Source organism: Hypanus sabinus, chromosome 9 (assembly GCF_030144855.1).
Source record: "Hypanus sabinus isolate sHypSab1 chromosome 9, sHypSab1.hap1, whole genome shotgun sequence".
Taxonomy (NCBI): Eukaryota; Metazoa; Chordata; class Chondrichthyes; order Myliobatiformes; family Dasyatidae; genus Hypanus; species Hypanus sabinus.
In genome coordinates, this window is record NC_082714.1 from 125,051,008 (window position 1) to 125,171,627 (window position 120,620).

At 41.1% G+C, this 120,620-nt stretch overlaps 1 protein-coding gene across 2 annotated transcripts; it reads left to right on the forward strand.

The window, feature by feature from the left end:
- Window positions 1-4,895: 4,895 nt before the first annotated feature.
- LOC132399783 (cadherin-like protein 26) lies at window positions 4,896-86,682 on the forward strand. Of its 2 annotated transcripts, XM_059980519.1 has the most exons (18): window positions 4,896-5,035; window positions 16,215-16,340; window positions 16,785-16,931; window positions 18,900-19,047; window positions 34,772-34,929; window positions 35,650-35,781; window positions 49,746-49,931; window positions 52,420-52,688; window positions 60,715-60,857; window positions 62,623-62,856; window positions 63,043-63,264; window positions 64,089-64,204; window positions 65,477-65,545; window positions 70,607-70,687; window positions 73,780-73,860; window positions 77,047-77,124; window positions 78,509-78,556; window positions 85,272-86,682. In XM_059980519.1, the coding sequence occupies exons 1-18, from the start codon at window positions 4,988-4,990 to the stop codon at window positions 85,470-85,472; spliced, it is 2,487 nt and encodes an 828-aa protein (XP_059836502.1). In that variant the 5' UTR covers window positions 4,896-4,987; the 3' UTR covers window positions 85,473-86,682. The 2 variants fall into 2 exon arrangements, with proteins under 2 accessions (XP_059836502.1, XP_059836503.1); XM_059980520.1 differs by lacking the exons at window positions 4,896-5,035; window positions 16,215-16,340 and having other exon boundaries at window positions 16,800-16,931; window positions 18,911-19,047.
- Window positions 86,683-120,620: the final 33,938 nt, after the last annotated feature.

The window sequence follows — 120,620 nt, forward strand, 5'->3', positions numbered from 1 at the left end:
AACCCAGATCTTTTTAGCCAGCTTAATGTAAAGGAACCCTTAGGAGCCAGCGATCATAATGTTGTAGCCCAAGGAAGAAGTACACACTCAGGACAACAACTACTTTTTTGGGTTTTAATTCCTTTATCTGTTTTAGATGTTTAAGTGCCAGAAGAGGTTCTTAAAACAAAACGGACAACTTTACAATCAGATCCCGCCATTACAGTCTCCAGTTAACGTTTGATCCACACACTGGTTTGTCCACCAATTGCGTATGCCGTATAAAAATACAAAGAAAATCGCACAAAACTAATACAGTACTAATAGGGTAGTGGCAATTCTGAAGGAACACAATACAAACAACATTAGAATTCCCCCCCCCAACCCTGTATCTTATACATAGCAGCGAAAAATGTAAGTGAACACTTCTCATCTAAGAAGTCTACTACTTTTTAGTACACACGTGCTGAACCGCCGAACGGAGACTAAACATTCACGTTACGTGGTTACATGCACAATCAGTGATGATACAATAAAATTAGACAAAAAGTGCACTTTGGCACAACTTTTACAAGATATTGCCTGGTAGTTAAATTACAGGAAGACTGACCTACTTGGCCGGTGAGGAACTTTGCAAGCCACACTATCCAGCATCGAGTTATTTACTCCTGAAAATCTAAAGCACCCACTTGTAAAACATCAAATGACCGATATTCTCAATTCGCCAACAAGCATAAACAAATTCACATGGATATCGTCAATTAAAGCTCACCTTTCCTCACCATGCCTAGCACCTCTGGGGGAATGTGATCCCAAAGCCCCACCGACTCCTGCAGCAGAAAGCAAAATGGTCTCCCCATTAGCCCATGCTGCGTAATGACGTCACCATCTCCACTTAAAGGCGCAGACAACTATTCTCACATTACCTGGATGAATGCCTGAGTACACTTTTTAACGTTAATGAATTGCATTCAATGGTCACCTGGTAATAATATAATTAAATTCATACTGTTAATTGAGAGGGAGAAGCATAATTCACATGTATCAGTATTGCATTGGAATAAAGGGAATTACAGAAGCATGAGAGAGGAGCTTTCCCAGGTGGATTGGAGGAGGATACTCGTGGGATGATGGCTGAAGTTTTTGGGAACAGTTCACAAGGTGCATGATAGATAGGTCCCACAGAAGAGGAAGTTCTTAAATGGCAGGGGTGGGCAACTGTGGCTGACAAGGGAAGTTAATGACTGCATAGAAGCCAAGGAAAGAGCATACAGGTAGCAAAACTGAGTAGGAAATTGGATAATTGGGAAGCTTTTAAAATCCAACAAAAGGCATCTAAAAAAGCTACAAGAGAAAAGATAAAATATGAAGGGAAACTAGCCGTAAATAATATAAAACAGGATACTATAAGTTTTTTCCATTGTATAAAGAGTAAAAGGGAGATGAGAGTTGATATTGGACCACTGGAAGATGATGCTGAGACAAAGAAATGGCAGATGTACTTGATAGGTACTTTGCAGCAGTCTTCGCTGTGGAAGACACGAACAGTGAGCCAGAGGTCCGTAAGTGTCGGGGAGCAGGAGTGAGTGCCACTGCTATTACAAAGAAAAATGTGCTAGGCAAACTGAAAGGTCTTAAGGTAGATAAATCACCTGGCGCAGATGGACTACATCCCAGAGTCATGAAAGAGGTTACTGAAGAAATAGCTGATTCATTAGTCATGATCTTTCGAGAATCACTCGATTCTGATATGGCGCTGGAGGACTGGCTTATTGCAAATATCACTCAGCTCTTTAAGGAGGGAAGAATGCAAAAGACAGGAAGCTGATCACCTAATCTCAGTGGCTGCGGAAGTGTTGGAGTCTGTTATGAAGGATGAGCTCTTGGTATACTTGGAAACTAATAATAAAATAAGTCAAATTCAGTATAGATTCTGTGAAGGGAGATCTTGCCTGACAAATCTGTTAAAGTTCTTCGATGAAGTGACAAGCATGTGTACAAAGGAGAGGCAGGAAATGTCATTTACTCAGGTTTTCAGAAGGCATTTGATAAGGTGACACACATGAGGCTGTTTAATAACATAAAATCCTATGGCATTACAGAAAAGATACTGGCATGGATTGAGGAATGGCTGACAGGCAGGAGCAGCAAGTGGGAATAAAGGGGACCTTTTCTGGTTGGCTGCCAGTGACTAGTGATGTTCTTTAGGGGTTAGGAACTGCAACTTTTCACATTGTTTGTCAGTGATTTAGATAATGGAATTCATGGCTGTGTGGAAAAAATTTGCAGATGATATAAAAATAGGTAGAGGGGTAGGTAGTGCTGAGGAAGAAATATGATTGCAGAAGGTCAGACAAATTGGAGGAATGGGCAAAAAAGTGGCAGATAATACAGCGTTGGGAAATGTATGATAATCCACTTTGGTAAAAGGAACAATAGTGCGGACTATTATCTAAATGGGGAGAAAATTCAAACATCAGAAGTGCAGTAGGACATAGGAGTCCTCGTGCAAGACTCCTAGAAGGTTAATTTACAGTTGAGTCTTTTGTAAAGAAGGCGAATGTAATGTTGGCACTTATTTCCAATGTTGGAATATAGAAGCAAGGAGATAATACTTAGCCTTTATATGACATTAGTCAGGCTGCACCTGGAGTATTGCCAACAGTTTTGGGTCCTATATCTCAGAAAGGATGTGTTGTCATTGGAGAATGTCCAGAAGAGGTTCGCGAGGATGTTTCTGAGAATAAAGAGGTTGACATTTGAGAAGTGTTTAGCAGCTTTGGTCCTGTACTCATTGGAATTTAGAATGCAGGGAGATCTCATTAAAACCTTCTGAATGTTGAAAGGACTTGAAAGGGTGGTTGTGGAGAGGATGTTTCCTATGGTTGGGGTATCCAGAACTAGAAGGTACAGCCTCAAAATTGAGGGGCAACCTTTTAGAATGGAGGTAAGGAGGATTTTTTTATCCAGCAAGTGGTGAATCTGTGGAATGCTCTGCCACAGACTGCAGGGGAGGTCGAGTCGGTTGGTATTTTTAAGGCAGAAGTTGATCTTTTCCTGATCGGTCAGGGCATCAAAGGATATGGTGACAATGGAGATGTATGGGGTTGAGTGGGATCTGGGATCAGCCATGATGAAATGGCAGAACAGACTTGATGGGCTAAATGGCCTAATTCTGCTCCTATTTCTTACGGTCTTATTGTTTTATCTGAAAGACATACGAGTTAATCATTAATTTCTCCCTTTTGTGTAACTGAGTGGAGCACGCTCATTGTGCTTGAAGTGCATATTACAGTACTCTATCTCTAACCATATCATATCACAGTCTGGTCCATTGACACCTTGCTTCCATTGTTACGTATCCCGTAACTGGATCACTTACCAGCAAAGATAGAGAGGTCCGTTGAAGTCTGATGGCACTATTTTCAAAAGTTTTTTATTTATAAAGGGGCACAAAAGTGAGGTTAATACAAACATTCAGATGATATACGTCGTCAATACTCAATCTAAAATGCGGGTATAGTAATAATCATCTTTAAGAAATCGTTCTATCGTTTGTCTAGGAGATAATATATTGTCACTCAGAAGTCTGCAGGCATCAGCCTTTTGGGAACCTCTGGGTTTCACGTGTTGGAGAGAGAGAGAGATTGGTGAGAAAAGGAAAACTTGCCCGGGTCTTTATGAAGCAAATCCGTGGAATCAGGGGAGCGGGCTTCCCCGTTGTTAGTTAGAAGTGGTTTTCCGTGATTCCAGCCACAGACTCCAGATTCGGAATCTAACGCACGTGGCTTCCTTCAAAATGGCTTCCCGCTACGATGGGATCGCTATCGTGTCTTCTTGGTGCGTCTGAAGTGGTTGTCCCCCCCAGACCCTCCTTTATACTTCCTCACGGGGTCGCAGGTGTCAATCAGGTTGGGATGATGGAATCTCTCTCTCAACCAGTCCACTTTACCCGAGGGCTTTACACGTGGTCTCCATGAGACAATAGTCAATGTCGCCTTATTTTGCATCCCGGTGGAACGCGGTATTCAGCACGTCTCTCTCTCTCCCGCTTCCTGGGTCTACTGACCCCACCCCCCCCCCCAACTAGTGCTCTTGCGATTCTCACAAAGGAGGGGGCTGGGATCATAACACCATTGAGTTCCTTTTCCTTGTGGTTTGCCTGGATTAGGTCACCTGATTTTCATTCAAACTGGCAGCATTACAACTCCGGTTTACATCTACTCCCTACTGGTTTGTCACCTCAGCAATGTGGCTCTGCTTGCCAAGAATGGGTTGAGTCAAGAGCTTGCTACCTGGAGTCAAGGTACAAATGGACTGTCATTGTTTTTGTCATTTTCTGTCCAGCTGAGTATTGCAGGCTGTTTTGCTGCTGGTCCGAGCCGGGATGTGAGTAGTCTGTTGTCGTTTTGTTTTATCGCTTAGTGTCAAGTTCCAGGCTCGAAGTCAAGTCCTAGTCCAGGCTCGTCATCCAAGCCAAGGCTTCGAGTTCCGAGTCCAAGTCTGTCACTGTGTCAAGTCTCCATGCCTGTGTCCTGCACTCGGGTTCGTCCCCAGTCACTCCGTGTAACATATCTAAATTCTAGGAAATGACTTGAACTGGTCAACCTTTTGTCAAAATTAACTCCTCTGTACTGATCATAGGCTGCCACCCCTCACTTTCCACTGCCTGTCAATCTAAAAATTATTTCAGCCTTTCAAAAAGAGTGGATACGCTACTTGGAAATGGTTCAAAGTTCTGTCATAAACTGCATTTTATATTTACGTTCCCCGTTGGCTTCAGTACTTTTTGTCAGGAAGTATATTTCCTGATAAGGAATATTACCTTAACTGTGGACCAATGATTTTTTTATATGCAGATTAATGTTAACGTTTAACAAACATCCACATTTCCGCATTTCATGTTTTGGCCACAGGTTTCTATCCTGCTGAGTAAGTTTCTCAGGAACTAAACAGGACAGAATTCTATAAAAAGGAGTGTAGATCAAATATCTCTCACTACTGTGTCATGTATTTCATCATAAAAGTATGGATTCTGCTGCTGACCTTTCCTACAGTAAGTGTTACTACATTTCTATCTTTAAATTGAAATAAAATGCTTGAGTAATTGTTAAAATATCAGCTTTAATTGTATTAAGGTCATTGTTCAAATTAATTGTTTAAAATGCAAACATATTTACATTTTCCTGGATATTGTGTGGTGGGGTTGATCCCTCAGGTTGAGAGTCTCTTGACAGACTAAACTTTGGAAGTGGAGCATAATATGTGAAAGTTATAATTCTTGAGACGTTTGTGTGAACTGAAATGTTGTATGTGGTACGCATTCTTAATTCAGAGATTTTTTTCATTATCTTCGCAACCCTTATCCACGTATGTAATGAAATCAATCGTTCCAAAAGCACCATGTCAAAATACCAGCTTATTGTAACACGCACCAAATGCTGGAGGAACGCAGCAGGTCTGAAATGTTGACTGTACTCTTTTCCATAGATATTGCCTGGCCTGCTGAGTTCCTCCAGCATTTTGAGTTTATTGCTTGGATTTCCAGCATCTTCAGATTTTTTCTTGTTTGTGATAAAATAATCAATGATTAACTTGGACTGGAATGTCTGATTAAGTTCATTAGCAGTATGAAAAACATTTTACACAGCTTGGCAAAGCTTTACTGATCCTTTTGGTCTCTTGTTGGTGTTCAGCAGCATTCTAAAGGCTGAAATATGTGCCTGGGCAGATGATATGCTTGACCCTTCTGCAGAGTGTGATATATGTGAAAGCCCTTCCCCTGCCCATGCCCACCCTCCCTAATTTTTATCTTTGGGTTTTTTCTTAAGGAGTAAGTAAAGGCTCTGCTGAATTCACACCATTTTAATCGTAGAAACCTCTGTACTGATATTCAAAATGTTATCTTTATTTTGATTATGAGTTTGGAAATAAGCACAAACAATCCCCAAATCAAAATAAATGACAACTTTATATATCTCAATTATAATTGTAACAGGTAACATCTAAAAATTTGCAGCAGGATATAATTGAGCCAAAGCAAACTCAAATCAAATCAAGTTTACTTGTCATTCAGTCATATTTGGATACAGGCAAATGAGACAATGTTCCTCTGGGGCCAAGTTGCAAAAACATAGACACACATTCAAAATAGCGAGAAAGAGGAAAAAAAAGAAAATGAATAAAACACATTTTTAGTCCAAAACCCTGAGTAACAAGTCCTGCAAATTGATGGCTGGTGGCAGCCCAGCCTGTAATCCCACTGATCCAACACTTTAGGACAGCACCAACAGGAGAGGCCAGATGCCATGCTAAATGAAAGCCTGCGACAAGAGGCCCACTCCTTGCTCCAATCGAGGCGACACTGCTGCCTCGCTGCCTGTCCCTCTCCACCAAATGAAGGAAGCAGGCTTCCAGCAATCAATGTCCGACAAAGTCTTCTGATCGCAAAAGAATTGAACAAGACAGTCACTCATAGTTTCACTACACGCCGCCTTCATTCCAACTTGAAGGCACCAACTCCATTGCCTCCAGGTAGCAGGCAGTAGCATGATCTGCACCCAGGTCACCTCTTCTCAACCCCATCTGGCAAATCCCTTGGCACGACTTGAATCCTCCTGACTCGTCTCCCTTGGCTGACGGCCCGGACTGATTTGCCTTCTTTGAACAGCTGTCTGGCTCTTACGACACCCTGGCTGGCTACTCCAAACAATGAGCAGCTCACTGATGTGGTAGACCTGTTTTATATGTAGTTATTGGAGTTAAGAATCGTTTTACTATGTATAGAAACACATTAAGCAAAGAAATAAACACCTTTGTCTAACATGAGGAAATCTGCAGTTGCTGGAAATTCAAGCAACACACACAAAATGCTGGTGGAACACAGCAGGCCAGGCAGCATCTATAGGGAGAAGCACTGTCGATGTTTCGGGCCGAGACCCTTCGTCAGGACTGACCTTTGATTGTCTATTGAGATCCTGCTGTGTGTACAAGTGCCGTTGTCTTACCATGAGACCGTCATTACATCAAACACTGTGAAATGGAATCTAAGAAAGATTTTGTTGTGATGCATCTATCCAAGTATTTCACACCACACATCCAATTAACTAAAAAGTTAAAGAGTTTTCTACATTATTATATCAATACAATCATTTTCAAGATGCAGAGGTGGTTAGTTCTGCAGTCATTAATATCCTGTCCCTTGTTCTTGTGTTCATGCAAATTGCTGGCTTTGAGCACTTTGTGTGAGCGATGTAATAGGAGGAACAGAAATAGACAACTACAGAGCATTGAGTTATTAGCAATTAGTGCGATTATACATCGGAGGCTATCTGGGAGGGAAAGGAGGTGATAATGTTAATGTACGTTAGACCTTTTCCACTCAAAACCCATCTAAGCTGTGGACATAATTTAGCTGGATCCTCCTCATTTCTTATACAGCAGCAACAAACTATGGGCAGAGCTGTGAATCATTCTGAAGGCAATGTCTGTCAGGCTAGACTGGTGAACAGGTTAGATGTGATGTTGGAGCCAGGTTGATGTTATCAGATTGGGAAAGACAAAACTAATGCTACGTAGAATGTGGAAGGTCGGTGTCCCTCCCTGAATGTTAGAGGGAATTGCTTATTAAGTTCTGGTTTTGCTGTAGCCCCACACTCCTGATATTTGGTGACACAGAGTGGACATGGCAGAACAATTGAGGAACCTTGTTAGGTCCGCTCCTAGGCCTGGCCGAGGTGGGCAGTTAGAGGTGGAGGTACTGGACTGTTTGAGCTGATTGCCTGCCCCACTTCTGAGGATACATTTGTGCTTGTAGAGGACGCACATAGTGGCTCATAGGAGGTCATAAGCATGACAAGAGGGTCTCCTGTTAGATTCTTGCTCCTCCAGCCCTTTATCTCTTTCACCAATCCAGTCCTGGTCTTTCCTTCACCCCCTACCCTTCTCCCAGTTTCACCTATCATCTGCCACTTTGTACTTCGTCCTCCCCTCCCCCACCTTCTTACTCTGCGTTCTCATCGTTTCTCCCAGTACCAATGAAGAGTCTTGGCCTGAAATGTCAACTGATTCCTCTTTTCCATAGATGCTGCCTGGCCTGCTGAATTGCTCCAGCAATAGTGGAAATACTCTACAAATAAATGCTCATTCTGGGCCTGTTTCTCAAGTGCTACTCACATTAATGATTTATTGTGGAATTAGTAGTTGCTTGGAAAAACAGATTTGAAGAAAACACGAATGTCATTAATATTCTGGAAATGTTAGAAATGCTAGATATGATATATCATGTAGAAGGGATAAGTCAGAAAGAAGAAAGATAGAGTGAAGCAAAATGTGGGTACTAGACATGGAAATATATCTGACTAACCTGACTAGAAGTCACGCTTGTTCTCTACATAAATGCGTAATTACAATTACATTTACTTGTCGTATTCCCCTTGGTCTCCTTTCCTTCAATTTCCCATGCATTTTAGTCTTCAATATCGTCAGAATTTTTATCTTAACCACAACTGATGGAAATAAATTCTCCATTCTCACAACTTCCTGTGTAAAAACATTTTTGGTCTAGTTCCAGATCTCTTTATCCATGAATCTGTTGCTCACGTTCATGACCTCAGCTCAGTTTGAAGCAAACAGTGTGATGGTATTGGGTTTGCAGACCATAAAGTTCTAAACTCAAGTGAAAATCTTAGCCCTCTATAGATAGCTATAGGTACCTTTACTAAAGGGAATTTATATTGTATCCACCTGCTGTTTAAAAGCTAGTTCACTTCCCTGTTTATCCTTCATGGCATGTTTAGTTACCAATACCCAATGTTTGAGCATTGTATCCTAACTTGGAGGATATACTTTCATCTAACTAAGTAGTTTAAAAACAGTTCATTTAAATTCAGTAATGCACATTTAAATTTAGATAAAATTCTTCCAACACTTTTAAAATTCACTGAAAATTTTTATTATATAAAAGATTTTCAAATTGCAATCCAATTCTAAAACACGAAGGATTTCCAAAACACAGGGACAATTTCCTATAAGCTAGCCAATCAGTTGAGATGAATGAATCATCCATCACAGAAATTGAAGGCTGGGGTTAGATTCTAGTCTCCTGTCTTTCTGTCACTCTTCTTGATGTTGTTGGAACATTCCTAATAAGCCTGTCTGCTCTCTGCATGTATGTTGTTTTTCTGCCACTTGGGTGATTTCAAACACATGGTATTTTTCTAGATACCTTTTCATACAAGTGGTCTGAAAGCCATAGGGGATAAAAATTCCCACAATTAATTCTGTGAAGCTGACTCCCTGAGCACACAAACCTTCCAACTATTAATAAATCAGCTATTTCTAAGTTTTAAGTAAGTATTATCAAAGAACACATTTGTTGCCAGATACAACCCTGGAATTCATTTTCTTGTGGGCATACTCAGTAAATCCAAAAACCACAACAGAATCAATGAAAGACCACACACAACAACATGGGCAAACAACGGATGTGCATAAGACAACAAACTGCAAATATAAAAGAAAAAAAAATAATAATATTAAATAAATAAGCAATAAATATTGAGAACATGAGATGAAGAGTCCTTGGAAGCGAGTTCATAGGTCGTGGAAACAGTTTGTGCGAGTGAAATTATCCCAACTGCTTCAAGAGCCTGATGGTTAAAGGGTAATAACTATTCCTGATCCTGGTGGTGTGAGCCCTGAGGCTCCTGTACCTTCTTCCTGATGACAGCAGCAAGAAGAGAGCATCACCTGGGAGGTGGGGTCCACTGATGATGGATGCTTCTTTCCCACAACAGCGCTCCATATAGATGTGCTCAATAGTGAGAGGGCTTTACCCATGATACCCAGTACTTGTAGGGTTTTCTGTTCAATGGTGTTGGTGTTTCCATGCCAGGCTGTGAGACAGCCAGTCAATATATTCTCCAGCACACATCTATAGAAGTTTGTCAAAGTTTTAGATGTCATGCTAAACCTTCACAAACTTCTAAGGAGACCGAGACATTGCTGTGCTTTCTTCGTAATTGCACTTACTGTACATGTTTGGCTCAGGACTGGATCTCTGAAATGATAACACTGAGGAATTTAAAGTTGCTGACCCTCTCCACCTCTGATTCCCTGATGAGGACTGGCTCATGGACCTCTGGTTTTCTTCTCCTGAAGTCAACAATCATCTCCTTGGTCTTGCTGACACTGATTGAGAGGTTGTTGTGGCATTACTCAGGCAGATTTTCGGATTCCCTCTGTATGCTGATTTCTCACCACGTTTGATCTGGTTAACAACTGTGGTGTCATCAGTAAAATTAAATATGGCATTGGAGCTGTACCTGGCCACTCATTCATAAGTGTAAAGCGAGTAGAGCAGGGGGCTAAGTACACAGCCTTGTGTTGCACCTGCTCTGATGGAAATTGTGGAGAAGATGTGCTGCCACTCTAAACCGACTAAGGTCCGCAAGCGATGAAATCAAGGATCCAATTGCACAAGGAGGTATTGAGCCCAATGGGTTTAAGCTTATTGATTAGGTTTTTGAGTAGATGTTAGTATTGAATGCTGAGCTGTAGTTGATAAAGAGAATCCTGAGGTTTGCATCTTTGGTATTCAGCTGTTCCGGGGTTGAGTGAATAGCCAATAAAATAGCCATGGACCCATTGTGTTAGTAGGCAAATTGAAGCAGATCCCAGTTGCTTCTCCGACAGGAGTTGATGTGTTCCATTACCAACCTTTTAAAGCACTTTATTACAATGAATGTAAGTGCTACTGGGTGATAGTCATTAAGGCAGGTTACCATATTCCCACGTTCTTCTTAGGCCCTGGCATATTTGAATGCCGCTTGAAGAAGTTGGGTACCTCAGATTACAGAAGCAAGAGGTTAAAGATACCGGTGAACACTCCAGCCAGTAGATCTGCACAGGGCTTTGGTACTTCACCAGGAACCTCATCTGTGCCGGATGCCTTTTTTGTGAGCTCGCCCTCCTGAGGGATGCCCTCAAATTTGCCTCAGGGACTGAAATCACTGGGTTATCAGGGGCTTGGGAGTTCATGAATGATCCTCCATGTTTTGATGGTCAAAGCCATCAGAAGGCATTGAGCTCATTCGAATGCAAAGCCCTGTTTTCACCGATGTCACTTGATTTCACTTTGTATGATGTAATAGCATTCACAATTGTTGAACATCCTTTATTGATTCATGTTTGGTCCAGAATTGCCATTTTGCCTGTAAGATGGCTTTCTGGAGATCGTACTTGGACACATTGTACCTTAATTAATTTCCAGACCTGAATGCCTCTGATCTGGCCCTCAGCTGAGTGTGGATCTCATGTTTCATCCAGGGCTTCTAGTCAGCGAAGACTCTGAATGATTTTGTGGGGACACACTCATATACAACTGATTTAATAAAGTCTGCAATAATCATGGTGTATACATTCAGATCCACTAATGCGTACTTGAAGACTGCCCAGTCCACAGACTTAAAAGCAATCCATTGCTGCTACTCTGCTTCCTGCCAACACCCCTGTTGTATCTCTGCAGCCTTGATCTCGAGCCTCTGCCTGAATGCAGGTAGAGGAGAGACAGCTAATTGGTCAGATTTCCCGAAATGCAGTCTTGGCTGGAACAGTAGGCATTCCTTATCACAGTACAGCAGTGGTCTTGTGTGTTGGGACCTCTGGTGCTACAGGTTATATGCCGATGGTAATTGGGCACAGATTTCATCAAACACGCCAGGCTGAAATCTCTGACTATGATTTGAAATGTACTGACTTGGACTGGTTCTTGTTTGGTGACAGCAGCATGTACTATCTCAAACTCCTGATTACGGTTAGCTGATGGTAGTATGTAAGCTGCAGTCAGGATCATGGAGAAAGAAGTCTTTTGATAAACAGAATGGTCAGCACTTGATTGTTAGGTGTTCCAGGTCAGAAGAACACTAATATGACAGATCACCACTGAGAGCTGATCATGAACCAATCCCCCGCCCTCCACCCACGCTAACCTTTTGCCTTTTCTGAATCAGTAATTCAGTCCAAACTATGTATTAAGAAGCCTTCAGGTTTGATGGCCAAATATGGCATGCTCAGAGTAAGCCATGTCTTGGTAAAACACAGAATACAACAACTCCTTCCTTATTTCCCTCTGATACTGCAATCTTGCCCTCAGATGTCCAGCCTTGTTCTCCAGAGGTTCCACATTTGCCATCAAGATGTTGGATAGAGTGTTTCAGCCTGGCTTGGAGCCCCCCTCCCACCTCATTTCTGGCCATGTTGATGAGCCTTTGTCCATTTAAAGGAGCTGTACCTGCTTGGCGCATGGCCAAGTGGTTAAGGCATTTGTCTAGTTATCTGAAGGTCGCTAGTTCGAGCCTTGGCTGAGGCTTGTGTGTGTCCTTGAGCAAGGCACTTAACCACACATTACTCTGCGACAACACTGGTGCCCAATGCCCTTCCCTTGGACAACATTGGTGGCATGGAAAGCGGAGATTTGCAACTTGGATGACTGCCGGTCTTCCATAAAAAAACTTTCCAAGGTGCAAATTCATGGTCTATTGAGACTAACGGAGGCCTACACACCTGTTTGCTTTAGATTTAAGTCTTCAGAAGACTGTTGCATCTATAGTTCATTAAGTTGGTACAAAAGTAAATTGCTTAAAGGGAAATTAAATTACATGCTGTGAGAGTAACTCAAAAGAAGTATAATTAAAAGTATTGTACATAGCCCAGAGAACTATTGTACTTGCAGTATTGTACATGGAGAAATAGTAAATTGGATTAGATATTGGCTCAATGGAAGAAGCCAGAGAGTGGTAGTGGAGGATTGCTACTCTGAGTGGAGGCCTGTGACTAGTGGTGAGCCACAGGGATTACTGCTAGGTCCATTGTTATTTGTCATTAATATTAATAATCTGGATGATAATGTGGTAAATTGGATCAGCAAATTTGCTGATGATACAAGGATTGGAGGTGTAGTGGACAGTGAGGAAGGTTTTAAAAACTTACAGAGGGATTTGGACCAGCTGGAAAAATGGGCTGAAAATGGCAGATGGTTTTTAATGCAGACAAGTGTGAGGTATTGCACTTTGGAAAGACAAACCAAGGTAAAACATATAAGGGAAATGGTAGGGCACTGAGGAGTACAGTAGAACAGAGGGATCAAAGAATACAGATACAAAATTCCCTAAAAGTGGCATCACAGGTAGATAGAGTAGTAAAGAGAGCTTTTGGTACATTGGATTTTATAAAATCAAAGTATCGAGTATAAGAGTTGGAATGTTATGGTGAGGTTGTATAAGACATTGGTGAGGCTGAATTTGGAGTATTGTGAGAAATTTTGGTCACCTAATTACAGGAAGGACATTAATAAGTTTGAAAAAGTGCAGAGAAGATTTACAAAGATGTTGCCAGGACTTGAGAAACTTGAGTTACAGAGAAAAATTGAATAGGTTAGGACTTTATTCCCTGGAGTGTAGGAGAATGAGGGGAGATTTGATAGAGGTGTATAAAATTATGATCGGTATAGATAGAGTGAATACAAACAGGCTTTTTCCACTGAGGCCAGGGGAGAAAAAAACCAGAGGAAATGGGTTAAGGGTGAAGGGGGAAAAGTTTAAAGGGAGCATTAGGAGGGGCTTCTTCACACAGAGAGTAGTGGGAGTGAGGAATGAGTTGCCAGATGAAGTGGTAAATGTGGGTTCACTTTTAACACTTAAGAAAATCTTGGACAGGTACATGGATGAGAGGGTTATGGAGGGATATGGTCCAGGTGCAGGTCAGTGGGACTAGGCAGAAAAATGGTTCGGCACAGCCATGAAGGGCCAAAGGGCCTGTTTCTGTGCTGTAATGTTCTATGGTTCTAACATTGCCCTGGTTCACCAGTGCCATCTTGAAAGAAAATATTTTTAATGTGTTAAGTGATAGCATCAAGCAAGCTTCCTTGATATTGTTACGTATTCAGGCAACAATAAATATATGAGTTTGGCAAGGGTTTTTTTATAACAAACAACACGTTTATTAAACACAGAAAACAAACCCCCCAAAAGTAAACAAACACTAACGTAACCGGAAACAACTGCTGTGCGGCAGCCCAAACGGTTCTTAAAGCGATATTGCAAAAACAGTTCTTTAAAGTGGTATTGCCAAAAGTTCGATATGCTCACAGTCCATTCAAAAGGAAAGACTTTATAAGACGATGTAAGTTCTCTTTCACGTCGCTTGGCTTCGATCCCCAACGTCGAACTTCCCAAGAAGAATTTATGAAACGAAATGGCTTAAAGGCACTGACCTTTCCTTCCTCTCTACCTTCAATCCTTTCTGGTAAAACCCAGGGATTAACACGAAGATAGTCAACGAAATCCTTCCAAATAAGGATCAAACAAAGGTCGAAGCCCATTTCACCATAGAAAGTGATTCTCCTCGATCTTTAACTCCCGAACTTTGAACTTCACTCTCCACTAATTTCTCGAACTAGCAGAATCGTAAAGAACCTGCTGGCAATGACCTTTTAAACTTTAGGCATTAGATAAAAACTTCATCCTTCAACTAAACTGCATCATCACTTTAAACACACAGTGGCATGAAGTCAACTTGGCAAATCCAGCCACGAACTACCCCTCCTCACAGGGTGGGGTCTATCTTTTATAACCTGTAAAAAAAACCTGTCACATGATCTCTACTGGCGGAAAAATGACGTCACTCCACCATCACAAGACCACTACCTCAAGTCCAGTATAACTTCAACCCCAGTCACGTGACAAGGGCACCACTGTCATGTGTCACGAGTACGTAACAATTTAAATAACATAGCCAACATTGTCTGCTTTGATACAAGCCCAACTAACATAACTCATTGGCTTACATTGCATCCTTGAATAGTAAGCATCCTGGCTTGAAAGGCAGTGCTGTTTATTTGCAAAGCTGTCCTTTTTTCTTCAGACTGATTATTGTTTTCTATTTACATTAAGAACTGATGACTGGCTCCCGTTTATGACAAGAAGCTAAACAAAGAATATTGGTTGGATGTCTAACCTACTTAAGAACAACACCTTGATCTCTAGTAGTTCAGAACTGCTGTGTTTAGCAACCTGTGCTTGGCAAAATCCATCACAGCATTAGTTTTTGTTCGATCCCGCCCTTTCACAACTTTAAGCACTTTCATCAAAACATCATGTTAACTGTGTTGTTCCAATGTAAAGTTCTTTATTCATATTTCCACATGTAATGATGCATGTCAATGTATCTACATTGCAAGTGCCATCATTAAGTACAATAATTGTTTAGAAGTAATTTTGGGTTCCATTTTTACTCCAAAGACTTAAATATGACTCTTTAAGTTTGAATCCAGAACTGATGGACTTACGCAAAACACAATTCACTGCCAATTATGCCATTATTTTGGATATGATGTTAATCTGCTTTCTCAGCCTCCATGAGATTAAAAAAATCCTGCAGCACTACTTCAAATGTGTAACCCCTGTCTTCTTTCCATTTATTATTTCTTAGCCGACATAGAAAATATCTATTATCCAGTCCTCATCACTTTGCTGCTCATGGAAATCCGTTGTGTTTAAATTGATCATGTTTCCAACATTACAAAGTGGATTAAAAACGATTCCACCAGAATGATAGATCTTCAGCCTGATATAATAACTGCTTCTCTTTCTGCTTGACCAACAGTGTTTCTGTTTTGATATAAAATTTCCAACATCGGCATCTTTTTGATTTACAAAGTTTTGTATTAAACATTGGGGTGGCAAGTACATTTTATTAATTTGTTTCAACATCCTTTCAGTCATAAAATTAATACTGCACACAATGCTCTTAACCAGTACATTAATTGTTTACAGAGGCTCATTACTAATTCTTGACATTTTTGTTTTATGCCCCCTGCGATAATCCTAGAATTCTTCCAGAACTGTGTAGCATTATCAACTTCTGTAGTTATTGACTGCCTCCATTAGTTTGCAAAGGGCACATTAAACCTAGAGTGAAAATACAACTCACAATATTTGTTACTATGGGGAACAGCACCATAATTTATCCAGTGAAGTAAAATGATAAGTGTTAACCAATTTTAATGAAAGTGTCTGGAAATTAACTGGAAATCTAAGAGTGTGGTAAGTGAAATGACTTTCTGTTAGTTCTATTGAGTGGTTGGTATCATATTAAATTATTCCAGAATAAAACGTGAAACAAGTATAAAATGATTTGAGAATGTTGTATCTAAAGGGCAAAAAATTTAATTTCAGAACTTTGCCATACAAACTGAAGATTTGGGGCCTGTGATATTACGTCGCCAGAAGAGGACGTGGGTTCTAGGTAGTATTGATATCACTGAAGAAGATGAGGGGCGCTTCCCCAAAGATGCAGTCAAAGTAAGTCAGTATTTGCTACAAAGTTCTTTATAGGGGATTACAGTTACAATGTTGCATTCACCAAAGTGTTGCCATTGTTAATCATCCAAACATTTTTCTTAATTTAATCAGAAATTTATTAGCCCCCATGTTTACTCTAGAAAGGGAAGTTTTAACCTACAGCTTATTTTTTAAATTATATCTCATTGATTCAAAGTGAGCATTCTATCCATTAACTTCAGCCTGCTTTTAGCTTTTATATTTTGTTGCTTTTCTTACCATTGGCTCTGTGAGGTAACAGACTGCTCAATTTAGGAATTGCCTGCTCTGAAAACTACTTTGTTACAATTAGTTTTCATTTTGTTTTTGTAAGACTAGAGAGATTTTAAGTTTTTATGACGATGGTTGAAAAAGATGTGGATTTGAACTGAAATAATTTGTAGTCTTCCTTCACTTATGTTTTAGATACACCATATCAAGACAGCTGAAGAGAAACTAACATTCAGGTTAAAAGGAAATGGAACTGAGAATGACTTGTTTTATCTGGACGAAGGGAGAAATATAATAATGGTTTCACGCAAGATTGATCGTGAAAAAACTCCAGTATTTAGGGTAAGTTTTGACTTTATTTTCATCTGTTTTTGTTTACTGAATTTCATGGTGTTAAATTGCTGTGACAGAAAATAAGATTTAAATAATGAGAGTTAAAATCGTACAGAGCAAACCTCCACAAAACTTCATCTGAGCAGTGACACAAATTTCCACTTTATTAGAGAACGTGCAAGTCCCCTCAAGTTAATGGTACCATCTTAAAGCAAGATGATAAACTAAACATACATTTGAACTAATGATTAGAGACATTTGAACTAACAATTAGTTCAAATATCAATAAGTGAGTTAATATTTATTTATATTATTACTATTTATAGACACTGCATGTTAACAGTCCCTTCTGGTCCAATGAGCCTGTGCTCCAATTACACCCATGTGATCAGATAGACAGACAGGCATACTTTATTGATCCTGATGGAAATTGGGTTTCATTACAGCTGCACCAACCACAAATATAGCAATATAAAACCATAAATAATTAATAATAATAAGTTAATTATACCAAGTGGAAGTAAGTCCAGGACCAACCTATTGGCTCAGGGTGTCTGACACTCCAAGGGAGGAGTTGTAAAGTTTGATGGCCACAGACAGGAATGACTTCGTATGACGCTCAGTGTTACATCTTGGTGGAATGAGTCTCTGGCTGAATGTACTCCTGTGCCTAACCAGTACATTATGGAGTGGATGAGAGTCATTGTCAAAGATGGCTTGCAACTTGGACAGCATCCTCTTTTCAGACACCACCGTCAGAGAGTCCAGTTCCACCCCCACAACATCACTGGCCTTACGAATGAGTTTGTTGATTCTGTTGGTGTCTGCTACCTTCAGCCTGCTGCCCCAGCACACAACAGCAAACATGATAGCACTGGCCACCACAGACTCGTAGAACATCCTCAGCATTACCCGGCAGACGTTAAAGGACCTCAGTCTCCTCAGGAAATAGAGACGGCTCTTGTAGACACTTCTTGTAGACAGCTTCTGTGTTCTTTGACCAGTCCAGTTTATTGTCAATTCATATCCCCAGGTATCTGTAATCCTCCACCATGTCCACACGACCCCTTGGATGTAAACACTGGTGCCTTAGCCCTCCTCAGGTCCACCACCAGCTTCTTAGTCTTTTTCACATTAAGCTGCAGATGATTCTGCTCGCACCATGTGACAAAGTTTCCCACCATAGCCCTGTACTCGGCCTCATCTCCCTTGCTGATGCATCCAACTATGGCAGAGTCATCAGAAAACTTCTGAAGATGGCAAGACTCTGTGTTGTAGTTGAAGTCCAAGGTGGAGATGGTGAAGAGAAAGGGAGACAGAACAGTCCCCTGTGGAGCCCCAGTGCTGCTGACCACTCTGTCTGACACACAGTGTTGCAAGCGCACATACTGTGGTCTGCCAGTCAGGTAATCAATAATCCATGACACCAGGGAAGCATCCACCTGCATCACTGTCAGCTTCTCTCCCAGCAGAGCAGGGCGGATGGTGTTGAATGCATTGGAGATGTCAAAAAACATGATCCTCACAGTGCTCACCGGCTTGTCCAGGTGGGCGTAGACAATTAACTTAGGAACCTGTACATTGTTGGAAAATGAAAAGCAGGAGCACCCAGAGGAAACCGACGTGGACATGGGGTGAATGTACAAACTTCTTACAGACAGTGGTGGACTTGAGTCCAGGCTTCTGATGCTGTATCAGTGACCCACTAACCACTATGCTCCTGTGCCACTGCCTTGAGCAATAGATATGGAGAAAGAGTTTTGTAAGAGTAATGGTGAGCATAGAACTACCGGATTATCGTAACATCTCAATTAGTTAATTTGTACCATGTGTAGGTGAAGAAGTCTTCTCTCCTACTTCATCTGCAATACTGGACTGGTGGACCCCTGAATGAATAAAATTCAAAACAGAATAATTTTTGGTTTTGGTTACATTATAAGTGAGTTATTTTATATTTTAAATTATCTTTATATTCAGTTATATGTTAGTGCTTTCAGTGCAACTACACATAAGAAAATAGGTCAAGATCTGATGTATGAAGTCCGGGTGAAAGACATCAACGATAATTCACCAATCTTCAATCAATCTAAATACGAAGTAGAAATACCAGAAAGTACACCTGTGGGTGAGTAACTTTAAATTAATTCTTTGATATTAAAAAATTAGGGCAAAGACAAAGGAGGATGACTGAAGAGGAGAAAAAATGTAACTGTAAAGCTTTGACCAGCATTTACCAATGGAATGATGTAAAGAGTCACCAGTATACTCCCAATACAGCTTGTTGTTTTCATTTAAAGATGCTTATACTCGCAAATCAGGTCCAAGCTAATTGCCACAGATGGGTGAAAAAATAGCCTCAGGAAGGACTGTGCTAAACCAGCCATCAGATGCCATGGGGAATTAAGGTTCTCACCGGTCATAGCACTGATGCAGCTGATGCTTTAAAGTTGCCGGTGAGCCAATGAAATGTAATGCATTGATCCACCATGAAATGATTCTAAAGGGTACAAATTTAAGAACAAAATACTGCATTTGAAAATATGGTTTCTTTTCATCTTTTCCAAATAGTTTTGCATTGATGTCATAATTAAAAATACTAAATTTATGAAGTTAAGTTAAAATTGGATCAGCCATGATAAAATGGCAGAGCAGACAGGATGGGCCAATTGGCCTAATTGGAAGGAAACAATATTAATTAACTCAAATCAAATGATAGTAGCGGGCGAATGATCCCCACCTTTTCTCAAAATCAAATCGAGGATTGAAAGTTCAACTTCTGATTTTCTCCAAACTAAGGCAAAACATCACCTGAGAGAACTATTGTATCAAAGTAGGAGCAGAAACATCTTTCCATTTCAACAAAATAGCCATTCTGGCCAATAATGTAACAAATGCAATTGCATGTTGGTCTGATGGAGAAATACCATGAACGTATTGAGGGACTATACCAAATAAAACTGTCAATTTATTAGGTTGTAAATTAGTTTTTAAAACTTTAGAAATTGTAGAGAAAATAGACTTCCAAAAATGTTTCAGTGCAGAACACGGCCAAAACATATGTGTCAATGTAGCTGTCTCGGTTTTACATCTGTCACACTGAATATCAATATTAGAAAACAGCTTAGCCAGTCTCTTCTTAAATAGTAATGATGTACAATTTTAAATTGAATTAGAGAGTGATTGGCACAGATCAAAGAAGAGTTAACCAGCTTCAAAATCCCCAACCAATCTTTTGTTATCAGGGTCATGTTAAGCTCTCTCTCCTAATCTTGCTTAATCTTAAGTGAAAGGTAATTGTGCTGTTGTAACAATAAATTATAAATTTTCCCAATAAAACCCTTCACTAATGGATTCATTTTTAAATAATATCCAACAGGTCAGAATCTTGTATATATGGAAAATTACTTAAGTATTTTTGTAAGAAGTGTCTGACTTGAAGATATTGCAGGAAATGTGAATATGAGAGAGAGTATTTAGTAACTAATTTCTCAAAAGACATCAATTGGCCATCCTGGAACAGATCCATGAAGGAATAAATCCCTTTATTCCTCTAAAAAAGAAAAGTAGGATCACTTAATGAAGGTTTAAATAAATAATTTCAATAAATTAAACTAAAAAGTTTAAGATTTAAAAAGTTGTGAAACTGGAACCAAATTTGTAATGACTGCTTAATCACAGGATATGAATTTAAATTAGTAATTTTGGCCGGTTGTACAGGTAAAGAAGCTCCTAATAATGAAGTTAAAACTGTCTCACAGCATTCAATTCCAAATCAGCCCAAGGCAGTTGTTCATCTCTATCAGCCCAATATAACCAAAAACACATATAATGTATATTGACTGCCCAATAATCCATTCTTAAATTAGGCAAAAGAAGACCTTCATCTTTTTAAAATTTTTGTAAATGATATTTGCCAACTCTTGGTCTTTTATTATTCCAAACAAAAGATGAAATAATAGAGTCAACCTGATCGAAACTCTTCTTCGTTAAAAAATGGGGATATTTTGAAATACATTAAAAAATTTTGGTAAGATCATCATTTTAACTGCATGGATTTGGCCAACTAACAAAAGTGTAAGTGGATTCCATCTACAAAATAAAATCCACTAAAGGAACCAAATTTGCTTCATAAAGGTCTTTATGATTTTTAGTGATAATAATACCTAAATATTTGAATGAGTCTGTAACTCTAAAAGGAATGTCATCATATATAGGAGCAGCACACACAAAATGCTGGTGGAACACAGCAGGCCAAGCAGCATCTATAGGGAGAAGCGCAGTCGACGTTTCGGGCCGAGACCCTTCGTCAGGACTAACTGAAAGGAATGATAGTAAGAGATTTGAAAGTAGTGGAGGGAGGGGGAAATGTGAAATGATAGGAGAAGACCGGAGGGGGTGGGATGAAGCTAAGAGCTGGAAGGTGATTGGTGAAAGTGATACAGAGCTGGAGAAGGCAAAGGATCATGGGACGGGAGGCATCAGGAGAAAGAAGGGAGGGGGGGAGCACCAGAGGGAGATGGAGAACAGACAAACAACGAAAGATGTCAGGGATGGGGTAAGATGGGGACGAGGGGCATTAACGGAAGTTAGAGAAGTCAATGTTCATGCCATCAGGTTGGAGGCTACTCAGCCAGTATATAAGGTGTTGTTCCTCCAACCTGAGTTTGGATTCATTTTGACAATAGAGGAGGTCATGGATAGACATATCAGAATGGGAATGGGACGTGGAATTAAAATGCGTGGCCACTGGGAGATCCTGCTTTCTCTGGTGGACAGAGCGTAGGTATTCAGTGAAATGGTCTCCCAGTCTGCGTCAGGTCTCACCAATATATAAAAGACCACACCGGGAGCACCGGACGCAGTATACCACACCAGCCGACTCACAGGTGAAGTGTCGCCTCACCTGGAAGGACTGTCTGGGGCCCTGAATGGTGGTGAGGGAGGAAATATAAGGGCAGGTGTAGCACTTGTTCCGTTTACAAGGATAAGTGCCAGGAGGGAGATTGGTGGGAAGGGATGGGGACGACGACAAATGGACAAGGAAGTTGCATAGGGAGCGATCCATGCGAAAAGCAGAAGGGGGGGGGGAGGGAAAAACGTGTTTGGTAGTGGGATCCCGTTGGAGGTGGCAGAAGTTACGGAGAATTATATGTTGGACCTGGACGCTGGTGGGGTGGTAGGTAAGGACAAGGGGAACCCTATCCCGAGTGGGGTGGCGGGTGGATGGGGTGAGGGCAGATGTGTGGGAAATGGGAGAGATGCGTTTGAGAGCTGATTTGATGGTGGATGAAGGGAAGCCCCTTTGTTTAATATAGGAAGCCATCTCCTTCGTCCTGGAATGAAAACCCTCATCATGAGAGCAGATGTGGCGGAAATGGAGGAATTGTGAGAAGGGGATAGCCTTTTTGCAAGAGACAGGGTGGGAAGAGGAATTGCATTGGCGCTGCCTCTTGCACACATGCTGAGCTCGTCGACTTGATTAACTTTGCCTCCAACTTTAGGTTCACAAAGAGCAATAGCCAAGAGTTCCAGCACCAAATTAAATAACAAAGGACTTAACGGACATCCTTGTCTTGTACCCCGCGAAGGCCGAGAAAAGGAGATCTGTAATTGTTAGTAATAACAGTAGCAATAGGGCTTTTATATATCATTCTAATCCACTCATTAAAATTAATACCAAAGCCAAATTTCTCTAAAACACTAAATAAGTATTTCCATTCAACTCTGTCAAATGCCTTTTCAGCATCAAGAGAGACAACACATTGGGGAATCTTAGAAAAGGATGAATATATAACATTTAACAATCTCTGAATATTAGAGAAAGAATAACAGCCCTTTACAAAACCTGTTTGGTCTTGAGAGATAATTTTAGCTATATGTTCTCCAGCCAATTAGCCATTATTTTGAGAGAATTTTAGCATCCACATTTAATAAAGATATAGGTCTATATGAAGCAGAGTCAGTAGAATCTTTATCTTAAGAATTAAAGAAATAGAAGCTTCATAAAATGTGGGAGGTAACTCTCTTATCAAAAAAGAATCTTTAATTGTTTCCAACATATATGGAGAGACCAATTTTTCAAATTTTTTATAAAATCCTACAGAATAACCATCCCGTCCAGGAGCTTTATCAGATTGCATTAAAATAATAGCTTTCTGCATTTTGCTTTCAGAAATAAGAGTATCAAGAGTTTGTTGATCTTCAACCAAAATTCAAGGAACATCGATCTTTTGTAAAAGGGCATTCCTTTTAGAAGAATCAACTGGAAACTGAGATTTATAAAGTTCAATATAGAAACCTTGAAAAATTTTATTAATATCTTCATAATTACATGCTAAACTACCATCTCCCTTACGAATATTTAGAATTTGTCTTTTAGCTCTAGGTTCTTTTAATTGAGATGCTAATAGCTTATTATTTTTATCTCCAAACACATAAAATTGACTTTTCAATTTAAACAAATTTCTTTCAATAGGACAGGTTAATAATAAATTATATTGTGATTGGAGTTCATTTCTTTGTTTGAATATATCAATGTTAGGAGAGATTGCATAAATATTATCCAAGTCTTCTATTTGTTTGGAAATCTTATCTAACTCTACTTTTGTCTGTTTCTTAAGCTTAGCTGAATAGGAGATTATCTGATCATCAAATATGCTTTAAATGTATCCCATATAATCAATTTCGACACATCTCCCATATTATTAAAAAGAAAAAAATCTTTTATCTGAGTCTCAACAAATTTGATAAAGTCTGAACTCTGCAATAAATTTTCCGGAAAACGCCAAGGCAAATTTCAATAGCGACATCATTCAATTCAAATGTTAAACTTAAAGGCACATGACCGGAGAGAGCTACAGCATTATTTTCACATTTCTGGACTTTGAACAAAAATTGGGAATCAACTATGAAGTAATCGATTCTCAAATACTTTTGTGAACATGTGAAAAGAAGAATAATCTCTATCATTAGGATGTAAATGTCTCCAAATTTCAACCAGGCCAAAATCAATTAAAAAAAAGTTAATAAATGATGCAGAACGACTCGAAGCCACTGATTGGTAGAACTCTTGTCAATCAAAGGATTTAAACAGCAGTTAAAATCACCACCTATTAACAACATATATTCATTTAAATCTGGGAATAAAGTAAATATATTTTTAAAAAAAGAAGGATCATCTACATTTGGTCCATATAGTTTAACCAGAACAATTTCTCTATTGTTCCTTTAACAATTAAAAATCTACCATTAATATTTGACACAATGTCTTCTTGGATAAATAAAATACTAGATTTAATAAAAATAGATACTCCCTTTGTTTTGTTTTGACAGTGTGAAATTGAAGGCCCTTACACATTTAAAAAAATCTATTTTGATTGCCCGTATTTATATGCGTTTCTTGAACAAAAATTATGTTGGGTTGGAATTGATTAATAATTTCAAAAGTCTTCTTTCCCCTAATAGGATGATTCCAACCAAATACATTCCAACTTATAACATTTATCTGTTTAATTGCCATAGAAGAAATTTTATTTTATTTAACACATAGATACACACATACCAGCGCAGGCGAATCAAAACTGACAGTGATAAGTATAACCATATACAAAATACGCATGCTCCGTAACTCCGTAATGGGAAAAATTACAAAATAGAAAACTAAAATTAATCTTACAATTAATCGTATAAATCAAAACTATCCCCAATCCTCCCACCACTCCAAAAGGCCTGAAATTCAGCAAAAAAAGGCCGAAATGCCTCCACATAGAGTAAAAAAAGAGAGAGACTCTGCAAGCTGCCCATTTTATAATTGTGGTTTTAAAAAGCTTTCCTTAATTCCTCCCCCCAGTTACAGAAAAAAGACAACATATGGCTCTAAAATAGATAAACCCTGCAAAGGAAAAAAAACATTTTGCTAAATATAAAAAGCCAAATACTACAAAGCAACACACCACCATATCAGGTCATCTTAACTGGTTCTTCTGCCCACTTACAGGCCTTGCTTCTAACTGATATATATGCAATTTAAATATCAATTTGCTTTAATGCCTTCCACTACTTTACGGAGTATTATTGTGCTGAAACAATGAACACTGGTGAGGCTGGGTATTCATTAAAACATGGAACAGATTCCCAACTGAAACAGTTAATACAAGAGGGCAGAATTTTACGGTTATCAGAAGAAAGTATAGGGATTTCAGAGATGCTTTTTTCATAGACCAGTGGGTACATGGTAAGATCTATCATAGATAGTCATAGAGACAGACACAACAAAGACATTCAAGAAACTCCTAAATAGGCTCATAGTAAAAGACAGATGGAATTCTCAACAGGACAAAAGCATTTGATTAATCATAAAGAAGACTGAAACATAAGCAACATGGGACAATGGCCAGCACTGTTCAGTTTTTCTCTACAGCATCTAGTTCCCCATATCCAACATAAAAGTTCAGAGAAAGAAATATTTATACGTAATCCTTAAAAGCAACTGAGGAATGCAAAAACAATCTCCAAGGATGCCAAAACAAAAAAAAATAAACAAAGGAGAAAAATACCTATGTAATCTCTAATGAAAAAAAATCAGCAACATTTTCCATTTAACTGACACGCCCAATGAAAAACATTTTTTAAAAATGAATTATCTATCGACTAAGCACTCTCAACTATATATATAAGTAAAAAATCTTATGAGCTATGGAAACTATCACTTAATGAAAAAAAGGGGATAAAAACAAATAAATCAAACAATCTGTTAGTTGTCTTAATTCACTCAGTAGATCAAGCAGATTTCAGAAAAGTCATTCATCATTCACATCGGAAATTTCACATCATCTTTAAATGGTTGATGGATCAAAGGACATCTTAAACAAATTAGAAACAAAATTTCTTCTTATCTCAATCATCAATAGATAAGTCCTTATTTTGAAACTGCAGCCAATGGGAATTAAATCATGCAATCTACTTGTGAAGTCTCTTAAAGATTTTGTACATTTGAAAGAGATAACTTTTGAATGTGAGTTTCGGTTCAGTTTCTTTACGTGACAAACCTGTGATCCTTGGAATCAGTCTGTGAAATTTCACGTACTTAATTGTAATTTCTTGCATAGGGAGACCATTTGGAGTGGGAGGGAAACAATCTAGTTATTGTGGTCCAAGTGAATACGAACAACATAGATAGGACAAGAAAGTAGGTTCTGCCTAGGGAATTTGAGCATCTAGGGTTTAAATGAATTTGTAAAATCAAAAAAGTAATAATTTCTCTGTAGTGTCATCTGAGCCATGTGTCAATAGGCACAGGGTTAGTAACATCAAGGAACTAAATATTTGGCTCAAAAACTGATGGAAGTGTGTTTAAATTTGTTGGACAGTGGCTTCAGAATTGGAGAAAGGCGGAGGTAGTCCAATGGGATGGACCCCACCGGAAAGAACCATGCTGAGGCCAGGGTTGTAGTGAATCCCATATCTAGGGCAATGAATAGGGTTTTAAACTAAATAATAGGAGGTGGGGGTAGGTTGAATAGCTTAAAAAAGTATGGATAAAGTAGAAGGGAAAGAGAGTGCAGGAGAAGTGACTGAAATCTCCAGAATAAAGAATAAGACAAAAAAATTTTGAAAGGGATAAGAATTTAAGCCGAGGCAACATGGAGATAAAACGGAGAAGGGCAGGAAGTACAGGACTGAAAGTGTTATATTTGATATAATATACAATATATAATATACAAATATATTTGATGCAATATATAAAATAAAGTATTTTGTAGTGCAGTTAGAAAGTGGCGGGTAAGACATTTGTCCATCGCAGAGTCATGGTTGAGAAAGAACATAGCTGAGAGCTTAATATTCAGGGATGCACATGATATTGAAGGGAAATAAGGTAGCCACTGGTTATATGGTGGCTTTGTTGCTAAAAAATGAGATTGAAATCTGAGAAAGAAGTGACAGAGAATCAGAAGATGTAAAATCCTTGTGGTAGAGATAAGAAACTCTAAAGGTAAAAATATCCAGATGGAAGTTATGTCCAGGGTTCCGAGCAGTAGCTAGGATATAGGGTACAAATGACAATAGGAGATTGAAAAGGCATGTAAAAAAGGGCAATGATATGAAGGTTGGTGGATTGAGGATTTCAGTATGCAGATAGATTGGAAAAATTAAACTGGTACTGGATCCCAAGAGTAAGAATTTGTAGAATATCTATGAGGTGGCATTTTTACAGCAGCTTGTTTTCAAGTGTTTTAGGGAAAAGGCAATTCTGGATTGGGTGTTGCATAATGAACCAGATTTGATTAGGGAGATTAAAATAAAATAAAACCTTAGGAAGAAGTGATCATTACATGATACAATTTCCCCTGCGGATTGAGAGGGAGAAGCTAAAATTCGATGTTTCGGTATTAGAGTTGAGTGAAGGTAACTCAGAAGCACCAGAGAGGAGTTGGCCAAAGCTGATTGGAAGGAGCTCTAGCAGGGATGACAATAGAGTAGAAATGGCTGGAGTTTCAGGAGTAATTCAAGATCAGTTCACCAAAAAGTTGAAGCATTTTAAAGAAGGATAAGGCAATGTGGCTGACAAGGGAAGTCAAAGAGAACATTAAAGCAAAAGACAGGGTATTCAGTATAATGGGAAGCTGGAAAATTGGGAAAAATATAAAAACTCTAGGAAACAACTAAAGAAGCAAAAATGAAAGAAGGGATAAAGTATGAAGGGAAGCTAGCCAATAATGTAAAAGTTGATACCAAAACAAAGGCAAGACTGGGCAAATGGCCTCTGGTAGATGACATTGGAGAGGTAGTAATGAGGAACAAATAAATGAAGGATGAAATGAAAAAGAATTTTGCATCATTCTTCACTTGGAAGGCACCAGCAGCATACCAGAAGTTCAAGTGTCATTGGGTGGAAGTTAATATTATTAAGGATAAAGATGTTTGGGAAGTAGGAAACTCTAAAGGTTGATAAGTCACTGGCCAGATGGACTACACACTAGTGTTCTGAAAGAGGTAGCTGAAAAGATTGTAGAGGCATTAGTAGACATCTTTCAAGAATCTGGAATGGTTCCACAGGACTGGAAAATCACAAATGTCACTCAGTTTATAAGAAGGAAGGAAGGCAAAGGGCAGAAAGCGATAGACCATTTAACCTAACTTTAGTGGTTGGCAAGATGTTAGCTTCAATCATTAACAATGTTTTGGGGAACAAAGACAATTAAGCACCATAACAAGCTCAATAAAATAGGCTGATGTCAGCAGGGTTTCCTTAAGGGGAAAGTTTGGTTGAGTTCTTTGAAGAAATACAGGAGCATTAGGATAGACAAAGGAAAGTCAATGGATATTGTATTCTTGGATTTCCAGAAGGCCTTTGACAAGGTGCTGCACATGAGGCTGCAAAACGATAAGAGCTCATAGTTTTACAGGAAAGACATTGGCTTGGTTAGAAGATTGGCTGACTGACAGAAGGCAAAGAGTGGGAAAAAAGGGGGTCTTTTCAGTTTGCCAGTGACCTTTGCTGTTCTGCATGGGTTGCTGTTGGGTCTCTACATTTCACAGTATCCACTAATGATCTGGATGATGAAATTGTGGCTAAGTTTATGAATGAAACAAAGATACATGGAGGGCCAGATAATATTGAGAAGCAAGCAGACTGTTGCAGACTTGGGCTTGGGCTTGGATTTCTAGCTGAATGAGCCCACACTGCCCAATTACACACACGTGACCAACTAATCTACTAACCTAAATGTCTCTGGTAGAATGAATAAAGGTACAGTCTATTTTCTAAACAGGGAGCAAATTACACCATCGGGGTTGCAAAGAAACTTAGGAGTCCTCGTGCAGGATTCAACAGTAGGGTGTCAATAGGAAGGAAGACAACTGCAATCTTAGCATTTATTTCAAGAGGACAAAGATATATAATCAAGGATGAAACATTTAAACTTTATAAGGCATTGGGCAGACCACATTTCAATAATTGCTTTGGGTTCTATATCTAAAATAGGATATGATGGCATTGGAGAGGGTCCAGAGGAGGCTTACGAGAATTAGCCCAGGAATGAAAGGGACATATGTGGAATATTTGACAGCACTGGGTCTGTAATTGTTGGAACTTAGACAAGTGAAATGGGATCTGATTGAAACCTACCAAATATTGAAAGACCTGAGTAGAGTGGATGTGGAGAGAATATTTCAACTATTGGGACTCTAGAACCAGAGGGCACAGCCTCAGAAAAGAAGGTCCAAATTTAACGAAGGATGCTGAAGATTTCTTCATGGATAAGAAGGCAGTGTATATCAGGTGTAGGTGTAGGATATCAAACAAGTCTTTTGAGATTTCTGGATGGCATCAAAATGGTAATAGACCTTGGTGGGCAAAAGGGGTCTGTGAAATGGCCTTGGCAAGTAGGATCATGGAGAATTCTAAACTTAGATAAGTATATTAGAAGCAACAGGTCACCTAAGGATGCGTAAGTCCTCTCAGAGGCTAGAGGAGTAATCAATATGAGGAGCCAAGGGATTTGAGTACAATTTTAAATTAATACCTACAATTATTCAGCAGGGAGTAGCATGAGAAGGCTGGAAAGTTAAAGGTGAAGTATGTTGATATTCAGGAGCACATCTACTTCAGGAATAAAAAGGAGCTAGAAGTATTGGACCATATTAGGAAAACCATATCTCACAATTCCGAAGGAGTATTTTGAGAGGTTAATGAAGGCAGGGTAGTAGTTCTTATCTATAACTGTGTATGTTGAGTCTCAATATGTCCCTCTGTAACTGAATCTTGGTCTCCCTGTCAAAGAGACCACAGGCAGTCCATATTGGTAGCAACACCTCTGGCTCCATTGCACTGAGCACTAGTACCTCCCAGGACTGCATGCTCAACCCATTGTTGTTCACATTGCTATTGCTAACAGTATCATCAAATCCAGTTCTAACCACGCAATTAAGTTCACAGACTACACAATAGTGGTCAGCAACAATGATGAAACATCATACAGGGAGGAGGTAGGGTAGAGTGTGGACTGGGCATCATTGAGACTGTGCTGACCTGCTGTATCATTGTCTGGTATTGGAATTGCAATGTCACTTTTCATCTTTTACTGCTGCTGTTTCACATAATTATAAAACTGCTTGTTTATTATATTAGCGCCAGTAGAATTGTACAGACTGATATAAACATGCACCTGACACTTCATGACGAACTATCAATCTTCAGGCCATGTCACTCAGAGACTTAGCCCAGAGGAACGATTGTTTGTTTAGCTGTATATATGTCTATGTTTGAATGACAATAAAATTGAACTTGAACTTGATAATAACTATGGAGCTTTGAGCAGCGGACAATCAGCAATTGATATTATTGACAAGAACAAATTAAAGTAAAGCTGGGGCAAGTGGACAGAGTTAGATTGGAGATTTTGAAACCCTAGCTCTTAGAGGCTTCAGTCAGAGAAAGCAAAAGGCAAAAGCTGTAGGTAGAGTTTCCCGCCTCCCTCCTTCTTATCATTTGGTTAGTTAGAAGAGTAGCGATGCCAGGCAGGTTAGTGGAATACTCCTCTTGTGGGACGTGGGAAGGCAGGGAGATCTCCAGTAACCCTGATGACTGTAACTGTGAAAAGTGCATCCAAAAGCAGCTTCTAACACTTCAAGCTAAGGAGATGGAGCAGGAACATTGAACTCTGGATCACTTGTGGGATTGAAGGTGCGATAGATAGGGCATGTAGAGAGGTAGTTACACCCAAGGTGCAGGACACAGGAAACTAGGTGACAGGCAGGGAGGGGAAAGGGGCTAAACAGCTAGTGCAGAGAACCCCTGTTGCTACGCTCCTCAACAACAGGTATGTCACTTTGGATACTGTTGGGGGAGGGGATGACCTAGAAGAGGAAAGCCACAGCTGTCAGGTCTCTGTCACTGAGTCTGACTGTGCGATTCAGAAGGGAAGAGGAGAGAAGGCAAGCTGTGGTGATAGGGGATTCGTTAGGGGTACACTAAGGAGGATCTGCAGATGATAATGAGATTCTCAATGGTATGTTGCCTCCCGTTGCCAGGGTCTGGGTCCTTTGATCAAGTCCTCAGCATGTTTAAGTGGGAGGGTGAACAGCCAGAAGTTGTGGTCCATGTAGATACCAATGACATGGGTAGGAAGAGTAACGAGGTTCTGCTGCAAAGTGAATTCAGGGAGTTAGGTGCTAAGTTAAAGAGCAGGAACTCCATGGTTGCGATCTCAGGATTGCTATCCCCTGCCACTTGCTAGTGGGGCCAGAATAGGGAAGATTATACAGTTGAAGACATGGCTAAGGACTTGGTGTAGGAGGAAAGAATTGGGACCATAATTCTATTAATTCCATGGGTTTTAAAATAGCTAAAGAAAATAGTAGTCTGAAAGGTAACCTCTTCCCTCATTGGGAGATGCAATACGGAATGAATTGCCAGAGGAAGTGGTTGGGAAAGATGCAATAAAAAAATCTAACAGGATTGGGACAGGCTGTTTTCTGGCAAAGGAGTACTTGGTAAGTGGGAAGCCTTCAATAATAACATTTTGAGAGTAAAAAGCTTGCATGTGCCTGTCAGAATAAAAGGTAAAGATAACAAGTGTAGGATTTTTGGATCATTGGGCTCTCTTCCAGGGAAGGTGGGACCTGAACAGAAGCGAAGGTTTGCACCAGAACTGAAGGGGGGCTAATAACATAGTGGGAAGGTTTGCTGTTGCTGCATGGTGGGGTTTAAACTAGAGTTGCAGGGGAGGTGGGAACTAGAATGGCAGAACAGTTAGTGGAGAGGTTGTGGAGAAAGATATTGGTAAAACCTTAGACAAAGTCATGAATCAAAAGGTTGAGCATGATGTGACTAATGTCCTGAGCTGTGTATATTTCAATGCAAGAAGTATTGAAAGTATTGTATGGAAAGTAAATGAGCTCAGGGCATGGGTTAACAACTGGAATTATGATATTGTAGCCATTAGGGGCAGGACTGGTAGCTCAATACATTTTAGATGAGGCAGAGCAGGAGGGATTATAGGAAGAGGGGTGGCATTACAGATCAAGCAAAATAAATGTTCAATTAGGGCAGACTGAGAACTCGTCTAGTTAGTGAGGGATCATGGGTGGAATGAGGAACAAGAAATATATGACAGCATTAATATGGCTATATTACAGACCACCCAACAGTCTGAGGGAATCAGGGGATCAAGTTTGTAAAGAGATTGCAGTCTATTGCAAGAAACATAAGGTTGTTATAGCAGGGGATTTTAAAATTGACTGGGACTCCCATACTGTCAAGCGTGTTGAGGAAAGTTTCCTTAATCAGTATGTAGAAGACCCAATGAAAGAGTGTGTGATACTTGATCTGGTACTTGGGAATGAGACAATGCAGGTGACAGAAGTTTGCGCCACAGAACACTTTGCATCTAGTGATCACAGTGCCATTGGTTTTGAAGTAAATATGGAAAAAGATAGGTCCAGTCCACGGGTTGAGATTCTAAACTAAAGAAAGGCCATTTTTGATGGTATATCAGAAGTGATCTTGCAAGTGTGGATTGGGACAGGCTGTTTCCTGGCAAAGGAGTACCTGGTAAGTGGGAAGCCTTCAATAATAAAACTTTGAGAGTACAAAGTTTGTATGTGCCTGTCAGAATAAAAGGTAAAGATGACAAGTGTAGGGAGCAGTGGTTTTCAATAAACATTGAGGCGCCGGCAGGTAGGAACAAATGAGGGGCTGTGGAGTATAAGAAATGTAAGAGAACACTTAAGAAAGAAATCAGGAGTGCTAAAAAAGTCACGAGACTGCCTTAGCAGCTATGGTGAAGGCAAACAAACAGATTGCAAGGGACAAAATTAGTCCTCTGGAAGATCAGAATTGTAATCCATGTGTGGAGCTAGAATAGATGGGGGAGACCTTAAACATTTTTTTGCATCTGTACTTCAAGAGACAAACACAGAGCCTATAGAAATCAGGCAAAGTGTCATCCAGTTCATGGACCCTGTACAGATTACAGAGAATGAGGTGCTTGCTATCCTGAGCTAAATTAAGGTGAATAAATCCCCAGGGCCTGACAAGGTTTTCCCTTGGACCCCATGGGAAGCTGTTGCACAAATTATAGAGATATTCAAGTCGTCCTTGGTGGCTAAAGAGGTACCAGATGACTGGAGGAAAGCCAAAGTTTAAGAAAAGCTTTAAATATATATCAGGAAATTATAAATGGGAAACTTATTGGAAGATATTCTAAGGGATCATATATATTTGTATTTGTGTACACATGGACTGATTAAGGTTAGTAAACACAGTTTTGTGTGTGTTAGGCTGTGTCTAACTGATCTTATGGAGTTTTTTTTTGAGGAAGTTACTGGGAATGTGAATGAAGGAAAAGCAGTGGATTTTGTCTACATGGACTTTAGCAAGGCATTTGACAAGGTCCCGCATGGGAGTTTGTTCAAGAAGATTCAGACACTCGCCAAGCAAGATGAGGTAGTAAATTGGATTAGATCTTAGCTTCTTGGTGAAATCGGAGTGTGGTAGCAGGTGGTTGCTTCTCTTACTGGAAGCCTGGGACTAGTGGAGTGCTGTGGGATTGGTGCTAGCTTTGTTTTTGTCTGTAATCAATATCAACAATCCGAATGACTATATGGTAAACTGGGTCAGCAAATTTGCGAATGACAGCAGATTGAAAGTATAGTCGACAATGAGGAAGGCTATCATGGCTTGCAGAGGAATCTGGATCAGATAGAAAATGGGCTGTAAAATGGCAGATGGAATTTAATGCAAACGTGTGTAAGGTGTTCCACTCTGATAGGACCAACCAGAGGATGTCTTATACAGTGAATGGTAGATCACTGAGGAGTGTGGTAGAACAAAGGGATCTGGGAATACAGGTCCATAATTACTTGAATGTAGCATCACAGGTAGATAAGGTTGTAAAGAAAGGTTTTGCCATATTGGCCTACATAAATCAAGGTATTAAGTTCAGGAGATGGAGATGTTATGTTGTATAAGACATTGGTGAGGCCTAATTTGGAGTGTTGTGTGCAGTGTTGGTCACCTACCTACAGGACAGATGTATATCAGGTTTAAAAACTCACTCTCTTTGAACAACTTTCATGGTCTTTCTTTGTTTCATGGCTATCTGGAGAAGACTAATTTCAGGGTTGTATATGGATACATACTTAGATAATAAATGAACCTTTGAAAGAGTACAGAGAAAATTTACAAGGATATTGCCAAGTCTGTAGGACTTGAATTATAGAAAAGATTGAATAGGTTATGACTTTTTTCTTTAGAACATAGAAGACTGAGAGGAGATTTGATTGAAGTATACAAAATTGTGAGGGTATAGATAAGGTAAATACAAGCAGGCTTTTTCCACTGAGGTTGGGTAGGACTTCAACCAGAGGTCAAGGTTAAGCGTGGAGGGTGAAATGTTTAAGGTGAACATAAGCGGAAACATTTTCAAATCAGAGGGTCAAGAGAGTGTGGAGTGAGCTGCCAACACAAGAGGAGCATGTGAGCTTGATTTCTATGTTTAAGTGACATTTGGATAGGCATATAGATGGTAGGGGTATGGAGGGCTATGGTCTTACCGGTCGATGGGATCAGGCAGTTTAAATTGTTATAGCATGGACTAGATGGTCTGAAAAGCGTATTTCTGTGCTGTATTTTCTTTATAACTCTATAAGGTGTGAAACTTAACTATAGCTGTTTTTAGCAATAAAATCTATTGCAATGAGATTCAAGATAATTCAATTAAACATGCCAACATTAAAGTATATTACAAGAAATTCTTGTGATGCTATAGAATATAATAGACCGATTACTGAGGAATATAACTTGACGCAGGATAATTATTTCATCAAATGTCCTGTGTTCCCTTCAGGTAAAGAATTTCTCAGAGTTAATGCCACAGATGCAGATGAGATTAACAACCCCAACTCGCAAATTTCGTACTTTTTCACAACTCAGAAATTCTCAAGTTATTTCCAAATGAATCTTTCAACTGGAGCAATAAGTTTAAAAAAATGTCTAAATTATACGGTATGTCAAGTTTTAAATGTTCTTTCTGGCATCATGTTAGTAACATGATAAAATTAACAGGACATGTGAAAAAGACCATCTTAAATTACATTATTTCAATAAGGTTTTGTTCTGATTTATTCAAATCCAATGAAACTTTGCCTGAATGCAGCTGTCAAGTCTGCCTGCAGAAATCAATGTTGTGCTCTTAGTGTATAACCTGATACATGCTTAAAATAATTTGGTAGGCAAAAACTATTCTGTGGAAATTCTCTGGCACAATACTCAGAGTTTATTTTCATAGCATCTATTTATTGCCAGTGTACATTTTTTGTAATATATAGAGTAGAATGGAAATGTGTGCAGAATTTCCAGAGAATTTAATTCTTAATGATAAATTGTATATGCTTTTTTTGTCTAAGTTCAATCATCAGACATCAAGAACATAATTATTTGGTTTTGCATTACTTAACATCCAAAGCTTTAACTGATTTATCAGGAATTTGGTCACAAAATGCATGACTTCTGATGAAACAGGCCAACCAAGACATTAACCTATCATTTCTAAGGCTGGCTGACATGTTTGTTCATGTCTTGGATCTTCTGGTTTGATATTGAATTCTAAATTTTGTGTTTTTTTTAATCTCTTCTCGTCTGTGCCCATGCTTTGAAAATTGTTATAATGTTTCTCATTATATTTTTCTCATTGTATTTTTTTTAACTTAATATTTCTACATTTAGAAGATGAAATCTTACACCCTCACTGTGAGTGCAAGGGACAATGGTGTTCCTGTTCTTAGCAGTACTACAACAGTGCAGATTAATATTTTGAATGCAAACGATTATCTCCCAACTTTTAAAAGAACTGGCAATGTAAGTCATGTTTACTTTCATGCGTGTATGTGTAATTTTTGAAATATACTGATAAAGTCATTAACCTGACTTTTGAGTGTGGATATTCTTTTAAAAGGCCTATCTATACTGGATTAGAAAGTACGTGATCATATTTGCAAAGGAATGTAATTTTTCAGATAACTGCCTATTTGAAAGCCATAGATGAAAAATCAATTGCATTTCTGGGGTAATAATCATTGCTGCACAAATTTAAATAAAAAGTATTTCAGTACAAATTATACTCTACATGTAAAAAGCATAAATGGCTCAGATCAAAAATGCCTTTAAATTGCAACTGAATAAAAAGAATTGATTTTTTTTTGTTATCAGTATATTCAAAATATATTGATTTTGAATATAGCATATTTCAAAAAATGCTATATTAATCAGAATTTTCAAATTAGAGTATAATGCTTTGCAAATCACTATTCTTATTGCAATTAAATCTTGTTAGACCGAATGAAGAGAACAGCCCAAATCCATTAGAAAGCGAGACTAAAACTAAATGGTCACTTTATTACCTGCTTATGGTAAATATTTTCTTAATATTTACAGTATATGTATTAAGTAAGTACATATGTTAAACAAAAATATATTTATTATGTTAGTAGTTTTCTCCCTAAAACTGTTTAATGAATTTCACTGTCTCAACTTGTAGCAGAGGTTAGTTGGTTCCCATAAAACGGTGAACCACTGTACAATGGCCGCAAAGTTTCCCAAGTCTGGGAAAAAAGAAGCTTCTATGACTGCGACTGTTTCTGTCTCCTCACCTGAGATACTTTCCAATTTGGAACCGCATCGACAAGAGATGTTATCTGAATATAAGTCTTCTTTCAGTTCGTTGGAGTCAAAACTGGATCAAATTAACGCCAGAACGTCTATCTCATCTTGAGCTAACCTCCGAAGATTTAAAATGCTGCGTTCAGCAGCTGGAAACCATCTGCTCCAATTTGACTGAGCAAAACACCAAGTTATCTTCCAAAGTAATTAACCTCAAAAGCCGCAGTATGCGTCATAATCTACGAATTCTCGGGTTGCCAGAGGCTATTGAAAGGGGATCCCCGTCGAATTTTTCTCTTCTTTTTTCTGTGAGATTTTCGGGAAGGAAATTTTTTCAACCCTACCGGAATTAGATAGAGCATATCGTGCATATCTCCCTAAGGCCGGCTAGGGCTCTAGGCCACGTCCTGTAGTTCTTTGTTTACATCAATACCAGGTAAAAAATCTTCTCATCATGGAAGCAGGTTGGAGGGGAAAACTGGATTACAAGGGTCACCCCATTCATATCGTGGAAGATTATGCTCCTCAAGTTTTGAAGATGTGTGCCGCGTATAAGGATGTAACGAAAGAGTTTTACAACCTTCTCTGCATTACCCAGCCCATCTCCGAATAACTCTTAACACTGGGGACAAAATGGTTTAATTCAGTTATGGAAGCTCAGAAATTTATTGAAGATCTCCCCAACATTTCGACTTCATCAGACTCGGTCTGATTATTTTAAATGGCTGATAAGTACTTTCTTAGATTTTTTTCTTCATCTTAGTTTTTATTTCTCTCTGCTTTCTTTTTAATTTACAGTACTTTTTTCCATAGTTTTTCACAGGTAGGTTACCCTGGATTATTATTTTGAATTAAGTTTAATATTTTTTGTTGGAATTGTTTCTCTTTATGTATAACTTTGATTCATAGTGCATAAGTTCTCTAGTTTCTGTATTATTAGTTAAACGGAGCTTATGATTATATCACGAAACTGGAAGTTGGGTTTTGGGGTGTATTTTTTTTGAAGAGCCTGTTGCTTTTTTTTGGTAGTAATCTTGTTTTGGGATTTGAGGTGGGGGAGGGTTCTCTAGTGCCAACACTGTACATTTAATTTTTTTGTTATTCTTTGGTATTCAGGACAATTTCTTGTCCAGATTTTCTTGACTTAAATTTTTGCCTCAGAGTTGTTATCTGAATGTTTGATCTTGACTATGCCTACTGCTCTTTAAGGTTTCAAAAATGACAATGGTTAGTCTGTTGAATTTTATAAGCTGGAATGTAAAGGGATTGAACTATCCTGTTAAAAGAAGGAAGGTGTTTTCACATCTTAAGCAACTCAAAGCTGACATTGCTTTTTTGCAAGAAACTCATATTTGAAGCTTTGATAATTCTCGTCTTATGTCACGGTGGGTGGGACAGCATTTCCATTCTTCCTTCCCGGCTAAAGCCGGGGGGAGGGGGTCTCCATCCTCATTAATCAAAAAGTTCCTTTTGAGCTTCATAACAAGGTATCTGATACTAATGGTCGTTTTATTATTGTCTCTGAGAAATTGTTTAATATTGGGGTAGTATTGGCTAACCTGTATGCTCCTAATTCGGATGATGTGAACTTCTTTCAATGTTTTTTCTCTTTATTGCCTGATTTGAACTTATATTCTCTTATGTTGGGTGGTGACTTTAATTGCTGGTTAGATCCAGTTTTGGATCGATCGTCCTCTGTCCCTTGACTACCTACTAAGTCTGCTTTATCTATTCATTTTTTTCTTTTTAGTTATGGTATCTCTGATGTGTGATGTCTTTTTCATCCTATTGAGAGAGATTACTGCTTTTTTTCACATGTCCATCATACTTTTACTAGAATTGATTATTTTTAATGGATAACCAGCTGATTTCATCTGTTTGCTCTTGTGATTATCAGACTATATTGATTTCAGATCATGCTCCAGTTACCATGACTATAAACTTTCCTGTTCTTCATCAAATGAATAAACCATAGAACTATAGAACCATAGAACATTACAGCACAGAAACAGGCCTTTTGGCCCTTCTTGGCTGTGTCAAACCATTTTTCTGCCTAGTCCCACTGACCTGCATCTGGGCCATATCCCTCCAAACCCCTCTCATCCATATAACTGTCCAAGTTTTTCTTAAATGTCAAAAGTAAGCCGCATTCACCACTTCATCTGGCAGCTCATTCCACACTCCCACCACTCTCTGCATGAAGAAGCCCCCCCAATGTTCCCTTTAAACTTTTCCTCCTTCACCCTTAACCCATGACCTCTGGTTTTTTTCTCCCCTGGCCTCAGTGGAAAAAGCCTGCTTGCATTCACTCTATCTATACCGATCATAATTTTATACACCTCTATCAAATCACCCCTCATTCTCCTACACTCCAGGGAACAAAGTCCTAACCTATTCAACCTTTCTCTGTAACTCAGTTTCTCAAGACCTAGCAACATCCTTGTAAACCTTCTCTGCACTCTTTCAACCTTATTAATACCCTTCCTGTAATTAGCTGACCAAAACTGCACACAATACTCCAAATTCGGTCTCACCAATGTGTTATACAACCTCACCATTACATTCCTACTCTTATACTCAACACTTTGATTTATAAAGGTCAATGTACCAAAAGCTCTCTTTACGACCCTATCTACTCGTGATGCCACTTTTAGGGAATTATGTATTTGTACTCCCAGATCCCTCTGTTCTACGGCACTCCGCAGTGTCCTACCATTTACCTTGTATGTTCTACCTTGGTTTGACCTTCCGAAGTGCAATACCTCACACTTGTCCGCATTAAACTCCATCTGCCATTCTTCAGCCCATTCCTCCAACTGGTCCAAATCCCTCTGCAAGCTTTGAAAACCTTCCTCACTGTCCACTACACCTCCAATCTTTGTATCATCAGCAAATTTGCTGATCCAATTTGCCACATTATCATCCAGATCATTGATATAGATGACAAATTACAATGGACCCAGCACTGATCCCTGCGACACACCACTATTCACAGGCCTCCACTCAGAGTAGCAATCCTCCACTACCACTCTCTGGCTTCTTCCATTGAGCCAATGTCTAATCCAATTTTCTACTTCTCCATGTATACCTAGTGATTGAATCTTCCTAACTAACCTCCCATGTGAGACCTTGTCAAAGGCCTTACTGAAGTCCATGTATACAACATCCACTGCCCTTCATCCACTTTCCTGGTAACTTCCTCGAAAAACTCTAATAGATTGGTTAAACATGACCTACCACGCACAAAGCCATGCTGACTGTTTCTAATAAGTCCCTGTCTATCCAAATACTTGTAGATCCTATCTCTTAGTATTCCTTCTAACAATTTGCCTACTACCGATGTCAAGCTGACCGGACTATAATTTCCCGGTTTACTTTTTGAGCCTTTTTTAAACAAGGGAACTACCTGAGCTATCCTCCAATCCTCTGGCACCTGACCCGTGGATATCAACATTTTAAATATTTCTGCCAGGGCCCCTGCAATTTCAACACTAGTCTCCCTAAAGGTCTGAGGGAATACCCTGTCAGGTCCTGGGGATTTACCTACGTTGATTTGCCTCAAGATAGCAAGCACCTCCTCCTCTTTAATCTGTATAAGTTCCATGACCTCCCTGCTTGTTTGCCTTGTTTCCATAAACTCCATTCCAGATTCCTTAGTAAATACAGATGCAAAAAACCCATTTAATATCTCTCCCATTTCTTTTGGTTCCCTACATAGCCGACCACTCTGATCTTCAAGAGGACCAATTTTATCCCTTACTATCCTTTTGCTCTTTACATACCTGTAGAAGCTCTTAGGATTATCTTTCACCCTGACTGCCAAAGCAAACTCATGTCTTCTTTTAGCCCTCTTGATTTCTTTCTTAAGTATTTTCTTACTCTTTTTATACTCTTCAAGCATCTTATCTCCTGTTGCCTATACACGTTATACATCTCTCTTTTCTTCTTTATCAGAGTTCCAATATCCCTCGAGAACCAAGGTTCCTTATTCTTATTCATTTTGCCTTTAACCCTGACAGGAACATACAAACACTGCACTCTCAAAATTTCTCCATTGAAGGCCTTCCACTTACCAATCACATCCTTGCCAGAGAACAACCTGTCCCAATCTACGTTTTTTAGATCCTTTCTCGTTTCTTCAAATTTGGCCTTTTTCCAGTTTAGAAATTCAACCCGAGGACCAGATTTATCTTTATCCATGATCAAATTGAAACTAATGACGTTATGATTGCTGGAACCAAAGTGTTCCCCTACACACACTTCTGTCACCTGCCCTAACTCATTTCCTAATAGGAGATCTAATATTGCATCCTCCCTAGTTGGTACATCTATATATTGATTTAGAAAACATTCCTGAACGCATTTCACGAATTCTAATCCATCTAGACCTTTAACAGTATGGGAATCCCAATCAATGTGTGGAAAATTAAAATCCCCTACAATCTCAACTTTCTGTCTCCTGCAGTTGTCTGTTATCTCTCTGCAGATTTGCTCCTCCAATTCTCGCTGACTATTGGGTGGTCTATAATACAATCCTATTAATGTGGTCATACCTTTCCTGTTCCTCAGCTCCATCCATATGGCCTCAATAGACAAGCCCTCTAATCTGTTCTGCCGAAGCACTGCTGTAATATTTTCCCTGACTATTTCCCCCCACCCTTCATCCCTCTGCTTCTATCACATCTGAAACATCGGAACCCTGGAACATTGAGCTGCCGGTCCTGCCCCTTCTATAGCCAAGTTTGAGTAATTGCTATGATGTCATAATTCCATGTGTCAATCCAGGCCCTCAGCTCGTCTGCCTTTCCCACAATACTCCTCGCATTGAAATATACACACCTCAGAAGATTATTACCACCACATGCAACCTTACTATTTGTGACTTTGCTTGAACTACTAACATCATTTATTTTTACCGCTGTTCCACTATCTACTCTGGCACTCTGGTTCCCACCCCCCTGCAAATCTAGTTTAAACCCTCCCCAATAACACTAGCAAACCTCCCTCCAAGTATATTGGTCCCCCTGTAGTTCAGGTGTAACCCATCTCTCTTGTACAGGTCCCACCTGCCCCAGAAGAGGTCCCAATGATCTAGAAATCTGAAACCCTGCCCCCTACACCAGTTTCTGAGCCATGTGTTCATCTGCCAGAGCATTCTACTCTTACCCTCACTGCCACGTGGCACAGGGAGCAATCCAGAGATTACTACCCTCGAGGTCCTGTTTTTCAACTTCCTACCAAGCTCTCTGTATTCACTCTTCAGGACCTCCTGACTCTTTCTATCTATGTCTTTGGTACCGATGTGTACCACAACATCTGGCTGATCACCCTCTCACCTCAGAATGCTGTGCACGCAATCAGAGACATCCCTGACCCTGGCCCCCGGGAGGCAACAAACCATCCGGGAGACTCTGTCACGACCACAGAATCTCCTATCTGTACCCCTGACCATGGAGTCCCCTATCACTACCGCTCTCCTCTTCTTCCTCCCTCCCTTCAGCACTGCAGAACCAGACTCAGTATCAGAGATCCGGCTGCTGCAGCTTTTCCCAATTAAGCCATCCCCCCCAACAGTATCCAAATCGGTATACCTGTTCTGGAGGGGAATGGCCACAGGGGAACCCTGCACTACCTGCCCTTTCCCCTTCCCTCGCCTGACAGTAACCTAATTACCTGTGCCCTGTTCCTTAGGTGTAACTACCTCCTGGAAGCTACTACCTATAAACTCCTCATTCTCCCAAATGATCCGGGGGTCATCCAGCTCCTGCTCCAGTTCCCTAACGTTGTCTGTTAGGAGCTGTAGCTGGATGCACATCTTGCAGGTGTCGTTGTCAGGGAGACCTCCAGTCTTCCTGACTTCCCACATCCTGCAAGAGGAGCATTCCAACATCCTGCCTGGCATATTCTCTAGTCTGAACAAAAAAAATGCAAAACAGAAACTTACCAGAACCTACCCTCGCCTCTGCCTGCTTCTCACTGAAGCCTGATTGAGACAAAGCCGTCCCACTCTGACTCAGTCCACTCCAATGATGGCCGCTGTATATGGTGGTCTTTCTTTTAAACCTTGGTGCGCTACGTCACGCGCATGCACAGTCTAGCCTCTTTTCCCCGAGCTGTTAATGAAAAGAAAAACTACCTTCTCTCCGTGATGCCTTCGGACTTCCACTTTCAGCCTCTTGATTCGATTAAAAAGGCGTTTCAATCCGACCTTGTTATTGGATAATGATCTTGTAAAATTTATGAAGGACCAGATAACCTTTTTCTTAAGCACTAATATGTCATCTGATGTTTCATCCCATAGTTGTCTGGGATGCTATGAAAGCATATCTGAGTGGTCAAGTTATTTCATTTACTGCAAATCTTAAAAGAAAGACTCTTTTAGAGAGACTAGATCTGATCAGTCAGATTAAAGCAATAGATCAACTATATGCCCAGACTAACAATCCTGAACTGTACGAGAAGCGAGGGAACTTCAGACTAAGTTTGACCTCATTTCTACGCAACCAGTTGAGCATCAATTTCTTGAAAGCAGGAGCCGATCCTGTAAGTTTTTAGTTAACCAACTGAGATGCTCCAAAGCTAAACAACATATTACAAAAATTCAAATGGGAAATGGGAATATTACTTCCAATCATTCTGAAATCAATGATACATTTAAGAATTATTATTCTCAACGTTACACCTCCGAATCTTTAAACAATAATATTTTTGTTGCCCCTTTTTTAAATAGTTTAAACATTCCTTTGCTCTCCTCTGATTTTAAAGCAAAACTCAATGAGCCATCATTATTAGGAGAAACAGAAGAAATATCCTCTGCCATTTCTGCACTGCAGTCGGGCAAATCTCCTGGTCTTGATGGGTTTTCTGCAGAATTTTACAAATCATTTTCCTCACTACTTCCATCTCAGTTATTATTAGTTTTATCTGATTCATTTAATGAGGCATGTATTATTCTTTTACCCAAAAAGGGTAAAGATCTAACTGAATGTTCTTTGTATAGGTCGATTGCTCTGTTAAATGTTGATGTTAAAATTTTGCCTAAAGACCAAACTGGTTTTATCAAAAATCGTCTTCCCCTTTTAATATATGACATCTATTTAATATCTTATATTCACTCTCAAACACGGAGAAAGTGTTTGACTGTGTGGAATGGAATTAACTTTTTGTGGTTTTAGAAAAATTTAATTTTGGACAAAGTTTTATTTCATGGATAAATTGTTATACTAATGTCCCAGCGCCTCAGTTGTGACTAACTCTCAGCAATCCCTGTCTTTTAGCCTTAAATGCGGCACCCAACAAGGATGCCCTTTAAGTCCCTAACTTTTTGATTTGGCTATAGAGCCACTGGCAATTGCACTTTAAAGTTGTCCTGAAGTGACGAGGATTTGGAGGAGAGGTGTTGAGCATAAAGTTTCTCTTTATGCTGACGATCTTTCACTTTTTGTATCAAATCCGTCTACTTCCCTACCCCCAAAGTTTTTACTTCTTTATCAATTCAGCCAGCTTTCCAGTTATAAACTTAATTTACATAGGAGTGAACTTTTCCCTATTAATAGAGAAGCACAGACATTAGTATTTCATGACCTCTCTTTCAAGGTAGATAATAATCAATTTACTTACCCTGGTATTACAGTAACAAGGAATTTCAAGAATCTTTTCTGAGAAAATTTTGCTAATCTTTTAAATTCCACAAAACAGAGTTTGACACAATGGTCACCCTTATCTATGTCTTTGGAAGGTGGAATTAATGTTATATCCTTCCTAAATTTCTATATTTATTTCAGTCTTTACCAATTTTTATTTCTAAAGCTTTTTTTGACTCATTAGACTCTATCATTTTGCCCAATTTATGGAAGGGTAAACTTTTCAGACTTAATAAAGCTTACCTTCAAAAATCTACAAGAGAAGGTGGTATGGCTTTGCCTAACTTCCTTTCATACTATTGGGCAGCCAATATTCGCTGTCTTACCTTTTGGTCCTTCTATCATAATCAGTCTGATTGTCCAAAAAGAACGGCAATGGAGTTGAACTCCAATGAGGATCTTTCTACTTCTGCACTTCTTGGATCTGCACTTCCTTGTCCTTTGACTAGACTAATTGCTAGTCCTCTTATTAAACATACTCTGAGAATATGGGCTCAATTTAGAAAATATAATGGCTTTCATGATTTCTCTTTCTCCAGTCCTATTCTGCATAATCACCTTTTTTAACCTTCTACGCATGACTCAACATTTCATGATTGGCATAGAAAGGGCATTAGGCGTTCTGAAGATCTTTTTATAGATAATTGCTTTGCAACTTTTCAACAATTGTCTGTAAAGTTTAATCTTCCTAATACTCATTTCTTTGGATACCTTAAAATTAGACATTTTATTAACCCTTTATTGTCTAATTTTCCTGAGATGCCCGAGAAAAATGCCGTGGACCTGTTTCTTAGTATTAATCCATTGGGTAAAGGCTTAATATCTTCTATTCATGATAAGTTAATGACCTTGAGGCATTTTCCCTTTGATAAAATTAGAACTGTATGGGAGCATGACTTAAGTATGTCTTTATCTGATGCGGTTTGGGATTCAATTCTTAAGTCAGTTAACTCAACCTCCTTATGTGCTCGCCACTGTCTTTTACAGTGTAAGGTTGTACATAGGGCTCACATGTCTAAATCCAAATTGTCACAGTTTTATCTTGACATTAGTCCTGTTTGTGACAAATGTAAAGTAGGCGTGGCTTCTCTTAATCATATGTACTGGGCTTATCCTGGTCTAGAGAAATTCTGGAGAGAAGTCTTTTAAACTCTATCTCATATTCTTAAGTTCCACTTAGAACCTAATCCTCTGATTGCCCTTTTTGGTACCTTGGGTGAGGCAGATATGCATCTGAGTCCGACTAAATGTCAAACACTATCTTTTGCTTCTCTTTTGGCTATATGCTTAGTCCTCCTCAGGTGGAGAGATGTTGCCCCACCCACCCATGCTCAATGGCTTAATGATATAATGTTCTGTTTAGACCTTGAAAAAATTCATTATTCACTCTTCAATTCGGACATAAAGTTTCAAAAGGTGTGGGGACCTTTTCTCAAATACTTTCATAACTCCCTTTTAGATTAAGTAATTTTTTTTTCAATTCCTTACTTTCAGCTTTTTAAAAAAAAGTTTTATTATTTCTTTGATGGGAATTATATTATCGTTTTGGTAGTAGGCATTAAAACTATTTTTTTTCTTATATATTACAGCTCTGTTGGATTGAATATTCAGATTAATTTTTTTTACATATTGTAATGGTTGGCCTGGAGTTTTGTTGTGGGAGGATGGGGAGGTTACTATCTCTATATGATCTTACTTTGGGTGCTCTTTCCTTATTGTTATGAACTTTATATTTGATGCATGTATTTTGCACTGTATTAATTTTTATTTTGTAGTTGGGTTTTTTTGGTCTGTAGCTGTTCTGTAGAAATGCATAAAAAATTAATAAAATAAAAGGGTGAACCACTGAGTTTCAAATTTTCTGTGATCACAGTAAGTCAGGAAGCAGTTGTGGTGAGATTAATGTTACAGTTGTCGCTTTTGTGTTAGTTTTAGACAATACTAGAAAAATGTTCTTTCTTATTGGGCAGCTGTTATCATTATGGAACAATTAGTGTAACTCTCTGGGATCCTACCATGCATTGACTCTGGCAGAAAGGTTGAATGAGAGGAATCATTTCTGGCATTTTTACTGGGGGATGTTAAATGTGTCTGCTCCAGCCAGGTTTATCGAGGTATGATGCACACCATGAGAAAACATAATGAGAAACAAAATAGTCTGCTTTTTCAAATCTGCTGCTTTTACTCACATTTTTTTCTTTTGCCATTAATACTTAATCACAGAGGACCGTAATCTACTCATATACTGAGCAGACCAATGCTTGTTTATGCTTTTTTTAGATCAGAATGTTGAGGAACCAGCAAGGGAACACACAATTTTAGGTCTATTTTGACATAATGATAACACGTTCGTTAAAGATTCGTTTTTAAGAAACTGAGATCATAATAGATCGGCATTTTATCTAAACAACTAAAATATGTATTTTTAATGAGAATCCTGAGGCATAAATATGAATAATACAAATAATGAATACATGAGGCTTGGATTGGCTGTGATAGATAGTGACACCACATCAGTACATATGACTATAAACAAGCAATGTCTGACAGGTAACAAGTACAATGTTTACAATACACAGTTTGCCCTTCAAGGCAAAAGAGTCAGGTGAATTTAAAGATGCTATGAGATTAAAAAAGAAGTCTCATAATGTTGCCACAGAGGCAATAAGTCTGAGGATTATGGAAATTTTAGAATTCAGCCAAGGAGGACCAAGACAGTGATGTGGAAAGGAAATTAGAATATGAGCATGGCTGGAAAGAGACAAAAGAAAAGATTGTGAAAAGGAAAAGATTAGCAAAAGTTCAATTATGTCCTTCATACACAGAGCCAAGAGAAATTCTTTTAAGGAATGAGGCACCAAAATTAAATGTTTTGTTTATACTATTGTGAATACGTCATAGAAACCCTTTTTGAAATGGTGTAGGACTAATAGTATACAATAAATAAGTAAAAGAAATTAGCAATAACAGATAAATTTATCAAAATGAAAGGTAATACTTCCCAAGAACCAGACAATCTGTATCCCAGGGTTTGAAGGATGTGTCTATGAATATGACAGATGGAGGGACATTTTTCCCAAATGTCACAGTCTATTCACAGTAAAAAGACCCTAATGGGTCTTGTATACAGACCTCAAACAGTATTAAGGATGTGGTCTACAAATTCCAAAGGGACATGGAAAATGTATGCCAAATGGGCAATGGTATAATAGTCATGGGGGATTTCAATTTGCAAGTAGATTGAGAAAATCAGGTTGGTGCTGGCACCCAAGAGTGGGGGTTTCTGGAGTGCCAATGAGATGGCTTTTTAGAGCAACAAGTAAGGTGTCAATAATTTTAAAGAGTATACCAAAAGTTTCTTCAGGTACATAAAGTGTAAAAGAGAGGTGAGAGTGGTTATCAAGCCATTGGAAAACAATGCTGGAGAGATGGTAACGGGGAACAAGGAAATGGTAGATGGACTGAATAAATATTTTGCATCAGTCTTCACTGTGGAAGACACTAGCAGTATGACGGAAGTTTGAGAGTGTCAGGAGGCAGAAGTGTGTGAAGTGGCCATTACTAGGGAGAAGATTCCTGGGAAAGTCTGAAGGCAGATAAGCCACCTGGACCAGATGGTATGCACCCCAGCATTCTGAAGAAGGTGGCTGAAGAAACTGTGGAGACATTAGCAATAATATTCCAAGAATCACTAGATTCGGGTGTGTTTCTGGAGGAATGGAAAATTGCACGTGACAATCCAGTCTTCAAGAAAGGAGAGAGACAGAAGAAAGGAGATTACAGGCCAGTTAGTCTGACCACAGTGGTTGGGAAATTGTTAGAGTCGATTGTTAAAGGTGTGGTTTTGGAGTACTTGGAAGCACATGATAAAATATTGTAGGTCGTATCCAGCATGGTTTACTCAATGAAAATTTTTGACAAGGTGCCCCACATGAGGCTGCTTAACAGGTGAAGAGACCATGTGTCACAGGAAAGATTCTAGAATGGATAAAGCAGTGGCTGATTGGCAATAGGCAAAGTGTGGGAATAAAGGGAGCCTTTATTTTTTACTGGCTGGCTGGTGATGGCTAATGGTGTTCCACAGGTGTCTATGTTGGGACCACTTCTTTTTGCGTTAAACGCCTACGATTTGGATGACAGAATTGATGGCTTTGTGGCAAAGTTTGCAGACAATATGAAGATAGGTGAAGGGTTTCATAACTTTGAGGAAGTAGAGAGTCTACAGTAGGACTTAGGAGAATGGGCAATAAAGTGACAGATGAAATATAGTGTTGAGAAGTATATGGCCACACACTTTGGTAGAAGAAATAAAAGGGCAGTCTATTTTCTAAATGGAGAGAAAATTCAAAAATCTGCAGTGCAAAGGGAGTTGGGAATCCTTGTGCAGGACTTCTTAAAGGTTAATTTGCAGGTTGAATTAGTGGTGATGAAGGCAAATGCAATGTTGGCATTCATTTCAAGACAACTAGAATAAAAAGGCAAGGAATGTAATGTTGCAGTTTTATAAAGCACTGGTGAGTCCTCACTTGGAGTATTGTGAGCAGTTTTGGGCTCCTTATCTAAGAATGTATATTCTGACATTAGAGAAGATTCAAAATTCACAAAAATGATTCTGGGATTGAAAGGTTTGTCATATGAAGAGCGTTTGATGGTTCTGGGCCTGTATACAATGGAATTCCGAAGATTGAGGGGTGACCCCATTGAAACCTATCAAACGTTGAAAGGCCTCAATAAAGTGGATGTGGAGAGGTTGTTTCATTTGGGGGAGTCTAAGACTGGAGGATGCAGTGTCAGGATAGAGGGGTGCCCTTTTAGAACAGAGATGAAGAGGAATCTCTTTAGCCAGAGAGCTATGAACTTGTGGACTCGTTGCCACCAGTGACCGTTTTATCTTATGGTACTGAGTAACTCCCACATGTACCAACAATATTTAAAGTAAGGAGAGAGTCAACGTGGAATATTGAAGAGAAATTACAAGAGAATGTGATTCAAGAAGTGGGGCAATTGGAAAGTAAAAACAGTATTTGGCAAAGTCAACATGAATTTATGAAAGGTAAGCTGTATTCAACAGACCTTTAAGGAAGTTTTGAAATAGGGTGAAATCTGGATATCAGAATACCTTTGATGAGAGATTATAAAAGAAAATTGAGTACAAAAATAGAAATATCGCACCATCATTATGCTGTGACCCTGTTGAGTCCACATCTGTAATATAGTTCATTGGTCTGGATAGATAAAACAAAAACAACAGATTTTAGTTATTAAAGAAATCAAGGGCTATGTGAGAACGCAAGTGGTTCTGCGGTGTTAGATCTGCCAAGATCCTTTTGAAAGTTGGAGATGGCTCAAAGCTGCAAATGACCTTCCCCTATGCAGGTCTTATTCTCATATGTTCTACTGATCACTAATTGTGTGCAGTCTTAAATTTGAATTAGTTTGTTGTTGACTATAAGAATTTTCATTTTGATATTTGTAAACATTGATATGGTTTTTTTTACAAATGTGCTTTGAAATCTTCAGTTTTTAGGTAAAGTTAAAGAAAATGATGACAATGTGGTTGTACTCCGAGTAAGCGTTACTGACGATGACGTTCCACAGACCCCAGCCTGGAGAGCTAAGTATAAAATAATAGAAGGGAATGAAAATGGGAATTACAAGATTGAAACAGATCCAAAGACAAATGACGGCATTCTATCTCTAGTCAAGGTAAACAACTTGCTTTATTTAGCAGTTTAGTACCTGGCTTCTCGGCTTTCTCCAAGTGAAGCTGATCTAGGTCATCTCCATTCACTTCGAGGTTCAATCAAGTCTGATTTAGCACAATATGCTAAATCACTGTGGATCAGAAGTTAATATTTTAATTTTTTTTGCCAAGCTCACTAACAGCAATGTGTTTTATATTTGGAAATATGTTTGTGTTCTACTATAAGAGGATAAGCATTTAAATTGGGAGGGGGCAAGTTCAAAGGAGATGTGTAGGACAAATGTTTTTTACACAAAGAGTGGTGAGTGCCTGGGGCTCTGTCAGGGATTGCAGTGGAGGCAAATATAAAAGAGGCGTTTAAGAGGCACATGAATATGTAGAGAATGGCGAGATATGGACATTATGTAGGCAGAGGGGACTAGTTTAGTTAGGCTTTTAATTGGTTGTTTAATTGGCTCAGCACAGCTCTGAGGGCTAAGTTGTTGTTCCTGTGAGGTACTGTTTTATGTTCTATTAAGTCGTTGGTTTATTCATTAAATATAGGTTTTTATGGAACAGAAGGTAGAATTCTCCTGCCACAGATGTTGGAAGCTGGAGCAAAACAAACTGAAGGGCACAGGGAGTTGAGCAGCATCTGTGAAGGCAAAGAGATAGTTGATGTCACAGGTTGAGACTAAACTCTTCTGGGCTTTTTGGTAATATTAAGATTTCTTTTATGTCCACTGAAATACCTCACCCAAAACACTGCTTTAGTGTATCACTTCCTTGACACTGAACTGGAATATCAGCTGAAGTGATGTGTTTAACCACTGGAAGGGGAACTTAATCTGCCTCAGACACAAAGAGTTACAATTAAATTACAGCAAACATTTACCAACCTAATGCAATAGTCTTTTGAACTGGTCGCTTAATGAAGAGGTTAACCAACAGGTGTATACTATGCTTCAAATTAAGACTCAAAATTAAATAAAATGGATGCCGGTTAATTGAGCCATCAGTTAATTGGCACATCTGCTTATTTGGAATAAATCTTAAAGTGCTAAAAGAAATTAAGAAAATAGCTGGGATTCCCTTTGTGTATTTGGGACACTGTGCTGTTTAATTGGGGCAAGAGACTGTAGCCCAACAGTTTCTAACTAGAGTCCATCACATGAACATCATGTGACTGTTAGACACTACACTGTGCTTAGAGCGAGTAGTTTTTAAATAGTGCCACTTGCGTGTTTGTGTTCAAAAAGCAGTGATTTTTGTCACTGACAATTGACAAGCAATAAGCAGTACAACAATTCAGAACTGATTTGCTCACTGTAGTTACAAACATTCAGGCTTGGAGATGTCAGAAACAGTGAAAGTGAAACAACATCACTACTTCAACACATTAGGAAATAATGAAGAATTTGCAGGTATTGACAATCATCTGCAATGTTACAATGAAAATGAAGATTTGGAGAATACTATCATCAAAAGTATTGTTTGACGGCAGTCCGTTATCTGCACTAGGTGTTTGTTCATTTACAGTCAATCAAAAGAATATGGCAGCATGCACTGCCATATTAATTCCTCCATCGATAACTATTAGGAACCAATACACAGTTTATAGTACTGTAGTAGCTTTGGTAGGGTTCTAAATTGTTATGTATTTCATTTAAATACATACTTTTTTGCTCAGTTAAATGGTAGTTTGTGCTATTTTATACAGTCATGGATTAATAGAAAAATACAGAATGAAACAGGACTTTTGGCCCATCTATTCTGTGCTGAGCCAGTCAAACTAACCATTATACCTTTTTAATTATGTCTATGAAACTTAGGTTAATTGGGCCAACTGCTTAATTAGGCCAAAATGTACTGGTCCTGATATGTCCTACTTAAGTGCAATGCACAGGAGAGAAAAATGGTGGACATGCAGGATGGAACATCAGATTGATCTGAGAGTAGGTTAAAAGATAATCACAACATTATGGGCTGAAGGCCCTGCACGGTGCTGTAATGTTTGATGTTTTATGGAAAAGTGTAAACAGTTGACTTTTCGGGCTGAGACCCTCCATCGGGACTGGAAATAAAAGATGAAAAGTCAGGGTGAGAAGGTGGGGAGGGCAGAGGAAGAAGTACAAGGAAGTAGGTGACAGGTGAAACCAGGAGCAGGGGAGGGTGCAAAGTAAAGAGCTGGGAAGTTGATTGGTGTTAGAGATAATGGGCTGGAGAAGGGGTAATCTGATAGGAAAAGGTAGAAGACTATGAAAGAAAGGGAAGGGAGAGGTGCACCAGAGGGAGGCGATGGGTAGGTGAGAGAGGGAAACAGGAATGGGGAATAGTGAAGGAGGGAGGGGCAGCAATTACCAGAAGCTTTAGAAATTGATGTTCATGCCATCATGTTGGAGGCTACCCAGACAGAATACTTATAAGGTGTTGCTCCTCTAAGCCTCATTGTGGCAGCAGAGGAGGTCATGGACTGACATGTTGGAAGTACTAATTTTCTTTTATTTACAGCATTTAGATTTTGAAAGTGGTTCTAAAGGAAAGCTGAATATCACTGTTGAAAATGAGGAACCCTTTTACTTTTGTTCAGAAGTGGCTAATAAACAAATACCAGCCCCTGACAGTATCTCTGTAGACATCACTGTGGAAAATATCAATGATGCACCTGTGATCCACCCTCCAGAGGTGACAATTAGTCTATTTGAAAATAAATTACCGGATTATGACCTGGTGAAGTTTGAGGCTACTGACCCAGATAACTCTAATCCTGAGAACATCAGGTAAGAGACATTCAACTTTGAAGCATGTGATGACAAAATTACATTTTGAAAAGAAAATATTTTGCCCCATTGGCAAGTAATTATTTTGCCTATTGTCTTTTGTCACGTTTTTCTCCAAAGTAACTGCAGCCATAAGTTTTGAGTCCCGAATCAGCTATACACAGAACTTAGCAAAACTTTCATTACTTTGATACTCTGCAAGATATGCTTCTGAACATATTGACCACAGTTTTGTGAAAAAGCAATAGCATTTCAAAAGGAATTAGCATGTACATTTGGTTGTATTTGAATGCCAAGTGCCTCCTAAACTGAAGTGTGATTGATACGAACCGTATGTAGATATGGTCGAAAGATATGCCTGCCACACTGGATAAAGCAGATACACTTTCAGCTGGAGTATACATCTGGAAATTCTTCAGCATAAAGATTCCATGCGTCTTTAGGATACATTTTTGTTTAACAACATTATGTTTCTTTGCTGAAGACTCATGATCACAACATTCTAAACAGTAACAAGGTCACAAATTTCTCATTATGAGAATGAAGAAACACTGATTTTCATTACAAAATTCCTCTTTTTTTTTGAGTGGAATTCATGATGCTCCAGTGATCAGTGGAAGAGTGGAGTTTATGAGATTACTGAACGAACGGAAGCTTGTCTACTTGTCAATTCTAAGACTTGCGGGTTTCATCCGTAAGAGAGGCAAGCACTTGTACTGGTTCAGACCGCCACCTGCTGGCCACATAGTAATTAACTGCCTGAAAATTTATACGTAAGGGCAAGTCTAATCTGTGCTGTTTTGTTTGGGAAGGCATTTTACCAGTTGCTCAGAGCAGTTTTATTTTGTAAATTATAAAAGTGAAAGACAGTAGATGCTGAAAATTTGAGAAAAGGAACAGAAACTGCTGGAAATATTCAGCAGGTTGGAGTAGATTGTTTCAGTTCATTGACTTTTCATCTGAATTAGTTGTGAGGCCACAGACCTGAATTGCTGTTTCTCTCTCCATTTTTCTGCTCTGTATTTCTAGTATTTTCCATTTATTATTTCAGATTTCAAGCATCTACAATATTTCACCTTTGCATTTTTAAAATATTGCCAGTTCAAATGATCTCTCATGGTAGCAAAGGGGAGAATGCAGTTCCCTCTCTCAGGAACTTGGCCACAACTGCTTCCTTCGATCTTTGAAAACCACCCAATTTCAGCCTGCAACTGCAGAGTGTTTCACTGCCGCTACACACCACACTATGGTCAGGTGGTGTACATTTTCCATTTGTGCTGCTCCATTCCTTTGAGAATCTACTGCAGCATCTGATTTGTCATTTCCATAAGACATAAAAGCAGAATTAGGCCATTTGACCCATCATGTCTGCTCCACTGTCCAATCGTGGCTGATCCTTTTCCTCCTCCTCAGCCTCACTCTTTGGCTTGTCCCCATAACCTTTGATGGAATGTACCAACAAGATCCTATCAAGCCCTGCCTTGAAAACACCAATGATCTGGTTTCCACAACACCTGTGGTAATAACTTCCACAAATTCACCACCCTCTGGTTAAAGACATTTCTCTGCATCTCTGTTTTAAATGGTTGCCCCTCATCCTGAGGCTGTGCCCTCTTATTCTAGATTCCCCCAACATGGGAAACATCCTTTCCTCATCTACTCTGTCTAGGCCTTTCAACATTCAAAAGGTTTCAATGAGATACCCACCCCCCCCCCATCCTTCTAAATTCCATTGAGTACAGACCCAGAGCTTTCAAACTTTTCTCGTATGATAACCCTTTCATTCCAGAAGTAACCTCGTGAACTTCCTCTGCCCCATATTCCAATGCTAGTGCATATTTTCTTAGATGAGGAGCCCAAAACTGATTGTAATACTCAAGGTGAGGCCTCACCAGTGCCTTATAAATATCACACACCTGTTCTTGTATAATAGAAATTAATGCTAACATTGCATTTGCCTTCCTCACCACATGCAAGTTAACCATGTAGTGTTCTGCCCAAGGGACTCCCAAGCCCCTTTACATCTCAGAATTTTGGATTTTCTCCCCGTTTAGAAAATAGTCTGCACATTTATTGCTTCTATCAAAGTGCATGACCATGCATTATTCAACATTGTGTTTCATTTGCCACTTTCTTGTCCGTTCTCCTATTCTGTCTAAGTTATTTTGCAGCCTGTTTCCTCAACACTACCTGCCCCTCCACCAATCTTTGTATCATCTGCAAACTTGACAACAAAGCTGTCTATTCCATCATTTAAACCATTTATATACAGCATAAAAAGAAGTGGTCCCAACACTGACCCCTCCAGGACACCACTAGTCACTGGCAGCCAACCTGAAAAGGATCCTCTTATTTCCATTTGCTGCCTCTTGCCAATCAGCCAATGCTCTAAACATGCCAGTTATTTTCCTGTAATACCATGGGCTTTAACTTGGTAAATAGCCACTTGGCATCTTGTCAGACGCCTGAAAGTCCAAATATACAACAACCACTGCATCCCCTTTATGTATCCTACTTGTAATCTCCTCAAAGAATTCCAACAGGTTCATCAGGCAGGATTTTCCCTTAAGGAAAACATACTGATTTTGTCCAGTCTGGTGCTGTGACCCCAAGTGTTCCATAACCTTATACTTAACAATGGACTCTAACATCTTCCCAACCACTGAGGTCAGGCTAACTGGTCTATAATTTCCTTTCTGCTGTCTTCCTCCTTTCTTAAAGAGTGGAGTGACATTTGCAATTTTCCAGGCCTCTGGCAGAATGTCAGAATCCAATGATTTTTGAAAGGTCATTACTAGTGCCTCTGCAATCTCTATTGCTACCTCTTTCAGAATTTTCGGGTGCGGTTCATCCGGCCTGGGTGACTTATGTACCCTTAGGTCCTTCAGATTTTTGAGCATCTCCTCTTTTGTAATAGTAACTGCACTCACTATCCTTCAACATCTGGCATATAGCTAGTGTTTACCACAGTGAAGAGTGAAGCAAAATTCTCATTTAATTCATTTGGCATCTGCTTGTCACTTCTCTGACCTCATTTTCCAGTGGTCCTACATCCACTCTCACCTCTCTTTTATTTCTTTACACACTTGAAAAAGCTTTTACTATCCTCTTTGATATTGTTTGCTCGCTTGCTTTTAAATTGCATCTTTTCCCTCCTAATGACTCTTTTAGTTGCTCTCTGTAGGTTTTTAAAAGCTTCCCAATCCTCTGTCTTACCACTAACTTTTCCTTTACTGTATGTCCTCTCTTTTGCTTTTACATTAGCTTTGACTTCCCTTTGCAACATTGTTCATGTTTGGCAAACTGTCCATATTCATCATGTTCCTTATTATCTACACTTGATGTATATGCCACAATAGGCACTTCGAAAGTTATACTTTTGACTTATGACTCACATCTAGTCATTCATTTTGCCCATCCTAATTCTGCCCATCCTTTCTCTTGAAATTTAAATTAATATTTATTTTTCAATGAAGGTTATTTTTCCATTGTAGCCTTTGTTACCACATGACAGCTCGTGATCAGCTCACCATGGAAAATCTGCAACTGGATGTGGGTGGAGGAGAGAAACAAACGAAACTGCACTGAAACTAAGTTAATGTAATCTTTTTAATGGCAACTTTCAATCGTGATGAAGGCTGATATCTATTCTTTAACATAACTGTGAAATGGACCTTTAACAGCCAATTGTGAACAATATTATTGAGGTCCATTCCACTTATACAATGGACCTTTGGTCCAGAAGACTATTAAAGCACACCTAATTACCTGGTGAAATACAGTCAATAGGATATTCAAGCCATTATTCTCTGCATCAAAAGACAAATGAACTTGTGGAAATTTAAAGGTATTCTGAAAAGGCTGGTGCTCATGATTCCAGGAAGGATTAGCATGAGAGCTGAAACTGTGGAAATAGTGTGACATCATTCTGTATTTCATGGTCTCTATGATCAAGTATGGGAATTAGGTCACCATAAACACAAGAGATTCTGCTGATGCAGCAAATCCAAAGCAACACACACAAAATGCTGAAGGAAATCAGCAGCATCAATGGAGGAGAACAAAAAGTCAGCATTTCATGTTGAAAGGTCTCAGCCCAAAATGTCACCTATTTACTCCCCTCCACAGATACTGCCTGGCCTGCTGAGTTCCTCCAGTACTTAGTGTGTGTTGAATGGGAACTAGGTGAGAAGCTACTTCGATATTTCCAGATTGTATCAAGTTTCCAATTGGAATGGAGCCAATCTGTTAAAGGAATCACTACATAGGTCTCTGTGAATGCCAGAAGATCACAATGGCATTTGAAGTTAAATAGATAAGGTTGTCAGCTGCCTTCAAGAGACAGAGGTGTGGCTAATTGTTGATGTGTTGATGGTAAGGGTGCAGGTATAGTTTGGAGGATTACAATACAATTCTGCCAGATACAATTTGGGATCCATTTGCCACACCAGATGATTGTTATGGCAGGGGAGTTATATCCAAGGCCCAGACCTAATGATTGTTCTCAATCAAAAACAGATTGAGTGTGGTGCTGACAAATTGGCTGGCAAATTTCTGACTGTGCACTTTAATGGTATCTTATTGTTTTGAAAGTGTTTTGAGATGTTCTGAAATGAAGAAGAATAATGCTGTATAAATGCTTGTGTATCTTCACTAGTAATTAAAAAGATTCTGGAACCATACAGTTGGATGACTTTTGAACTGAAGGAATAGACAAAATGGAGTTCAGTTTTTCAATGTTACTTCCATAATCATTGAAGACTGGCTAATCCACAGCAGAGGCAGTTGTCAGGGCTCTCAATTTGCTGATAGCGAGAACAGATCAACTGGTGAAGCATTCTAGCTGGAGACTGGCAATAATTTCAGTAGCAACTGTGGTGCCTGGCTCAGTGGCTTAGTCTCAAAGCCCTTTGAGTGACATCAGTGAGTTAGGGACGCTGAATACAATGATGTATTGATCTATTTTCTGTCCATCCCAATCACCTTACTTTCCCAAGCCTAAAGCAACAGACTTGTCAGAATTGGAATCAGGTTGAAGATCACTGGTATATGTCGTGATATCTATTGTTTTGCGACAGCAGGACACTGCAGTACATAATTGAAAATATCTACAAAAACTATAAAAGGTCACCTGCCCTTTAATGAACTAGTTGGGTTTCCCCTAACAACTAACATATCATAACTGAATCGTAGACAGCAAGTGGAGAAACCTCGTGGAGGCCAGCATTGTGAGCTGTGCTCATCTGTGGCTGAATGCTGCAGCTGGACCATTGCCATCCTGTGGAACTGTAGTAGAGAACGTGTGAGGCACAAGCTGATCTGGCAACTGCTCCCGATGAGTTTGGCGGAGTCTATTTCTAATATATTTGGCATGTGTTTGCAGTAATGTCATTGTCCCTACATAGACTATCAAATGTGCCATCAAAAAAGTATAGTCGTCTCTTCAACCATCTGCAAACTATATGCACCACTTAAAATGGAAGATATTTAGTCTTGTCTGTTGATTATCCTGTTCAATTGCAGTCATGTGTTCTTCACATCATTGCTATTGAGGAGTGTGGATGTTTCTTAAGATAATGATGAGTCAATTGTCATGGTGAATCACAAATTACTTCCAGCATATTGTCTCTCCCTGTGGTGCTCTACATGTTGTCTCATGTCTCAGTGTCTGTCCTTGCATGGATCTGGTGAGGAATCCATTATAGAGCCCTCATGAGGCCCAAATACAAACAGGGACACCAGCATCTCAGTAGTTAACTTCTGAGCTCCATCTCTACCTCTGCTGAGTTGAACCCGCAGAAGTTTTACCATGCTGGGAAGAAGGAAGTTAAAGATTTGTAGTCAGTTGTAGGAATATACTGTATGTGATAAACAAGTTCAGATTGTTGAGGGAAGTATATAGTTGTCATTGATAAGATTTAAGGCATGGTAGTGTTCTTTGTATAGTAGTGCAAAGGTGGCCCTTAGGAATTCATAAGGGCATCCACTGTTCACCCATAATTATAGAATAAATAGCAACAGGAGCTAAATTATTTCCTGGAAACATGCAGTAGAAAGGTCAGGGTAAATTTTGTACAAATCTGATAGGTTCCTAAATTGTCAGTTTGGAGTTTAATCTTAAACTTGCATAACTAAGCAATCATTCAGCAGCAAATTATAAATGTCTCCCTCTTAATTACAAGGACGATTAGCTAATTACAGGTTAGTTAGTTATTTCAGGTTTCGTCTGGCCTGTGCTACAGTTCTTTATCTCCAGTGTTGTTTCAAGTTGCTGGAATCTGGATCATGTAAAGTGCTAGAGGACAATTAGCTGATTTCAAGGCGATGCACCATCAATAACTCACACTGAGACGTAAGGCGAGATATCGGCTTTTATTGACTGGAAGAAGGAACCAGGAGTGAGTGTCCATCATACTATGTCCTGGAGATTGAGGCCGAGCGTCAGGCCTCAGATCGCCTTTATACAGGGGCCTGTGGGAGGAGCCACAGGAGCATTCAGCAGGGGGCGTGTCCAGACAGGCACATAGTTCACCACACAAGGCTTCTCTGCAAATCAACTTCTGCTCCAGTTGATTGTGCAGTAGGCTTTCTACTGGAGTCCTGGGAATTATCAGTGATCAGAATCTCAACCTGACCAGCTACGTAAATACATTGGCTCTTTGTGCAGACCAGAGGAGGGGTGTCCTATGGAAAGTGACTTTCAAGTCCTTTCCACCATCTATGAGACACAACATGATACCCTCTGCTAGCTCGTGCAGCACCTCTAGATTCAGTGCCAGCCAGGATCAACCATTTTAAACATACTTTTGCTCCATTATCGTGATGATTGCAATGAGAGCCTTCTACAATGTGCAATGTGATTACTCGGCCAGGCCACTCTGAATTCACAACCCACAAGCTCTACCACAAGGAGGGAAAGGGGAGTGTAGGAGCACCATCACCTACAGGTTCCCCTCCAATCCATTCACTATCCTGATTGGAACTATTTTTTTGGACATTTGTTGTTGCTGTGTGTACTGACTGTTAACTCCTGCCCTTCTTGACAAAAAACAGGTTCCACTTGGCCAATGAAAGGTAATAAATCCGTGCCTAGTTTCCTGGAGCCAGGCGAAATGGCTTCTTTCTATGGCAATGTTTTGCCAGATGTACTTGGGCCTTATTGACTATCTGATAGGCAACAAAAACAAGGTGTAAAACAGGCGCCACATATGCACAATGAAAGCCATGCCACTGAAGGATATGGTATCTGTAAGGTTAGAGTACTGGGTGCGAAGTGAAGCTTCTATTGGATGTATCCTCCTGGGACACTCATGGCATAATTCAGCAGAGTGAACGTCCAAATTTATGTTAAACTATTGAATGCTCCTCAACATTGCCATTGTGGAGGGAGAGAGCCTGCTATGAGTTATTGGATCTCCCTTATAGACAGAGGTATAGAGAAAACTAAACTGACTCCTTCTGTCTGTGATGCTTGTCAAAAACTCATCGTATATTACCTCAATTTCCTAGTCACCTTTATCCCACAACTTCCCTTTGCTGTTTTAGGGAAGTTTGGGGAGTCAACTTGTTGAATGAGCATCTTCTCACATCTGCCTCATCTCTGGGCCAAAATACTTAATGAGATTACTTCAGTTTTGAGCTTGACAATTTGAAATATTTGTACATACAAAAATGTTGCAGGTCTGTAGTGCATGAGAAAATCTTGGAGCATGATGTTGTATTTGGTAAAGCCACAAAACTGCTCAATATGTCTCAGAAGCCAGAACGAATTCTATTCACTCTTCCTGCTCAAAAATTTGAAGTGATAAATATTTGCTACGTTTTTTGCTGACTGAGTATGAAAACACATATTTTAGTTCTTCATTTCATGAACGAGGACAATTCTTCCAACTCTATTACAAATATTGGAAATCAAATGGGAGTTGCATAAAATGACACTGTAGGAAATGGGATATTTGTATCATTTTGTATGCAGTTATAATTTTCTGTAGTATCGAAAAACAAACTTATGATGTTTGTTTAAAAGGTTCGCTAAGGCATACGATCCAGAAGATTGGGTTACAATAAATGACAAAACTGGTGTTGTTAGAGCTTTACGTAAAATGGATCGTGAGTCTCCTTATGTAAATGAAAGTATTTACAGCGTTATTATTCATGCCGTTGATGATGGTAAGTCGGTATATACCAACTGCCTTTATATTTTTACTAGAAGATTTGTTTGTGTTCTCCTTACTAGCAATCTTCTCTTATTTAACTTCCAGATGAAATTTAATGATGACCTTGCTGTAAAAATCAATGATATTGAGATTAGTTTCAGATCTTTAAAGCTTCACTGCTTTGGAAATCTATTTTAATCTAAGAAGAATTTTAAACACAATAATTTATTATTTTCCGCAATGGGCACTCATTTGGTTTAATTGATTGTGGCTGGTGGCAGTTACTTCAGTATTTTCCCCGTTGGACTTAAAAGTTCTAATATGATGCATTAGAAATTTCTACCATCTTCTAAGCAACCCACTGTAACTCAATTACAACTAATTTTTCTCTTCATCTGCAATTTGCATTATTTCCCTAAACAATTTTCATTGACTTTAAAGATAAAGGAGGAGAATTTTGATAGATTTCAACTTATTCCCTTAAAATCTATTATTAGATACTGTGCATTTCAAAATGTGCTAATTTTGTCTTTCTGAATATGCTCTTTGAGACTAACATTATCTCTTACAATTATTAGAATCTGATTTCATGCAGAGCAAGATTTTTCACTTCATTGCATTTTATTTTTGAAGTCCTCTTTCAATCAACATGTGCTTCTTCTCCGATGAATTTTGGATCTGGGCATCATAGCAATTTACCCCCAGATTTCATTGGTGCCTCTAATTTGGATGAATATCTTGGAGAAGTGTTTAGTTTTTATGTGGAATAAGTCCTAATGTGATAGGACTAGATCTTCTGCTAAAAGACCAACCACTTCACGTAGCACTTTTGGCTTTTACTTAAATAATTGTGCAGACACTTGGGATTTGTACATGAAGGCAAAAGTCTAAAAATTTCCCCTAGCTGATTGCCACTGATTGGACTGCTACTCTACTGTACTGAAATCCTCATTGAGAATGGTTAGGGCAGTGAGGTCTGTATAAATACTGTGGTTAGTTTCTAGAATGAACTAAGTCACAGATCTATACTGCCATCATTATAAGTAGGAGTGGAGTATTTGTTTACATGGCTGGGTGCCTGCTGAGTCTGAATTGTTCATTGTTGCTTCCTTGTAATACTAGATATCAACATCAAAAACAGTCAAAACAGGTTGAATGCAGGTGTTAGATCATGATCGATGATTCATATTAACTACATCATGTGATATCTCTCTCTCTCCCCTTCTCTCTCTCACCCCCTCTCTCTTTCTCCCCTCTCTCTCCCTCTCTCTCTCCCCCTCTCTCTCCCCTCTCTCTCTCCCTCCTCTCTCTCTCCCTTTCTCTTTCTCTCTCCCCCTCTCTCTCTCCCCCCTCTCTCTCCCTCCCTCTCTCTCACGCGCACATACACACACAGCAGAACTGACTGTAAATTTTACTTATGATTCCAATGTAGATTGCACCTGTACCAGTTTTGAGTGAAATGTTTCCAAAGCAAGATCTCAGCTGACTGGTAATTCCAAACCAATGGACTTGCTCAAGGATAAAGGAAAAGGAGAAAGGAAGTGAATTTAGCCGACATTTAACTGTTTATTTAAAAGAAAGATAAATTTACTCTTTTGACTTCCCTCTTCCTTTCTAGGCCTGAAGAAGGGTTTCAGCCTTAAATGTTGACTGTTTATTCATTTCCATAGAAGCTGCCTGACTTGCGAGATTCCTCCAACATTTTGTGTGTGTTGCTTAAGATAAATTTATATATTTTATTATGTACAATTCATTATTTATGATTTGCTTTCCTCCAGCAACACCACCTTTAACAGGCACTGCTACTTTGAATATTATGTTGAATGATGTCAATGACAATAAGCCCTATTTGACCTCAACATATGAAAAATTGTGCTATAATGGCGAAACTCAGTTTGTGACTCTTAAAGCAAAAGATGACGACATGAATCCATTTGGAGGGCCATTTAAGTTTTCACTTCTGGATAATGAACCAAATATAAAGGAACTGTGGGAATTGGAGTCAAAGACTGGTAGGTGGTAAACTTGATGCTGTTAGCCAAGGTCACTGTACTCTTTTTATTGCAGAAGATTATTGACATTTAATTCTGATTAATGTATAATGACAGGTGCTTAACTTGGAATGGGCTTTTTGAGTCCTTGATAGTTGTATTTACCGACTAACCTTGTGTCAATAAACGTTGGTACTTTCATGGCAGGTTATTCAGTTAATCTTTTAAGAAGAAAGGCAATTCCATTTGGAAACTACACCATACCTTTAACTGTTCAAGATAGACAGGGATTGGTCCAAAGGAGCACATTACATATATGGGTCTGTTCCTGTCCTGATGGAAAAAGATGCCCTGATCCTAAACCACCAACTGCTGCTTTGGGTGTTGCTGCTATTGTCCTTCTGTTTGCAGCTTTTCTGCTTTTGTTATGTAAGTAAATTCCTGCACCGTAACCACATATTCAAACTGTGATTCAGTAAAACTGAATGCAAAAGTTTTCTCAATAATACATGTCAAACACTTCAATTATCTAATTTATCAATACTTTTGCCTGAGATCTGAGAGAATAGGGGAAGAGTGGGGCATATGTGACCAATTAAATATTGTTTCTCTATCCACAGACAATGTTTGACTTGCTAAGTATTTCCATTTGTTTTTCTTACAACTCTCTCTAATTCCAGGTAACGATGAAGTCATATTGTATGCTTTACACATTAATGGATTAAATTCAGCAAATATTTGCTGACATCAGAATTTAACTTTTTGTTCTGTCTTTCAATGAACAAGGCTTTCTGATTAGGAACCAGTACCACAACAAATAATCTGACCTATTTTAAAGCAGTTGATAATTGACGATAACTTGTAAGGAAGTGTTTCTGTGGGAGATGAATTTCCATTTGGAAATTCATGATTCATTCACTACACCTCCCTATTGCCTTTTGAATAATTGTAGATTTTTCACTTCCATTATCTTGAGTGATTATTTCAGCTATTAATCACTTCAGCAGGAATTAGTCCTCTATAGTGGCTTTAGTATTCATAAATGTAGTGAAATGTACTGTTTAAATAAATCTTATTAATTATTCAGTTTGTTTTGTACTGGCCTTATATAGCTAACCTACCTAAGTTTGTTTTCATTCCGTAGATATCAAAATCTTACTGTTTGCACTTAACATTTAGATACTATTTTGGTCAACTGACCATTTTTAATCTATTAATTCTTGCAGACTTAACTAAATACTTTTTTTTCATAGTGGGTCTTTGTCTGATTATTTCCATGAAAAGGAAAAGTCACTTCCCATTCCCAGCTGAGTATGCCTGTGGATCAATTATGAAATATGACCAGGAGGGACCTCATGTTGATCTTAAAGTGAGTAAAACTGAGCTACAATTTAAATAGCAAACATGAGGAAATCTGCAGATGCTGGAAATTCAAACAACACACACAAAATACTGGTGGAACACAGCAGGCCAGGCAGCATCTATAGGAGAAGTACTGTTGACGTTTCGGGCCGAGACCCTTCATCAGTCCTTTGTGTATTTATACTTAAAGTGATAAGATCCATTAACATATTGAAGTAACTCTTGAGATGCTGATTCTGAATGGAGCTTCTGATGTTGAGCTTTTGCATGTTTAGTAAGTCCACACCATTTGTTTGGATAAAGCCAACTGTGCACATCATCATATTATTTAGTGACAAACAATGCCATGTCGGTCACAGTGCTCAATTACTGAACTTTATTTGGAGTCCAGGGGAAGGGCTGAGGCTTGGAAGTAAGCTGTCACACTCTTGGGAATTCCAGAAATTTCAAAGAAAATTTTAGACGTGGTTTAGAACATAAAGGGAAATATATATATTTTAGTTATGTTAATTTAGTTTACTTTTATTTCCAACATTCCCAAGATCTTTGTGTTTTTAACAAGCTTTTTTTAGTATAAATTTTAGATTATTTACTTCAATTTGAACAGTTTTTTGATTATCTGACTGTCTCAAGCATTTAAAAGCAGTCAGAAATTTTCATTTCTTTGAAAGGAGATGAAAATCAGCCCTCACTGCTTTCTGTTAAAGTTCATCTCTGGACGGAGAGCATTTGTAGTACACCTCATGAATCTGGATGTCTCCAAAGCTCACTGCCCCCCCCCCCCCCCCCATGGTACAGAAGTGTATGAGATCAATTTCCTACATCTGTAACAAGTGCATGGCGACTGATAGGAACCACAGATGATGGCTCGGAGCAGTGGGCCAGATCCAACAATGTTTTTAATAAATCCTACTTGTCAATGAAAAAACTAAGCTTCTAAATTTGTTTTTCCATTTATGTATAAGCTTCCAACTTCTCTTCAGTTATTTTCTTCATCCTCATTCATTGGGAAATATAATGAAATCCAAGTGAAGCATAAATTATTGCAATAGGTTAAATAAAACATAGTAATATAATTACTTAATGTAAAAAAAAGATGAATTAGAGTTAATCTTATTTCAGATTTCCACAATCTGCAAAATGTTCCTACTTAATAATTTGAAGTTGATGCATACTTTTTATAGGAAAGGGTGTAATTAATAAGTGCAAACTAATAGGACTGTAATGGACATTGTTCAAAATAGGTCTTTGGTGCTTAAGAAGTTTTGTTTGATTTCAGTTGTTGTCAGATAAGCTGCCTTTGAATGAAGAAGCAAATTTGAACTACAGTGGTTCTGAAAAAGATAAAGTAAGTAAAATAATTTCTGTAGAATGTAAATTATATTGTCTTTAACATAGAAAATCTAGCATTAGGAAAAATGATGAGGTATTGCAATAAAATGGTTAGTGCAAACATTTGAAGCTCAAAATACCCTTTTAGCCCTTTTCACAAGGTCAGCACTGTTTAAATAATGAGATATATGCACTTTGGCAGTACTGGAAATGGGCAACTGCTCTTTCATAGAAACATAGAAACAGAGCTGTGCCAAACGTGTTCCTATCTTAGAACTACCTAGGCTTTACCCATAGCCCTCTATTTTTCTAAGCTCCATGTAGCCATCCAGGAGTTTCTTAAAAGACCCTATCATTTCCACCTCCACTGTTGCCAGCAACAGCCCATTCCAGGCATTCGCCACTCTCTGTGTAAAAAAACAAACTTAACCCTGACATCTCCTTGGTACCTACTTCCAAGCACCTTAAAACTATGCCCTCTCATGCTAGTCATTTCAGCCCTGGGGAAAAGCTTCTGATTATCCACAGGATCAATCCCTCTCATTATCTTGAACACTTCTATCAGGTCATCTCTCATTTTCTGTCGCTCCAAGGAGAAAAGGCCGAGTTCACTCAACCTATTCTCATAAGGCATGCTCCCCAATCCAGGCAACATCCTTGTAAATCTCATTTGCACCCTTTCTATGGTTTTCACATCCTTCCTGTAGTGAGGTGACCAGAATTGAGCACAGTACTCCAAGTGGGGTCTGACCAGGATCCTATATAGCTGCAACATTACCTTTCAGCTTTTAAACTCAGTACCACGATTGATGAAGGCCAATGCACCATATGCCTTCTTAAATACAGAGCCAACCTGCGTAGCAGCTTTGAGTGTCCTATGGACTCGGACCCCAAGATCCCTCTGATCTCATGCTGACTTTTTGGATTCTCAGAAAGCAGAGTGCAACACAGTCATAAATAAATGCATAACTTTATGCTTGTAATAGTACTGCAAACTTGTGAAGCGTTAGCAATGATGTCAGCATTGTTTCTGATGTTTATTAGAATTTCATTTTGTTTTGTCATATCATGAAATATTGCATTCCTCAAAATATTTCTAAGTTCTAGAAGCATGCTATTCAATGAATAACATCTACGCATATGAGCAACTTGGACTATTCATTGAGAAAAATGGTGCCAGTCTACATGTCTTGTTAATATGCATAATTGCTACTTACACTATAAGATCACTTGAAAATTCTTTGCAATGGAATTTGATTTTTCTTGCTAACTGTACAGAAATGGTCAATCTGTGCAATTGTGGGGTTTGGTAAAATCAACTACACAATCAAATACACTTTAGGCATTTTGTGAGTAGAATCAATACCTAATGATGAGATCTATTACATACTGTTGTTTGGAACATTTTAAACTGGTTAAACTTTTCTCCTGAAGAAGTCGTTAGTCCCTCACATAGAAACCATGTTTTCCAAGCACTTATTTCATTCCAGATATATATTTTTAATGACAGACTAACTTTTTGGTACTAACTCCTTCAGTCTAGTGCAGAATACTGGAGGTTGTGCAAGATTGCATACATATTTTGCAGTGAGGTGCATTGTAATCCTTTGGTGCGGCTGCATAAGTTGATCTTGCAGCATAAGAATATGGCTTTTGGTAACTCATGTTTTTAACTCAGTAATGGTGAAGGTCTGTGACCTCCTTTGGATGGAGTTTCAGTGATATAACTGAATATTATCACAGCTGCATTCCCCATGACCTCCCTAACTATAAGGCCCAGTCTTTGCAACAGGCAAGGAAGGTTGGAAGGGAGAAGAGCATAGATACAAGAGAGAAAGGATATCTGTATATAATACATTAGGGAGGCCTTTTATAAGTGTGCTGTTAGGGACAATGTTGTTGTCCAGAGACTCTGCTGAGTATTCAGCAAGCTAATGAGTGGGGGAATGAATGGATTTCTCCAAATAATCTGCCCTTGGTATTTCATTGTTAAGACCCCAAGCTCAAGGGTAACAATGCAATTCCTACTGGCATGGACCTAAGAATTACTTAGTAAAAGTTATGATGACTCTCTTAACTAAAAGCTGCATCCTGCCTGCATTTGGCTGACAAGGACAGCAGATGAGATTTTACAAAGGATGTGTTATTTTGCTACCACCACCAAAAGCTGCCTGTATTCACTGCTGACCTCTGGAAACCTAGATCAATAGAAGGGGCTCTTTATAAGCTCCCACATATCACAGAGGTCAACTGTGCCAAATCTTAATGCCAGTGCCCTGTTGTGGCATGGTCTTGCACAATATAATGATATACTGTCACATGGTGGTTTGTTAAGGTTGTTATAGCCAGGGGTGGTAGTAGGGAAAAGCTACCACTACCTATTAAACGCTCCCAATGGCATGCATCTGAACAAGCCTCTGACAACCAAGTCCAGTTCCTCATCTTCTGTTTCTACTGACCGGAGAAGGATTTACTGGCACCTTAAAACCAGTCACTTTGGGCAGATCAGCCATGGTTGGCAACTCATCTAAGAGAAGGAAAACTCAGCTCTCAAAGCCTTGCAGCTATACTCACTCATGGGGATGGCTTCGGGAGTAAACCTCAAGGGAAAATCCAGAGCTGGAGTCCCTAAGCCAGTGCTACGTCAAGCTCAATGCTGATTGGCAACTCCTATGACTCCGCTGGTGCCAAATTGTTGTGGTCTCTGCGATTCATTTGGATTCATCATCTACATGGAGATGAGGAGGCTACTCCATGGGCAATCACTTGCCCTCCATATTGCAGTGCAGTGCAGTGCAGACAGCTGAGACACAATGTTCATGATCAAACCCTCTCAACGGAGAGTCTTAGTCAAACAGAGGTGGGAAGGAGGATGGTAGAAGAGATCTACCAATGAAAAATAGTTGAATAATCTAAGCAGTACCATTATCCAATCACCAATCATATCAAGGATTTTGAACTTTCGCTTTAATTCCAAATGATTAAAATTCATAACAATTTAAAGCAATCAGTAAATAATTTAATACATATTTTCTTACAATCTTTCCTCCACTTTCAATTCAGTATACACCAGGTCTAAGCTTAAGCAGCAGCAATTTGGTACAAAAATTTTGGTATTTCCATTTGTTGGAATTCAGGGTTTCTTCCCCCTTTTTTTCAAATCCATTGATTCTTGCTACACAATGCCTCACTGACATTTCTTTAACTTGGGTAGTATTCTTCATACCTCAGTTATATATTGATTATCATCAATGCAGAACACCACAAGGAATTTGATTTTCAAGGTCTATGAAAAAATATTTTGAAGCAGAGACGATTGATTTTCCTTTTCCTAATCAAGGCATACTGAGCATAAGTCAAGTCAAGTCACGTCACTTTGTATTGTCATTTTGACCATAACTGCTGGACAGTACATAGTAAAAACGAGACAACATTTTTTCAGGACCATGGTGTTACATGACACAGTACAAAAACTAGACTGAACTACGTAAAAAACAACACAGAGAAAAAAAAAACTACACTAGACTACAGACCTTCCCAGGACTGCATGAAGTGCACAAAACAGAGCAGGCATTACAATAAATAATAAACAAGACAATAGGGCAGTAAGGTGTCAATCTAGGCTCAGGGTATTGAGGTGTCTGTTAGCTTTGGGGAAGAAACTGTTACATAGTCTGTTCGTGAGAGCCTGAATGCTTCGGTGCCTTTTCCCAGACGGCGGGAGGGAGAAGAGTTTGTATGAGGGGTGTGTGGGGTCCTTCATAATGCTGTTTGCTTTGCAGATGCAGCGTGTGGTGTAAATGTCCATAATGGTGGGAAGAGGGACCCCAATGGTCTTCTCAGCTGACCACACTATCCGCTGCAGGGTCTTGCAATCCGAGATGGTGCAATTTCCAAACCAGGCAGTGATGCAGCTGTTCAAGATACTCTCAATACAACCCCTGTAGAATGTGATGAGGATGGGGGGGTGGGAGATGGACTTTCCTCAGCCTTCCCAGAAAGTAGAGACGCTGCTGGACTTTCTTTGCTATGGAGCTGGTGTAGAGGGAACAGGTGAAATTCTCCGCCAGGTGAACACCAAGAAATTTGGTGCTCTTATCAATCTCTACTGAGATGTGGTGCATCTACTGTTGCATATATTTCAAATACTTAATTCATTAATTGACAGTCAAACTCTAGAAATGTCTGTTTTACTGGAATTTTAAAAGAAATGAATATTCATTCATTCACACTGAGTGAAAAATGACTGAAATTATTGATGAGGATTTTAAGTTCAGAAGTCAGGAGACAGGTCTCACCACTGATCATCAAACCAGTCTGCATGGATTTTGCAGTTAGTTGGAAAAATATGTTACTTGTGAACTCCAGGATAAAATTATTGGTTGAGAAAAAATGTTATTCAAGATAAAAATTGAGCACAAAATTTCATTCAGTTTTCCCAAACCTTTTAAGATTTTCTGTGATTTAGTTTCCTACTTTTGACTATATTTTCCATAAACCTGTGCAATTGGTCAATATTTTAGACCATAATTTCCTTCCATTAAAAATATCTCTCCAATGTAAGTGGAACCTATAACGTTGTATAGATATTGTTGGAAATATTTTTACCTAATGCTATAACTTTAATGTTTCTAATCAACTGCTTCTGAGAAATTGGATTTTAAATTCATGGAAGTACCTTTAAATGTGCAAAACATATGTATAAATCGGACAGCCATCTATATCTAGTCCTTTACAAGTTTTTTTTAATACCTCCACTCTATATTCTAGCTACCTGGTATCTTAGTAACATCAATAAACTTGGATATAAGGCCTTCTTTTTCTTCGTTCATTGTTGTTCCATTACAAGTCCGTGAAGAACACCAATCAACAAGAAACATCAATTGATTATGCACTAACGACATGGCTCTAAATCCCACCTCCTCACTAATTTTATTTGTAACTTAATCAGTTGCCTCTTATCTTATGAATTCTCAAAGCTGTTAGCAATTTGTGTTTAATCATGTAAGTGCTTTGTATAAGCCAATTTGAAAAACATGGATGAATGCACTTTATGTTTGACTTATTTTCACTTTAGGGGATGACAGGAAGTATGATGAAGACTTTTCGACAATACAGTGCAAATGGTTCAAGAACCTGGAGTTATAGGCATGATTCAGTAAGAATAAATCTTTAATTGCTACTGAGTGATGTTATCTTTTATTTTGATAGGATGTCAGGCAACAATTTGTTGTAGGTCATAGTCAAGGAGTCATACAGCACAAAGAACAATTCAAGTTTAGTTGTTCATAAATACTCATGAATACAGTCAAAGGAAACAGTGTTTCTCCAGGATCAAGGTGCAAAACACAGTACCAACAGTCACACATAGTACAAGGCATACGCAAGATAGCAAATACAATGTTATCATAATCACGCAATAAAAGAGACCAAAACTCATGCCATCAATCCACAGTTGACCACAATAGATGCTGTCTCCATCCAAGCAAACACTGCGGGAGGGGGTTGGGGGGGGGGGCTACAAGCTGGATGGTGCACACACTGCCCCTGGAGGAGTGCAATGGCCCCGATGCCCACCACCCTCCCTGGGCCCAGAGCTCACACATACTAGATAACAAGCCCATGTAGAATGTCAGTAAAATACAACCAGAGTGGCATCTTTTGTTGGCCCCATAGAACCCGCTGCTACCGATCACTCCATGTTACCAAAAGTTATTTGGTTACCAGCAACAAAAGCTTTCTGTTTTCACAGCTGTCTACTGTGAAAAGTGGGAGCTAGTGAAGAACACTTTCTATTGAACTGGGTTTCTAAACTATGCCAGTTCTTAATGCCAACGCCCTTTTGTGGCATGTTCTTGCATAACAGAATGATATACTGACAAATGAAGCCGAGGAGGATGCTGGTACAGGTGTACCCATAAAAAATAATTGTGAGTTAGATAAGCAGCAACATTTTGATTTTTTCAACTGTCAATCATGTCAAAAATTTTGAATTTGAACTTTAATTCCAATCAATTAAAGTTCAAAGTAAATTTATTATCAAAGTACATATATGATGTCACCATATGAAACTCTGAGATTCCTTTTTGCAAGCATATTCATTAAATCCATAATAGAATAATAACCATAATGGAATAAATGAAAGACCACACCGACTTGAGCATTCAAACAGTGTGGAAAAGGCAACAAACTGTACAAATACAAAAAGTAATAAATCATATTAATTAACAATTAAGCAATAAATATTGAGAACATGAGATGAAGAAACCTTGAAACAGAGTCTATATGTTGTGATAACATTTCATTGGCGGAGTAAGTGAATTTGAGTGAAGTTATACCCTCTGGTTCAAAAGCCTGATGGTTGACGGGATAATAACTGTTCCTGACGCTGGTGATGTGAGTCCTGAGGCTCCTGTTCTTTCTTCCTGATGGCAGCAGTGAGAATAGAGTATGACCTGGGTGACAGGGGCTCATGATGGTGGTTGCTGCTTTCCCACTGCTGCACTCTGTGTAGCTGTGCTCGATGGTGGAGCTGGCTCGAACTGTGATGGACTGCGCTGTATTCACTACTTTTTGTAGTATTTTCCATTCAAGGGCATTGATATTTCCTTTCCTGGCTATAATGCAACCAGTCAATATACTCTCCAGCACACACCTATAGAAGTTTGTCAAAGTTTTAGATGTTAAGCCGAATCTTACAAACTACCAAGGTAGTAGAGGCACTGTCATGCTTCTTCATAATTACACTTGCATGCTTGGCCCAGGACGGATCCTCCAAAATCATAGCACTGAGGAATTTAAAGTTGTTGACCCACTGCATTTCCGAACCTTCGATGAGGACCTCTGTTTTCCACTTCCTGACATCAATAATCACCTCTTTGGTCTTGCTGAATTTGAAATAAAATTCATAAAACACTCTTTGCTTTAATGTAAGCAATGTACCACTTGTTCTCTTGCAATCTTTACTCCTGATCCAATACAGTAATGGTTTTGCACCAGATGCAAGTTTAAATAGCAGCAATAGTATACAGAAATGCGACATTTCCATTTGTTGGAATTCCGGTTTTCCTCCTGTTTTTTCCCCCCCAAATGCATTGATTCTTGCTACACTATGTTTCACTAATATTTCTTTAAATTGGGTATCATTCTCCATACCTCAGTTAGACATTGAATGTCAACTGGATTTTCCTCGATGCAGAACACCAAAGGGAATTTGATTTTCAAGATCTATGAAACCATATGTTGCAGCAGAGTTTATTGGTTAATTTTCCTCCTTCCTTATCAAGGCATACTGACCCTATGATGTGATGTGTCTACTGCTGAATAGATTTCAACCACTTAATTCAAAAATTAATAACGAATCTCTAGAAATATCTGTTTTGATGCATCTTTAAAAGAATCTCATTCATTTATACACAATGACTGAAAGTGGCTGAAGCTAATGTTGAGGATTTTAAGCTTCGTGGTTATGAGATAGGCCTTCCCACTGCTCCTGAAATCAGCCAACAAGGATATTGTATAGTTAGCAGTTAGTTGAGAAAGGGTGTTATTTGTGAACCCCAGGATAAAATTCTCAGTTGAGCAGTATAGTTGATCAGGATACAAGTTGGGCTCAAAACTGTGTTCATTTTTTGACAAGTGAATTAACTTCTAAGATTTTCTTTGAGTTCATTTCTTATCATTGACTATGTTTACGATAAACCTATGCGATTAGACAATGTTTTAGACCATAATTGCTTTTAATTAAAAATATCTCCTCATGTAAGTAAGAAATCTATAATGTTTTATTGATATAGTTGGAAATATTTTCAATCTAATATTAATAATTGTAATGTTTCTAATCTGAGAAATCTGATTTTAAATCTATTGAAATATCTTTAAATGTGCAAAACATCTGTTCAAATCTGGCAGCCATCTATAACCAGTACTTTACAAGTTATTTAAAATATCTCCACTCTATATTTTAGACACTTAGTATCATCAATAAACTTGGATAAAAGGCCTTCTTTTCCTTCACTCATTTTTGTTCCATTACAAGTCTGCGTTGAACACATAACAAGAATTTATTATGTACTGTTGACACAATTCATTTTCCCATTTCCTGTAGTTTCAAACTTAGTAAGTTGCCTCTTATTTTATAAGCTCTCAAAGCTGTTAGTACATTGTGTGTGTAATCATGCACGTGGTTTTTATCAGCCAATTTGAAGAACCTAGATAAATACATTTATGTTGGACTTTCTTTCACTTTAGGAGATGACAGGATGTACGATGAGGACTTATGGAAAATACAACATGAATGATTCAGGAATCCGGATTTATAGGCATGATTCGGTAAGAATAAATCTTTAATTGCTACCTAATGATGTTTCCTTTTCATTTTGGTAGGGTGTTAGGCAATACAATGTTGTAGGTCATAGTCAAGGAGTCATAGAGTGCAAAGGGCAATTTAATTCAAGTTTAATTGTCATGCATAAATACTTGTGAATACAGTCAAAGGAAACAGCGTTACACACAGCACAAGATAGCAAATGCTTTGTTATCACAATCACGCAATAAAAGAGACAAAAATTGGTGCCATCAATCTACAGTTGACCACAATAGATCTCCTGTTTCCATCTGGGCAACACTGTGGGGAGTGGGGGGTGGGGTGGGGAGGGAGGCTCCAGCCTGGACAGTGCACTACACCGCCCTCAGAGGAAAGCATTGGCCCTGACCCCCGCCCCCCACAACCCCGGGCACAGAGCTCACACACACAAGATAACCAGCCCATGTCGAATGTCCGTAAAATACAACCACAGTGGCACATCTTTTGTTAACCTTATAGAAACTGCTGCTACTGATCACTCTGTTACCGGAAGTTATTTGGTTACCAACAACAAATGCTATCTGTTTTCACAGCTGATTACTGTGATAAGTGGGAGCTTGTGAAGAACCCCTCCTATTGAACTGGGTTTCTAAACAGTACCAATTCTTAATGCCAACGCCCTTTTGTGGCATGTTCTTGCATAATAGAATGATATACTGACAAATGGAGAGGAGGAGGATGAGTACGCTGGTACAGGTGTACCCATTAAAAAAAAATTGTGAGTTAGCTAAGCAGCAACATTTCCAATAGCCAGCTATCAATCATGTCAAAAGTTTGGAATTTGCACTTTAATTCCAAACATTTAACGTTCAAGTTCAAAGTTGAACGAAAATTATTATCAAAATCACTTACATATGACTCTGAGATGCATTTTTTGTTGACATATTCAATCATCCATAATAGAATAATGACCATAATAGAATCAATGAAAAACCACACCAACTTGGGTGTTCGACCAGTGTTGAAAGGGTTAAAAATTGTGGAAATACAAAAAGTAATATAGAAACATAGAAAACCTACAGCACAATACAGGCCCTTCAGCCCACAAAGCTGTCCCAAACATGTCCTTACCTGAGAAATTACCTAGGGCTACCCATAGCCCTCTATTTTTCTGTGCTCCATATACCTGTCCAGGAGTCTCTTAAAAGACCCTGTTGTATCTCCCTCCGGCAGTCCATTCCACGCACTCACCATTCTCTGTGTAAAAAGAACTTACCCCTGATATCTCCTCTGTACCTACTTCTAAGCACTTTAAAACTGTGCCCTCTCATGCGAGCCATAATATGTAATAATAATAATAAAAATAAACAAATAAGCTATAAGTGTCAAGAACATGAGATGATGAGCCCTTGAAAGTGAGTCTGTAGGTTGTGGGAACATTTCAACGATGGAACAAGTGAATTTGAGTGAAGCTATCCCCTTTGGTTCAAGGGCCTAATACAGGACCTTCGGCCCACCTTCTATTGAGAGGTATTAACTGTTCCTGAATCTGGTGATGTGAGTCCTGAGGCTACTATACCACCTTCCTGATGGGAGCAATGAGAAGAGAGCACGACCTGGGTGATGGGGGCCCATGAGGGTGGCTGCTGCTTTCTGGCTACTGCACTCCATGTAGATGTGCTCACTGGTGGGGAGGGCTTTATCTGTGATGGACTTGGCTGTATTCACTACTTTTTGTTGGATTTACCATTCAAGGGCATTGGTGTTTCTATTCCAGGCTATGATGCAGCCACTACACAGTTTGTCCAAGCTTTAGATGTTGTCTGAAACTTACAAACTCCTAAGGTAGTAGAGATGCTGTCATGCTTTCTGCGTAATCGCACTTGCATGTGGCCACAGGATAGTTCCTCCAAAGTAATAACATGAGGAGCTTAAAGTTGCTGACCCACTCCATTTGTGATCCTCACTGGCTCATGGACTTCTGGTTTCCACTTCTTGAAGTCAACAATCAGCTCCTTGGGCTTGCTGACATTGAATTAAAATTCACAGAGCACTAACATTTCTTTAAATTGGGTGTCATTCTTCATACCTCAATTAGATATTGAATGGCAGTCGGATGTTCATCAGTGCAGAACACCACATGGTTTTGACTTTGAAGATCTAGGAAAACATATTTTGCAGCAGAGTTTATTGTTTGATTTTCTTCCTTTCTTATCAAGGTCTGCTGACCCTAAATATGGCGTGTTTACTGCTGAATAGATTTTAACCACTTAACTTAAAAATTAATGACAAGTCCCTAGAAATATCTATTTTGCTGCATCTTTAAAAGAAGCTCATTCATTTATACACAATGACAGGAAATGGCTGAAGCTAATGATCAGGATTTTAAGCTTAGTGGTCATGAGACAGGTCTCCCCACTGATCTTGGAATCAGCCAACAAGGATATTGTATAGTTAGCAGTTAGTTGAGAGAGGGTGTTAGTTATGAACACCAGGATAAAATTTTCAACTGAGCAGAATAGTTGATTAGGATACAAGCTGGGCTCAAAATGGCATTCATTTTTTGACAAGTGAATTAAATTCTAAGATCTTCTTTGAGTTCATTTCTTATCTGTGTTTACAATAAACCAATTCAATTAGATAATGCTTTAGACCATAATTGCTTTTATTTAAAAATATCTTCTCGCGCAAGTGGTAATTATTGATATGTACGTATTATTGTTATAGTTGGAAATATTTTGCAACCAGTGCTAACAACTTTAATGTTTCTAATCCACTGCTTCTGAGAAATCTGATTTTAAATCTATGGAAGTATATTTAAATGTGTGAAACAACTGTTCAAATCTAACAGCCATCTATATCTAGCCCTTTACAAGTTTTTTTAAATACCTCCACTCTCTATTCTGGCTATCTATTATCTTAGTATCATTTGCTATACACTCGGATAAAAGGCCTTCTTTTCCTTCAATCATTGTTGTTCCATTACAAGTCTGCATTGAACACCACTCGACTCATAACAAGAATTCGTTACGTACTAATGACCCAGTTCAATACCCCACCTCCTCACTAATTAAATATCAAACTTATAGGTTTCCTTTTATTTTATAAACTCTCAAAGCTGCTAGCATACTTGTATATGTAACCATGGCAAGTGTTTTAATAAGCCAATTTGAAGAACATAGATAAATACACTTGACTTTCTTTCACTTTAGGGGATGACAGGAAATATGAAGGGGAATTTCGGACAATTCATGAATGATTCCAGATCTCAGACTTCTCAGTACAATTCAGTAAGAACAAGTCTTTAATTTCTACTTCATGATGTATACAATTAATTTTGATAGGATGTTATGAAACACATGATTGTAGGTCATAATCATGGATTGTAGGTCATAATCATGGTATGCAGCACAGAAACAGGCTCTATGGACTGTTTACCACAAGCTGTCCACCCCAGATAGAAGAAGAAGAAAGCCCTTAACTCTGAGTGGACTCGTCGGGACGCTGTCATCATGGCGTTTATTTTTTTAGCAGGATTTCTTATTTTTACGAGGCCGAGCTCAACACTGAACCCAGCACGGATGAAAAGCATGCAAGGGAGACAGCTGGATTCGAACACAGGAGCCTGCACTCTGAAGTCCGGCCTGATGCCACTATGCCACCAGCTGGCTAACCCCATATAGAACCATTTTATTCCCGTATTTGTTTATTTATTGATACGGTGCAGAATTGGCCCTTCTATTCATTTTGATAGGATGTTATCTTGCCCTTCTAGCCCTTTGAGCCTCCGCCCCAGCATATCCACAGCCCCAATTAATCCTAGTCTAGTCACAGGATAATTTAGAAAGACCTGGTATGCCATTGGACTGTGGAAGGAAACCAGAGCACCCAGGGAAAAGCCACACATTCTACAAGGAGGATGTAGGGAGGCTCCTTACAGAATGGTGCAGGATTTGAACTCTGAATTCCGGAGCATCCTGATTATTGTGAAGCTCCTCAGCCTAGTTGCTGTGTATAGCCCACACTCCTCAAAACCTTCTCCATCCATGTGCTAGTTTAAATATATTTTAAAGATTGGAAACGTACTTGCCTCCTTTACTTCCTTATTCAACGCATGGTGGTGCTTTTTCAGCAATATAACTAACCTGATTTGGTTGCAACTGGAGTATTATAACCATCTCTGGGCACCACACTTCAGCAAAGATGTAAAAGCTTTGAGTAGAATGCAGTAAACATGATTGCCAGGTCCAGGTCCTTGTATATAGACAGACCAGAGAAGATGGAGTTGCTCTTCAAGGAACAGAGGCATCTCATAAAGTGATGTAATTTGAAGCTTGGCCAGTGAGGGAAGAATACAGGGTGGTTAGCATAGGGTAGGGCATATGGGTAGGGCATGAATGAAGTACCCATTTGTGTTAATGGTAGCATGTGAGTGAGTGTTTGTATATCTAGAATCAGCAGCACTGTTGACGGTGAGCATCTCATGTTGTCTTTCCAATATTAACTTTGGTCGCTTTTGCCACATTTCTCAAATCCTGAGAAAACGTGATCTGGTGTCAGAGCTGGATCACTCAGTTCAAAGTTTAACGCTGATCATGTGTTGGCACAGAATTCCAGATATGCAATATTTTAATTAAAAATACATAAATGCTTAATAATGCTGTTTTCTTTCAGGATAACTTGGCAATTCTAATGAATTTCACAGGAAATTACATAAAAAAGGTAAGAAAAGAATTATTCGGATTTATGAGAAATTTATGAGTGGCATTTTGTTCTTTCTTGTGTGTCTGGAAACCGGGAATTTGTGGGTTTTTTTTGCTGGGGAGAGATGACAAGAGAAGATGTGAATGGAGAGAATTGATAGACCACCAGACAGAGTGGACTTAGAGCGAGGGTCCAAAGGTCAGCGATGATCGAAGGTCGATGGTGGATGAACGGCTTTATCACAGAGCTCCAACATTGTGCATTGGACTGTTTCATGAGAATGAACCCTTTTCTTTTTTTATTTCTTTACTAACGATATAGTCAAATTAAGAATTATAAAGCTCAATCGTTTAATTGCATATGGTGTTCTGTTTGTTATTTCAGGGTACTGATTTGTAACAGGGGACACATCACGCAGCATCCACCCAAACGAGATTTCTTAAGTTTGGCTGGACCAGGGAGCTATCATCCCCTATATTAAGCTGCTAGCGAACCAGGAGTTACAATTGTGGGGGCTATATTCGCAATTGATTCCGTTGGGTGCTGTGTGATTACCCTGAGCATTGAACCAGTGGGGTAGATATTCGTACTCCAGATGAATTGTTAATTTGTCTGCTAAGTACTGTTAAAGTTGTGATTGTGTGTGGAGGTTTTGATAAAATGGCTGGCGCAGCTCTTGTTTTAATGCAGACCAAGGCTGACGTAGCAGTAGCTGGGGGCGGAGATTTCAAAGACAGGGTTCTATTGTTTCTGAGGAGTGAGGGGAAGAAGTGGTTGGATTCGGAAAGTCTAATTAGTCCATGTCCCCCGGTGAAGAGTGAGAATTCTGAGGTAGTATCTGCCCTTACCCTTCTGGCAAATAAATGGAAAATCAGATTCAAGGTCACAGCTACAGTAGATCTGCCTATTCTCTGGAATTACGCCCAAGCCTGAAGGGTGATACAAAGGTGAGATTTGGGTGGAGAGGATCTCTCAGTTGTTGGATAAGTGGCAGTGTTCTGATGACGTAAAGTGAGAAAGATTGGTTGAAAGTTTGAATCAGTTGAAATTGTGAGAGCCGTCAGGTTAAAGTATCCTGTAGCGAAAGCTGTCAATTACATGCAAGCATTGGACAATGCTTTTGGTCCGACTGGAAGCCCAGTGGAGCTCATGGTGGGGTTTCGGAACACGCGTCAGGAGAAGGGGAGAAGCTTTTTGCTTTTATTTTTCAGCTGGAGATGCAGCTAAATTGCTTGCGGCTCAGAGGGTTCATTCAGATGGCTGAGGCGGATCAGTTTTAGAATGGACCAGCTAGCCGGGGTGCCCAGTCCCATGACCTGATTGCTTGGGGTCTCCAACAGTCTCATAAGACGTGCCCGCTCCATCTTTTGTTGAGCTCATCAGAGAGGTACGGGAAGAGGAGAACGTGTCAGATCCATGGGAGGGCTCCATCAGCAGGGCACTGTCCTTGGTAAGTGGTCCCCTGCGGCAAAGTGACCACAGAGAGACGACCCCCAGGAGTGCCAGAGGAGATTAAGGCAGAGTTGAGAATGGAGATACGTCGGCTGTTATCAGCGGGTGTGACCCCCCCCCCCCATAAGATGGAGCTGATTGGGAGGGGCGGATTCCCCAAGGAGATGAACAACCCGGAGGGCTGCTGGCAGCAGGTGTCACACCAGAAGGAGAGTGAGCCCCCGGGTATCTCAGCAGGGAGAGTTGCTGGGAAGACTTAGAGGAGACCGTGTGAGTGAACAGCCTGGTGTCTCTGGGGGAACGTGTTCACTGCAATGTACCAAGGAACGTGGGAAAGCGGAAGGCCCAGTTCCTGAAGGCTTGGTGGGACCACGCTCCAGTGTGTCACTACAGATGGAGGGTATTGATGTTAAAGCCCATACTCGACACTGGGTCGCAGATAATGTTGTTGCACTATTCGTTTTACCACCGGTTTCAGAAGCATTTACCCTTGACCCCATTCAGGGCTCTGGAGATCTAGGGGCTTAGTGCTAGTGATTATCCATATGACAATTATTTGTCAGTGAAGTTGGAATTCTTCGATGTGGGAGCGTCTGAGTTCCTTGATATATTATTGCTGGTTTGTCCAGAACTTGTTGAGAAGGGCAGTGTTTCAATTCTAGTGGGGACCAGCACCCCTTTTGTGAGGAGGCTCATGGGGGCCTGCAAGGAGAAAGCTGGCAAAGAGCTTTCTGGGAACATTGTCCGTGCACCCGGGGTTTCAAGCTGCTTTTGAGGAAGTGAGTGACTGAATTAAGCTGGATACTGAATTTAGATGAGGGACTGTGTGGTTCACAGTCAATGGTAGTATGGCCTAGGGAAGTAGCAAGAGTGATGAGGACACTCAAGTTTCTCGGAGTGCCTGAGGGTGAGGCCCACTTAGTGGACACTCCGGAAGACCACGAGGGGGAGTCAGGATTTTCTGCTGGCGTACTGGTGAGGCCCAAACTGCAGAAGTCCTCAGTTGTAAAGGCAAGCATAATGGCAGTGATTGTCAGGAACACTACGAAGAGGGAGGTCACCTTCAAGCGGGGGATGCCCCTGGCACATTTGTTCCCGGTGATGGTAATGTTTAGTGTCCCTGTGAGACACATCGGGGAAAAGCTATTGGAAAAAGGGGGAAAGTTGACTGCTGAGTCATTCAACTTCAGGGATCCCCCAGTTCCTGCGGGTTGGAAGAGGAGGCTGGTAGAGAAGATGTTGAAGCTGGAACGTGTCTTTTCCACTGATGAGTTTGATGCGGGTCGTTCCAAGAGCACGCGTCACACTATCCGGGTGACCGAGGACACCCCGTTCAGAGGAAGGTTGCGGCAATTTGCCCCTGCAGAGGTGGAGGACGTTCGGCAGTATTTGTGTAAGTGGAAGGAAGCTGGGATCAATACCGAATCCTGAAGCCCCTATGTGTCCCCAATAGTAGTGGCCCGAAAGAAGAATGGGAAGGTACAGATGTGTGTGGACTACAGGACTCTGAACAGGTGTACCATCCCTGACCAGTATACGGTCCCAAGGATTGAAGACACGCTGGCCTGTCTGAGTGGTGCAAAGTGGTTCAGTGTGCTGGACTTGAGGAGTGGATATTACCAGATCTAGATGAGTGAGGCTGACAAAGAGAAGATGGCATTTATATGTCCACTGGGATCCTCCCAGTTAAAAAGGATGCCCTGGGGCATATCGGGAGCCCCTGCAACCTTCCAGCAGGTCATGGAGAAGATGGTGGGGGATATGAACTTGCTTGAGGTATTGGTATCTCTGAATGATCTCATAGTGTTTGGATCCACCTTGGAAGAATATGAAGTGAGGCTGCTGAAAATGCTGGGCCACCTGAAAGCTGAAGGGTTAAAACTTTCCCTGGACAAGTGCCAGTTCTACCAAACGTCTGTTAGCTATGTTGGGCACATAGACTCACGGTGGAGTAGCTACAGATGCAGTTAAGATGGAGGCGGTTTCCACTTGGCCAAGACCCTAGACTGTGAGCGCTTGTTTCTTGGGTTCTGTGGTTACTGTTGGAGATTCGGTGAAAGGCTACATGGAAGTGAGTCACCCATTGAATCAACTTCCATGTGGTTACCCTCCCTTGGGGAAGAAAGGGAGGGGGAAAAAAGGACAGGAGGGTGGAGAGTATCTTAGCCTGTCAGAGCTCTTTGGACCGAGGTGGGATGTAAAATGTGACGAGGCCTTTCAGTCGCTGAAGGAGCTGCTGACCCAGACACCAGTGCTGGCTTTTGCGGACCCCCGATTGCCATATATAGTGCACATGGATGCCAGCCAAGAGGGTTTAGGCGGTGTCCTGAATCAGGATCAGGGCATCGGGTTAAGGCCCATTGTGTTTGTCAGCTGGAGTCTTTTGCTCTCTGAGAAAAACCATTCCACGCACGTTGGAATTTCTGGCATTGAAATGGGCAGTGGTGGATAAGCTGAGTGACTACCTCTACGGGGACAAGTCTGAGGTGAAACCCCCAACCTATATCCTGGCATTGGTGAAACTGGATGCCACATGCCATCAGAGGTTGGCGGCATTGTCTGCCTATGACTTCATCTTGAAATACCTGCTGGGAAGGAGGAACATTGATGCTGATGCTTTGTCCCGACAAGTACATGAGGGACGAGAAGTGGGAGAGCGTTCCTGCCCCTGGGGTGACAGCCATGTGTCAGTTTGCCATCACCGTGAAGGCAGAGGGAAAGGAGGGGCAGGATCAAGTGGTGGATCAATTGGGAGCTTCTGATGATGCCATCCCCCAAGTTTACTGTAACCTGACTGCTCTGAAGACAAATCAGCTGCCGGCATTGAGTTCTGGGGAAGTGGCAGCTGCTCAGTGAGATGATCTGGGCACTGGTACCATTTGGGCGGTGGTCAAAAAAGGAGACATGGCTCAGGCGGAGAAGACAAAACATGCATTGGTGCCTCCATTACTGTGAGAATGGCCTCGGTTGCATCATCCCTAGACTGACATCCGCATTCCCAGCTGGTTCTGCCTAAGAAGTATTGGAGGATTGTGTTGAAGTCACTGCATGATGATTCTGGACACTTGGGGGTGGAAAAGACCAATGGATTGCACAGAGACCGGTTTTACTGGCCCTGGATGAAATCAGAGGTTGAAGAATACTGCAAGTCATGCATTCGATGCATATGGCAGAAGTCGCTGCCCACACGGGCAGCTCCTTCGTCCCACTTGCAGAGTGCAGGGCCTCTGGACCTGGTGTGTAACTAAGTAAATGACTTAGTCATCATGGACCACTACACCAGATATGCTCAGGCTTTTCCTACCAAGGACCAGAGGGCATCCACAGTGGCAAAAGCCTTATGGTAGAAGTATTTCATTCATCATGGCCTTCCCAGGTGGATACATAGTGATCAGGGATGGGATTTCGAGAGCAGACTCATCCATGAGTTACTGGGCATGCTTGGAGACAAGAAGCCGAAGACCACGCCCTGTCATACGCGGGGTGATCCCCAGCCAGAGGGGTATTATCGGACCTTGCTAGACATGCTCAGGACCCTGGAGATCAGCAAGAAAAGCAGGTGGAGTCAACATATTGGGCATCTGGTTCACAGTTACAAATGTACACAAAATGAAGCTGCGGGATACTCACCATATTATCTGATGGTTGTGTGCGAGGTGAGGTTGCCCATTGACCTTTGCTTTGGGACTGATGAGGGTGACTTGCCACTGAAGACTTATCTGAAGTATGTGTCTGATATGATAAGAGAGCTGTAAAGGGCTTATGAATTGGCTGAAAAAGCAAAATCAAGGAAATAAGAGGAGGTACGATCAAAAGGTGAGGTTCTCCCAACTCCTGCTGGGAGATTGAGTCCTCATAGGGAATTTGGGGCAACCTGGGAAGGATAAGCTGGCTGACCACTGGGTGGCTGCACTCTATGTGGTGGAGAATCAGATGCCAAACCTACCAGTTTTCCGGGTGAAACCAGAGGATGGGAGTGGGCCTGTCAAGATTCTCCATCAGAAACACCTGCTGCCCCGGGACAAGAGTTGCAGGTAGACCCAGAGCCCGACTTGGGGCCTATACCTAGTAAGAAGACTGCGGAAACTTGGGGAGAGTGCAGGGCTCACAGCATGTGAAGTTAGACTGGCCCTCACCCCTGGGAGGGATACTGATTCAGAGGATGAGGATCTGGATGTGTGGTATATGCCACCTTTCGCTAATCCCCATTGATTGAGGAAGAGATTCCTGGCACTTCTCCCACTGCGTCAGGTGAAGTGGGGGCAGGGGCTATCTGTGGTCAGCCTGCGTTGCAGCGGGACTCTGCAGTGGAGAAACCGGGGCCTGGACACGGGACAGAAGGGTCCAAGTTGCAGGTGGGCACAAGTAATAGGTTGGGGGGAGGCCACGCCAGGTAGATCTGAAGAGTTGGGTGAGTGGGTGCGGAGGTCTCAGAGAATTAGGAGACCACCGGATAGGCTGGCTTATGTAGCACGAGGTGAGCAGAGTGTGACCCCCCAACTATTTGGGGAGCTATGTCAATGCCTTGTGCACCTGGATTGGACTTTGAGTTTTGCAGAAAGAGTTGGTGAATTATCTCAACGTCATGAGTACATGACTAAATTTGGTAGGGTGACAGTGTAACACGCTGTAAGGTTTTACTGCTAATGCAATGGCCTCACTGTTATGTTTTGCTGCTAAGGTAATGGTTTCTCTGTGGCAGCAATGTTTGGGCTATGACTAGAGATAATGGGGCTTGTTAGCCAATGAGTGGGATGTTGTTCTTTCTTGTGTGTCTGGGAGCCGGGTATTTGCGGTCTTTTTGCCAGGGAGTGGTGAGGAGAGAAGAAGTGAATGGAGAGAGTTGGCAGACCGGCGGACAGAGTGGACTTGGAGTGAGGATCCGAAGGTCGGCAACGACCGGAGGAGGTCAATGATGGACGGACGGCCTCAGTGAGCTCCAACACTGCACATTAGACTGTTTCATGAGAATGGGCTCTCTTCTCTTTCTTAACCATATAGTCAAATTAAGAATTATAAAGCTCAATTGTTTAATCACATATTGTGTACTGTTTGTTATTTCGTGGTACTGATTTGTAACAGGGGACACATCAAACAGCATTCACCCAAACGAGATTTCTTGTTTGGCCGGGCCAGGGAGCTATCATCCCTTAGATGAAGCTGTCAGCAAACCGAGAATTACAATTGGAATAGAGAACTTACTGAAAAGCAAAATTATAAAATAAACCACACATAATGGTAAAATTGTTCAGCATGAATGTTTTTTTTCTCTATTTGTCAGAAACTGAACGCTTACAATGACATGCAAACTTCATGTGAAGATGATCAGCTCCATGCTTACAACTATGAAGGTGAAGAAGGCAGAAGAGGATCTTTTGATTCCATCTCTGTTGGAAGTGAACATGGATACAGTTTTCTAGATAATTTGGACTCCAGGTTCACTGCACTGGCAAAAATTTGTCAACAAAATGGTCAAAAATGACTTGCAGTTGATGCTCCTTAGATTTAAATGTCTTCAATCTCAGCTAAGAAACTCACTCAGCAATTTTAAGAAATTCAATTACTATTTTCATTTTGTGTGGTTGTTTTGTCTTTTAAACAATGTCATTGTACCTACCTCTGCAGGTTCCTCTGGAAGTAATTTCCATACTACATTCATGCGACATGCGGAGTCAAGGGATATGGGGAGAAGGCAGGAACGGGGTACTGATTGTTGATGATCAGCCATGATCACAGTGAATGGTGGTGCTGGCTCAAAGGGCCAAATGGCCTACTCCTGCACCTATTGTCCATTGACTATTACATAAATATTGTGCAGTGACCATCTTCAAAAAGCGAGTATCTAGCCACCGATCTTTAACATTTAATGACACTATCATTGCTGATTTCCTATTATCAACAGCTTGAGGAATCAACATTGGTCAAAAACTTGACAGGACCTAGCATACAAGTACCATGGGGACAAAAAGCAGTTTAGAGACTTAGTACCTTTCATTGAGAGACTCGCTTACCAATACTGCTGGATATCAGAATGTTTGAAATTAGTATCCCCAAACAACAGGGATTGTTTGCAAGTGAATGAGAAGAGTGAAAGGGAGTGTAAATCTGAACTGTACAGCCATGAAGTTGGCAGAAATGCATCGGTTTCTCACTTTACAACATGCCCAGTCCCATCTACTCAGCTACAGAACTTCAGTTTTATTCTCTCTCATTATTTCACTGCAGCTTAAAACATTTCATCTCTGATTTTTCTCAGTCCTGATAAAAAGCCATTAATATACACCATTAGATTTGTTCCTCTCCATTCAGATATCGCCTGAGCTGTTGTGTATTTCCCACATTTTCAGTTTTATTTGTATCTGCATTCCTCTGGTAAAACAAATAATTTCTAATTACTTATGAAGAAAGTTCAAGGCTCCAGAAGTATGTGTTCTTGAGACAAAATGCATGTTTTATCAGGAACTAACGTAAAGGTTATTGGCAGAGTAGGAAGTCAAGTAACTCCATCAGTAAAAGGTAGAGACAAGTACAGACTGAATCTTTCTATTGCCAGGAACCTGCAATTTTATGTGGAAAAAGAACACTTACTTGCCTCTCATAAGATAAAGCCATTGTTATTTTTTTAATTGCAAAAATAAATTTTGTTCATAATGAAAAATGTTTACAAAAGAATAAATGTTTTATATTCTTTATGTTATATGGTTAATATCTTTAGTAGTGTTAAACCATAGCACCATTGCTACTGGGGTGGCAATGGGGTGATAAAACATTTCAATATTTGAGAGGGTTCTCCACCTGATTTAGCCCCTCCATGTGCAGAACAGAAGGAGCCCAGATTGTTGTCCTTCCCCACAGAGCACTTGCGTTGGCTGCACCGAGCTTCAGTGCATCCCAAGAGCATGTACTCCTGCACCTTGGGATGTGCCTGTCAGCAGCATTCCCGACAGACATCACAATGTGCTGGGAGTTCTGCGCAGACCAAAAGGCATCTTTCACTGAGTTGATGACCTTCCAGCAGCACATGGTGTCTGTCTTGGAGTGTGATCTTGGGAACGGCCCATGGATCAGAGAAGCCCTCTGCTCCACCGCTGTCTGGGGTGAACTGAGACGAGGGGCCTTGCATCTGCCTTCACATGTTCCTCGCAAATTCACAGTCTGCAGAGGAAGAATCTGATTTTCAGAGCACAGTTCTGGTTAATTGTGTACAGTTCTGGTCACCGAATTATAGGAAAGATATCAATAAATTAGAGAGAGTGCAGAGACGATTTACTAGGATGTTACCTGGGTTTCAGCACTTAAGTTACAGAGAAAGGTTGAACAAGTTAGGTCTCTATTCATTGGAGTGTAGAAGGTTGAGGGGGGATTTGATTGAGGTATTTAAAATTTTGAGAGGGATAGATAGAGTTGACGTGAATAGGCTGTTTCCATTGAGAGTAGGGGAGATTCAAACGAGAGGACATGATTTGAGAGTTAGGGGGCAGAAGTTTAAGGGAAACATGAGGGGGTATTTCTTTACTCAGAGAGTGATAGCTGTGTGGTATGAGCTTCCTGTAGAAGTAGTAGAGGCCAGTTCAGTTGTGTCATTTAAGGTAAAATTGGATAGGTATATGGACAGGAAAGGAGTGGAGGGTTATGGGCTGAGTGCGGGTAGGTGGGACTAGGTGAGATTAAGAGTTCGGCATGGATTAGGAGGGCCGAGATGGCCTGTTTCTGTGCTGTGATTGTTATATGGCTATATGTTATATGGTTATCCCCACCCCAAGTCGCTGGAAAATTCTGACAATGAGACATCCAGGTGATTCGGTCAGTTTAATCAGGGAACCATCCCACAGTACCCATAGAGTACCAGTCCTGCAGTGGTTGTAGGATATCCTTGGCTGTCCTTTGTCTGATGGACTTGTTAAAGATGTTTGAACATAGAACATAAAACATAGAAGAGTACAACACAGGAACAGGCCATTCAACTCACAATGTTGCACCAAAACAGCTAAAAAGCAAATCAAAAACACCCAAAAACTAACCTCTCCTACCTACATCACATCCATATCCCTCCAGCTTTCTTACATCCGTGTGCCTATCCAAATCTCACTTAAAAGCCTCCAATGTATTTCCCTCTACCACCATACTGGGCAGCACATTCCAGGCATCCATGACTCCCTTATTAAAAAAACTTACCCCTACATTTTCCTTGAATCTACCCTCTCTTGTCATCAATGCATGCTCTCTAGTATTAGATATTTCTACTGTCGCAAACAGATACTTTCTGTCCACTCTGCTTATGCCTCTCCTAATCTTATAAACATCTATCAGATCTCCCCTCAGCCTCTGACACTCCAGACAAAACAACCGAAGCTTATCCAGCCTTTCCTGATAGCACACACCCTCTAAAGCAGGCAGCATGCTGGTGAATCTCTTCTGCACTTTCCCCAAAGCCTCAATATTCTTCCTTTTGTGGGGTGACCAGAACTGTACACAATACTCCAGATGAGGCCTAATCAGAGTTTTATAAAGTTGCAACATAACCTCCTGACTTTCAAACTCAGTGCCTTGACTGATAAAAGCAAGCATTCTATAAGCCTTCTTACCACCATATCAACCTGTGTAGTCACTTTCAAGGAGCTAAGAATTTGGATCCCATGATCTCTCTTCTCAGCAGTACCATCTCCATGCATTTGCCCTTCTGAGTGCAACACCTCACAGTTATCTGGGTTTAATTCCATCTGCAACTCGTCTATATATCATGCCCTATTCTTTGCCAGTCTCCTGCACTATCCACAACTCCAGCAATCTTGGCATTTACTAACCCAACCATCTACATTTTCATCCAGGTCATTTATATACAAACAGCTGAGGTCCCAGCATTCCCTGTGGAATGCCACTAATTACTGATCTACAGTTGAATAAGTCCCTTCAACCACTACTCTGTCTTCAATGCACAAGCCCGTTCTGAATCTAACCAGCCAATTCATCACGGACCCCAAGCATTAAATCTTTTGGATTAACCTCCCATGAGGGACTTTGTCAAATATCTTATTAAAATCCATTTAGACAATATCCACTGCCCTACCCTCAGCAATCTCTCCTGTCATCTTGTCAAAAAGCTCAATCAAGTTGGTAAGGCATGACTTCTCACACATAAAACCATGCTGATACTCCCTAATTAAGCCATGGGTTTCCAAATGCTCATATATCAAATGCTTCAGGATTTTCTCCACCAATTTCCCTGCAACTGATGTGAGACTCCTTCAATAACTTGGGATATATCCCATCAGACCCTGGGGACTTATCCATCTTAATATTCCTTGGGAGGCCCAGTTCTTGCTTCTCCTTGACCTCTTGTTGCCCTAACACATTTATCCACTCAGTACTGATCTCCTGGTCCTCCATATCCCTTTCCTTGATAAATACTGAACCAAAGTACTCATTAAGTACCTTACTCCCTTCTAAGCAAATGTTTCACTTGTTACAAACCCCGTAACTGGGTCACTTACCAGCAAAGATAGAGAGGTCCGTTGAAGTCTGATGATACTATTTTTTAACAGTATTTATTGGTAAAAATACACAAAAATAATATCAATGCACATATACAGATAATATACGTCATCAATACTAAATCTAAAAGTGCGGGTATAATAATAATCAGTAAGAAATAAGCTCTATCGTTGTCTAGCGGATAATGTATTGTCCAATGGAAATATAAAGTTCACTCAGTTCATGCAGGCTGCAGCCTCTGGGGACCGCTGTGTGGCAATGGTTGGAGAGACAGAGAGAGATTTTGAGAAACTTGCCGGCTTTCCTTTTATGATTTCGATCCATCGGAGTCCCGTTGGTGTGGCTGTTCACTTGTGGTCTCTTCTTCAGCTAAGCTGTTCTTCCGTGATGAGCCTGCCAATCCCAAGCAGGGGAAGGACGCACACGAGCCCCCACCGGCTGTTGCTATTAAACGCGGTCACGGGATTTCTAGTGTTTCTCCTGGTGCGTCTAAAGGGGTTGTTCCCCAGACCCTCTTTTAGCCTTACTCACGGGGTCTCAGATGTCAATCAGGTTGGGATGATGCAATCCCTCAACCAGCCCACTCTGGCTGTCCCCTGAGGGGCTTCAATGAATAGTACAGTACTCAATACACAATTCCGTCTCCAAGAGACAATAGCCGTTATCAATGGCTTTGTTTCGCTGAGGCCAGGACACATTCCAAACCTTGTGGATTCTGCGTGTCTCTCTCTCATTTCCTGGGTCCCAGACCCGAATTAATAGCGATCTTGCGATTCTCAAAAAGGAGGGGACGACTTTGTAACCTTCGGCCCCTCAGAGTTGCGGCACATTCGTAACACAATCTTTATCTTTGAGTGGTCCCACCTCCTCCCTAGTTATCCTACGTATGTATAGATTGCCTTGGGTTTCACCTTAATTCTACTTGCCAAGGATTTTTAATAGCATTTGATAGAGGTGTATAAAATTATGATGGGTATAGATAGAGTGAATGCAAGCAAGCTTTTTCCACTGAGGCTAGGGGAGAAAGAAAACAGAGGACATGGGTTAATGGTGAAGAGGGAGCTTCCTCACACAGAGAGTGCTGGGAGTGTGGAATGAGCTGCCAGATGAAGTGGTAAATGCGGGCTGACTTTTAACATTAAAAAAAAACTTGGACAGTTACATGGATGAGAGGTGTATGGAGGGATATGGTCCAGGTGCAGGTCAGTGGGACTAGGCAGAAAAGCGGTTTGACACAGCCAAGAAGGGCCAAAAGGCCTGTTTTTGTGCTGTAATGTTTTATGGTTCTATGGCTCCTCCTGTCTTTCCCAATTCTCTCCTTTAGTCTTTTTTTCTGGCTTGTTTGTACTCCTCATGTGCTTCCTCTAATCTGGCCTGGAACTTTACATATTTTTCCTTTTTCCTCTTGACTAGATTCATCACCTTTCTAGACATCCAAGGTTCTCTAATCTTTCCATCCAGATCCTTTCTTCTAACAGGAACATCCCTTTCCTGTACTCTGTGCGGTTCCTCTTTAAACATCCTCCACATATCTGATGTGGACTTGCCAGAGAAAAGGTGCTCCCAATTATCACTTAGTTCCTGCCTAATGCCCTTCTCCAGTTTCAAACTCTCCCACAATAACTATACCTGTGCTTATCTATAGCTATTCTGAAAGATAAGGAGTTGTGGTCACTGTTTCCTAAAGGTTCATCCACTGTAAGGTCAGTCACCTAGCCAGGCTCATTACCCCACATCAGCTTCTGTCTGGCCCCTCCCCTCATTTGACTATCTACATACTGATTTAAGAAACGTTCCTGGATACACTTAACAAATACAGCCCCATATAAACCCCTTACAATAAAAAGGTCCCATTTATATTAGGGAAGCTGAAATTGAAATCCACCATTACAACAACGCTACTTTTCCGCATTTCTTTAATTTGATTATTAATTTAATTTGTTCCTCACTGTCCTGGTGGCTATTAGGGGGTCTGTTCTACAGTTCCCTCGCTGTGATTGCACTCTTCCTATTCCTGAGTTCCACCCAAACGGACTCAGTGTCGGACTCCTGCATTATGTCTCCTCTGAGCGCAGCTGTGATATTGCCCCTGATTAGTTGTGCAAATCCAACCTCTCGTTTACCTCCTCCTCTATCTTTCTAAAACTTCAAAAACCTGGTACATTAATCACCCATTTCTTCCCCTCTCTCAACCAAGTGTCTGTAATAGCTACAATATCATAGTTCCATGTACTGATCAACGCTCTAAGTTCATCACCCTTACTCATAATATTCCTAGCATTAAAATGCACACACTGCAAACTATCTGACCCAACATACCTGTTATTTTGATTTTTCTTTTCAATACTTTTCCTAATATCTACCTTCTGGATTACTGACTTGGGGCTCCATTTCCCAGCCCCCTGCATAGCTAGTTAAACTCTCCTGAGCTGCATCAGCAAAACTCCTGGCCAGGAGATTGGTTCCCCAATTGGTTCCAGTTCAGGTGAAAGCCAAGCCTTGTACACTAGTCAACCCTCCCCCAGATAAAGTTCCAACGATCCAAGAACTCAAAACCCTGTCCCCTGGACCATCTCTACAGCTACTCATTCATCCATGCTATCTCCCCTTTCCTACTTGCACTACCCCTCTGCCCTGCACGTAAGCAATGGCATTCTCTGAGTGGCACGAGGCTGTTCCTGCCCGGTACACCACAGGTTTGCTCTGGATAGATCCCCTGTTCCAGTAAAGTCTTGACCTGTGGCAAAGGTGTAAGACTGAATCTTTGCTCTGGATTGACTACCTCTCTTTAGTCCTCGATGTTCTCTGGGGTCAGCAGCCTGATGTTCCATTCCCATGCCTTCTTGCTTTCTGGATCATGCTGACGTCAGGAGGAATGAAGGAGGCAGTGATGGTGAACTGCAGCGTGATGCCAGTGGATTAGACCGTGACTGCCTTCAGTGTACGGAGCTGTGTGTTGTTCTGGCTACGCTCCACCTAGCTAGGGGTGCCTTGCATTATTTTACCAGTTCCATCTGGAGTCTGGAGCTGCTGTCCAGTCTCCTGTCAACACTGCTGGATTGTGCAGCTGCTTTGAAGATGCAGTTGATGGTACTGGCCAGTCTGATGAGTTGGACCATCCTCAGCAGTAGTGGGAACTGTCAAAGGATGGGCAGTCATTGACTTCCAAAGTGGAGTGTTATAGCACATGTTGTCTACCGTAAGGAGGCACCCATACATTTGACTTGAATAATCGGGAAGTAACCTCCCCACAGCAGAATCCCCAGGGCAGAAGTGCAGCAATTGTTGCTACCACTGCCCTGCCACCACTGTGTCTTTCTCTGATAGTTGCAGAGGTGGAGAACTCCACACTCTTGCAGGAAAGTCATATCCATCTTGACCTTGACAATGTATTGCAAGACCTGAGCATGTTGCACAGTGGTCTTCACACTGCACATGCTGACAATATACGGTCCGTTGTCAATCAGCCTGAGCCTTAATTCCACAGATTTGATGAGCTACAATACTGTTAGTGAGCTCGGGTACTGGAATGGTCTCCCCAGGGAGTGGTGTCCTTTATGGTGATGCAGCTGGTGTCATTGTGGAGAGATCAGTCTGTGTTCTTGTTTCGGCCTTTGACTGTTCTGTAGCCAAAGGGCAAAGGATAAGAGCCTCTGTATTGCATCTGGATATCCCAGAGCCAAGAGAATTGGGCTTATTTCTTTCTTCATGTGTTTATCTGAAGGCTTTCCTCCTCATTGTCCCTTTCATTTTTATGCTTCCTCTTTCTGTCAACTTCTCATTTTTACTTCGTCCTCCGAAGAAAAGAGGTTGCTGGCATCTGCCTCTTTTATTTCCCTTACTCTTAATCTCAGTATTCCTATGACTTCTTCCTCTTAATTCCAACCATTCCCACTTTCATCTGCCTGGCATTTCCTCTTCCATTGACTGTTCCTCTTGAGAAGGGGTCTGGGGGGTCTGGGGGATTGGGAGCTTGAGCCAGTTGGCCTTTTCTTCGGTATTAGTGTCAGTCTCAGTGTCAGCTGGGGCCTCTGCACTGGTTAGTAGTGTGTTGGTGTTCCACTGGGGTTGACTGACCCCTTTTATTGCCTGTGCATGGGTACAGGCAAGTTTTGGGCAGGACTTGTAGAGATGGCCCATCTCTTCACATCGAATGCAACTTCTGTTTTCTCTGCAGTCCTCGGTCTGGTGATCTTCCTGCTGAGAGTTGCTGCAGATGACTGCATTGCATTGGGTCGCCACATAGCCAGGCTTGCTGCAATTATGACTCTGTCTGGGTTGTCCTGCATCCACGGTTCTCTCCAATAGCAAACACTAAGGGAGGATGGATGATGCTGATCTTCACCTGGCACCTGCTCATCCAGATCCCAAACAGATCCTTGATGCTTCCTCTCCCTCAATGTAAGAAACCAGGAAGGTGAGGACATCCACAACCGGCACATGTGGATTAAGAATGCTCCTTCTGAGTGGGCAGGGTGAAAATTGGCTGCACCTTCAACAGAAGCAACAGCGCCTCTCTCAGAAGTCCTGTAGCATCTTCTACCATCCCACTGGGTGCTTGAAGTCAAGTTCTTATTATCTGAGAAATCCAAGAGGCAGTAGGTGTCCTTTGTCTCAGAGATGCAGCAATCCAACAGGATTTTCTTAGTGAAGTGGTCTCACTAAGTGAAAGAATTCTCCTCATTGAGATCATTCACTGTCATTCTAACAGGATTGCAATTCCCCTGTCTTCTTCCCAAGGCGATTGTTGCTGCTGCCATCCTGATGGAGCTGGTTGGTTATTGTTACTGAAAAGAAATGTTAGGTTGGTTTCCCTTTCAACATTATCACCCACCCCATTGACAGGCAGCTGTCATCAGGTAGCCACTTGATCGTGAAGACTCAATATTGGTAGGTCAAATGTGATGGCAGAATATAGCATTAATGGTAAGACTCTTGGCAGTGTGGATCTGAGGGATCTCGGGGTCTGAGTCCATAGGACACTCAAAAGCTGCTGCGCAGGTTGACTCTGTGGTTAAGAAGGCATACGGTGCATTGGCCTTCATCAATCGAGGGATTGAGTTTAAGAGCCATGAGATAATGTTGCAGCTATATAGGACCCTGATCAGACCCCACTTGGAGTACTGTGCTCAATTCTGGTTGCCTCACTGCAGGTAAGACGTGGAAACCATAGAAAGGGTGCAGAGATTTACAAGGATTTTGCCTGGATTGTGGAGCATGACTTATGAGAATAAGGTTGAGTGAACTCGGCCTTTTCTCTTTGGAGCTGTGGTGAACTACATATACCTGTCTGGACACGCCCCCCCCTCCCCCCCCCAGCTGACTGCTCCTGTGGCTCCTCCCACGGACTCCGATATAAAGGTGATTGGTGCCTGAGCCCTGGCCTCAGTCTCCAGGATGTTGTGTGGTGGTCAATTGCTGCTTGTTCTTTCTTCCAGCCAATAAAAGCCTACATCTCGCCTCGCATCTCAGAGAATTATCGATGGTGCATCAATTTTATTGGCTGGAAGTTTAAAACATGGACAACATTTTACGTCCGGAAAAATTAGAACTTGATCCTCAAGTCTCTGAAGCAGCTCTTGCCTTTGAACTCTGGCTTGCATTCTTCCAATCATACTTGGAACAGATTCCAGTGACTGAGCCTGACACAAAGTACAAAATATTACTATCTAGAGTCAGTCCGAAAGTATTCTCCCTTATCAGGGACCTACCAACTTACCAAGGGGCACTGGACACCCTCAAAAGACAGTACCTGCAGCCGGTGAACACCGTCTACGCAAGACATTGCTTAGCGATGCGGCGACAGCGACCCAGCGAGTCAAGCGGGCAGTTTCTCCGAGCCTTACAGACACTCGTGTGAACTTGCGACTGCAAAGGTCTGACGGCGGAACAACATTCGGAGCTCCTGGTATGAGACGCCTTCGTACGGGGATCAGGTCAGTGTACGTGCGTCAGCAGCTGCTGGAAAATGCCGATCTTACCTTACACCCATCGATCGAGACAGCCGACACGCTGGAGGCTGCTCTGCACAACGCTGACGCTGTCCAGCCATGTGATCCCCTGCCGTTTCCGTGGTCGCTGCAGACCCCGCCACCCGCCGCTGCCAGTCGCGAGTCCGCGCAGTGTTACTTCTGCGGACTTGAAAAGCACCCCCGAAAATGCTGCCTGGCCTCAGAAGCGACCTGCTCCAGCTACGGGAAGAAGGGTGATTTTGCCATGGTCTGTGCCAAGAACCACACGTGGGGTCGGGCAGCGCTGCGTGTGAGGCATGGGGGCCGCCATTTTGCCTGTCCGCCTCATGCGAGACATGGGGGCGGCCATCTTTGCCTGTGCCACCTCGCCCCGCCCCCGACCCACCGGTGCTTACCGGGCACCAAGACGGCAGTTCAACTCTGGCCTCCGTGACCCTCGACCAAAGCGCCCCACACCAGCTTGCAAGGTCAATGATGGACATCCTGGTGGAGGGGCACAGGACTAGCTGCCTGTTTGACATGGGGAGCACTGAGTGTTTTATTGACCCGGACACGGGGCAACGCTGCGGACTCTTGACACAGCCGGTAAGCCAGAGGGTCACCATGGCTTCTGGGTCGCATTCCACAGACATCCAGGTGGGTTGTGTAGCGACATTGGTGATGCAGGGCACAGAATATCGGGACTTTGCGCTACTGGTCATGCCTCAACTGTGCGCGCCTGTGCTATTGGGGCTGGACTTCCAGAGCCACCAAAAAAGTGCGACTATGGCATATGACGGGCCCCTCCCACCACTCACTGTCAGGAATCCTCAGTTTGTGGGACTTTGTCATATACCCCGCTACTGACCACGCACACACACCGACCCACACATCCCACCCTGCACCATGCCGACAGCTGCGCTACTGATACCACTTGCAGCCTCTCCACCCTCAAGAATTCTCCCCCATCGCTGTTTGCCAACCTGACCCCTGACTGTAAACCGGTGGCAACTAAAAGCAGGAGGTACAGCGCGGGGGACAGGGCCTTCATTCAGTTGGAGGTGCAGCGGCTGCTTAGGGAGGGGATCATTGAGCCAAGCACAAGTCCTTGGAGGGCCCACGTGGTTGTTGTTCAGACCGGGCAGAAAAATAGGATGGTCGTGGACTATAGCCAGAACATCAATAGGTTCACTCAGCTCGACGCGTGATATGGTATGATATGATATGGTCAACCAGATAGCTCAGTACAAGGTGTACTCGACAACAGATCTGAAATCCGCTTATCACCAGCTCCCCATCCGCCCAGAGGACTACCCCTGCACCACCTTCGAGGCGGCAGCAGGCTCTATCACTTCCTTTGGCAATGTCCCCTGTAATGTGGCTGAAGGCCGCACGGGCCTCGGCAGAGAGGGGAAATGTGGTAGACTTGACCGGGGGCGGACCATTTGTTGTCACAAATGGTGTCTCTGTCTTCCAGAGGGAAATGGATCGGATGGTGGACCAGCGCCAACTGAAGGCCACATTTCCCTATCTGGATAATATCACCATCTGTGGTCACGACTGGTCGGATCACAATGCCAACCTCCAATGATTTTTCCAAGTGGCCAAAGCCCTGAACCTTACTTATAACAGGGACAAGTGTGTGTTCGGAAGCACCCGACTCTCTATCCTTGAGTATGTCGTGGAGAATGGGGTCATTGGCCCTGATCACAACCGTATGTGCCCCCTGTTAGAACTCCCTCTTCCCACCACCCTCAGAGCCCTCAGACGCTGCCTGGGCTTCTTTTCCTACTACGCCCAATGGGTCCCTCACTATGCAGACAAGGCCTGCCCCCTGGTCAAGTCTACCACATTTCCCCTCTCTGCCGAGGCCCATGCGGCCTTCAGCCGCATTAAAGGGGACATTGCCAAAGCAACAATGCATGCCATTCCCTTCCACGTAGAGAGTTAAGCCTCCGACTTCGCACTGGCTGCTACCCTCAATCAGGCAGGCAGGCCAGTAGCATTCTTTTCTCGTACCCTTCAAGGCCCTGAAATTCGGCACTCCGCGGTGGAGAAAGAAGCCCAGGCCATAGTGGAAGCTATTAGGCACTGGAGGCACTATCTCGCCGGCAAAAGGTTCACCTTGCTGACTGACCAGCGCTCAGTTGCATTCATGTTCAGCAACCGACAGTGGGGCAAAATCAAAAATTATAAAATTTTGCGGTGGAGAATAGAACTCTCCACCTACAATTATGATATCCTGTACCGGCCTGGAAGGCTCAATGAGCCCCCTGATGCCCTATCCCGGGGAACGTGTGCCAGTGCACAGCTCGACCAGCTATACGCCCTTCATGCACATCTTTGCCACCCGGGACTCACCCGATTTTACCATTTCATAAAAGCGCAGAACCTGCCATACTCCCTTGAGGTCATCAGGACGATGACCAGGGACTGCCAAGTCTGCGCTGAGTGCAAACCACACTTCTACTGTCCTGAAAAGGCGCAACTTATTAAGGCCACCCGCCCCTTTGAGCGACTGAGTGTTGACTTTAGGGGCCCCCTTCCCTCCAACGACCGCAATGTCTACTTTCTCAACATTATCGACGAGTACTCGCGGTTCCCCTTTGCCATCCCCTGCCCCGACACCACTGCCACGTCCGTCATAAAAGCCCTGCGCGAGCTCTTCACTCTGTTCGGATATCCCTGCTATATCCACAGTGATAGAGGGTCCTCCTTTATGAGTGACAAGCTGCACCAGTACCTGCTGGCTAGGGGCATTGCTACCAGTCGGACCACGAGCTATAATCCCCAGGGAAATGGACAGGTGGAGAGGGAGAATGCCATAGTGTGGAAAGCCACTTAAGTCAAAAGGGTTGCTGGTCTCTCAATGGCAGGATGTCCTCCCCGAGGCACTCCGCTCTATCTGCTCCCTGACGTCCACCAATGCCACCCCTCACGAGCGTCTATTCTCTTTTCCCAGGAAGTCTGCCACTGGGACCACCCTACCGGCTTGGCTGACATCCCCAGGGCCAGTGCTGCTCCGGAAACATGTGAGGAGCAATAAATACTCCCCGCTGGTCGAGAGGGTTCACCTTCTACATGCGAACCCCCAGTATGCCTATGTGGTCTTACCTGATGGGCGTGAGGACACGGTCTCCGTCCGCGACCTGGCGCTCGCAGGAGCAGCAGACCACTACCCTGAACACTCCACGGTAACTATGAACCCTGTAACCGAGGTGACACCGTGCACACCGAACCCTACACAGACTCCTCACGACACTCCTATACTGGGCGTCTTGCATGCGCATATACCAGGTGCCTCGCACACGCATGAGGGATCACTGACGCCTAGTGGGCTGACACCTCCAGTCAGGCCGGAACCAGCACAACCGCCACCTCTGGTGCAATCACCACCGGCACCTGTGCAATCACAGCCGGTGCTACATAGATCGCAGCAACAGATTCGACCACCTGATAGACTTAACCTGTAAATATACTTGTAAGAAACTTCGCCCCATGGGACTCGCTTTTAAAACGGAGGTGGGGGAGGTGAATGTGGTGAACTACATATACCTGTCTGGACACGCCCCCCCCCCCCCCCCCCCCCCGCTGACTGCTCCTGTGGCTCCTCCCACTGACCCCGGTATAAAGGTGATTGGCACCTGAGCCCTGCCCTCAGTCTCCAGGATGTAGTATGGTGGCAAATTGCTGCTTGTTCTTTCTCCCAGTCAATAAAAGCCTATATCTCGCCTCACGTCTCAGAGAGTTATTGATGGTGCATCAGGAGCGACGGAGGATGAGGGGTGACCTGATAGGGGTGTACAAGATAATGAGAGGCATTGATCATGTGGAGAGTTCGAGGCTTTTCCCCAAGGCTGAAATGGCTAGCATGAGAGGGCATAGTTTTAAGGTGCCTGGAAGTAGGTACAGAGAAGATGTCAGGTATAAGTTTTTTATTCAGAGAGTGGTGAATGCATGGAATGGGCTGCTGGCAGCAGTGGTGGTGGTGGAAATGATAGGGTCTTTTAAGAGACTCCTGGGTGGCTACATGGAGCTTAGAAAAATAGAGGGCAATGGGTAAAGCCTAGGTTGTTCTAAGGTAGGGACATGTTTAACACAGCTTTGTGGGCCGAAGGGCCTGTATTGTGCTGTATGTTTTCTATGTTTCTATGTTTGTAATATTGTCTTCCTTCTTCAAAATGTGAATGTATGAAGATCACCTGTGAATCAGCCTAGGTAGATTGGCCTTCATGATTCCCATCTTTCTGATCACGTTCTCTCTCCTACCAGGTAAGTATGGCCACAAAGTCACATGACATGTACTTCTGCTCCAATGTCTCTGATATGTACAGTATATCTGAAAGAAAAAAGGTTGAACAGGTTGACTGCAGATAGAGTGCAGATCATCCAGGCAAGAAAGGCCTTCGAAGAGCATTGCTTCCCTTTGCACACCAGGGGTTTGAAGATGAGAGAAGTAATCCAAGGCACACATTAATTGCTTTACTAACTTCAAAGTATCAGCAGTTGTGAGCTTGTAGTTTCCATAGAACTTTAACACCTGTTTTGTGAATGATGATTGTCCTTGCAAGAATTTAAACATACATAGTTTATCAAGTGGTCAATATCCATAACTCTTAGAGAATTCTGTATGAAAATGGAACTTCTCTGTTCAGGTGACAAACAGGAGAAGATCTGCAGATGCTGGAAATCTGAGCAACACACAAAAAAATGCTGGAGGAACTCAGCAGACCAGGCAGCATCTATGGAAAAATATACAGTTGACTTTTTTTCTAAGTCCTCCTTTTTCAAAGTAAAGGGCTTCCCTTCTTCCACCATCAATGCTGCCCTCGACTACATTGCTTCCATTTCACGCATGTCTGCTCTTACCGCATCCTCCGGCCACCTTACTAGGAATAGGGTTCCTCTTGTCTTCACCTACCACCCTACCAGTCTCCGAGTCCAGCACATAATTCTCAGAAACTTCTGCCACCTCCAATGGGATCCCACTACCAAGTGCCTCTTTCCCTCTCCCCCACTTACTGCTTCTTGCAGGGATCGCTCCCTACGCAACTCCCTAGTCCATTTGTCCCTCCCCACTGATTTCCCTCCTGGCACTTACCCTTGCAAGAGGAACAAGCGCTACACCGGCCCCTACACCTCCTCTCTCAGTACCATTTAGGGCCCTGAGAAGTCCTTCTAGGTGAGGCGACATTTCACCTGGGAGTCTGTTGAGGTCATCTACTGTATCCAGTGCTCCTGGCGTGGTCTCCTGTATATCGGTGAGACCTGACGTAGATCGGGAGACCGCTTTGCCAAACATCTACATATCATCCGCCAGAACAAGCGGGATCTCCCAGTAGCCCCAGTTTAATTCCATTTCCCATTCCCATTCCAATATGTCCATCCATGGCCTCCTTCACTGTCACGATGAGGCCACACTTTGGTTGGAGGAGCAACACCTTATATTCTGTTTGGGTAGCCTCCAACCTGGTGGCACGAACATCAATTTCTCTAACTTTCAGTAATGCCCACCAACCTCCTTTCACCATTTCCCATCCCCTTTTCCCTCTGTCCTTGCCCACCCATCACCTTCCTCTGGTACTCCTCCATTTTCTTACTTCCACGGCCTTCTATCTCTTTCACCGATCAACTTCACAGCTCTTTACTTTATCCCTCCCCCTCCAGGTTTCACCTATCACGTCGCGGTTCTCTCTCCCCTTCCTCTATCTTTTAAATCTACTCCTCAGCTTTGTTTCTCCAGACCCGTCAAAGGGTTTCGGCCTGAAACTTCAACTGTGCTTTTTTTTCCATAGATGCTGCCTGGCTTTCTGAGTTCCTCCAGCATTTTGCGTGTGCTCCTCTGTTCAGAATTCAGAACAACATGAGGACAGGCATCATGTTGTTCTCCTTGTGCACAAGTCAGATAAGGTGTGATTGAGGATTGGGTGAGCTTCAGAGTGCAGTTAATCACCACACTGATCTGAAGTCTGAGCAAAGATATGCCATTCTTATTCAGAATCGATTAGTTGTATACTGATACTGATCAATAGGTAACCATGTGTATGCTCAGATTTGCAGAAGCTTATTATGCCAAATGGCTCCGGTTCCCTGCTCTCCAAAGGGAAGATACGCTCTTCAAAGTACTCTCTGCGTTGGGCAGACCGCATACTATCTGTAAACTGTCCTGCCTGGTCACGACCTTGACCCTTGCTTTGCTGCAACTTCTGCAGCGCCACTTCCGGCCAGTTAGTGTGCCAGCAAGACAATATACAAAGGAGCTTCACTGCAACAATTGGTTCTGATTTTCCAGTTATAAAGAGAGCGAGCAAACAGAGTGAATTATACAATTAGCTCCTGATTTTCACATGAGGCAACAGATTTCAGTTGAATTTCAGTTTAGGATTTTAACACAGACAAATGTGAGGTACTCCTGGTCGGACATTATAACAAATGACAGTGACCTGCCATCAGGAAGAAAACACAGGAGCCTCAGGACTCACACCTCCAGGTTCAGGAACAGTCATTATCCCTTGATATAGGCAGTAGCTTAGGAGGATTAATGGCACCTAATGGTGACTCCTTTGCTTGAATCTTTGGAAACAGCTCTATTTTCATCTCTAATATCTCTATTTTTCCCTTTCAGGGTTCTTTTGAAGACCCTGACCTGGAATTACACATTGACTATGGTTCTTTGCAGGAATGGGACCCGCTCTCAGGGTTTCATGGATGGCCGTTGTTTGGCACGCCAAGGGCTCGGCCTAAGAGCACCGCTCGCCTTCAGAGGACTGAGATTTCGTGGCTCTGGAGATGGGGGTGGGGGTGGGTTCGGAGGTTGGTGACTCTGCAGTCATTGGAGATGGAAGATCTCTGGCTGTGTGCTCAGAGACCGGAGATTTTTGGGCACAGAGCTCGGAAAAAGTGACAGAATGGACGTTTAATATCATAAACCAGCAAGTTTATGTCTCCCCTCTCACTGTGAAACAGAGACATCCCTTTCTCACTTATTAGGGAGAGAGGGAGCCTGTGGTATGCCGAATACCGGGTGAACATGTAGTCTGTGTCTTTTCTGTTGCTTTGCTCACACTTAAGTGCTGGGTGGTAGGTGCTGATTTCTTTTGCTGGTGGGGAGAGGGAGGATTGTGGCCTGTTGCTGCTTACACACGGGAGGGAGAGGAGCTGGGGGGACTTTGGGGTTCTAACATTTAACTGTCGTTCATTCTTTGGGGGCAATTCTCTGTTTTCCTGGATGTTTGCGAAGAAAAGCATTTCAGGATGTATATTGTATACATTTCTCTGACATTAAATGTACTTTTAAAAGCTTTGAACTATCAGGCTCTTGAACTATCAGGGGATAACTTCATTCAACTTGACTTGCCCCATTACTGAACTGTTCTCACAACTTAAAATAGATAAGTTCATTGAGGAATGGATGAGAATATACATTCAGCGGCCACTTCATTAGGGACTTTCTCTACCTAATAAAGTGAGCATTGACCGTATGTTCATTATCTTCGGCTGCTGTAGCCCACCCACTCAAGGCTCGACGTGTTGTGCATTCAGAGATGCTCTCCTGCACATCGCTGTTGTAATGGGTGGTTGTTTGAGTTACTTTCTCCTTTTTGTCAGCTTGGAGCAGTCTGGCCATGCTCCTCTGACTTTTCTCACTAACAAGCCATCTTTTCCCACCGAACAGGCACTCATTTGATGTTTTTGCACCCTTCTCTGTAAACTCTGGAGATTGATGTATGTGAAATTCCAAGGAGATCAACAGTTTCTGAGAAATTCAACTCACCCTGTCTGTCAGCAATAATTATATCACAAAGTCAATTAGATCATACTTTCTCCTCATTGTGATGTTTGGTCTGAACAGAAACTGAACCTGAAAAATGCTGCGTACTTTTTATGCATTGAGTTGCTGCCACATGACTGACTGAGTTGACATTGTCATTAGCAAGCAGGCTTACTGGTGTACCTAATTAAGTGGCTACAGAGTGTTATTCACCTGGAATCGATAAACTAAACCCCAGGGCTTTGACAGACGTAGCTGAAAAGATTATGGAGGGCGGGGTAATGATATTTTCAGAACCACAAGAATCTGGAATGGTTCCTGTGACTGGAAAATCGCAAATGTCACTCTGTTCTTTAAAAAGGAAGGGAGGCAAAAGATAGAAAATTACAAGCCATTTAGCCTGACTTCAGTGTTTAGTAAGATATTAGCATCCATTGTTAAGTATGAGTTTTCAGGGTACTTGAAAGCACGCAATAAAATAGAGCATGGTTTCCTTAAGGGAAATCTTGTCTAGCAAGTCTGTTGGAATTCTTTGAGAAAATACCAGTCAGGATAGTCAGTGGATGTTGTTTCCTTGGATTTTCAGAAGGGTTCTGACAAATCACCACTTGTGAAGCTGCTTCATGGTATTAAGAGCAAGATACCATCATGGACAGAAGATTGGCTGACTGGCAGAAGGCAAAGAGTGGGGATAAGTGTGGCCTCTCTGGCTGGCTGCTGGTGAATAGTGGCATTTAGGGAAAGGTCAGTGTTTGGCCTACTAATTTTCACAGTATATGCAAAATAATGGAATAGATGGCTCTGTGGCCCAGTTTCCAGATGATTCAAAGATAGGTGGATGGGCAGGCAGGTTGTGGAGGCAGGTAGTCTGCAGGACTTGGATAGATTAGGAGAATCTGCAAAGAAACGGCAGATGGAAAATAGTGTAGGGAAGTGTATGGTCATGCACTTTGGCAGAAGGAATGAAGGAGAGTGAATTCAGAAATCAGACACGCAAAGGGACTTGGGAGTCCCATTGCGGGATTCCCTAAAGGTTAACTTGCAGGTTGAATCGATGTAAGGAAGGCAAATACTAGGTTAGCTTTCATTTCAAGAGGACTATAATATAAAAGCAAGGATGTAATTCTGAGACTTTGGAAGACATTGGACTGACCACTATTTTGAGTCGTTTTGGGCTGCATTAAAAAAAAAATATACTGGCATTGGGGAGGATCCAGAGGAGATTTACGAGAATGAGGTTTGATGGCTCTGGGCCTGTGCTCGCTGGAGTTTGGAAGAATGATGGGATGGGGGGGGGGGGTGCAGGGGTATCTCATTGAAACCTACTGAAAGGCATTGTTAGAGTGGACATTGGGAGGTTGTTTCTGATTGAGGCAGAGGCTAGGACCAGAGGGCACAGCCTCAGAATACAAGAATGTCCCTTTAAAGCAGATATGAAGAGGAATTTCTTTAGCTGGAGGGTGATGAATCTGTGAAATTCATTGCCACAGACCGCTGTGGAGATAAGTCATTTGGTATATTTAAAATAGAGGTTGATAGGGTATTGATTAATAAAGGCATCAGTGATTACAGGGAGAAGGTAGAAGGATGGGGTTGAGAGGCTAATAAGTTATCCATGATGAAATGATGGAGCAGAATCAATGGCCTAATCCTGCTCCTATGTGTTAAGGTCATGGATGGTTAGAACTTCTCCCACATTAGTGGAGTCTAGGATTAAGGAGCACAGATTAAGGAAAAAAAGGGCAAAATTTAAAAGAGATTTGAGGGTTAAGTCTTCCACCACTGAGAGGATGGGTAATATCTGGAAAGAGAGTAAGCAGGAAGAGGCAATTGTATACATAAATAAATGTATATAATTACAACATTTAACAAGTGCTTAGGATAGGAAAGGCATAAAGAGAAAAGGGTCCAATGTGAACAAATGGGATTAGCACAGGCTAGCATTATAGTTGGTATGGTTGATTTAGGTCAAAACAGCCAGTTTTCATGCATGTTTCTATGATTCTATATCAATTATATGAATCATGTGGTCAGAACATTGCAAATAAACTCCAGACTTGGTAAATCTGAAATTCTAGAATCATAGAGTCATAGAATAGTACAGGCCCATCTAGTCCATGAATAACTATTAATCTGCCTAGTCCTAGCAACTTGCACCCTTCATAACCTTCCCATCCATATACCTATCCATATGTCTTTTAATGTTCAAATCAAACCTGCAGCCACCCCTTTGGATGGCAGCTCATTCCACACTCTCACCACTCTTTGAGTGAAGAAGCTCCTTCTCATATTCCACTTAAACATTTTACCTTTCAACCTTAACTACAGGAAAGGATCTTGGTGATTGTAGGGATGATTTACAGCGGACAGAAAAGCCTGAGCTTGTAGATATTAAGGAAGAGAATGCGCTGGAGCTTTTAGGAAGCATCAAGTTGGATAAGTCACTGAGACTGGATGAGATGTACTCCAGGCTAGTGTGGGAGGTGAGGGAGGAGATTGCTGAGCTTCTGTCATTGATCTTTGTATCATCAATGAGGACAGGAGAAGTTATTGGAGTTTTGGAGCGTTGCAGATGTTGTTCCCTTATTCACAAAAGGGAGAGATAGCCCAGGAAATTATAGACTACTGAGTCTTACTTCAGTGGTTGGTAAGTTGATGGAGAAGATCCTGGAGAGGCAGGATTTATGAACATTTGGAGATGCATAATATGATTAGGAATAGTCAGCATGGCTTTGTCAAAGCAGGTCATGCCTTATGAGCCTGATTGAATTTTTTGAGGGTCTGACCAAACACATTGAAGTCAAAGAGTGGTTGTAGACAGTCGTTTTCTGCATGGTGGTCAGTGACTAGTGATGTGCCTCAAGGATCTGTTCTGGGACCATTTCTCTTTGTGATTTTTATATCTTACTTGGATGAAGAAGAAGAGGGATGGATTAGTAAATTTGCTGATGGCACAAAGGTTGGGGGTGTTGTGGATAGTGTGAAAGGCTGTCAGAGATTACAGTAGGACATTGATAGAATGCAAAACTGGGCTGAGAAGTGGCAGATGGAGTTCAACCCAGATAACTGTGAGGTGGTTCATTTTGGTAGGTCAAGTATGATGGCAGAATATAGTATTAATGGTAAGACACTTGGCAGAATGGAGGATCAGAGGGATCTTGGGGTCACAGTCCATAGAAAATTCAAAGCTGCTGCACAGGTTGACTCTGTGGTTAAGAAGGCATACAGCGCATTGGCCTTCATCAATCGTGGGATTGAGTTTAAGAGCTGAGAAGTAATTTTACAGCTATATAGGACCCTGGTCAGACCCCACATAGAACTGTGCTGAGTTCTGGTCGCCTCACTATAGGAAGGATGTGGAAACCATAGAAAAGTTGCAGAGGAGATTTATAAGGATGTTGCCTGGATTGAGAAGTATGCCTTATGAGAATAGGTTGAGTGAACTCATGGTTCGGGAGGGTTTTTTCTGCACTTTTTCAACCTTATTGACATACTTGCTATAGATAGGTGACAATAACTGCACACAATACTTCAAATTAGGCCCCATCATTGTCTTATACATCTTGAACATAACATCTCAATTCCTGTACTCAATACTTTGATTTATGAAGGCCAATGCAACAAAAGTTTTCTTTAACTCCCTGTCTTCCTGCAACACCACTTTCAAGAAATTATATATCTGTATTTGCAGATCTCTCTGTTATTAGCACACACCTCGCTACCCTACCACTCATCATGTATGTCGCACCCTGGTTGGTCTTCCCAAAGTGCAGCACCTCATACTTCTCCACATTAAATACTATCTGACATTTTTTAGCCCATTTGTCAAGCTGGTCCAGATTGAACAGCAAGCTTTGTTAGCATTGCTCATTACACACTTCACCACCCAATCTTAGTATCATCTGCAAGTTTGTTGATCCAGTTTACTACATTAACATCCAGATTATTGATGTAAATGACAACCAACAATGGACAAACATTGCTGCTGCACACCACTGGTCACAAGCCTCCAGTCAGAGATACAACCATCTGTTACCACTATCTGGCTTCTCCTGCAAATCCAATGTCTAATCTAATTTACTACCTCATTTTGAATGCCAATCAAACAAACCTCCTTGACCATCCCCCATGTGGGGCCTTGTCAAAGGCCTTGCTGATGTTCATGTAGACAACATCCACTGCCTTACCATCATCAACTTTCCTGGAACTTCCTTGAATAAGTCCTTGTCTGTGCAAATACTTATGTGCTGCCTTTATGGCAGTTATTTAATTTATAATATTTTCGCTTAGTAATTCGTTTGTTAGCATTCTAGTTAAAGTTAGGGTTGTTTAAAATTGTCTGTGAGAGATCGCGGCACGTGATGACGTCACATCCGGTTTCGCCACGTCCTGTGGGAAAATACCGGTTTGGAAAAATGGAAAGGTGGGGGGAAGATACATGTGCGAGCGCGAGCAGCGCCAGCAAAGTTTTCTCTCTACGCACCAGAAACATTGTAAAAGCAACGCTGTGAGTTATGAGATAATCGATATGTTGAATTAAAATGTTAACGCCGATCCTGCTAAAACTAACCACGGTCGATAATGTTTATGTTTTCGTTAGTTAAAGAGTTGCAGATAGTTTGCGTTGAAGTGTATTTAAAGCAGTCAATGGCGTAGGTAGATTCTGACTGTATGCTGCACTTTAATGTAATGTAGTTGTTGTAGTTTACTTTTGCAAGTATTTACGATGTAATTGTAATATCAAGAAGGAAACAAATGCTGTACAAATCTTGTATTGTTTTATCAACAGTTTTCACCATACGTCAATGTGGAAGAGTGAACAGTAAATGGTTAATCTTACTGTGATCCTGTCGTTATTGACAAAGGTTTAACTCGGTGTTTAGGTCGGTGTTCCGTTACACCCGAGCGAGAACACTACAACTTATATGTTCCTTCCCTTAGAATATCTCTAATAATTTGCCCACTAATGATGTCAGGCTCACTGGCCAATAATTTACAGGTTTATTCTTAAAGCTTTTCTCAAACAACATTAGCTATCCTCCAATCATCCGAACCTCACCCGGGGTGAAGGAGGTTTTAAACATCTCTGCTAGGGCCCCTGCAATTTCTGCACTAGCCTGCCACAAGATGCAAGGGAGCACTTTGTTAGGCTCTGGGGATTTATTCATTCTAGTTTGCCTTAAACCAGCAAATACCTCCTCCTTTGTAAATTGTATATGGTCCATGACGTCACTTCTGGTTTGCCTCACTTCTTTAGACTCTGTGTCTGTTCTCTGAAACTTACCCAAACATATCTGAGAAACTCTGGCACATCCAGCAATGTTGCCTTGAATTATTTTTACAGCTGCATGGACCAACCATTGCACTGAGCAGGAAATTTTTACACAGCCTGAAGAAGGCACAGCACTTTAAATGTGTAAATATTAAGACAATCCCAGCTGTGTGGCAACAAAGTCTATGTGCATGGGGCATTACATTTACTGCATGGTTGCATACCCATGCAGTTTCGAGGGAACAGTGTCATCCAGCCTTTTTACACTGCAGGGAGTTCCCGTCAATGTGTGGAAATTATCATCACCTACTATCACAACCTTATGTTTCTTGCAACTGTCTGCAATCTCTCCACAAATTTGTTCCTTTGTATTTGCTCCTTTGCCTTATTTGCAAAAGAAAAACAAGGCAAGGCAATCCATAATAAGCGGCAAGAAACTGAGAATGGCAAAGAAAAAGCAAGACTGATTGCCTGTCAGTACATCCCTTAACATTGCTTCAAAATGATGTAGTTAAGGAGACCTACAGGATTAAAATTAAAATAAAAATCTACAAATGCTGGAAATACTCAGCACGCCAAGTGACATCAATAGAAAGAGAAACAAACTTATTGTTTCAGGTTCAATTCCCTTCAAGACTCACTGACTCACAACATAAGAGCAAGGAAATATTCTGGAAGGGAATAATGTACAAATTTACCTCCAACTAACATAGTAGGACTACATGTATGGCAAATAGCAAACTCCCTGTGCTCACAGCTGACATTCAAAGAAAGCATTTTTTGGGGCTTAGGGTCAATGGGAAGAAGTCAGGCCAAAAAGCCGACTGTATTGTAGCCTATCTTCCTCATGCTTGAATTTTCTCCTCTTCTCTCCACTATATTCTTATACAGCTTCCTCTTCCCTTCCATTGTTAACTTTACCAGGCAGCACTTGTGTCATTGTAATGTCTTAACAAACCAACAGAATTATTGCAGGACAACCAGCAAATCTCTCAGAACCCCAGCCTCAAAATTAATCAGGAGAAATGCGACTAGTACTGCTAGATCCTTTGAAACAGTACTTCATTCACATGAACTTTGTCTTCAGCTGTGTGAAGTTAAGGAAGGGCAACATGGCTTTTGAAAATGATGAAAATATCTAGTAGTGAAATATTAAAACAACAACACACACAAAATGCTGGTGGAACACAGCAAGCCAGGCAGCATCGATAGGGAGAAGCGCTGTCGACATTTTGGGCCGAGACCCTTCGTCAGGAGTAACCGAAAGGAAAGGTAGTAAGAGATTTGAAAGTAGTGGAGGGAGGGGGAAATGCGAAATGATAGGAGAAGACTGGAGGGGGTGGGATGAAGCTAAGAGCTGGAAAGGTGATTGGCGAAAGTGATACAGAGCTGGAGAAGGGAAAAGATCATGGGATGGGAGGCCTTGGGAGAAAGAAAGGGGGAGTGGGGAAGCATCAGAGGGAGATGGAGAACAAGCAAACAACTAAATATGTCAGGGATGGGGTAAGAAGTGGAGGAGGGGCATTAATGGAAGTTAGAGAAGTCGACGTTCATGCCATCAGGTTGGATGCTACCCGGCCGGTATATAAGGTGTTGTTCCTCCAACCTGAGTTTTGATTCATCTTGACAGTTGAGGAGGTCATGGATAGACATATCAGAATGGGAATGGGACGTGGAATTAAAATGTGTGGCCACTGGGAAATCCTGCTTTTTCTGGCGGACTGAACGTAGGTGTTCAGCGAAACAGTCTCCTAGTCTGTGTCGGGTCTCACCAATATATAAAAGGCCACACCGGGAGTATCGGACGCAGTATAACACAACAGCCGACTCACAGGTGAAGTGTTGCCTCACCTGGAAGGACTGTCTGGGGCCCTGAATGGTGGTGAGGGAGGAAGTGTAAGGCCAGGTGTAGCACTTGTTCTGTTTACAAGGATAAGTGCCAGGAGGGAGATCAGTGGGAAGGGATGGGGGTGACGAGTGGATAAGGGAGTCATGTAGGGAGCGATCCCTGCGAAAAGCAGAAAGAGGCGGGGAGGGAAAAATGTGTTTGGTAGTGGGATCCCGTTGGAGGTGGTGGAAGTTACGGAGAATTATATGTTGGACCTGGAGGCTGGTGGGGTGGTAGGTAAGGTCAAGGGGAACCCTATCCCGTGTGGGGTGGCGGGTGGATGGGGTGAGGACAGGTGTGCGGGAAATGGGAGAGATGCGTTTGAGAGCAGAGTTGATGGTGGACGAAAGGAAGACATCTTCTTCATCCTGGAATAAAAAGCCTCCTTCGGAGAGCATCTACCTGGCCGAGGCACAGCGACAACTCTCTGATACCTCCTCTTATTTACCCCTTGATCATGACCCCACTAAGCAGCACCAGGCCACTGTCTCCTATACCATCACCAACCTTATCAGCTCTGTGGATCTCCCATCCACTGCCACCAACCTCATAGTTCCCACACCCCGCACTTCCCGTTTCTACTTCCTACCCAGGATCCACAAACCTGCCTGTCCAGGTAGACCTATTGTCTCAGCTTGCTCCTGCCCCACCGAACTCATTTCTGCATACCTTGACACTGTCTTATCCCCCCCTTGTTCAATCTCTTCCCACCTATGTTTGTGACACTTCTCATCCTTTGAATTTTTTCAATGATTTTAAGTTCCCTGGCCCCCACCGTTTTATTTTCACCATGGATGTCCAGTCCCTATATACCTCCATCCCCCATCAAGATGGTCTCGAAGCTCTACGGTTTCTTTTGGATTCCAGACCTAACTAATTCCCCTCTACCACCACTCTCCTCCATCTAGCGGAATTAGTTCTTACTCTCAATAATTTCACCTTTGACTCCTCCCACTTCCTCCAAACCAAGGGTGTAGCCGTATGGGTCCCAGTTATGCCTGCCTTTTTGTTGGCTTTGTGGAACAGTCCATGTTCCAAGGCTATACCGGTATCCATCCCCCTCTTTTCCTTCGCTACATCGACGACTGCATTGGCGCTGCTTCTTGCATGCGTGCTGAGCTTGTCAACTTCATTAACTTTGCCTCCAACTTTCACCCTGCTCTCAAATTTACCTGATCCATTTCTGACACCTCCCTCCCCTTTCTTGATCTTTCTGTCTCCATCTCTGGAGACGGCTTATCTACTGATATCTACTATAAGCCTACAGACTCTCACAGCTACCCGGACTATTCCTCTTCTCACCCTGTCTCTTGCAAAAAGGCTATCCCCTTCTCACAATTCCTCCGTCTCCGCCGCATCTGCTCTCAGGATGAGGCTTTTCATTCCAGGATGAAGGAGATGTCTTCCTTTTTTAAACAAAGGGGCTTCCCTTCATCCAACATCAACTCTGCTCTCAAACACATCTCCCATTTCCCACACATCTGCCCTCACCCCATCCACCCGCCACCCCATTCGGGATAGGGTTCCCCTTGTCCTTACCTACCACCCCACCTGCCTCCAGGTCCAACATGTAATTCTCCGTAACTTCCGCCACCTCCAACGGGGTCCCACTACCAAACACATTTTTCCCTCCCCCCCTTTCTGCTTTCCACAGGGATCGCTCCCTACATGACTCCCTTATCCACTCATCCCCCCCATCTCTTCCCACCGATCTCCCTCCTGGTACTTATCCTTGTAAACGGAACAAGTGCTACACCTGCCCTTACACTTCCTCCCTCACCACCATTCAGGGCCCTAGACAGTCCTTCCAGGTGAGGCAACACTTCACTTGTGAGTCGGCTGGTGTGGTATACTGTGTCCGGTGCTCCCGGTGTGGCCTTTTATATATTGGTGAGACCCGACGCAGACTGGGAGACCGTTTCGCTGAACACCTATGCTCGGTCCGCCAGAAAAAGCGGGATCTCCAAGTGGCCACACATTTTAATTCCACATCCCATTTCCATTCTGATATGTCTATCCATGGCCTTCTCTATTGTCAAAATGAATCTAAACTCAGGGTGGAGGAACAGCACTTTATATACCGGCTGGGTAGCCTCCAACCTGATGGCATGAACATTGACTTTTCTAACTTCCGTTAATGCCCCTCCTCCACTTCTTACCCCATCCCTGACACATTTAGTTGTTTGCCTGTTCTCCATCTCCCTCTGGTGCTCCCCTCCCTCCTTTCTTTCTCCTGAGGCTTCCCGTCCCATGATCCTTTCCCTTCTCCAGCTCTGTATCACTTTCACCAATCACCTTTCCAGCTCTTAGCTTCATCCCACCCCCTCCGGTCTTCTCCTATGATTTTGCATTTCCCCCTCCCACCACTACTTTCAAATCTCTTACTATCTTTCCTTTCGGTTAGTCCTGACAAAGGATCTCGGCCCAAAACGTCGACAGTGCTTCTCCCTATCGATGCTGCCTGGCCTGCTGTGTTCTACCAGCATTTTGTGTGTGTTGTTGTTCGAATTTCCAGCATCTGCATATTTCCTTGAGCAGTGAAATATTGTTGTATTTCTGTTGACACTCTGTTTTTCTGTAATGGCCTATGATTTATTTTGGAAAGTCTGAGATGGAGCCTCAAAATTACGACAATAACTCCACCCACAGTCTGAGCTGAACAGAATCAGCAATTTCTTCTTTTTTTCCACATACATCAGTTTCTGATCAAATTTCAATTCACTGAATGCAAATTAGCCTTCGTACGATGTACACTTTTCAGATATCAAACGATACATACCTACAAAGGAAACAGAAAGCAAAGTGATATCCCTGTGATGGATTAAGTGAGCTTGTTACTAGAGTCACTGAAATAATTTTATTATTAATTTCCAATTAAAGTAGCATAAACTTTGTTTGAATTTATCGTTCAAATATACTGTAAAATACTGTTAAAGTCATACCCAACTTCATTGTAACTGAGAGAAATTCACTTAATCCTCTGGAACCTGTGGTTACTGGTGGAGCATTGGAATGAGGAAAATCGTGAAGTAGATAAGTTGACATTAAAAACAGGAAGTTCAAGTTGTGTTATTTGATCTTATTAATCCCTCTCATAAATAAGCCATCTGCATCTGTGATTTGCAAAACAAATTCAGTATCAGCATTGTTGGATATACAGTCATCATGGAGCTGGGAATGTATACATTTCTGCTTTTCTTCATAATTGTAAGTATACTTTGCTGATTTATTTTTTAATTTTATTGCTAAATTGATATATATTACATTTTAACAAGTTGCTTTGTTAGAAGAGACTCAATGAATTTTAAGCAGAGCACGTAAATGCGTATTGTTTCTGCTCAGTATATAAACATTAATTTCTATTGTTTCAAAGCTTTAGCAAAGACTAGTTTGCTTCATCTTATTAAATTTTAACCTCTGCACAACGTGATGGAAAGTTATTGTTATAAGAAGGATTTGTATATTTTAAAGTGCTCAAAGATTAAATTTTGTGCCAGTTTCTGTAATGATTCATCAGTAGGTAGCAGGCAGAAGAAAACCACTGAACGGAAACACAATTTAAACAAACTGCAGCTTTTCTTCCTCTGCTTTCTTAATATTGCCAGCTGAAAATGGTATGACCTTTTTTTTGCTCTGGCCATACAATTGCCAACTATTAATGAAAATTAATTTAATGTGAAAGAAACTAAGTGAGTTTCTTTCAAATTAAATTTCATTTCTCAGTTTTCTTTTGCTTTGTGGTGTCTAAAATACAAATCTGTGAGTTCACAGTTTAAACTCATACTAATTACGATTAAATAAAAACATACCTATTGTTCAAGGTTCCACTACTGTCTTCTGTCAAACAGGGTTTCATCTGTTCATTCACTTTTAATGGCTTAAATGTTTTTTTTTGTCTATGTAGTGTTGCATCAGCTGAATGAGAGTAGAAAAGGATATTTGAAGTCTAATTTCTCTGCAGACTCATCCTGGCTCATTCAACATTTCCTTCAAGGACTGTAGCTTTCTGTACCTGAACAACTTTGATGTGACATCAGAAACTTTAAAACAGATCTTACTTTCACAATACTGTGCATTATGTTACATAAAGTGAATTTTATCAAAGAAGTGATTGCTAAATGGTTAGTGCATCAGTTATTTTCTCCCAGGCACTCTGTTTACATCCTCCACCTCCGATGCAATGTGCTTGGAAACCATTGTGTCACAGGCTTCCAGTACTAAGGCAGATTGGAATGAAGTGGTTGATCCTACTTTGCATTATTTATGGACCTCAAACTTCAGCTGGGCCAAAGATATGACAGATTGAGGCATCAAATATCCCCTAGATAGACTCTTTTCTTTGAATTTTATTCATTACTTATCACCCTCCTCCTTGCTGTTCTTCAGCCTAGACAACCCAGCCCTGACCCCACTTTTCACTCATCTCCTGAGCGAAGCTGCTTTAATACGTGCACTAAAATGGGCTGTAGTTTCTAGTGTTCAGGGAAGATTTTCTTTCCTGACGAAGGGTCTCGGCCTGAAACGTTGGCAGTGCTTCTCCTTATAGATGCTGCCTGGCCTGTTGTGTTCCACCAGCATTTTGTGTGTGAAGTTTTTACTTACTTTCTTTGTAGTTTTTAGCATCCAAGAAAGTTTATGTGGATAACCCTAGATCATTTCTAAGGTAAGGACATGTTGGGCACAGCTTTGTGGGCTGAAGGGCCTGTGTTGTACTGTAGATTTTCTATGTTTCTAAATTTCTATTCAAAATTCTAGCCTGTTTCAGGTAGTAACATTATTTTGATAATAAAAATTCTCTAGGTACAATAAAAACCTTATTTGCCCTGAATGGGAATGGACCGTGGTCCTTGGAGTACAAACTCTAATCATTTCTTTGCATTTGGAGCAGAAAAGACTCCATAAATTGAAAAAAAAGGTGTTTTTTTTTGTGGAAACTGGAGGCATCAGGAATACATAAATTTATCTTGCCGGTTAACTAGCTAATAGCCAAGTGTCAATCCAATATTTTGCATGGATGAATCATTTGGCACCATGCAAACTGTTGGTTTAGTTAAAAATACAGCTGACGCCTGAGCATCCTGACTTCCACATTGCAGTCACAATACTTCACTGTGTGCAGTTTGAGCTCTTGCCCTTCACCTAACTCAAAAGGCTAGGCCCAAATAAGATGAAGACCAAACTTTCTATCAATTTTGCTTTCAAGTAGCATGTGCAGAGTTATTATTTAATGATGTTATGTATGGATAAACTTGAATGGCAAATTAAAGGATTTTCAGAATTTGGTGCTGTTTAAGATTTAAGAAAGCAAATTTCTTTGAAGTGGATCTCTTATTGATGGATTAGATACAACTTCAGATTTCCAGAACTGAAGCTTAAAGAAAGTACTTGTTAATAAAAATATTACACATTAATCTTCAATACTTTATATATTAAAAACTGAAATGCTTAATTTAGGACATGTGCAGAGCTGAAGAACAGCATTCAATCATACTGCACCGGCAAAAGAGAAGGTGGATTTCTGCTGTCTTTAGACTTACAGAGGAAGATCCAGGACCTTACCCAAAAAAGGCTATACAAGTAAGCATTGTAATGGAAGAAAGAAAACTTTTTTAAAAAATGAGAACAAACTAGCATAAAATAATTCTATGTCTTTTATAAAGTAATGAGGTAGTGCAATTTTGTTTCTGTCTCATGTAGAATGTTGATGACTGGCTTATTGTAGCCTTGTGTTAAACATTATTATTATTTTGGAGTCAGGAAAAAAACTGTAACTCATTATTCTCTATTTAAATTACTTTGGTGTTGGTTACAGTTGTGAAAGTTTCTAGAAATTTCTCCTGTACAACAAGTGCACAGGATAAGTCCACAATCTAAGTTTTGCCAAACTGCTACCATGTATCTCTAGCTGTGGAAGCCCCAGTGTCTTTGCCTTTCCATGGGTTCATGGCATACATCTCTCAAATGCAGGAAAAGACTGGGATCAGATAGGGCAAATGACTGAATGTCAAATTTATGCGCTTTACAAACACAGTCTACAAATGTAGTTGATCTCAAAAAATAGTGCTGGAATTGCGATGTAGAAGAAATGCATGTCAAAATGACCTGGCCTCATTCTTGAAGTTAGTGCCAGCCTTTCTATAACACAATTATAGGCTCTAAGCAACTGCAATACTTTGAATATATGCACATTAGATGTACTTTGGTGCACATTCACAGTCTGTGAACTCAGGATGCTTAAGCACAAACCAACAATCAAGTTATGCATGACAGACACAGGTATTGACAATAACTGGGCAGTCACAATGTAGAGAGTGGGTTACAGAACTGATAAAGATGATGGCAAGCCCATATCCAACCCCCCCTTCTCACTATCCATCCCTTCCAAGCTGCTTTGTCATTTATCAATTTCATAGCCAATCTTTTATCTGAGCATCCTTTTTCCAACACTATTCCTATATCTGTTGATTCCTTTAATGTCCAGAAATTTACTTACTTTTGTTCTGAATACATATAATGGCTTGGATTTTTCAGCTGTCCAAACCTGAGAATTCCAAAGGTAGACAATACTCTGACTGAAGACATTTCTCCTAACCTCATTCCTAGTGGCCTCACATTTATTCTGAAACTCTGCCCACTAATCTTAGATGCCTTGAGCAGGGGAAATCATCCTCTCTGTATCTTGCCAGTCAAGTTCTTTAAACATTTTCTACATTACAATGACATTTCATTTTAGCCTGCAGTCAACAGGATGAGTTGCAACGTAAAAGGTGGACAAAATCGAAAAGGTAAATACAGGACTGAAGGTGTTATATGTGAATGCACACAGTATATGTAATAAGATAGATAAACTTGTAGCACAGTTGCAGATTGGCAGATAGGATGTTGTAGGCATCAATAAATCATGACTGAAAGAAGACTATAGCTGGGAGCTTAACATCCAAGTGTACATATTGTATCAAAAGGACAGGCAGGAAGGCAGAGGGGGCAGCATTGCTCTGAAATGACATACAGTCAGAAGGTGATGATCTTGTGCATAGATCTAAGGAGCTGCAAGATGAAATGGCCCTGCTGGGAGTTGCATACAGACACTCAAACAGTAGTAAGGGTGAGGTCTACAAGTTAAAATGGGAGACAGAAAATGCATGCCAAAACATCAATGTTACAATAGTCACGGGGGTTTCAGTATGCAGGTAGATTGGGAAAATCATGTTGGTACTTGATTCCAGGAGGGGGAGTTTCTAAAATGCCTACGGTTTGGCTTTTTAGAGCAGCTCATGGTTGAGCCCAGTAAGGGATCAGCTATTCTGGATTAGTTTTTGTGCAATGAACCAGAATTGATCAGAATATAATCAAATTCACCCTGAAATTTGAGAAGGAAAACCAAAGTCAGATGTAACAGTGTTACAATGGAGTAAAGGGATTTACAGAGGCATGACTGAAGAGTTGGCCAGAATTGATGGAAAAGACACCAGCAGGGATGATGGTAGAGCAGCAATAGTTGGAATTTCTGGAAGCAATTCATAAGGTAGAGGATATATCCATCCCAAAGAGGAAAAAATATTCTAAAGGAAAAAATGATACAATTGTAGCTAACAAGGGAAGTCATAGTCAACATAAAAGCCAAAGAGAGTGCATATAAAAGAGCAAGAATGAGTGGGAAGTTAGAGAATTGGGAAGCTTTTAAAAACCAACAAAAGACAACTAAAGAAGTCATTAAGAAGCTAAAGATGAAATATGAAAGTAAAGTTAGCCTATAATGTTAAAAAGGATACCAAAAGTTTCTTCAGATACATAAGTATAAAAGAGAAGTGAGAGTGGAATTTGAACTGCCAAAATGATCCTGTAAGGTAGTAAAAGGAGACAAGGAAATGGCGGACAAACTGCATATGCATTTTGTATTAGTCTTCACAGTGGAAGATGCTAGTGAAGTTCAGATGTCAGGGGTCAGGAAGTGTGTGAAGTTATGATAACTAGGGAGAAGGTTCTTGGGAAACTGAAAGGTCTGAAGGTAGATAAGTCACCTGGACCAGATGGTGTACACCCCAGAGTTCTGAAAGAGTGGCTGAAGAGATCGTGGAGGCATTAGTAATGATCTTTCAAGAATCACTAGATTCTGGAATGGTTCCAGAAGACTGGAAAATTGAAAATGTCACTCTGCTCTTCAAGAAGGGAAAGAGGCAGAAGCAAGGAAACAATAGGCCAGTTAGTCTGAGTTCAGTGGTTGGGAAGATGTCAGAGTCAATTATTAAGGATGATGTCTCTGGGAACTTAGAGGCACATAATAAAATAGGCCATCGTCAGCATGGGTTCCTCAAGGGAAAATCTTGCCTGACAAATCTGTTGGAATTCCAGCTATGCAGGTTTCAATTGCTTAATGGAAAGGCATTGAAGAAGAAACCCTTTCATTCAATCTGATAACAGCAATCACCAAATCAGCTTCTGGCACTCCTATAATGAAGGCATGCCACCAGGAAATAATGCCCTCCAATCATGGTACAAGAGAAGATGAGCCTTTGTGTCAGTTTCCTAAACGTCAAAGGTGGTTCTTCTCCAGTGGACTCAACTTAGGCTTCTTCTAGCTGTATCAATGATAACCACTGAGCATTTTAATTGAACATGTACAAATAAGCTGGAGGAACTCAGCAGGTTGGGCAGCATCTGTTGAAACGAGCAGTCAACGTTTCAGGCCAAGACCCTTCGTCAGGATTGAAAAAGGAGGGGACGGGGGCCCTATAAAAAAGATGGGGGAAGAGGGGAAGGTACCAGATGAAAAACCAATCAGAGGAAAGATCAAGGTGTGGGGGAGCAGAAGCAGGGAGGGGATAGGCAGGAGACGTGAAGAAGGTAAGGGGAAAGCACTATAGGTAGTAGAAGAAGGCAGGTATGAATGGTATGAATGTTCATACAAATGGTACGAACATTGAATTCTCCAACCCCGTAATTCCCTCCCTCTCCCTTCCCCCATCCCACTTTCACTCTGCCTCCTCTTCCAGCTGCCTATCACCTCTCTCATGATTCTGCCTTCTTCTACTACCCATAGTGCTTTCTCCTTACATTCCTTCTTCACCTTTCCTGCCTATCTCCTCCCTGCTTCCCCTCCCCCACCCCTTGATCTTTCCTCTGATTGTTTTTTCACCTGGCACTTTGCCCCCTCCCCCCACCTTCTTTATAGGGTCCCTACCCCCTCCTTTTTCAGTCCTAACGAAGGGTCCCAGCCCAAAACATTGACTGCTCGTTTCAATGGATGCTGCCCAACCTGCTGAGTTCATCCAGCTTGTTTGTACGTGTTGATTTGACCACAGCTTCTGCAGTGTACTTTGTGTTTACTGAGCATTTTAATTGGATTGGTAAGTGGGTGGGTGGGGAGTATGCAAAAAATATTGGAGTGATTATTCACTATCAAATTTACAGTCAAATTGGGACTATAAACCAATTTCTAGACCTCCTCATTGTGTCATCCCTAGTGTCATGAATAACTGTGACAGGGATTGCAAATCCCTTAACTAGATCCAAAATAAATCCATCTTGCTGATGCACACAGTCCACCATTCAACTGCATACTGTTCCATATCTAACCAATGTCACTATGTTTTGCTTTTTATGGAGTTCCTGCTATGGTTCCTGCTGTCAAGACAAATGTTGGATTTTTACAATAAGAATATATCTTCACAGTCTCTTTCCTCAAACTCATTTTCCTTTCTCCTCTCTAGATTTCTTCTTTTTAACATTCTTTTGTTTAATGGATCACATGTTTTGTTTCAGATTTATTTTTGAACTCACTTCCCTTCTCTTCATCCACCCACATTTTTCCCTTTCCCATTCAACCTGATTTTGTTGATCTTTCTGCTCACGCTCAGAGGTACTTGTATCCCTCCTTGCTTCTCCAAAGTTGGAATCTGAAATTACACAGAGGGAAAGTGGAAGCAGAGGGATAGTTAAAGACACAAGGAACAAGGCTCAGAGGGTTTTCATTATTTTGAAATCTTGGTGCACTTCAGTCAAGCTGTGCTTTCTATGAGATAATACAAGATATCACATATCTTTTTCAAGCCGTTACATGATTGTCCAGTTAAAATCTGATAAAGATAGTGGATATTCTTTGAAATGTTTTTGTAATAAAATGGGTAAGTGTTTATTCAATCTTAAGAAATAAAGGATGGCAGAGCACTCCACAGTAAGTAAAACTTGTCTCTCAGTTCTTGCAAATGTCAAACACAAGTGTACAAGCATTGGCATGCTCATCTGGTGTAGATTGT

What these genes read in the sequence shown, in the direction of transcription:
- LOC132399783 (XM_059980519.1), top strand. Translation starts at nt 4,988, where the DNA reads ATGTATTTCATCATAAAAGTATGGATTCTGCTGCTGACCTTTCCTACA. An exon ending in AGCTTTTCTGCTTTTGTTAT is followed by an intron (nt 63,265 to 64,088) that starts GTAAGTAAATTC and finishes TTTTTTTCATAG; the next exon opens with TGGGTCTTTGTCTGATTATT. An exon ending in CAGGAAATTACATAAAAAAG is followed by an intron (nt 78,557 to 85,271) that starts GTAAGAAAAGAA and finishes TCTATTTGTCAG; the next exon opens with AAACTGAACGCTTACAATGA.